The sequence below is a fragment of the Centroberyx gerrardi genome, chromosome 24, assembly GCF_048128805.1.
Source record: "Centroberyx gerrardi isolate f3 chromosome 24, fCenGer3.hap1.cur.20231027, whole genome shotgun sequence".
Lineage (NCBI taxonomy): Eukaryota > Metazoa > Chordata > Actinopteri > Beryciformes > Berycidae > Centroberyx > Centroberyx gerrardi.
In genome coordinates, this window is record NC_136020.1 from 13,681,416 (window position 1) to 13,825,594 (window position 144,179).

The 144,179-nt window shown below is 41.3% G+C and overlaps 7 protein-coding genes, 1 non-coding gene and 1 pseudogene across 12 annotated transcripts in view; 3 read left to right on the forward strand and 6 right to left on the reverse strand.

Annotated features, from left to right (window-relative positions):
• The window catches only part of atxn7l1 (ataxin 7-like 1), a 34,597-nt gene extending 26,811 nt beyond the window's left edge, over positions 1-7,786 (reverse strand). Inside the window, exons 1-3 of one of the 2 annotated variants that reach the window (XM_071903186.2) lie at positions 7,656-7,786; positions 7,137-7,205; positions 285-389 (exon numbers count right to left, since the gene is read on the reverse strand). In XM_071903186.2, coding sequence (XP_071759287.1) covers positions 285-389; positions 7,137-7,205; positions 7,656-7,752 — 271 coding nt within the window. In that variant the 5' untranslated portion in view covers positions 7,753-7,786. Of the gene's footprint in view, positions 1-284; positions 390-7,136; positions 7,206-7,655 lie in introns of those variants that run through there. The other variant, XM_071903185.2, reaches the window with a different exon arrangement.
• Positions 7,787-10,859: 3,073 nt separating this feature from the next.
• Positions 10,860-20,813, reverse strand: sypl1 (synaptophysin-like 1). The gene is made up of 5 exons (XM_071903183.2): positions 20,689-20,813; positions 15,746-15,864; positions 15,202-15,406; positions 14,189-14,380; positions 10,860-13,288 (listed from the first exon to the last, which is right to left on the reverse strand). Exons 1-5 carry the CDS (start codon positions 20,758-20,760, stop codon positions 13,157-13,159), a joined length of 720 nt encoding a protein of 239 aa, XP_071759284.1. The 5' UTR covers positions 20,761-20,813; the 3' UTR covers positions 10,860-13,156.
• Positions 20,814-23,226: 2,413 nt separating this feature from the next.
• nampt1 (nicotinamide phosphoribosyltransferase 1) lies at positions 23,227-53,848 on the reverse strand. The gene is made up of 11 exons (XM_071903180.2): positions 53,719-53,848; positions 44,480-44,636; positions 41,514-41,617; positions 40,580-40,708; positions 34,396-34,554; positions 33,431-33,567; positions 29,338-29,563; positions 28,295-28,414; positions 27,695-27,835; positions 26,960-27,094; positions 23,227-26,710 (listed from the first exon to the last, which is right to left on the reverse strand). The coding sequence occupies exons 1-11, from the start codon at positions 53,770-53,772 to the stop codon at positions 26,597-26,599; spliced, it is 1,476 nt and encodes a 491-aa protein (XP_071759281.1). The 5' UTR covers positions 53,773-53,848; the 3' UTR covers positions 23,227-26,596.
• A 17,123-nt stretch (positions 53,849-70,971) lies between these two features.
• Positions 70,972-71,044, reverse strand: trnak-uuu (transfer RNA lysine (anticodon UUU)). The gene has a single exon. It is a non-coding gene; the product is annotated as a tRNA-Lys (tRNA).
• A 2,997-nt stretch (positions 71,045-74,041) lies between these two features.
• gsap (gamma-secretase activating protein) lies at positions 74,042-101,827 on the forward strand. 3 transcript variants are annotated; one of them, XM_078282053.1, is made up of 32 exons: positions 74,042-74,362; positions 75,386-75,456; positions 77,007-77,063; positions 77,270-77,339; positions 77,996-78,043; positions 78,409-78,497; positions 78,791-78,860; positions 79,497-79,546; positions 79,914-80,024; positions 81,305-81,361; positions 81,529-81,575; positions 81,890-81,975; positions 83,064-83,141; positions 83,422-83,508; positions 83,847-83,939; positions 84,427-84,604; positions 85,358-85,433; positions 86,829-86,898; positions 87,168-87,247; positions 87,459-87,539; positions 87,799-87,925; positions 88,242-88,293; positions 89,051-89,082; positions 90,823-90,884; positions 91,044-91,139; positions 93,876-93,946; positions 94,200-94,294; positions 96,200-96,319; positions 98,612-98,673; positions 99,196-99,300; positions 99,953-100,049; positions 100,269-101,827. In XM_078282053.1, exons 1-32 carry the CDS (start codon positions 74,275-74,277, stop codon positions 100,367-100,369), a joined length of 2,607 nt encoding a protein of 868 aa, XP_078138179.1. In that variant the 5' UTR covers positions 74,042-74,274; the 3' UTR covers positions 100,370-101,827. The 3 variants fall into 3 exon arrangements, with proteins under 3 accessions (XP_078138179.1, XP_078138178.1, XP_078138180.1); XM_078282052.1 differs by having other exon boundaries at positions 87,799-87,921; positions 88,235-88,293; XM_078282054.1 differs by lacking the exons at positions 77,996-78,043; positions 78,409-78,497; positions 78,791-78,860; ... (3 more) ...; positions 81,529-81,575; positions 81,890-81,975 and having other exon boundaries at positions 87,799-87,921; positions 88,235-88,293.
• Positions 101,828-108,519: 6,692 nt separating this feature from the next.
• Positions 108,520-113,370, forward strand: LOC139908108 (uncharacterized; annotated as a pseudogene). Its single transcript, XR_013504094.1, has 3 exons — positions 108,520-108,533; positions 108,935-109,499; positions 111,891-113,370. The product of XR_013504094.1 is annotated as an uncharacterized LOC139908108 (transcript).
• A 3,606-nt stretch (positions 113,371-116,976) lies between these two features.
• pus7l (pseudouridine synthase 7 like) lies at positions 116,977-125,552 on the reverse strand. The gene is made up of 10 exons (XM_078282003.1): positions 125,350-125,552; positions 124,353-125,242; positions 123,616-123,775; positions 122,965-123,184; positions 122,090-122,188; positions 121,791-121,872; positions 120,887-121,052; positions 120,405-120,531; positions 119,584-119,637; positions 116,977-118,072 (listed from the first exon to the last, which is right to left on the reverse strand). Exons 2-10 carry the CDS (start codon positions 125,236-125,238, stop codon positions 117,680-117,682), a joined length of 2,187 nt encoding a protein of 728 aa, XP_078138129.1. The 5' UTR covers positions 125,239-125,242; positions 125,350-125,552; the 3' UTR covers positions 116,977-117,679.
• A 4,166-nt stretch (positions 125,553-129,718) lies between these two features.
• LOC139923143 (tetraspanin-8-like) lies at positions 129,719-139,767 on the forward strand. Its single transcript, XM_071913865.2, has 9 exons — positions 129,719-129,920; positions 131,777-131,842; positions 132,990-133,106; positions 134,188-134,262; positions 134,892-134,987; positions 135,393-135,485; positions 135,960-136,031; positions 137,480-137,563; positions 138,299-139,767. The coding sequence occupies exons 1-9, from the start codon at positions 129,861-129,863 to the stop codon at positions 138,431-138,433; spliced, it is 798 nt and encodes a 265-aa protein (XP_071769966.2). The 5' UTR covers positions 129,719-129,860; the 3' UTR covers positions 138,434-139,767.
• A 1,466-nt stretch (positions 139,768-141,233) lies between these two features.
• Positions 141,234-144,179, reverse strand: part of LOC139923144 (tetraspanin-8-like) — a 5,757-nt gene continuing 2,811 nt past the window's right edge. The window contains exons 6-9 of the mRNA XM_071913866.2: positions 143,578-143,667; positions 143,271-143,330; positions 142,489-142,572; positions 141,234-141,492 (exon numbers count right to left, since the gene is read on the reverse strand). Of these exons, the coding sequence (XP_071769967.1) occupies positions 141,385-141,492; positions 142,489-142,572; positions 143,271-143,330; positions 143,578-143,667 (342 nt within the window). The 3' untranslated portion in view covers positions 141,234-141,384. The remainder of the gene's footprint in view (positions 141,493-142,488; positions 142,573-143,270; positions 143,331-143,577; positions 143,668-144,179) is intronic.

Sequence of the window (144,179 nt, forward strand, 5' to 3'; positions counted from 1 at the left end):
TCAACTGCTAAGTATTATTAGGCATGAGCACAGTGTTCAGTATTGTTTGTTTGTTTGGAAGATAAGTAGTAGGGAGGATATGTTTAAACGTGCCCTGCAGGGATAAACTGAATTTATTACATTGATCTGAATGTTTTTGGGTGTGTGTGCATGTGTGTATATATTTCTTACCATGGTATGTGAGGACTGAAGACACCCTGAGGTTTGTGTGTGCGAGTGTGTGTGTCATCGTAGTGTGTGACTATGCCCCGAGGGGTGTGTGTGTGTGTGTGTGTGTGTCTTACCATAGTGTGTGAGGATGCCCTGGGGAGTGACCACCTGGTTGCAGACGTGGCAGACAACAAGACAGAAATCCTCCAGCGCTGGAAACTGGCTGTAAACAAGCATCTCTGAAACAGACACGTGGAGAAGAGAACACAAATTAAAACAGAAAAATCAGACTGAGGAAACAGGCATCTCTGGAACGGACACACAGATAGGAGAGTTAGAGTTAAAGGAATACACCAAGTTTTTGGCAGATTGGCCTGTTGCTCAATTATGTGATGAGAACATTGACATTGAAATCCCTGGTGGATCATTTGCTCCGGTGCTCCAAGCTAACTCTTCAGCATACGCTATGCTGAGTGATCGTAGGCGACTAGCATTATCCAAAGTAAAGGGACTGACCTCTCAGTAACACAAAATTGTTAATGGTGTATATTGTAAGGCCTGCAGATTCCTACATTTTAAAAATGAAAAAAAAGTATGATTATTAACTCAAAGCAGCTTTTAAAGCAAGGCTTATTTTTAAAAACTATTTCAGGTGAGCAACAACACATTCATCCACTGCACAGTGATCTTTAGCTGTAAACAGTCTCCCATTGCCGAAAACATTCACTCCCTATGGAAACAGTGAGAGCACTCCCTGCTAGTTCAAAGGAGTATTTTATTCTAATCATATTTTATTTAACCTGCACAAAACTGCCAGACTGAATCACATATCATTTCAGATTACTTGTTTAACTTTAGAGCTGCTACAATCTCATTTTCTCACTTTTGAGATAATGCAAGTGGCCTACTATCACTCAACATAATGTATGCTGAAGTACCGGAGCAAAGCATCTACCGGGGAAACTTGTCTGTGTTGTTCACTTAACGGGTAAGTTGACCAACGGGCCAATCTCCCAAATATCTGGTGTATTCCCTTAAAACACAGACAGAATGGGAAGCCAGACAGAAACAGGCAAACAGAAAAATTAAAAAGAGAGACAGACAGACAAACCTGAGCTAGTTCAAAAAGGAAAAGACGGCATTACTATGCCTGAAGAGTTAACATGACATGACATTAGATGCATGACAACTAGACAACCTCACCCACCCAACAAATATTCAAGACATATTCAAATATTGACAAAGACAAACACGTCCAATAGAAAACAGCTATTATCTCTTTCGGCTTAGCTCTCAGAACCTAATCTTCCTGTACCCAAACAAGCTCTGCTGACAGAAATCATCACACTTATTAGCATGGGGCTTAAGCCAGACTCACTGGGGGGAGGTGAGATGTGTATGTGTGCGTGTGTGCGCGCACGTCTGTTTGTGTAAGTTCACGAGGGGAAAAAAACGAGAATGTGTGGGTGTCTGTGTATGGGTGCGCGTCGTCATGACCTTGCATTGCTGGCGTGTTTTCTGTCATCTGGAATGCCAAAGAGGCCAGCAGTCGTGCTTAGTGCCTATCAGAGTGCCTGTGTGTGTGTGTGTGTGTGTGTGTGTGTGTGTGTGTGTGTGTGTGTGTGGTGTGTGTGTGCGTGCGTGTGTAAAGCAGGGGCAGGAGAGGAAAAAGATCTGCTAGGCTACTCAAGGTCAAAATGTGGCTCATTACGCACATATGTACACAGCTTACGTGTGTGTGTGTGAGATGCCTAACATGCTTCTCAGAGTGTGTGACAGATTGAGCGTGTGTGTGTGTGTGTGTGGGCCCACAAGGTCAGAGTAGGTTTCATTACTCATATATGAAGGCTTCAAGGACACACATGCACACTGAGGTTGTCATGATCACTGGAGGAGGCATCTGATATTGATTGAAGAGTAAGTAAATACTAAAGAGCAATGAGTAAAGAGCAATGAAAGGGTAAGTAGCAGTAGCAACAGTTAAAGAGGAGCCCAAGTAGTAAAATAAAAGAAGTATCAACATAAAAACAAGCAATATAATAAAATATAATTTAAAGAACACTGCAACAGAAAAGTTGTCATATCAAAACTATTAAGGAGTTTTTCAGCCAACAGCCTGCTTCACATTCACAGTAAAACATACATCCACACCTGGGACCTGACCAGTACAACCACAGTCTTCTACTGTTAAATCGCTGAGAAAAACAATTAGGGGTTCGATGCCTTGCTCAAGGGCACCTTGGCTAATAGCTGTTGAGGGAGAGGAGAGTGTTGCTCACTCACTTTCTCTAGCCAGATTTCCCAAGCAGGCATGGTCCAGGATTTGAACAGGTGACATTCTGGCCACAATCCCACTTCTCTAACTTCTAGATGACTGCTGCCTACACCTAGTTCTGTCATCGGCAAATAAACTGCAGTGTTTGTTTACATTCTGATTCAATTAAACTGAGAGCGGACTGACTACAGCCATGATGATATAGACACAAATGGAGAGGTGAGGCTGAGTGGGGAAAAACAATTTGTACATATTTGTTGTCACTACAGTCAACAGACTGTAAAGTGGTAAGGATGAATGACTTTGTAATGTGAGCAGGAATGAAGAGAGACTGGTAGCATCGCTAGCAGGTTAGCTCAGCTCAACAAGTGGCCAAATGGCCCATGTGTTTCTGATCAAAAAGATGATCAACATCAACACAGAGTTTATGTGGTTTTCCTGTGATCCTTTTCTTAGGATATGGGCACATTTTCTCATTCATAACCTATCAGCAGGGCCTTGCTAAATGAAATAAACCAATCAAAATTCATGATTGGAAAAAATTATTTTCTGGCAAATGGCAAATCCCAAGAGTTACACTAACAGAAAATGACTTAGTACAAGTACTTATAAAAGCATGAATGCAATTTCCTCTGCATCTGCCAAGGCAAATGCAAACAGAGTATGTAGCCTATTTCTGCAGCCTGTGTGTGCGTGTGTGTGTCTGTGTGTGTGTCTGTCCGTGTGTGAGTGTGTGTGTCTCAAGCCAACTGCCGTAGCCGACTGCCAAATGACTGACAGGCCAGAGAATGAACTACGAAAACAATCACTCACTGGTGAATAAGCATGTTTAGAGCTACTAAAACAATGTCTCAATGGCCAATGAGTACATTTAGAGTTAGCATAACAACTTCCCATTGGTGAATTAATATTTTGAAAGTGACTAAAATGAACTTATTGGTGAATCAGTGCTTTGAGAGCACAGACTATCGAGGCTCGGTGAGAGAGACAGAGAGAGACAAAGAAGAGAGCGTTACCCACTCCTGCTCTAGAAGCTTGTAGTTTTGTTGACCTAGAATACAGTAATACTGCAGCTGTAACAAAACCACAACAAAATGTTTCACTGTGTGACTGACCTACAACTAATCAACTTGGGGAATTCTTGAGGCCTAATTTCTGAATAATCAATGTGCTACCACAGTACCATAGGCCACAGTGGCTGGTTTATCCCATTTCATTTCATAAATTTACCAGCCAGCTAGATTTTTAAAATAGGCGCACCAACTAATGGTTGGTACCCTGCCAAAATGGCTGATAGAGTAAACAAACTTACCAGCGCTTGGCTGGCAGCTGGTGATTATTTCCCAACCTGCTTACTGTTGCAGGGCCCAGGCTACGTACTGGTCTGCTCCCTCCATTCCTAATAAAATGCCCCAGATAAGAAACTAGGCCTTCTAGAGTTCAACATCGTTCTAGGATCTAGCAGGATGCCCAAGTCCCCTTTTTTTTCAATAGGATCATAGCGTTTCTAAAATTACGGGTTCTGTTTCTTATGAGTAAAACCTGTCCACAATAGCAATATGCTTTAATGAGCCCAGGGAGAAACTGAGCTAGTGTCATTCTGAGATGAGACGTCCATCATTTGAAAAGACACCTACTCCTCCATAAAAATTGCTGGCATGAAAGTAAAAGTAAAGTTTCAAGTCATTATAAGACTGTTGCTTTTAAAATGTTTTTTGAGTGCAGAATCATCTGTGTTTTTAAAATATTGACTGATGAAATTCAGGTAGGGATTTTAACTCACAATAGGACCCAGGCTGAAAAAGTTAACTCCTTCTAAAGAAATTCTGATTATCCCATGAGGCCATTTGTTAAACAAACTATGAGGATCATTTAACTAACAGGTCACAGGAGGTGAAACTATCTATAGTTGCAGTCCTGCATCTGAGCTGAATACAATGACACCTAGTCTACTCTACTTTACTTCTCCTTTACAAAGACAGGCTCATTTACATCCCAGCATCAACCCAGAGGGAGCCGAACTTTTGAACCACTGGCTACACTTTGTATTTATCAGTTCTGTCACACATTTTTCTTATTTGTTTGATATTATACTTTAATGCTGGCCATATATGGACTTATCACGTTCCTTGATGTTGAGTTTGTGCTGTCTTGTTTTTATGTATTTTTCACTGAGACAAATTCCATGCAATCTTTGATATGGCAAAATGCCATGAATCTTGAGTCTACTGTAGGCAGCTAGACCTCGCTGTAAGGGATTTGCAAGAAGTGCAAGAGATTTATGCATCATTTCGTTCAATTGTATTCCAGAGTTGACAGGCTAATGTGACTAATTTCATGCTAAATAATTTGAATGCAGACAGCGGCAGCCAAACTCCTCATTACTGACTCTGAGTTGTCTGCTACATGAAAGCAGCTTCCCAAACCCCCTGTTGAAACAGTCTGGAACAGAGTAAACAGCATATGTATTGCATACTGTATTGTGCCACATCCATACTGGCACAGTGTGGTATGTTGTTCCAATTTGTTTTGTGCACAGTTCAGTTCAGTACATGTATGCTCAAAGTGTGCTGGTGAAGTACCCAAATATACCTGGTATTGGCTCAGCATTCTGACTGAAAACCAATGCATGCACCAAACCCATAGTAGACCCAGCATGGGTACAACATGGCACTGATAGTCCCCCATGCCTGTAGCAGTGTGGCATACACACACGTAACTAACACAGCACCATGCCCACAGTAGACCCAGCATGAGAACAGTGCAGAACCGGTGCAATGTAAACCTTTACTAGAGTAGTAAACACACTAATAGCAGCATGACGGCAGCCCCTATTTCTAGAGAGATGATGACACTGGCTGCTAGTCTGGTCAGACTATGTTGCTGTCAGTCGTCATCATCTCTACTCTGTGCGTGTGTGAGAGAGAGAGCGAGAGTGAGAGCGAGAGTGAGAGAGGCACAAGAGATACCGATCATCTCCTGCGCCACACATTCATTACTGTCGGCCTGACCTCATCATCTGGAAATCTGTGTGTGCGTGTGTGCATGTATCGGAGACTGTTAGTCATTAAACCATGTAGCCTATTATTTGAATCTTATATGAATCAGTACATATTTAATTAGATACAAATATACAAATAAAGCATTTACAATGTATCTCCTTGTGTGTTCCTCAGGTTTGTGTGTGTGTGTGTGTGCACGTATGTGTGTGTGCATATCACTCTCAGCAGGCCTTAGTGTCATGTTGCCAACAGATCAGCAATTCTGGGGACACCACTCCAGTCTGGCTCTGAGAGAGGAAGATGAGGCATGTGAGTGTGTGTGGGGGTGGTATTTGACCAGTGAGAGTGAGAAGAGCTTCTCTGGCTCTGTGTGATAGTGCGTGTGTGTTTGTGTGTGTGCGCGTGTGTGAGGGTTGGAGCAGACTCAAACTTTCAGGAACGACTCACGCTCTAGTGTGTTACTGCAAAGTGTGTGTGTCTATGTGTGTTTATGAGTGGTTAGCCTCGGAGAAACTCCTCTGGCTCTGTCCCTGGGGGGGAATGGCTCCCACTTACAGTTCAAGGGCAGCAGGGCCCCACACACACACACATGTATTTTTCATGTATTTTTCAACAGCATTTTTGAAAAGAGCCTGACTGAAACACAATAAATTAAGAAATATTTCAGCCAAACCCAAGCTGAGCCCATCAGGTGCAGTTGGGTCTTGTCAGCCTCTGGCATAAATATTGAGTTTAAAGATACTCTACAGTACACGTACACACACACACACACACACACACACACACACACACACACGCACACACACACGCACACACACACACACACACACACACACACACACACACACACACACACACACACACACACACACACACACACACACACACCAGTACAAGCACCTTTAGTTAACTGCAGCTGACACATACTGTAGGCTACATGTCCAGAGAATTTTGAAACGACTTATGACCGTTTTTCTTGAACTATGTGTTGGAGTGAAAAATGGATTTGGTGGAGTACCGACATTACTAGAATAGCAGTACGTTTAAATGAATAACCCTGGGTTACAGGGCAAGATATTTCTTACAATTAGGTCCTGAGAGCCCTGCTCTCCAGCTACATTCTGCTCTTATTAATTTCGAATAGCATGAAAGCTCAGTCATAATGACATTTACTTGTTTTTAAATGCTTTACCACTGAACTGAAATTGGCTCAAATAATAAAGATTCTTTATTGATCCACACTGGGAAATTGTCTTTTCTCCAGGGAGGTCAGAGGTCAGTGTCAGGGATCCAGTAACTTGCTCTATGACACTTCAGCAGCGTGAATGCTTGCAGACACAGGACTTGAACCCAGGTCGTTTGGTTGAAGGACTGTCTCCTTAACCACTAGAGCAGTGGGCCAGCCTGCAGCCCTTTGGTGAGCTGTCAGATGGCTCTAGTAATCACCAGAGCAGAAGTTCATCTTTCAACTAAAGGCATCTTATTTGATTAATATGATTTCACTGATATCACTGAAAAAATAGTAATTGGAAAGCACCGATGACCAGCACTGGAAATTTCTGTAAGAAGTGGTATAAAATTAGCCTGGCATCCTTGATGCTGCAATGCATGTGACGTTATGATACTTGTCAAACTACAACATCAACATCACACCAACAAGTCAACCTGTGAGTGACAGCGTCAAGTAGCCATTAGTTCAACTTCCTCACCTTCTTTGCTGAGTTTCACGGCGTCACCAAGGCTGCAAAGCTCTTTCTCGCTGTTCTTCAAGGACGAGTCTGCATTTGAATAAACAAAACAGCCAATTATAAACATGCAGGGACGTCCACAACAAACTTTGGGGCCATGCATGGAGCCATGCTGGATTGAACTGGCTAGCAGGTTAGCACTAGCTTGCTAGCGCCTGAGCTGGCTTCCTAAATCAAGTGGAGCTGTCAAAGCTAACAACAAACTTAGAGCTGGACAGTTGAGCAAATCATTATTGCACGCTTCAAACGTGCAAAGTCTGCACTGGAAAAGTGAGCGTGGCTCACCTGCCTGTCCGAGACTGTTACAGCACCCTATTATTATTGCATTTCGTAGTAATATTTTGACAGTTACTTTGCCTCAGCTTTGACAGATCCTGCATGGTGGAGGAGCTTTACTCAACTCAATCACAGACAGTTGGTCCACGCACTTCCCGACACTTTGCCCGTAAAAGCAACAACGTTACCAGCGTGCGAACTTACTGTCAACAAAACGTAATTTAGCCGCACTGACGAAGGAAGACCAAGGTTTGCAAAGGAAGGTATCCGGACTTGGTATTTGGCGATCCAGTGTCGCCATTGCTCTTCCTTCTTGTTGCTTTGCTGAGAGCCGTTTTTTTCTCGCTCTCCTTCGCACGCAGCAGGCGAAAAAACGAACGAGACAAGCAGGAGCGGCTGACGTAATTGTCGTGACGGTTCGGCTTCGTTCGGCATTTGTCGGAGGGTTGAAAGGTTGAGCGATAGGCAGCGCGCGTTTCACGAGTTCAAAAGTTCAGTTCAGGACAGCGCAAACCTTATATTACACAGGCTTCACAATGTAGGACGGTATCAGCCTGTTGCACTGCCCTAATGCTTTGTTTTATTAAATTAAAACTATTTCTGAAGTTGTTTCAGCCTAATTACTATACATGTTTTAGGCCACAACCCTCTTCTTTTTTGGTCAATAGATGTCGCAATGACACCGTCCTCTATGATCAATTTCAGGCTACTATCTCCATTGGCCTAAAGGAATTACACTATTATCTGATTGAGAAATTAGAATTGATTGAATAATGTAATCTTGAGAGATTACACTGGTGAAATCAGATGAAAGCTATGATCCTTTATCAATTTCAGCTTTTAAAGACACTTTTCTTAAACACATAGAACATAAGAGGAGCACTTTAATGAACAGACACAATTTACCACACACTGAAACCCTCTCAGCAAAATACTGAACAAAGGTAGAAGGCAAGTGAAAGGAAGGATTTTAAAACCTTCAGATAGTTGAGACTAGAAAGTCCAGAAGAGGGTTCATCTACATCTCCCCTGTATGACAGAAGTGCATTCAACAGGAGAAATCAATAATCAGTCATAGCTTCCACCTGAATTCTCGCAGTCCATTTACATGAAAAAGCAGAGCGTCCTAGCATGTTTCAGCCTGCTCTCACAGTGGCTCAGTAGGTCAAGCCCATGGCACTGCATTGACCTCTTGTGGCTGAAAGCAGAACTGTGTTTTCAGTAGGAAAGACAGACAGGAGGCTGTTGGAGATGAAAGAGGCTGGAATCCCCCTGGTTGGCACAAATCATCACATAAATTCCCCGTATTTCCGAGAAACATCTTTCTGTTACTGGCAAACTTAATTTAAGAAGAGAGAGAAAAAAGACACAATACAACTGTTCAATTTGAACAAACTGACCACTTGATTCAGACTTTTATACAACAAATTTAACGCAGCAGTTGATTGATAATTGATTGATAACTCATTTCCTCTTCTGCTAATATAGAAAAAAGGTGTTGATAATGACCACAAGTCCAGTCTTGATGTCATATTATGACCAAAGAAAGTGCCAAAATAACACAAAATCCCCCTCCACACACACACACACGCACACACACACACACACACACACACACACACGCACACACACACACACACACACACACACGCACACACACACAGGGTGGAAATGTGATGATGAAAGAGAGAGAGAGACAGATGGGGAGTTAATTAAGTAAGGTCAAGGCAAGGATCTTGATTTCACTCTGCTATGAGTAGGCCTTCATTTACACACAGTACCCCCCCCCCCCCCCCCCCAACACACACACACACACACACACACACACACACACACACACTCAAACAAATGCTCAACATTGTTGCAAATCAATCACTGTCTAATAAAAACTCAATTAAACTGAACTGAAGCATCTTCTGCATACAGTACCAATGACCACATGACACAGCATGAGGTGGTGATTTTAGCTGAATCAGAGGGAGAGAGAGGAGAGAGAGAGAGAGAGAGAGAGAGAGAGAGAGGGAGAGAGAGAGAGAGAGAGAGAGAGGGAGAGAGAGAGAGAGTGAGGAAAAAAGAGCTTTAAATGAGGGCAAGGAAATGACCTTGATTAGTGTAGTGTAATGTGTCAAATCAGGTCAAAACCACACACACACACACACACACACACAAGCTCACAAACGCTTGTTTATTTATATGCTTATGTGTAGATGCATGCACACACACATACACACACACACACACACACACACGCCAGCTTTCTTTCTTTCTCTCTCAGATACATACAGTACAACACACAAGCACATTTTCCTACTCTCTTTTCTTTCTGTTGTCCCTCCTCTCTCTCTCTCCCTCTCCCTCACACACACACACACACACACACACACACACACACACACAGGGTGACTCGACCACAATGTTGTGTTTGTTCCCCAGACAAACAGCCATCATTGAGGTCACAGGATAGACCGAAACAGAAGACACTCTATTTTGTCTGTCTCTCCTGGAGTCGTAATAATTGTTTTGGGTCACAGACGCATCTCCACCTCCTCTCCTGCTGCACTCGCCCCTTTTTTCCTCTCTAACGCCGAGGAAGAATTTAAAGTAGCCGCTTATTCTGCAGTGTACAAAAAAATTAGGCCTGTTGTTTCTTATCATGAAATAGGCTGACCAGGTGAATCTAGAGGAAAGCTATCATTGCTTCTTGAGTTCACCTATTAAATCCATTTCAGTTATGAAGGGAAGCTGGAAATAATGGACACAGGTGAGAGAGAGATTTTTAAGCCTTGATACAACTCCGTCTAAGTGTAAGATCAGCAAACAGATGAGTATTTTAAACATCTCAAAACTCATCTTTTTATATTTACTTTCCACTGATATTATTGTCTATCAGACTCCTTTTTATTTCTGTTAACCATTAAACATTTTATTTTGCTGCTGCTCTTCTGTTTTGTGGAGCACTTTGTAACTGCTTTTTGTTTTTTGCATACTTATTTAAGGTGTAGATTGTGTGAAATGGGTTGCAACTGAATATTAGGAAGTTGTTTCTTAATATTTTGTACGCTGAGTCATACATCCGGGGCTTCGGCATGAGGGATTGTACATCCGACCCTGTGCTCGCTCATGAAGTCTTAGTCTTAACCCTTATTTAACCAGGCAGGTTGACTACGAGTGCATTCTTTAACAGAAACGGCTTGGAGAAGTATTTGCAGTGGGAGGGTTTTCCACTGTGGGTTGCTGAGCAGTTGGAGGTTCAGTGCCTAACTAATTTAACTAATTCTGCTGCATCACAAAATCCTCCATTTCCTCACTTCTGCACTTAGAAAGTGTCACCAGCTGAGAATTATACCTAGTTACATCCACACAGAGAACCACACACAAACACACACACATCCACTACAGAGACCAATGTAAAAATCATTCATTTTTATTGAAAAAAAGGAAAGAACATCAAATTCTGCTTGTTACAGAGTGGATGTATGTCCTTCTCTTGAATAAGACAGTTTGGCAGGTTAAATGCATAGGAATCATTGACAAAGCTATAGCTGGTTGAATGATGATTACAAGAGTGCAGAGGCATAACCAGTACACCACACACATTCATTTATTTGTTTAACTTTGTCCTTGGACACACAACACAATCCAAGTTAACTTTTTACTATATCAAAGGCAATAGACAAAAAAAACAAGAAAAAAAATCAGCAATCATTCAAAATAACGGTCTATATCACTCTTAGAAATGAAAAATAAAAGAAACAAAAGTGACACAATGCCAGCTCACTGTGTCTCATGAAGATGGCTTAAAAAAAAAAAAAAAAAAAAAAAAAAATCTAAGGAAAACTAGAGTGACTTGTACAAACAATGACCGTAACGAAATAATTCATTTAACATCACATGTTGAGATACTCACAAAGTTTAAACAGGGAAGATAAAAAAAAAGTACTGCTTCAACAATATTGCTTCTGTTTAACAGTCATGGCAATTAAGTGATGGAAAGAAACTAAAATTAAAAAGTAAGGATGAAATCACAACAACTATCAACACAATAACAACAGAAAAGTTTTTTTTTTTTAAAAAGGACGGAATTTAGGAAGGATTTCACCTTCCACTGGTACCTTGGTAGAAACTAAATAAATCAAAGCCTGGAGACTCTGAGCACCTGAAGCATTTCATACTTTGGGTGCAAAAGCACAGCAAGATTTCCTGAACTAATTAGGCTAAGTGGCCAATTTGGTGTCACAGACAAGTTTTGTAAGAGCTCAAGTATTCTTTTTGGGGTTACACTCACACTGAACGACATAATTTGCATATTTAGCACAATATGAGCGTATTATACTTGTTGAACATGATATACACTGATTGTACAAAATATTAATCACATCTTCCTGATATTGAGTTGCAGTCCCTTTTGGACAATCCACATCTCAACTGCCTCAAAGCTTAAAAATCTTTCTCTAACTCGTCTGCTTCTCTTTATCTACATCTCCTCCTTTGTGATTGGTATAGCTTTAATAAGGGAAATCAATAAGGGATAATGGCTTTTACCTGGATCCCCCTCATCACTGTAGTTCATGAAAAGAGTAAGTGTTCCTAATATTTTGTACATTCAGTGTAAAATGCTAAAAATACACACTGTGTGCAAATACTCAACAGGTTGAATACAGTAAGAGGCAACTGCATAGCTCAGTATCACAGCCCAGTCATACTAAATGTATACAATATATGTCATAATACATTACAATGAGTGGTCATAACGCGCTTATAATGAATTTATGATGCCTCACAGTGCACTTCAAAGTGTTACCCCTTTTTTTTCACCCTGAAAGTCTTGATCAAAAAGTTTAAATCTCGTTTCCTTTCGTGTGTGTCGTGTCAGAAAACCAAAGAGGTGAAGCCAAAGTACCGTACATTCATCAATACCTAAATAAAGCATAAGAAATCCGGCCTCAAAAGGCAAAACAAGGCAATGGATAGAGAAGGCTTGAGCCTCCAATGCTGCTGTAAAGCCTCAGTTATGATAGCCAAGACACTGGTTCATTGTCTGTGCATCTATCTGCCTACTAAAGCATAACAAAACATACTAAGGATTCATGTGAGAAGGCATGTATAAAGGCTTTGGCATGCTAATTGCATTGGTGTCGCTACTGTAAATAAGGCACAGGTAAAAAAAAAAACAGTCCTACTTTCTTCTCAGCAGAACATTACTGCTGCAGAGTTGCTTAGCCCTTTTCAGCAGAATTTTGTTTGGAAAATTTGCATTTCTCAGTTCAACCATGCCATGAAAGTGCAAGGGATGATATGACAGCCAGTGGTTTTGAGTTACAATATGCCAATTCAGTTCTGCGTAACCAAATAGGCTGCAGTGTCTGCTGTAGTGCTAATGTAAGATACTGTAAATGCATGTGGAGTGGTGGGAAACTTCTACAATGGCTGCTACTATATTGATAAGGTCCAAATCCAATAAGACACAACAGGTTTTCATATTGACCATCTAACAAATTCTCCTTCATTCTACATGTTGTCTGTCCTTCATCTTCACAGGCCATAGGTATGTGTGTGTGTGTGTGTGCGTGTGTGTGTGCTCATAGTATGTCTGTTTGCCTGTGTGTATGGTGTGTGCATGTCAATTTCTGTGTGTGTTTGTCTGTCAGCGTGTGTGCATCTGTTCCTCTATGTGTGTGTGTGTGTGTGTGTGTGTGTGTTACATGTCAGATGGGTGCAGGGACCTGTTGCCTTCCAGATCCGGCTTGGGAAGAGTATTTCTGAGAGTGCCAGCGCGTCTCCTTGTACACGAACCAGGCGTTGCCCGCCCACACAAACATGTTGAGGTAGCCAAACACCTGGGAGACGGAGAGAGAGAAAACCTCAAGTTCAATGACACTGGAAAACAATTACTCAATAATAATGGAGGATTTTCTCATAATGTACATACTACTGTGAAATTTGATCACCCTCTAGACGATGGTTTGTGTTTGATAGGTTTCATTCTTACCTGAAATTTATCAATCAACTGTAACAAAGTGTCTGCAGGTTTCATCAAGTTAAACTGAAGACTTTTTAAGAGCCTTCTGATGCCAGTTACAACAAAATATAAAACCCGTTTGATGAAAAGTGAAATAAGCATGAATATGAAAACCACAGAGCTATCAGAAAATAGGCCGATTTCTCACCAGAGAAATCAGGAAACCACATTTTGAACACCTCTAAAACTGAATGTAAGTCTTAAAACGCTATATTGAACTGAATTGCATTTAGACTGTATGATTTTGAGACTTTTTCAGGACCAGCAGTGATCCAGCAAGCATTTTACATTTATTGTTATTATATGTGAATAAAGTTCAGCACCCAAATGAGCCCACAATTTTCACAATATCTTATTATGGCACAGAAAAAAATCACACTAAAACAGCTTTGGAAACCGTTTTGAACTGATATCAAAAAAATATTTATGTCCTGATTTTACAAAATGAAGCAGGTAGTATTTGTCTTAACTTTTATTTTGATGCTAAATTTCAGGTTTTCAATGTTGGTGCAGGCCGTCCTATCAACATCTATTCAACGTTGAAATGTTTGCTGGGAATAGCTGACTTCTTCCTTAGGAATGTCCCTCATTTCTAAACAAAGATCTTAAGATAGCTGTAAACTGTAAACTATGAGTTTTGCTTGCATGCCAACAATCATTTTGTAAGTACAATAGAAGTGACACTTTTTTCAGATGTCGTCCCTGCATGTCTTCTCACCACGGAGATGTTGAGGGTGCGCATGTTGGCGAACTCGGTGACCTGGCAGGTGACGTTGCTCTCCTTGCAGAGGGCCAGCGTGGCGCCGATGCCCTCGCTGTCCGTGGCGTCCTTCACGTTCTGCAGGCCCTTGGCCCAGGCCGACGAGCACACCAGCCACAGGAAGGCCAGCACCGCCGTCACCACAAAGTCCTGCAGGCAAGAACAAGGACAGGCCGAAAATGTGACCAGGACGTTAAAGCCAGAAGTCGTTTATTAGCAGTTTAATAGCGCTGTAGTTTATTATCCATTTAAAAATGTTTCAGGAAGCCCCAGGTTATAGATTTTAGTATGTCAGCCCACAAAGTCCTGGATGGGAAAGGACATTATAGTCCCATAATTAGAAAACTCAATTGTCTAGCTGCAGTATTGCTGAACATTTATGCCCAAAACAAATGAGACCTGATTAGACCCAATTGGCTCTGATGGGCTCAGGCCAGCCTGGGCTGAACTTCTCACTTAATTGCTCTGAATTGGGTTGGGCTCGGATTCAAAAATATTGTTGAAAAATGTTATGTTTCAGTGAAATTCCATGTTTTTTTGCTTTTTCTTACCACATATCTGAGATTATATGTAGTGTTATATATTATCAATACTGAATATCATAAAATGTTGAAGGAACCTTTCAGCTGGTATTTGATGCATAACATGTAATCGTAATACATACATTATGATTAAATGTATTTGATTTGTGTAACTGTCTTTTATTTGATTCATAATATTTGATTTCTAATGTTTAGCAAGTCAATACAAACTCTCTTAGAAGTGGAATTTCATGGAATTTAATGGAATTCAATTATGTTTCCTGTTATTCCAATTCAAATCAAATTATGTTTCCTTAGAGGTGACATTCCAATTCCAATTCCAACTCCAGGAATTGAATAGGAATTTACCATGCATTCTCACTTCAACTCCTGAATGGCCCTGACCCTGGAACACACAGAGAGAGGCGCATTTGTAAGACAGATACTCACAAACATGGGTCCGAAGTCGGAGTCCTTGTAGACGTGCATGTAGCCCAGATAGACCAGCAGAGCCACCATGCTGTACAGGAAGCAGACGATGGCGACACCGACGAAGAACTCCGCCGAGGAGGCCGAGTCTCCCACCAGGTGCGTCGTGGAAACGGAGTGGTTACAGAACGTGGCGTTTCCCTCCACCAGCGCCACCTGGCTTAACCTGGACACAACACAACATGCAGGGAAGGTTAAAAGTGATGTTTGGCTTAGTGGGAAGGCATGACTGCTAAGAAGTGTTACAGTCAGTCTTAGCAGATATTAAAACCAAAAAAGGAACTGATTTATTAAGAATAACTTTAAATACTGTGCTGAAATTACACTTCATCGCTGTCATGTTGTCCTATTCTTTCTTCTTATTTGGTACTTATATCAGGTCAAAATAATCTTTTACTCTTGTTTTTCAGACATCAGTCAATGCCCATCAAATGAAATCAGCGTTGGCTCATATATACACATTTCAAATAGATCAGTTAACTATAGACTGTGTCGGGACTCTCACCTAAATGGGTAGTGAAAGGAGGCGTTGAGGGTCTCGTTCCTCCCATCGCCGCAGAAGAGAGATATGATGTTCCTCCCTGAGAATCCGCCGCAGCTTCCAAAAGCAAATATGGCCGTGAGCTGTTTAGAGAGAGAGAGAGAGAGAGAGAGAGAGAGAGAGAGAGAGAGAGGGAGAGGAAAAAAGAGCAGCTTTAAATGATCAGTAGAAACGATCAGTAGAGAATGTCTGACTTAGAAACATAACAGATTTCATTAATATACTTATTGACTGACTGACTGACTGACTGACTGATTGGTAAATTAAAATACAATATACCAACATATGCCAACGAGAATATATTATTCTAAACTATCAGGATAGCAAAATAAACGTTCGCAACTTATTTCCATTGTGATCCTCATATAAACTGCACAATTAGATTACTGTGGGACATGACAATCTCTCAATGAAACAAATAACTGATTAGAAAAGACAATATTATTTTGTGACACATCATACATGTCTTATTGGACCAGATATTTTGAAAACACAGCATAACCAAAGGACAAATTCAGGTTCTCCACGAATAGGCTTATATAGCAGCAAGGGGCCTGAGGGGTCAACTGACCATCACATGACTTTTTCTCTTACAAACAGCTGAACATAAGACTCGCAACTGAATATCATTCAAGTTTTCTTGAGTCCTTTGCTTACAAAATACAAACATTTTCAAGGATGTTAATACTGAGCAATGGACATCAGTCAACTTATTTTTATTTTCAAAATGGAAACATCCGACATGAATGAACATTCTCGACATTCTTCCTTATGAAAATATGACTTACATATTCACTAATTCAGCTTTGGAATTCTTTCCTGCTGGGGCGCAAAGGCATCTGATTCAGCATGCAGGCCATGTGACACTAATACTCTCCTTAAAACCAATGCAAACTGAATTCTTCTGGTCAGGGCGGCTGCGATGAAGCTTAGCCTTCAAACTGTCTTTGTGCAGCAAAGACAGACAGGCAAAATGCTGTGTAGCTCCTATGCCACAGGATAAACACCGGTACTTCTTGCACATAATTCACTGGGTATGTGACTTGATGACTTGGGGTGAAAAGATGCACTTCAAGTTACAATACACCGCAAAGAGAGATTTTTTTTTCCCCTAGAAATGCGTAATCAACAAGTGTTACAGTTACAGTTGTCATGCATTCTAGTCATAGCTGCAGCTTCAGGCTCTCTGCCCAGACTTAATACCAGCAGTCCTGAGCCTGCCAGCATGACAGACAACTGTGCTACAGCGCTAATTCAAAGCTTTGCAGCCAAAGACCAGACCAGAACAGTCTGTGACATTCTCTAGAGATACTTTTGCTAGTTTATTGACGATTTTTTATCACACAGCACTGATTCAATCTATGCTCAGCTCATGAAAGCTTTTACATTTGCTGTTCCAAACACCCGGTGCCAGGTAGGACTTTCCCGGGAAAAAGGAAGGAAGTGATAAATGTGATGTTTGGGAGAAATAGAAGAACAGAGTGCCACCTACAGAAAGTCAGACTTCATCAACAGAAAAAAGACACACTGTTTGATTGACAGGTGATCGTTTAGCACCGAAGATGTCAAGAGAACGCAGATTACGTGGATTAACACTTTAAATAGTATTAAGGCATTTCCGTTTTAGGAGACAGCACGCAGTGGAGGATGACGGGAAGTGGATGACATCATGTGACAAAGGTTATGATCCTGATTCAGACCCAAACGTCGCACCAAACACCAAAACGACGGCATTTCTACCGGAGAAACGCATCTAACCGACTCCTTAAATTCTGTTTGATCAGCACAGCCGTGTCACACTTACTCACACATGAAGAGAGAAAAGTTACGCCTGAATAATGCTTACTACAGAACAGCTCAACTGCTGCTGCCCTCCGCTGTACACCACAAGAGCCTCACACACACACACACACACACACACACACCTCGAGGCCTCTCTCCAGATGTTTCTCCAGATGTCACTAGCTGCCACTTCCTGTTTTTCTAGCTACACACACACACACACACACACACACACACACACACACCACAGCGAGGTACTTCTCGCACATTCCTGTTTCGCTGTCTGTGTCACACTCCCACTACGAGGTTATGGAGTCACAGCATGGCCAACTATAACAGCCAGCATGGACTAAACACACACACACACACACACACACACACACACACACACACACACACACACACACACACACACACACTGCTGCTGCCTGTAAGCATTATTTTAACCTTTATTTAGTTAGGGAGGGTTTGCTGAGCATGCATGCCCTTTTTTAGCCATGCCATGCTTCATATTCAGTACTTCAGATAGCAATTAGTAGATGCTTCAATCCAAAGTACCTTACATCATTACCTTACCTTCCTGTGAGTGCATATATTTTGTTTTTTTAGTGAGGGTGTCCCAAGTGGAAATTGAACTCCTAACTTTGGCCATGTTAATGCTCCACCCATTGAACTACATAAGATCACATTCATGCAGTTACAACATTCACATCTGACTAACATCTGCATCCCATGACCTTCTCTAAAATATAATGTATTCTGATTACAGATACTTGAAATTGAGATTACAAAACCTTGAAAAATCGGAGGATTACTTTGAAAGCGAACAGCAAGAAGCTCAGAGGGCCGTCGACCTACTTTCTGATAAAGAGCTTGATCCTGAAGTGTGACATCATCACAGCAGGTTGTGGCCTATAAGTCGTCATCTCAAGAGAGACCGTTTTTGTTATCTCTTGATAAGGAGATAATTAAATTGCGATCACGAGAAAACAAAGGTTAATATCTGGAGATAAGGAGATAATCGAGTTGCGACCTTCGAGACAACGGGGTTAAAAAATATAAGAGCAATAACAGCCGCACGGACATCCGAACTTTTGAAGTATTCAGTGGAAGTCAGTCTCTAAGGAAGAGTTTTTCCAGTGTCTTTAGTTGGCTGGATATTTGGTTGGCTCTAGTAAGTAAGACAAATATAATAGTGGCTTTTTTAATAGTGATATTTTACAGTTATTATAATATAAGGCTGTGTTTCTTAAACTATTGCTTGGGACCCAGAAGGGATCCATAGGCTGCTTAAGACTGGGTTGCCGGTTCAAATTCTAGGACCTGCTGGGAAAACAGATTTGCTAAATGATGTTTTATAGTAATTATAATTACATCACTATATACTAAGCTATGGGTTGGGACCCCTAAGTGTTGGAGGATGTAGGAAGATCCCAGGTTTATGTGTGTGAACGCATGTATCATCTAGGCACTTTGTTGAGAACAAGAAAATTTGCCTGGTTAAATAGGTATTACATAATAGCAACACAATCACACACACACACACACACACACACACACAAACACACAGCCTTGTCTTCAGTCAGATGACTTGGTGTTGCTGCTCTCTCTCCTCTCTCTCTCTGTCTCTGTATCTGTGTTTGTGTGTGCGTGTGTGTGTATGTGTGTGTATGTGTGTGTGTGTGTGTGTGTGTATTAAGAGTGCCGTGGGGAAAGAGAGCAGCTGAGAGAAGCTGTAACTCAGTTATCTGCTACATGGCCCACACTGGATTCCTTTGACCCAGTTATGCAGAGCAGAGCTGATGAATGGGCTTTCCCCGAGAAATTATGTTTTCTCATGACGGACGGGCGTTAAATAAACAACAACAAAACCCTACATATCCATTATGAGGAGCACACTGTGACCTGATATTATTGACACTGTCTTTTAAGAGTTGATCGTATGAGAAATCAATATATAAATCAGTAGTTTCACAGCGTTTCTAGCACAGACAGCGTCTGCATGGTCACTCAGGGGTAAATAATTGGTGAGAAATGCATTAATCTATAACTGTCTCTGACATTTGAAGGGCAGGCCAGTAGAGACCACACTGACACAACCAGTCTGCAGCAGATCCAGCTACACTGTAAAGTAACAGGCAGATTATCCAACAAGGGCAAACCCACCTATAAACTCACTTTTCCATTTGTGAAACAGAGTTTACCCACCTAAAATAAGCTAAAATCAATCTTTAGCATCCAAAATCATATGATGTAATAGAGTAAGCAGAACCAGACATATGTCAAGTTACATGAAAATAGATCTTGTCATGAAAATTAACACTATTATTGATATGTAATTGTCTACTGCTTATATTGTTGCTAGTCTGCCTTGTGGTAATCACTGACTGGAGTTGAACTTATGCTTGCAAATGTCTAAAAATGCATACGTAGGCTATTGTATATAAAAAAAAACCCCATGCTGCAGATGGTTGAAAATCCCCATGCAGGACAGCTGATGAATCAACTCTCTATACAAAGCAGTTTCCAGAAATGTGTGAATAAGCAGAGTTTCATTTATGGGGTTGATTAAATATTTCGACATCTCCATTGTTAACAAATGCTATGGCAACACCCAAAAGACTCATTTCTGGGGAAATTTGACAGAGGAAAATGTTTTACCTCCCTGCTATCCCGCTATAAGAGCTTTATTCTACTCTATCTGTTCTAATATTCCTATGATATTCCTATAATATCCCTATGATATTCCTATAGGGACTTATAAGTGCCTCTGCTGCTCAATAGTGGGTTTTTGTGATAGTTTTAATCACTTTGGGATTCTCTGTGCTACAGCCTAAGTTTTAACCCATGTTGGCTTCATAATATCTTCAAGTTTTCCTGGTGTTTGTGTTGCATCCTTCTAAAAAAAAAAATAATTATAGGATTGCTGTAGGCCTAGTTATTTTTCGTGAAGGATTGTGCTGAAAATCGCCGGCTTCTTGGGGAAAAAAGTGGAGAGAAAAAAAACAAGTAAAGGGTTGAATACCTCCCTCCCTGTCCTCTATGTATAAAACACACACACACACACACACACACACACACACACACACACACACACACATTGTACACACACACATTTAACTTACCCACTCCACCAGTTTGATGAAGCCCAGCGGCTCCTTCAGCGGCGACAAGTTCAGCCGAAATCCGGTCATCATGATTGTTGCTCCTTATCCAAAATCTTTATCCTCGTTCCTAAACTGTGGATGTTGGTCCAACAGGGAGGAAAAAGGGGAGTTGTGTGACAGAATGACGTGGTTCTGCTGCCGACACTGCAAAAAATGCTCAGTTAGTCCGGAGTCTGAGTCTTAAAATCTCGCTTTGCTTTAAAGTGGGCTAAGTGGGGATTCCACTCGTTTCCAATGCAGTTTGCTTGTGTCAATATCTTGAAACAAGGCAGAATACGCAGATCATAAGCAGATCAATCCATGTAGTATTAAGAAAATGACACGAGATTCAACAAAACTCCTCAAGAATTGAAATTCATCTCACTCCACCTCATCTCACTGGCACTATTTTTTTCACTCGTTTTGTGAAAAGTCAGCAGACTCGATACCAGACTAAACTATTTGTTAAGATGGGTATTTTTTTGCAGTGTAAAAACGGGTTTGCTTGCGCTCCGCTTGGTGATGCCGCTGCGCAAAATACGCAGGCGACGCAGTGGGGGGGAAAAGAGCGGAAAGTGTGCCAGGTTGCGCTATGCTTTTGGAGAAATAGCGTCATGTATTTAGTTACAAAGGATTACTAAATGAAAAAAGCATTATCTGATTCCTTGGCTTCCTCTGCGGCCACAGACGGAGCTGTTCGGGAAGGAGGAGATTAAGGAAACTATTGCGAGAGTTTTTTTTTTCTTACTGGGCTGGAGGAATCCTGCAGCCCTTATGAGGAAGAACTATAGTATTCCTGTAATACATTTTAGAAGGATCCCATACAAATATCACTGCAAAATCTTAAAATACCACGCAGCAATAGGTCAAAAAGTACCACAGAGAAGCCCAGAAACAGCAGGAAAGAACAACAACTCCATAAAGTATGAAAAGGTCACTATAAACTCACTACTGAGCCGCATGCATACTGTGAGGAATACTCTAGTGATCTTTCATCGGAGAAGCTCTGTCTGCTACAACATGGAGGTTGCTTCCTTGCTGAAGTTGCAGTGTTGTTATTATAATGGCTCCTTGGTGCTGACTGGGTCATATGACTTTGAGACCAAACCGCAAATTCTCAAAATTCTTTCAACTAAGGCACAAAGAAAAAAGGTTTACTTCAAAGAGCAGCTGCAGCCATGAACTGACTGACATATAGAAATATCAAATGATTAAAGGGTCATTTCACACAAAAGACCAGACTGCCTGACTGGGGCCCCTCATCCAACATGAATTACACAACTTGAAATGCACTTGCACTTGAGATATATTAAAGGTTACTTACTGTTTGAGTTTCATTATAGTCTCTATTTTTTTGTAGATCAGATTAAAACAGCATGAAAACTTGAATGAATTGGTTTTTTTTTGGTTCAAATGAATACAATCAAGTAGTCCATCTAAAGCAGTAGAGGCAATAAATAAGTAGGTAGAAAGAGATTCAAATGTTCAGTGATATGGCTGAAATTCCTCTTTTAAAGTTAAAATCTTTCACTTTCGGCTGCTTATAATGCAGACAATGTCAGAATTTAAGCTTATTCTGCTGTAACGCTCAGTGAAGATGTGAATGTAAATCCACCATTAAACAGAACTCCTGTTATCCCCTATAGCCGAGTCAGCAACTTTCCCCCAGAGCTAGAAACCAGAATCTGCAGTGTTAAAGACACAATGTCTGACAGCGTACAGCAGGCGGACTCTGTGGACTGATGCAGCGCTTGGTGTCCCATTCACTGCCATTGGAGCAGCTTCAGGTTTTGTTTCTTATTACAAGAGTTTTGCCTCGCTTGTTTCTGGCTTTGGGAGAGACTTGTTCACATTCCCCATCTCCAGAACTTTTAAAACACTGACACTTTGTTGGGTTTTGACTTGGATAAGAGTTGAAGACACTATTAGCAATTCTTAGGAGCAGAGATGTTATTACTCTCAGTGCAAATCTAAACTGTAACATAATAACAAAATAAGTGTTTTCATTCACATATGCCAACCTGCACATCTTAATAGTCCTTCAAAATTATTTTATGATGTTTTCCTGTCATTTAACAGTGAGTTATCAATAACTTCAAACCATGGGCAACAAATGAAATTAGGTTATTTGGGTCTCCTTTTCCATGTTTGTGTTTTTTTTTTAATAAATTTTGTCTTAGATGTTTAATTGTTTTCTGCATTAGTTTGTCAGTAGACTGCTCTTTATAGTACATTGTTTTTATATTTAGAAACTCTTCATTTCATTATTTCTGAAAGCATCTTTGCTTTATGGATTTTTTTTTTTTACATGTGCCTAAGATTTGCGCAGTACTGTACATTGTTTACACAGGTTTTCAAAACAGAACAAGGAGGAAAATGAACCATTTGATTTTTAGCTGTGTAACTGGCCAACTGGGGCACCAAGAGAAGCCAAGAGCTATGTGCATTAAAAAGTCAATGTTGAACGAGTGAGTTTTACATGAATCCTATGCAACAGAAGGCCAAATAAATCAAACATTTGAAATCGACAGGGTGGCATCTTTAATCAATGTATTGTTGACAATATAGCAACAGTTATGTTAGTTAAAATATCAGAGAAGTTGTGTCGGGAGAGAATTTGGGACAACCAACATATACATACAAGTAAAACAACAACAACAAAAAGAAAACCAAAAAGTATTCACATAGCAGTTTTCATCCATTATGCACAAGGCATTCACACAGGACTACACACACACACAAACAGAGGCTAAAAGCTTGTCAATCACAAAAAAACAGTCACACTGCCAGTTCACTCAAGCAGTTTTGGATATTCTTCTGTTGGTACAAAAATGGTCATTTAGACAAAAATAATAATAATATTATCTACTGTGTTCATCTCCCTAACCTGCCCTCTCCGCTTTCAGTCCAATAAGTTGTTATATGTACAAGTGAGAAGGCAGTTTGGCCGCATCGTTCGTAAATAAGGATATTTACTGCAATATTTCTGGCATTTTTTCTCCTTTGTCATACAAAATAATATTTTTCTGAGGTAAGAACCAAGACAGTATCAAAATAGTAAAATCAAAACTTTACTAAAATGCACCCCATAATTGAAAAGGAAAAATAAAACCAGTGACAACCGCCTAGCTCTCCAAACCAAACAATGGATAACAAGTGTTTCGACAGATAACAAATGATTGGTGACATTCCAGTTGCAAAAAACAAAGAAGAAAGAAGAAAGAAAGAAAAAAAACAAAACAAAGAAATAATTAGTGCGACAGTGTTTCAGCAACATCATTAGCTGTGTTGTTTACCAGCTTGGCCGTGTTTGAGTAGTGTGTTCTTCAGCCAGGAGCGAGAGACGGGACTCAATGACATCACAAGTTTCTTAAAGGTTTTTTTCCTCAAATCTCTGCACTATCTTGGACAACGTGCGTGGGGGAAGTGAATAATCACCGCTGAAGTGCCTTTGAGCAAAGCACTGAAGCCCTTACTTCTTCCTACTGACCAAACTCTTTGCATCAATCCTTCAGGTCGTATCAAAATGTTTTGATTCCTGTGATGTCACCGGCTCCTTGCTCCTCCTCATTTCCCTCCCAGCTTTCTGCAACAGAAAAATCTCTACACTCTGAAAAAGGCCAACTCAGCAAAGTGACTAAATACGCCTGGAAGCAGGGCCGACACTCAACAGAGGAGAAGGCATATCACCAAGATCCCATTTACACCTGGGCAATAAAATCTGAATGGGCACTTCCTCACTTTTTCGGAAACCACCTCTGTTGAAAGTGTCCTTGCTTTTCAGGAGTTAAAGCGGTGATACCCAGGGCAACATTCTGGGCAACGCAAGTCGGCAACTGCGCAACTGTGACAGCAACATGTAGCTGTCGGGAAACCATAAATGACTAGTGTATCACCGCCGATTTATCACAATGCTGCGTCTCCCTTCAGAAAAAAGGCCAGCAAAGTAAAGGAAGAGTTCTCTCTTTCCCCCCCCAATCAACAAATACATTTGCATAAAGGAATACCACATAATCCTTTAAAGGAAGAAAAAGTCAGTGCACACACACACAACCACACATGCACACTCGCGCACACACACACACACACACACACACACGCACGCATAGATCCAAGCACACCAATACCAACATTTAACATGTACATCTCAGCCCAGGAGCCACATTTAGTAATCTTTCATAAACACATAGTTAGACTCACAGAGCGTCTCCATTCCTGTGAAGACTATTTCTGTGATCCATTTTACATCAACTCTTGGTCTTATACAGCAAAGACTGGTTTCGAGAGCGTTCGCCACCCTGAAGAGGCAATCCAACGTTTTGGGGGGGCGTATTTGGTGGATCAGTGATAAAGGTAAAATGAGCTTCACTGGGAAAACTGTCAAACTGAAGAGTCTAGGCTTATACATGAAACTGACAACATCGTAATGAGTAATAATTGTTTATGGAAAATAAGCTTTTCACAACTGTGAAAACACAAAAATGCAGGGGCAATTTAAGTCAGTGTTTACAAAATGTAAACATAACTATCAGAATTTCAAAATACATTTAAAACACGATAAGCTGTCGCATACATATCAGCTCTATCAATCAATCTGAGCGTGGGTAAACCTCTTCGGTCCATATACTTTGGATTTTAGTGGTGCGGTTACCGTTTTGTTTGTGTTTGGATTGTGGATTGGGCCTTCAAGATGTGAACGCATTGTGGGAAACGCAGTCTAAAACATAATGGCAGGTAGATGATCATCTATATACCTTCAGAGATGCACCAATAACATATTTTGTTGGCCAAGTGTGAGTATAAACTATTCAGCCAGTTCTTCATACATATTGGCCGTTGACAATTTTGGCCTTAACTACTTCTTTAAAAGAAGAAAACTGTGAGTTTGAGTATTTATGCAGTCTGTGAGTTTTTATGCAGTCTGTTATAGTCTAAAGATTATAGATGGCATCCTTTCATCACCCAAGCAGTGTAATACATACAATTAACATTATTTCAGCATTCAAGACCTTCTCTGATACCAAGCAGGAGCAACTTATTAACTGGTTAATGTTATCAGTGCACCGTTATATATAATGATCATCATTTCCTTCCTTCACATAAAAGACAAAGCTAAGTAGATTCAGACATTTTTTTTTCTAAATTGCTCTGTACACAATACACGGGGCACAGTCATTGGTGTGGGTGTGGCTTCATAATTTCTCTCTCTCTCTCTCTTTCACGGCCTTTCTCACTTTCTCCATGCGTTCACACCACATGCAACAAGTCGCCCGAAGGTCATTCATTTTCAGAACTTTTGAGGGATATTGCCAATCAGCAGCCAATCACATTCTTATGTTGCTAAACGTTCCGCCTATCACTGCAACATCACCGCTGCTGCAGCTGGCAATCACCTAGTTCAGTCTGACCGTCGGGCAGCAGCATGGCGATGTGCACGCAGAGTTTATCATCTTAACCGCATCCACAACTTCTCTCCCTCTGCACATCATTCCTGTCGCTTACCGTACCTCTCACACATTTTCCTCTCTCTCCCCATCTCTCTCTCTCCTTCTCTCTCTCTCTCTCTCTCACACTCGGGGGGTGTTCGCCGTTGGTCGGAGGTGTGTGGGTTTCTCTCATTCCCCACTCCGTTGGAGCACCAACAGTGCTTTGGAACTGGGGCAAAGTTCCGGGAAGTTTAAGGGGATCTCAGGTTTTTTTTTTTTTTTTGGTTTTTTTTTTTAGGAAAGGTGGGACGTCTCTTGGGCCTTGGGAGTGGGGACGATTAGCAGTGCACGCTACCTCCATTTGCTGGGGTGACGTCAGAGGCCAAAAGGTGATGGGTGAGGGGTCGTTTGGGGGGAAGGGGGTGGGTGGGGGGGGGGGGGGGGTCAGAATAGTGCAGCGCTCAGTGCAGCAGCTCGTCGAGCTCGCTCTCCTTGAGTTTAGCATTGTCTCTGACGTCGTCGAATGTGTACGTCTTCACAATCTTCCCGTTCTGAAAGACTGTGTGCAACAGGTCCTGGAGAGAGGAAAATGGATAGACAGATAAGTTGGGGATGGGGATTGGGGGGGGGGGGGTAAAAACAGAAAAAAAGAGCAGAGGAGGGAAGGAGGGACAGAGCAAATGAAGAAGAGAAAGGAGGGACAGGAGGGAGATAAGGCAAGTGATTGTAATTAATTCACCTGTGCTGGACTGGAAAGCCATTAGTGTGTGTGTGTGTGTGTGTGTGTGTGTGTGTCTGTGTGTGCGTGTGTGTGTGAGACTCACCACGCCATACTCCTCCAGGTCCCCCTTGCCCTCCTCCAGGGTGACAAAGTCTCCGCTCTGCGTCCGGTGCAGAGACAGACGGCCTTTCTTTGACCTCTTGTTGGGGTCGGCCACCGGGTCTTTGAACACGTTCACCTGCACCACAGGACAGTAAACAACATCACATTTAAATGTGGGAATTTCAAATCAGTCTTTTAAAAAACAGGCTAAAAAACAGACAAAAAACAAGGAAGAAAACACAGACAAAAACAACAACCAACACAAAAAGTTTAACTAAATTTAGCACTGATTCATCTCAGGCTGTGTAATCAATTAACTGACTCGTCTAAAAGTATTACTACAACAAACACAATGTACAGCTAATTCAGCGTGTATGTCAAAAACATGTAACCCCAGGGGATGGGTGACAACATACCCTTTTCTTCTATAAATTCAATAAACATCAATTATGCAAAATGCTAATTTACATTAATATTGATGAAACATGGGCATTTAATGATTTGTTCTGGCAAGTCTGTCTGTAGGTTCAAATTAACTGAGTACTAAGTACTTCTACTGCCAACTGGTACATCACCCATCATTTAATTGATTGGTCAGTTAATTGTTCCCATGTCCAATTTAAATATACACACCATTACAAATGGTCACTGCAACCCTCAGATATTCTGACATTCATACATGTATCTGTCTATATTTATTTTGAATTAATTTAAATTCTATGGTGCCAGCCCTCACCCCCAGTCCATTAGTGACCACGTAGCTGCATTTGAAGGAGCAGTTGAGCAGATCTCGGGTCAGTTTCTGGAGCAGAGCCCCTCCGGAGCCGAAGGCGATGTTCTCAATGGACCACCTGTGTTGCTTCATACCCTCTACTATCTGGGGAAAAATACACGGACAAAATGTTTGTCAGAGCTACAGTGTCTGCTCGTTGTTCATGTGCATACATGTTGTGCCCATATGTGTGTGTGTGTAAAGACTAAATGTGTGTGCAGGAGTAAATGGTGTTGTGGGGGATAGACAGTTTTCTCAATGGGAAACCAAAAGATAAACAAGAGGAATCAGGGGGAAAAAACAGGCTAGTGGGATACACACGTAATATTCCCATCCAAACCACATACTTTTTAAATCATTGGTAAACCAAATGTAAACATATTACGAATATTTTACATATAAGGTTATCTCTGCTGTCTAAAGACTGTAAAATGACGCACTGAAGCACTCAGAAAGGTCAAATGTATCCATGTTGCTTTTGTGTAACCGGGTTGTGTGTGTCTCCTAGTACATGCTCGTGCATCAGCGAAGAGTGTGTATGTGTGTTTGTGTGTGTGCCTATACCTCTTGCAGTGTGTTGATGTCCACGCCGTCTCCCTGTATAACTCTGATGTAAGGAGGAAGAACCTTGTAACCTTTAGAGTTCTCTTCTGGTATGAACTTCTTACCAAGGATCTCCAAAACCTGACAGAAGAAAAGGGGGAGAGGAGGAGGAAGGCGGTAAAGAGAGAGGGAAAGGTTAGTCATCACAGAGTGCTGGTGGTCCTGTGAAGTTTCAAAATGTAAAGCATGGCTTCAAGAGGAGAAGCACAAGTTCTAGTGATCAAGGAAGATGCAGATCAAACGCAGATGTTGTCAAACTGCCATGCTGCGATGACTGGGAGGACATTTTATGAATGGTTCTCATCGTTTTACTGGGAATTCATTATGGTGTTTTATTATTATTATTAGTAGTAGTAGTAGTATTTTGCCTGCCCTCCTCCTCCCTAAACCTTGGAGCTGGTAAAGATTCAGTGTCTTGCTGAATCACACTTGGGATCATGGGTCATGAAACCCGAGCGCTCCCTTTTACTGAACTCTCTGTCCAAACAGTTGGCCACATCATCCCAAACAGGCACCCAACTAGTGAGTGAGGAGATTAGGATGAATGTCATTCTCTGTTACAGATAAACAAGAGCACACTGGAGGTTTAGTGCCTTGTATTAAGGACACTTTTGGGGCTTGGTGCATTGCTCGAGGATGCTGCGGCCACATGTCATACCTTCAGGATTTTATCTAGGGAGTTTGAGATCTATAGATGGATAAAATGTGTTGGTTGAGATTAACAGCTTTGCTCAAGTACACATCATCGTTGTGGTAATTTCAAAACAGCATGAATTAAGTGTAAATCCTTCAGATTGGTAAACTGTGTTGGTTGAGCTGAAGTGCTTTGCTATAGGACACGTCAATTTTAGTCCTGTAGATATACAAACGGTACAGGCTGGTGTAAAATGCTTTGCTCATGTGCTTGTCAACTGGATGTTAAGTTTCAGAACAGTTATCAATGGACATCAAGTCCTTTAGACAGGCAGGCTGATCTGTGCAAGGTGGCCCGCTGTGTATCATACCTTCAGAACTGTATCTAGGGGGTTTCCTGAGTCTGGTCGCACCACCAGCGGGGCGTCTGCGCTGCGTTTCTCTATCAGCCCCCGTAGGTCTTCGCCCCAGATCTTCTCACAGGCGTTGTAGATGTCGTAGCTATCGCTGACTATGGACACGGGCACGCTGGGAAACTGCTTGACGATGTGCTCGAAGGCGTCTTTCTCATGGTCCTTCCCCCACGCCGTGATGGTACTGGTGAGGGAAAGACAGAGCAATTCGTGTGTTTTTTTTCTACAATCATTTCTCCCCATGTTTTAGATGTGATTGTTCTACACTGTAATACATTATAAACCACTTTGCTGATACTGTTTTTAACAGTCATGCCAAGACCTGACAATATTGAAAGTGAGGGAGGGACAGAGGGAGATGGAACAAGAGACTAGCGTCCCTGCTTGGGCCAAGTAGTGTAATTTTGAAATTGCTGGAGTGCAGCGGTGAGATGTACCATTTCCTCAAATTTCAATCAGCAGTGTCTGAGATATTGTGTGTGACAGACCAAAGAACAAAACAAATTAACTAACAAGACCGATCCATGGAGGCAAGGGTGATTGAGGAGGCACAGCAGCAGGGACAAACAGAGATGGGGAAGAAACAGGAGAACAAAAAAAGAGTGACAAATGGAAAGATAAAAAGATAAAGCGTCAGAGAGAGAGAGAGAGAAACGAAGACAGGAAATGTTGTGGAGCACCAATAGAGTGACGGGTTGTGGGGCAGAAAGAGGATAGGAAGTAAAGAGGAGCCAAAAGGGAAGTAAAATTAAAAAAATTGGAACAAAAAGGTAGAAAATAAGTAGAGAAACAGCAGAAGACAGCCAGAGGACATTCATGAAGCAGTAATGCCACAGACTGTCCAGCAGATGGCGGTGTAGCCCAGGAGACCAGACACAAACCAAATAGTATTTGCATGTAGTTTTCACGAGGTTTGTTTTAACCTACTTAAGATGACAGATTGACACATTTTTTGAGACAGGACATTACAGTGAGTGGGGGAACGTTAAGAGAATCACAGCATATACTCTCCTGTGATTGGCCACTTAACCCGACACACTTGCTTTTGTCCTGATGCAGTAAACCCAACCTGCCTGCTGCTCCATGCATTAAAACAACCTCAGAGAGACAAGGAAGTTTGAATAATATCTGACAAAGGTCTGGTGGAGAGAGAGGGGAACATTCTGAATTGTACTTCTGATTCAGTGAGTTTCTTTTGGTATTTGTAACTGTACATCTTTTTGTAGATTTTTCAAAGATTTGATAAAAAAGTCCTCTTCATAAGGCATTCCTGCTCCATTTGAAACTGTAAAGTGGAGACTGAAGTGGTCTTGATGAAATCGACTGGGGATCATAGCTTGTTTTGCAGTCTAGGTGACGGTAAAGTTTGGCATTTTGAGTGCATTTAAGGTAAGGCACCTCTGCTCTGCTTGAGACAAAATCCCTCCCTCTACGTCAAAATGAAAGTGGAATTTCACTGTGACTCCTCCCCCTCTGAAGCAGAAACCAAACAGATTGAGGAGGGAGGTATTACATAACAGTTGCTATGACAACTACTGCCACCATCCCACAATGCACTGGTGCGGGGATGAAGGGTGCGCTGGAGCAGCAGTAACTGCCCTGGTGGCAAGGAAGAAGCAACGCTGTGTGTATGAGTGTGAGTGTGTGTGTGAGAGAGAGAGAGAGAGAGAGAAGCAAAAATGGCTCAGTAGTGGTATAAAACAACACACGACATACAGGGACAGAGAGAAGGAAAAAGGTGGAAGAGAAAGAAAGAAAATGAGAGAATGAGACAAAAAGAGAATGAGCCAAGGAGAGAAAAAGACAGAGACGAATAGAGCTGTTTGTGCCGGGGTGGCAGAGAATCAAAATCTTCACCTCCAGCCATCCAACAGCCCTGAGCACAAACAGAGACAGGTGTACTGCATAATGAGTGCGAGGGTGAACAAGCTCTAATCAATGTAGCAAATTACCATCAGTACCAGCCAAATGCTGGGTACATTTTCACTCTGCTGGGTAAATTTCTCCCCTCTATCTGCCACTTTGGCAGATAACCAACCATTATTTGGAACACGTTTTCTATTCTAAAAATCAATTTGGCTTGTGGATGAAAAAGTTAGCTTCTGGACGTGGCTCTCAGCCAAAGACCAGACGATCGCGGCAGGGCAGAACTGGAGCTGAAAAGAGCAGAGACGTGCCCAACCCTGCAGTTTCTAGGAATATCTGGAAGCATCCCCTGTGCTGATAATTATCATTGGCCACAGGAATGTTACTGTGCGACGTAACAACTACTGGTTCTCTGGAGGTTGTAAAAGCAGTTGTGAGGATTATTAGGGTTTCAACACAAAAAGCAAACAGGTTTCAAAACTTTTCTCGGTTTCTTTTTCTGCCTAGCTCTGTTGCTCTGTGATTCTGAGGTATTTTCAAAAGCTACAAGAGGCGCCCAGATATCAAACTTTGTTAAAGGCCCAGAGACAAGTAAGAGCAGAACAAAGGAAAAAAGATACCCACTTGCACACTGAATCTTGCCACCGGTAATATTTGCTTGTGATTGCCTGACAAAAACCCACATTGGGTTGAAATGCTGGAAAAGTAAAGCTGACTGGGAGTCAAACTCAGTGCACAGGTATTTTTCATTTCCCTTTCCTTTGTTCAGTATTGACACAACACTACACCACAGATAAGATTGGATTTTTGGAATGTGCTGCACTTTTTTCTGTAAAAATTTATAGTAGCCCCGACTTTTCCTCCCTGTTAAACCAATACTGTGCTTCCACACTGCAAGCAACACGATCAATAAGTCACCGGAAGACCATTCACTTCCTATAGAGATGAGCAACCAGGGAAATTCGACAGCCAAGAGCCAATCAGATTTCTGTGCTTCCTTGTTTCCCTACTGATGTGATTTTGTTTCATGAACTATAGTTCCAACTGGCAAGTGCAAAATGGACGAGAAGTTGATTATAGCATCATTAAAGCTTCCCAGTTCTCTACAACTTTTATTGGAAAGACTATAGAAAACAAATATGTCAATAATGATGCTTGGAGAATGGATGCATCATGCGTCAGCTCTAAAGTAATTGGATTATTAGTTGACTCTATTAGTATTTTAATTAAATTTTGTATTTGTTTATTTTCGATTAATGCTACCTAATTAGCACCATCAAACTTGGCTACAGAGCTATGACTTACTGTAATATCGAATAAAGTTGGCTGTGAGAATATACTGAAATGCATAAATACATAGCATATTTTTCTTGGTCAATACTTTGTACCTGCACCAGACCAATGCATAGACGCAATTGGCACCGCCCTTTCTGGCCACCTAAATGGGAAAGGGATCATTACCATTCTCTAGTTTTCATCGTTCAAAATCTAAGTAAAAGGGATTATATTCTCCAAAAATTGCGTCATTCCAGTAACCATTTTGTAAGAGTAGATGGCACATTTTTCATATGTCCTCTTTTCTGGAAAAACAAATGCTTCAAATGTGAAATGTACCACATACTGTATTTTGTATCTCTATCTTACATAAGCTTTTTGAATGGGTATCAAATAGCCTCCGGTTTGTTCCAAAAGGACGTTATGCACTCTTAGAAACTGTTCAAACCACTAGCAGGTAGGGAAATGTACGCCAGCCACCAGCCTGGTAAATACAAGTAAATTTTGCCTGTGGCTGTGAAGTTTGTCTACTCTGTCAGTCACTTTGGCAGGTAACCAGCCCTCATTAAGGAGTCCTGTTCTAGTCTAAAACTCTGGTTGGCTGGTAAAACAATTAAAAGTGGGTGGTGAACTTTCTGACTCACTAGCTACTGTGCCCTCCAGTTAAAAAAAAACATTAGGCTCCTGCCCTACACCGCGCAGGTAATGGTGCCACTCGACCTTCTCTAAAAGCCAGGGAAAAAACTGCAGCTCCGAAAAGTAGGCCACACTGAGAGAGAAATTCTGCCTCTGTAATACGGCGCAATAGGCAGCAAGGCTGTGCGGCGGGGACGATGCTTTTTGTATCCTTAAATGACCTTAAGCCATATTAAATAAATAAAACATTTAAAGTGTGTGTGTGTGTGTGTACCTGTGCTCTGCAGCGGGCACTGAGAAGCCGGGCACGGGGTCCTTGGTGCCATAGTACTTCTTGATGACTCCGATGCCAGCCACCGTGTCTGTGCCCTTGAAGTTGACCAGGTGGGCGGAGGCTCCGATGCCTGCGGTCTGCAAACAGGAGGTGAGAGGGAGCAGGGGAGATGAATGACCACGATTTCACATTATGCATCTCCCATGGCCATAATCATTTTTTCATTTATTCCCTTTTTAAATAACCTTTACTTTTTACTTTTTTTTTTACATGCACTTTCATTTTCAGCAACACCCTGCTTCACATTCACTCAGTTCTACACATTCACGCCTGGGAGCTGCTACTGGCCACTGAGCAGCTCTACTGGGGAAATAGAGGGTTAAGGGCCTTGCTCAAGGGCACCATGACGCTAACTGTTGAGGGTAGGGGTGACGATATTGACAAAAAATCTAATTGTTTTTCTTGTCGTACATTTTTTAGAACTTTAGGATTGTTTAAAGAAAAGTGATTTAGTTAAAAAAAAAACATTGACATCAGTGTGCAGGATTTACTGAGTTTGAGTATGATGAAAGGTTTTCACCAGTACTGTACTTGATTCATGGACCAAAGATTACCCGCAGCTCTAAAACACCTTATTTAGAAATCCGTTTTGGACGCCCCTCTCTCTTAAGCAATTACTTGCAGCCTCTGCGATTTGGAAATTGCAGAAGTTCATATTGCGATTTCGATTTCCATTGCAAGATTCAAACTGCCGACCTTCCACTCTTGAGCACGTTTCTCTAACCTCTGACCTACCACCACCCGCCTAAGTTTTTCTCAAAGTGACTTTTCCCTGCTCTTCCTCTCCTTCAACTTGCATTACAGCTAGGTTGCGTCCAAGCGTCATGCAGTTTGCACTTCAAAAACCTTGCCAAGTTGCCACTGTTCTGGGTGATTCCACTTTATTAAAGTCTACTGTATTCTACCTCTTGCGAGGAGACGCCTCTGTAGCCAAAGTCGTGCAGTTTGTACTCCAGGCCCTGCAAGTTCCCAGCAGTCTCTAGGAGGTACTTGGCAAGGATCTTCTTCTGCTCTCTGGAGTTGGTCGCCACGGTGATGGGGTACCAGATCTGCACCAGGATGGTCTGATGGAGGGAGGAGAGAAGAGGAGGAGAGAGAAACAGGGAGTTGAATACAGTTCAGTTCAGTTCATTGGATCCGTATTTCCATTTTGGGGTGTGAGAATATTTCATTGAATGCAGAGATGTAGTGTGATATGTAGTTTACTGTCCATAGAATATCTTTCACTCTCCCTTTCCAGTGTAAATTAGGTCCTGTTGTCTCTATACCACGTCAGTATGTGCTGTGAACCTCTGTAAGCTGTGAATACCAAAGTCATCATGACAAATTCCTGTAAAATGACTCTACTTTTTATTGTAATTGAGGTGATTCTGTTGAGATCTGGACTGGGATTGTCTGAGAAAGAAATTATATTAACATGCTCTCTCTCCAGGGAGAAGAAGAGATAGGAGTAGGATAACAGAAGAGATGGGGAAAGGAGAAAAAAGGTGGAAAGGTGAATCATTTTTTTCTCTGTCTATGTAGTTTTAAAATTTTATATTTAAGTCTTAAAAAGGCACAACGGTCATGAAACTCATTCAACACATAACCATGTAAATTTACAATTCAAGTAACAGTAACACCAAAAAATCGCAGTTATGCGTTTCTCCGATAAGAGCAGCGAGTGTGTGGTGAAACCGTCCTGCTTTCCCAGAATTCAATTTGAATTTCTGAAGTGGCCGGTAACTTTGATCAACCCACCAGCCACAGTGGCCAGTTAGCTACGTCTCCTCCTGTATCTCGAGTCTCGACCAATCAGAGTAAGGTTCAGGCCACTGACCGCCAATTTGATTAGACGTGAAATTCAAATTCAAAGCTGCGTCTAGTCTGCCGCAAATTGCATCAGAAGAAGAAGAAAGAAATCTGACGGACTAACGTTATTTAAACAACAATGTGGCGTTACATTGCGGGTGTAAAGAGAGCGGCTGATGTAAGTACACCTACACAAGAGGAGACAACAACTCTCGAACCAAAATTTAAAAGGCGATTTTTTAATGAGAAGTGGAGAAGAGCCGACAGTGGGGAGTTACGTGACTGGCTAGTTTTCGATGAGACTAGTCAGTGTTTTGCTCCCACTGTCGGCAACACGCGGAGAGAGAGACAGTAGCTGCGGTATGAGACTTTTTTTTTTTTTCATTCTGAATGAAATCATTCCGAAGGAAGATTGCCACGCAAGTGTTTACATGAGCACTAAATATAACGACCGCATTGAGATGTGCGTTTACATGCTCCACAGCATGTAATCAGAATAAAAGTTTCTGACATGCGCAAAACACCGAATCCAGCACTCTTAACACGGGCTTACGTTTTTAAAAGATGGACCTGCGTCGGTTATTTCTTTACTGCTGTTCTTTCTGATGAAGCAACAGTTTTATCAAAACATACGACTCCATAACATGGATGTAAGTGTCAGAAAAAGACGTTTTGTTTAGCCCCCGCAGTGATTGTGTCCATTTGTAATTTTCACCGCTGTAAACCGAAACTGGCCCGGAGAGGCGGAGTCAGGACTTGATATAAAAACGGGCTGCACCGCCTACATCAAGCCCGAGCGCCCCGGGGTTAATAACAAGCACATCCATTCCAATCCTCCCGGAAAAAAAGGGTATCGTAATTGACGTTACTTGCGTTAAATGCGCGAGCATGTGGCGAGATAAAGATAGTGATCGGAATGAGTGTTTACATGACGAAATTTTTCGACCGGATTATGAAAGGGTTAAACCACCCCTCTCAAACGGAATGAAATTTCATTCGGATCGGCCAGTTTATTCTGATTGAGGCGTTTATATGAGGCATTTTTATTCTGATTGGGCTACTATTCAGATTAAAAGGCTCCATGTGCCTAAGCAGACCACAGCAGTCTGTCTCTGTTAGTCTACCTGTCTGCCACTGAACCAGCCTGTGTCACATTGTGGCCGGTCTGTCAGCATTGTGAGCGAAGTCAGGCCACTGGGGCTCAAACTAATGTGTGTGTGTGTGGTAGATTGTTATGAGTTTGTTCAAGTTTGATGTTAAAATGATGTTGATGTTGTCTATTTTGTTTTTGTGCATTTGAAGTGTGTGTGTGGTGTGAGGGAGAGAGAATTAAAAATGGATAACCATAGGTGAATATATATTAAATTAATACTTTTTATGTTGTTGTTTTTTTTCAAAGCAAGACAAACGTTACACAAAAGTTAGTTACACACAAAAATGCGATTACAAAATGGTGGCTGGTAAAAAATATGAGTGGCTGGTAGAATTTAGAATCCACCAGCCACTTTGGCTGGTGGAAGAAAAAGTTAATTTCCAACACTGGCTACAGCCCAAAACCAACAGGCTCACGGGGATCAGAAGGGGCTGCTGATTCAAACACTGCAGACTCTGGGAACGGGACGCCTCATGTCAACTCTGGACCAGAATCATAGATTTCAATATGAAAACACACGGCTTATCTGTACTCGCCACTTATAGACACCCGACTTCTATAGTCGTGTGTGTACAGTATATATACTTGGGTGTGTGTGTGTAAGTCTGTCTGCCTGTCTCTATCAATTTACCCATCCACACATCCATTTGTAAGCAAAGGCACCAAGATAGCCAAAACCTCCAATGACATTCAATAGTAAATTCTATTTTTGTGACATTTTCAGAAATCATTTTGTCAGAGTGGGTGTTAAATTTAATTTTAGATGTAATCGGGTTATATTACATTATATATTGGATTCTAAAATCACACGTTCACCTCTGTTCTTATTGCAGAACTCATTCTAATATGGTGACCATCAGCTTGGGCTGTTTAATTCTTGTCTAAACTTTAACGCTGCCCATCCCTCCCTTAGATGTGGGCCACTGGTGCCAGAAGTTTAGTCTGGGTCCTACTGCAATTAATAGCCGAGTTGATATTATCACAGAATTACACACCGTTTGTTACTAACATTTCACAACTAATTTGGAGCTGTGTCTTGTGCGTGTATTAGGAATGACAGGTAAGTGTGTGTGACTATTAAGCCTCAGGAACAGCAGAGATGAGAGACTAAGCACGGCAAAAATTCAAAACCCAAGAATGCACAGTTTAGTAACAATTAGAAAACACTCCTTCATAGAAATAGCTGAAAAGTTACATTTCTGTAAACTTCATATTTTAATTTCTTTACACTGAATCTAGTGTGTACCTAGTGTGCACAGCATGCCTGCTAGATACTATGCAGTGTGGGTTTTCCAGGTCCACCCTATAACCCTGAGCAGGTCACATGCCTCCTGAGACTAATCATAATCTAAACCATAATATGGACTCATGTGACTGCCGGAGCAAGGCTAATGTCGGCACACACACCAAAACACACACACACACACACACACACGCAAGGTCATGCGGCCTCCGTCTTATCTGCCCGTTGACCTTTTCCTGTGTAACCTAGTATTTAACATGTAATCTGGTATCATAATATGACAGAATCTAGATACACACAAACACACGCAAGGTTACATTTTTTACCGTTTACTACTCTGACCTGAAAATGATGGAGATCAATTAAAGTTTTGTGTTGCATTAAATACCGTCTCAGTCGATTGTGATATTAATATAACTTGAAATATGTGATCATCATGTGACAGTCTGTCAAGGATAATGTGTCTAACTGTCACACGGGCAGCGCTACGGTAAAACAACACTGAAAATGCACACACACACACACATGTGCACGTTCGCTCACACACACGCTCACACACACACTCCCACATAACTTCTCGGTCAATGTCCCAGAACAAAATGGAGGGACATAAGGAATGAGAGAGAGAGAGAGAATGAGGGGGGGGAGGAAGACAGTAAGAATGAAGGAGAAAGGGAAAGAGCGAGAAAGAGAGAGAAATAAAGAGAAAGCATGTGAGAGAGAGAGAGAATGACAAAGAGGGGAGAAAAAGACAGAAACAGGGAGGGAATAAGGGAGAGAGGAAGAGCGAGGGAGAGAGAGAGAGAGTGAGAGAGTTTGACCTAATGACGCAGCCCAAGGACACCAGGCTGAGCACTACATCTAATTTTATATCAGCCATGAAGAATGACCGTGTGTGTGTGTGTGTGCGGCTGTGTGTGTGTGTGTGTGTGGCTGAGTGCGTTTGTGTGTTTATGCATGTATTTATACCGTGGAGAATGACTGCGTGGGTGTGCGCATGTATCATGTATCCAATTATATCCGGAGTGTGTGTGCATTTGTGTGTTGTCACAGTGAACTTGACAGTGTGTGACCTATGTCTAAATACCCTCCTCTTGCCTTGCTGTGTGTTCCATTAGAAGTGTGTGTGTATATTACGTTACTGATCCACATTAAGTAAACATTATGAATAAGAGACTTGCTAAACTTGCTGAGAGAGAGAGAGAGAGAGAGAGAGAGAGAGAGAAACACATTAAGAGTGTGTTGCAGGTTTCCACCAACTTTCCATTATATATCAAAAGATAAAACTGCTTTCTATCAGCATCAAAAGTATGAGCACTACAAACATAATTTTCATTGTTTTATTTTAATCATCTTTCAAATCACTGCATGATGAAACCTCGGATGAAGTCAAACATCATATTTACAAATGGGGAACAAAGAGAAAGAGAGAGAGAGAGAGAGGCAGCATGACTCAAAGAGAGCAGGAGCGGGATAGAGGGAGGGGAAGAGAGCGAGGATATCACTCATGGTAACTGAATTAAGTCTTGCCAAGTCACTGCGGACAGTGTGTTCATGCAGTGTAGGTGCCTGAGATCAGCAAGGAGCAAATCTGTATGTTAACTCAATAGAATTCCTGCAGGTTTGAGGACGTTCCCTTAAAATATAATTCCAGACTGCCTGCTTCAAATTGTAATAATCAACTTCGTGTTGTACTTTTGATACACAAAACAGTGTAACAAAGTGCTCTAAAACAACACACAATTTTTAGTGCTCATACTCACTATTAGTCTCATCTGGTAGATTTCCTGAAACTCAGTTTGATGCAATCAGATTACTTTGCTTCCAAATTAATGGAAGATTAGGGTGAATGGACAATTTATTCCAAATTGCAGACCACAACTACGATTAACCGTCATTTCTGATTATTTTGATGTTTGTGTCTAGATTATTGCAATCAAAGTACTACACCAAACATGTTAGTGACTACAACAAAGCAGCTATTTACAAAATAGACAGGAGGTTTGGAATGAAATATTTCACAGGGAAAAAAAAAATTGGCCTTAGATGGCCTGAATTAAACTGTAAATTGAATAAGATTGGCAAACATTCTCTGTCAGGTTCAGAGCAATTCCTGAAACGCGATGCCTCAGGGAACAGAACATTGGTCAGGGCAAGGGGTTGATTCTGCGCTTTCATAAATGAGTTTGTCAATTAAGAAAAAGAAGGAGAAAAAAAACAAAACAACAGCTGCCAAGTATTCGGGGGATTTTACTGGCTCCTGACCCTCAGCTGTTGGACTTTTCAGGGGTAAAGCCTGAGGGAATCGGTTCCCTGCAGTTTCCACAGGAGAAGTACATCACTGAGCAGCGAGTTACGGCTGTGATTAACAGTGATTTAACAACAGCTAAGAGGTGTTGCTAGGCATGCCGCCAAGCAGAGTGCTTTACAGCTTTTATAAAACAGTCGTACCACACCTCTGCAATAAAAAAAGAGCATGAATGTTGCATAAGTCTTTTATATGTAATCAATAATGATTAACTAATTAATTAAGTCTTATTCTTCTGCTCAGCAATATAGTTCTAGTAGCAGTATGAGTGGTGATTTTTGGTTAGTGCATTAATATTTAAATGTACTATTATGAGGATACAGGAGTGAGTTTGAGGAGTATTACACAATGGCTTTCAATGTGACTCAGCTAATCTAGAACTGAGGACCATTAGTTTTATGACAGTTTTAAAATAATGATAATAAAAAAATAATATAAAATAGGCCTTTACCTTCCTATACCAATGGGCCTCGGACTTTTAAGCCTGGATGGAAAGAGAGTTACTAAACTAAATAAAAAAACTGCACTACTTGTGTCATATGAGGACTCGCTAGCCCTTTTGGGACCCGATACAGAGTATGGAAACAGTCTCACCTCCACCCAGTTGGTGAGCCAGTAGCATTCGGGGTCTGTGCTCTCCACTGTGAACAAAACGTTGCCTCGAGGAATCACACTCCCCTCTGGCACTGCCTTGATTTCGATGGGCAGGTGGCCATTGTATTTCTGTAAATACAAAAGACACACACACACAAACACACAAATATCTCAATCAGAGTTACACTGTTACAGCCTCTCCTCCATGACTGGTACTGGAGAGTGGACATTCAATTTTTTTCTGTATTGAGATAGTAGCAAGGCTGGGAGAGACACAGTTGGGGGAATATACAGTATAGAAGGTTCTGATGGGATTCAATCCTGAGCCAGCAGGAGTATTAACCACCAAACCATCACTGGACACATGTCTGCTTGTTATTTTTGACCTAATTTTCTGTCATAGGGTGAAGAATGTGAGCCTGACACGATGGTTTTTATGATCAAAAGTTGCTTAGGAGACCTCAAACTCAATCTGGCAACAAATTCAATCTGCAGGTAATCAGATTGGAGGCTCGCTTTGTGTGTGTGTCCCAATGGGAATATCATGTAGATGCTGTGTGTGTATGGGGTCTTATTGTGTATCAGGAGGGTATTGTATGTTGTCCTGAGTGTGAGAAAGAGACAGAGAGAGAGAGAGGGAGAGAGAGAGAGAGAGAATGAGAGAATGAGAGTACCTCCAGACGTGAGATGTCATCCTGAAAGGATGTTTGTGTGTGTATTTGTGTGTGTGTGTGTGTGTGTGCGTGTGTGTGTGTGTGTGTTTGTGAGACAACTGACCTCACATCACCATGAAAATGTTTCTTATATAAACTTAAGTGTGTATTGGTGTCTGTGTATGTGTTCACCTGCATATCTCGCTCCAGGTACCTTACTAATTACAAAATATCACCTTGAAAAAAATGTTTTTCTGGACACCAGTGTGTGTGCGCGTTACCTCCAGAATGTAGTTCCAGCCTTTCTCGTTGAAAACGTCATCCTGGAAGTGTTCTCTGTAAACCTCCTTCGCCTCCTGGATCTTCTCAGGAGTCACCACCTTTCCTGGAGAGGAAAAGGGGGGAGGAGGGAGGGAGGAGAACGGAAATGGAGGAGATATGAGGTGGAGAGAAAGGGAAAAGGAAGGGGAGGAGGAGAAAGGACAGGAAGAGGGGAGGGGGTAAGGATTGAAATACCAGAGGAAGTGGAGGAAGAGATTTCACGAGAGGGAAAGTGAAAATGGACAGAAAGAAAGCATAAGAAAGCGATAGACAGATGAAAGAGGCAGAGATAGAGAGAGTAGGAAGAAATAAGAAGGAGAGAAAGAGATTATGGATAAAGTGTTATAGCAAGAGAGAAGGCATTGGAATGCCACTCTACTGTCCACTGTAATTGAATTAGGAGCATCCCTTCGCACGCTGATAAGGCGTCTTTGTCCACACACACACACACACACACACACACAGAGCAGCCAACCAGCTACTTGTCTCATCTCACGTTTGGCTAGTTTCTAGTCTAGACTGAGTAAGACCACTGAGTAGAAAACATTGTTCACAACAAACCACTACTGGGAAAGATTGGTTCATGTTTAAGAGGATACCTTCAAATTAAATTTTTCTTGAAACATTTGCCATATGTAGGGAAAAGGTTACTACAACTATGTTTCTATAATATCACTTGCTGACATCATTAGCATTACTCATGGAAACCAAGGGGCATAGCTACCTCCAAGCTCATGGCTAGAAAGGCCGTCTTGGTTGCACTGAGGAATGGTATATTTTGGGAAATTTAGGGGAAAAAACATGAAAAATGCTTCCCTCCTATGCAAGAAGTTAATTCTGTTAAAAGTCCAAATGTCAAGGTATCCCTTTAACAACTGGGATGATGGTTAGGGTAAACAGTTGTTTTTCTTTCCCTTCCCCTTGATTCTACCTTTATCCAAGAGGATCTGTTTTATATTTTGTGTTGCTCCGCTCCCCTGATGAGATTAGAGTTAGAAAAGATTAAATTTTAAAGCAAGACTCAGCCTAGAAGAAATATGAGGGACACTTTGTAAGTTCAAGGACTCGGAAATGTAGTGTGAGGGGCGGCAGGGCGGCCTAGTGGTTAGAGAAAGCGTCCTGTAACTGGAAACAGCCAGGTTCGATTCCCTAAGTGTCCGCCCTGAGCAACTCACTGAATCCCCACCAGCTCCAGAGGTGCTGCTCTGTACCTGACCTGCCTGTAGAGCGGGGAAAGCCTAAAGACAATTTCTCTACAGGGATCAATAACGTATCACATTAGCATGCATCCAGCCTTGCATAGTTAAGCCTCAGGCTGAACTAAATGCCAGTATTAACTAAGTTAACAATATAGGAGTGTTTAAATTTGTAAAATTTGGTTAAGAAAGTTCCAAAACATTATTTTCAGCCTCTTCAAATTTAAGTGAAAGTATACCTAAAATGTATATGAGTCACATACATGGATTGGTCAAATAAATTGCTGATTGCATCTTTAATAGTTGGTCGAATCTTTCAGCTTTCAGAGGGACGCTCCTCGCAGGCAGCTGGCCTTTCTTCCTCAGACGGTGAAAGAGCAGCTGTTCTTTTGTCTTCTCGCTCACTGTTATCCCGGGCTCTCTGTCTCCCCTGCACCTCTGCTGCCACACCATGAAATCCTCTTAAAAGACAGGGGCAGACGCTTTCTCTCTCTCTCTCTCTCACCCTCCTAAACTCTTTCTGCCTCTCTCACATGCCCCACGAGATCAGAATAAACTAATTAAAAAATGCACTTTTGCGCACTTGAATTTATCTGATGTTGGTACCGAGTTGCTTCAAATTTATAGTTAGGCTAATTATTAATATACTATTATATGCATTATATTTTGTCATATTTCTGTCTCTCAGCTTTTATTTTTGAATAGCTTTTTCTCTCTTCTTAAACTGCTCTCTTTGTTTTATGTCCTCTACCGTTTAATCAATGTAAAACATGTTGTAACCTTTTTCTTAAAGTGCTATATAAACTTTATTATTCTGTCTGAGGTGGGATGTCAAACTATGATCTGATGGTGTAATAAGTAAAGGGAATGTCCTTAAAACTGGATGGACAACGAAAACAAGCACCTGCACTGCTGAAGTGTCCTTGAGCAAGACATTGAATCTTTACCAGCTCCAGCAGTGCTATTCTGACTATTCTGGTGAGCAAAGAGATCAATATCTCCCACGGGGACCAATAGAGTGTCACAAAAGACTCTACTTAGCTTGGTTTGCATTCCAAGGATTTACAGCGATAGCCAGGGTTTACTTATTACCTGCGCCTCTGAATGACCCCTCAAAACCAAAAATATGCGCTTGCTTTTGTATTTCATTTCTGGCAGCATATAATACATTACTTGGGCTAAGGTTTGTAATAAACAAATCATTTTTCAGTTTTGAATTATAACTTTTGGTTTTGGCTCTGGGCCTGAATCCAAACTGAAAAAATTTTGTCTCGTCCTGGCAAAGAGGCAGTAGAAGAAGACTGTGGTTGTACTGGGCAGCTCGCAGGTGTGAATGTGAAGCAGGATGATGCTGACAAAGTGCATGTGTGCATTGTCAACTTGGATAAATAAAAGGTTAATAAAGTCTATGTCTGGGTTACATAATCCAAGCCTTTCTATCTTACCCTTATTTAATCAGGAAGGTTGACTGAGAACACACTTCTATTTACACCAACGGCCTGGGGGAGTGGTAGCAGAGAGGAGGGAGTTTCTGCCCATTGCTACCACAGCTACTGAGGAGGTCGGAAGTTCAGTGCCTTGCTCAAGGGCACTTTGATGTCTTAAGGGAGCTGTTGAGGGAGATGTGAACATTACTCACTCACTTCCTCCTCTCAGATTTTCCTCCAGCTCACCCGCAGATTCAAAACTGGGACCTTCCTGAGCATCATATTTTAGTTTGCAAGCCTTACCTTTTAGGTATTTGTGGAGGATGTACTGCAGGCCGTAGAAGACAGTTTTGTCGTATTTGACTTTTCTGTTCTTGGTGGGTTCTGTCCTCTTCTCGCGGCACTCGAAGTAGGAGTACACTTTACTCGTGTTGGGGGGGTACTGCTTGTAATGCGTTACCTGCAGAAGACAGAGCACATACACAGGACGAATTAGGCTAGGAATTATGACCACAAAACAGGACTAAAATACAAAGAAATGAATCTGAGTTAGGCTATACTTTGAAAATATATAAAACTGATAACAACTTAAGATAACATAACACAACACATCACATGTTTCCATGGTACAGATAACAGGCGATGCTATGAGCTAGCTCACAACACATTTCAAAAACAATAAATGCCCATTAAGCAAGTTTTAATCTCTTTTACATGAAAGGAGATTGGTCAGAGACTTCTTTGGTATGAGTTTTTGCAGTTTCCTGATGGTGTTCTCATCCCTCCTGTCCAATTCCCCTACAGGCTATTCCATACACTTCCATAGCTGTACTAACAGTGAGGCTAGACTCACAAAACTGTTTCATAACCTATTGACCTGCACTAGCTAGTGCTACCAAGTGCTAACTGGAGGCTGGAGCCACTTTCTCAGACAGCTTTTCTACACCCCCACCCCAAAACCCCCAAACCATCACCCACCCACACACCCACATACACACGGACCTTCATGAACGATAAAATTTGTAATCATTATCTGTCCAGTCTTACTGAACTGGTGCCAAAACGGACCAGACAGACTCTTTAACTGGAAGTATAAAAGGAAATGAGCTCTCTACGTCCACTAGCCTCCCTTATTAGTCAGGTGACTTAAAGATGCACGAGTCCTAAATTATGTGCGCACATTACACAAAAGTGTGCATGAACACACACACACACCAAAGAGGCACATGTAAATGAGCCCCCCCCCCCCCCAAAACAGACAGACACACACACACATGCATCACGCATACACACAATTATGTCTATTTCCAGTACAGTAGTTGTTAGGGCTGCACAATCAATCATGTAGAATTAATTCTGCACAACTTCTGGTATAATTAGACAATAATGACACATTTGGATTAATTTCATTTAGAATGGCTGTTATTTTTGTTGTAAATACCTAAGATGCTGACGTAAGATGCTAAACATGCAATTAAATTATTTTTCACCCAAAGTTATTGACACTAATAGTTGTGATCAATATTCATGATCACAATATCTTGTGAAATAATTGTTTGGGATTGTCATTTTAGTGTAACCCCTACAGCCCCGGTGGTTCCTGAAGCTTTCTCAGCCAAAAAGAAAAATTTAGTCTGACATTATCACTCTTGTCATGTGAGGACTGAACAGACACAGGCTGGAAAGCTATTTTGGGCCTCCACCCATAGCTTAAGAAACACCGGCCTCATATTTTATCTAAGTGATTTATAGTGAACATTCAGGTTCAGCAGGAGTGTTACCAATCAACTGTGTGTGTGTGACATTTCCGCCTAATCACATAGTACTAAAAATGCCACAATAAGACTGAGACATGTCCGGACCTGTCCCACACACACGTTCTCTGCTGTTCTTTGTACTTACGGTAGTTTCAGTTTTGCATGTGCATGTAGTGATTTCCTAATCTATGCTCAGTTGACTGATACCAACACATTTACTGACTCGGATAAAATAGAGATTACGTAAATTAGCAAACAGAGACATATCCAGACCTGTTCTACACACACACACACACACACACACACACAGAATAAATAGCATAACAGAACAGAAAAACAGACAACGCCCCAAACACACACACACACAGAGAAAGGATACAGGGATGACTGCAGCCATCCGCCCACCAATTAAACCCCAAATGACTCCAGGGATTCCCATAGAGTACAGTGGGTCATTTGAGGATTTAACCCTACTGACAGTACCGGCCACTCAGAGACTCTGAACTCTGCCATCATTAATGGTTATTAGCAGAGTGAGAAATTAACACCAGCCACCACTTCTTGAAAGAACTCAAGTAAAATGTAATCCAATGCAGCTTACAGCTCACTTAGTACTTCATTTTGTAATCTGTCAGTTAACTTCTAGACTACTCTTCTTCCAAAATTCACACAAAATGTAGTTGATAAACAACATTTACTCTATTTTATAGACCGTAATTTGAATAGTCGTCATCTACAACCATGGTAGTCCAGGAACGGGTTTTAATCGAACCCATATCTGTGAAATAAGCCTTGAAATAGCCTGCACCAAGGTTTCTTAAAGGGGAATGGTGTCTATTTTCATCAGTAAAATAAATTCTCGACCCTTCGGGGAATACTATGATCACAGGCAAAAAGTTTGATTCGGTTCGAGAGCCAGAATTGCCAATGATCACAGTACTCCCCGAAGGGTGGAGAAAGACATTTTACCAATGAAAATGGGCAGCAATCCCCTTTAAACAGTGCCCAATATGGGTCACAGGCTCGATCCTCATTACACTACATCCTTGGGAATGACTCAATTTCTCACCCTAGTACTCACAAAAACCACTGGCATAACTACCTGTGAAATTAGCCCCAAGTCTAGATCACAATCTAGATAAACAAGCATCAAATAGGAACTAGGCAAGAGAAGAGAAGAGAAGAGAAGAGAAGAGAAGAGAAGTAAATGTCAGTGAACTACTCAGTTTCTCTGACCCTGTCTCTGTCCTTTCCTCTGGGCTTTAGAGGACTCAAAATAGAGTCAAGACACACAACATGACACGTAAGCCTGACCACGTGTATGTGTACACACACACACACACACACACGCACACGCACACACGCTGGCACAACATACACACACCAATGCATACACACAAACTTGCAGACACACAGTTTTAAAATCACAAATCACTGAAGCAACACAGTCGTGACTGGTGCAAACCTAGTTAGTTTTCAAGGCGCACTATACAGGCCTCCTCATGATGATATTATCCATATCCAATGATATTATCCATTTATTATCCAATATAATAACAAGTTTATACTACAAACATTACTACAGACCAAAAATACTTCGTTACAAATCATACAGCATGTAGCCTTTATGGATTATTTTTATCAAAGGAGATCTAACTGAATATTTTGGCATTTCTCAGTGTTGTCATGCTTACTTTGAAAAATGAGCCTTAGTGTGGCCTAATGCCTGGTGGGACCATCCCATTACCTAAAGGTCACAGGTTCAAACCTCACCACAGCCAATGTGTCCCATCAAAGTGTTCTTACGCAAGACACTCTCTAGTCTAGACTACTGTCTTTGCATAAAAGGGTCTGCAAAATGTCTAAAATGTAATGTTATGTAAATGTGGTCCTGTGGCAACAAACTTGTGTTGTGGGTTTTCTTTGAAAATCTGTGTGGTTGATTTGTGGATAGGGAGTAACAACATACACCTCCTCCCAACGTACAAATCTACCTCACCTGCACACTAAACTCCTTGTTGTTTAGTGTTGTTATAGCGTGTTGTCATAGTGTGTGTGTGTGTGTGTGTGTGTGTGTGTAGGCTATATGTCTGTGTGTATGTGTTTCCAGACAATAGACTAGCCCAGCTTCGCAGCAGAGTTTCTCTTTTCAATCCAACCAGACAAAACACAATTCAGGCATTCAGGTGCAGCTTGTCTTTATGTCCTGTGAACAAAGTGAATGCCTCTGATTGTTTTGCTAGTCAATCTGGCGCTATACTTGCAATACACCTTCTCTGTCTTTACACACCAAACAAGCACTCACAGACACATGTACAGCAAAGATTAGAACACATGCAAAAGCTGTGTGCAGACACACACAAGCACACCTGAGATACAAACAGACACATACAAACCACTGCCAATGAGACAAGAATGCATACCCACACGCACAGCCACTAACCATGTGGTGACATTAGCTGCTTCAGTAATTAAGAGGTTAGACAGTCGAATCCTACTTGACTGGTAAGCTCACGGTCTGTGTGACTTTACTGGCTAGCTTACTGCATCAGATGAGACAGCAAAGAGACAAACAGTAACATTATCCTGGTCTGGTAAAACAGGTGCACCTCACCTGGGAAAGACGCAGCATGAAATTTGATCAGTGTCAGCCCAAATCTTTTGTCTTGACTTTTTATCCTTATTCAGCTGACTTCTGCCGTTTCTCTTCAGCTCTAACTACAGTAGCTTGACTAAACACACTTTCTTCTCAGAAATGCCTTGCTTGACACCCATTATGTTGGACACATTCACACCTGGTATCTACCCAGAGCAACTTCAGCCTTCTTCTGTTCGCCACTGAGCAGCTCCAATGGAGCCGATAGGGAAAAGTCCTGTCATCAAGGGTACTTTGATAGTCATTATCGAGGAGTAGAAGAAGGGGCTATATAAAGGGCTGCAACTAACGATTATTTTCATTATCGATAGATCTATTATTTTTTTCAATTAATCATTTAGTCTATAAAATGTCAAAAGTAATGACAAATGCCCTTCACAAGCTACCAAACCCCAAAGTGATGTTTTAAAATTGCTTACTTAACCTGACCAGCAGCCAAAAACCCCCCACAAAGTATTCATTTTATGATATGAAACGGAGAAAAGCAAGCAAATCTTAACATTTGTATAAAAATTCCCCAATAAAACCATCACAGATTTTTGTAACAATCAAATAAAACGATCAAATAAAACCATTTTTCTCTAACAAACTGATATCCCATTTTGTCCCGCCTCACTATCCTGTTTCAACAGGAAATACATGGCATTAAGGAAGCAAGATGCTCTCAAATTGCTGTTTCATTGTGACTTTAAAAGTAAATCTCAACCCTGTAAGGGCTTTTCAAGGTAAAGCAACATCTTATTTCTTGGCTGGAGTTGCTCCATTACATCTATTCTGCGGTACACCTGACTCAAATGCCTGAAGACCTAATGTAAAAAGACTTAAGACAAGAGGTTCATACACTTTCAGAGCCTGGCTGGGAATCAAATTGAATGAATTAGTCTCACCCTGGGACCCAGGCTCATTAAAGCATATTTGTACAGCACTTTGTTAAGAGAAGTGCTACAGAAATATAGCATTACTCTTTGTTATGTGCAGCCCCACCTGAGACAGGTCCGCAAGCCATTTTGGGCACTCAACCCACTGTTGAAGAAACATTTCTTTGGAGTCATTAAATACAAATGACTTGCACAGACTGATGTACAGACTCAAGAGGACAGAAGAATGCAACTTGCCTGCCCTCTATTTTGTTATCTCTTGCTCTAACGCTCACACATTCTCTCTTTATCCCTCAGCCACAGACTACATTTTAAAGTTCAGTTAAGGTTTTTGTAGCTTGTTATCTCACTCTGAACCATTCAATTTTAGCCTTTTTCCCTTGAGCTTTGTCTTGCAAACTGAACCTCTTTGCTGACTGCCCAAACTCCCTTTCTTTTCCATCACTCCTGGCGTTCTGTCCCCCCACCCCAGCCATGGTCCATAGGGATGCACCGATCCGATACTTGGTATCGGTATCGGGCCAATATTGGCCTAAAATGCTGGATCGGATATCGGTGGCAGTGAACGTTATAATCCGATCCGATCTAAAGCAATCAGTTTGGTAAAAGGAGCCCCCGTGGAGTAATAAACTGGCGTAGTCGCAACATGCCGTAAAATGCACGATTCACCTGCCATAAAACATGCCTGAGATTGCACATGATGTGACGCTAGTGAGTGAAGAAGTTGGAAAAAGAAAGAGAGCGTGGAGGCAATGTGTGGATGTAAACATGTCTGCGGTTGGGAATTATTTTAGCCCCAAAGGGACGCTAGTAATGGCATAGCCGTCTAGTGTCAAAGATCTTTATCCAACTCACCGTTACCGAGAGCTTCATTTGGCGACGCCTTCCAAATGCTTGCTCCTTCGCTCAAAATTACATCGAGTGTCCTTGGGCTTAGTATCATGTACACGCTACCATAAAAGTCTTCCATTTTCACAAACGAAGCTTTTTGGAGCAGGGAGCTAAGCTACAGCTAGTGCTACCGCGCTGATGACGCTGACGCGACCGATGTGACAGCTCTTCAGTGCAGCCTCAAAACATTGTCAGTGAACGAAGGAACAGGCTGACAGCAGAGGTGAGATGCTTCTGTTTCTGAAGGAAAACCTGCCCCTTGTCCTTAAGTGAGCAAAACTAGACTAGACTTGGCACACACTGGAGGTTCTGCCCAGAAAAAGCCTATGTGTGGCAGTATTTTTTCTGTCAGTTATTCACACTAAAGAAGAGGAAGAAAATATAAACAAAGGCTGTATGGCTGTTTCAATATTGTTTTGTAGCAGTATGCACTGGTCAGTTTATTGCTCTTTTGCACTTTTGGGAGTTTTTTTGCACTGTGTCCCTATGTTATGTAACAGTACTTTATTTATTCATTTATTTTTTAGTCAGTTATTAACACTGAAGGTTATCTAGTTTTAAATTAAGAGAAAAATATAAGCAGAATGTTTTAGTATTGTTTTATATATTGCAGCAGTCTTTTATATATCCTAGGAATTGTCATTCCTATTTTGGTCAGTTCTTTTGCCCTGCTGCAGTTTTTTTTTAACAATAGAATTGTTGTTCCCATGTTATTTACATGTATGCAGCTGTGTAATTATAGAAGGAAAAAAGGGTCAATATCGGATCAGTAATCAGTATCAGTCGATGCTCAAAATTCTGGTATCGTATCGGATCGGCAGTGAAAAAACGGTATTGGTGCATCCCTAATGGTCCATTGAAGTATTATATTATCTGGAAGCAGGGCATCGCTTGGCCCCGCCCACTCCCCTGTTGACTTTCCATACTTTTCAAAATTAGATGGAGGCTTATATAGCTGTGAGGGGGAGGGGTGGTGGGGGAGGGACAGGTAGTATTCCGCTAAGTTAGGCACAGAATAGTGACTTCGAGTTAATGTAGCCTACATTTGCAAAACAGTCCCAATTCTGATATCAGCCATTTACTTACATTCCTGAATGTATCATGCATAGCTTTCCAACCAGTGTTTCTACAGAGTGCTTTGATTCTGTATCGTACAACTAAGGTAGACACAGAATACTAGAGATAATATAGCATACATTAGCTGGATTTTGTGGAACTGAGCATACAAAAGCAACATAGTGTAGTTTTCTTATAGCCATCTTATAACTGTGAGTTTGGCTATTTACTCATGCAGCTTACCAAACTGTTGCAACTGTTTCCTCTTGGAGATGCAAGCTATGCAATACACCACGGTTGCAGCAAGTCATCAAGATTACTTCTCTTCATATCAGATCGCTTGACCCCATCCCATCACCAAGTGTTGTCATGTGACTGCTGTACATGTTTCCGCTTGATTTCTACTGATACTAAATAATGATTTGACTCTGAGACTCAATAATGACAAATTAGCTCTTCTTCCTTATCTAAGACATTTTCAAATCATTGCCATCGTTACCACTCTGCTTTAGAGAATGTAAACACTATTACTTCCATTTTTCTTCTAGACAGAATACAACAAAGCACAACACTGACACTGACATCTAGCAGTTCGGGTCCACGCACAGAAACACCAACACAGATCTATAAATGTTACCACCGCAAGCCAGCTGCATGCTGGCAGTCACCTCCAACAAAACCCCCTACTGCGAAAACAAAAGTGAAAGCTAAAATTTAAAAATTTCCTCCAAACTCAGATGTGTTATAACAGCATTTGTAAACAGTAACTTCACACTTTTTAGTTATTGCAGATGTGTAAAACTGCTGAACATTCAGATAGACAGTTAACATGAGTGCAGTACAAAGGCATATTGCAGACAGACAGTGAGTGTTAACATGACACATAACCTGGCTAAACTCTGATTTGTGGACGTCAATGGGAGGTTTTAGCACATCACCTAACCTAACCTTTCCTTTTAGCTCCTTTGGCTACAAAGTCCATTATAAAGATAGACACTACTGTAAAGAATTACATGTGGAATTTTTAATGACACTTGTGTTCCTTACTAGCCTGTGCAATCCACATGGCCTTTGTCACGACTACAAGTCCACATCCTTGATAAACTCCAAAACTTTCCATTGCCTTAGTGTTCATACATTCAGACACAACAGCTCAAAGACCAAGGTTTCCAATCTCCATGTATTTACAATCAACTATTATAATCCCCTTGTGGCCATGCCTTTGACCTGAACCACTGTACATCGACCTTGCTGGTCTTAATAAAGAGGAATTTCGCACAGGGTACCTGCAGGTTTCAGCAAGTGAAATTGAATATTTGTTGAGGGCTTTTAGTGACAGTAATAATGAAATGTAAGAACCATTTCACAACAAAACTAGAGCTGATAAGGAAGATAAAAAAAACAACAGACTTTGAAGTTAGGTCTGCATAACCGGGATGATATCTTGTCAGAAGGTACACTGAGAAGACATAATATTTTTAAGACCTCAGCAACTGTAATTAAGACTTAAAAGCAGCGTAAGGTAAACTAGCCCAAACTCAGTTTACCCATCTTATGAGGCTGACTTACATACGGTTATATATACACCAATCGTTGCTTAAAAACTTGCAGCTAACTGTATTTTAAGACTTTCTAAAGGCCTTTGATTTGTATAATTCCTTGAAGACCTTTTAGGACCTCTAGTCATCTGTGTCAAACGAGGTAATTTCAATGTCGTAACCCCACATGCTCCAGAGGCTATTTAACTTTCGCTTTTGATTTCTTGGAAATGATGCCATTGTCGGTAATGTTAGCTGCTACCTGCTGGCTAACATTACACCCGGGTAAACTCGCAAACCAGACTTGCCTCATACCTCCTCATGTGCAGTTCACAGTACCACATTATCCACAGCACTTGCTAGCTAGTGGCTAACATTAGCTTTTATATATCTACCCCCTCTGTCTCCCTCCTGCGCTCCCTGTTAGCTCGCTAGCTAATGTTAGGTTAGCTAGCTGGATAGCACCGCGACTAGCAAAGCCGGTGGAAAACTAGCACCATAATCAGCGGTCCTGGATGTAGCTAGCTAGCTCGAAGCGGGATGCTTGCTTTCTGAATTTGGTACCCCGTTTCTACCTGCCCTCTCCTCCTCATCCTCCTCCCCATTCGGCCTAGTGTGAACCGACAGAGACCAGCCACAGAGCGCACTGTGATGGCCTTGGGACTGGTGATGAAACCACCTTGACTTAATCATTTTCATCCAACTACCGCCCTCCCCCGCCCCCCCTGCGTTTCATCCCGAATCTACACCGCCATGGGTTCCTTACCTTGTATGAATCGGTCGCTAGCAATATGTTGAAGTCGGTGTATCTGTGCTCCATCTTTCCCCTCGGTTGTGACTCAGTCGCAGCTGTCCGTGTTGTGTTGCGCGCCGTGCTGCCGGGGACTCAGCCAGCCTGGTAGCTGTGTCGCTGGGGGAAGGACAGCGGAGAGAACCGGGGAAGGGGCGGGCGTTAGAGCGACTGTCGTCACCAAAATCCCGGCTCCACTCGGCTATGTTCGGCTCTGCTCGGCTATCATCCCGATGAGGCTGCGCCGTCACGGTGAAACCAAAGATTGTCGATTTTTGAGAAAATAGCCCACGGCCCGCCTACTGCAGAGGTTAACGGCCTTAACCCGTACGCATGCGCTCTCCTAACGCTGAGACAGTAAAAGCATAGCCAGATGTAACTAATACTGTAAATTGATGATGATAATAATAATAGAAGGTGCGTAGTATTTTAACATCAATAAATCATTACCACATTAATTTTGAGACATTACTATAATAACTGCACCATTGCCAAGAAGCCTCTACACTGTATTTCACACTGTGTGCCACCGGGTCAGTTTTTATCCTTTCTGGCACAAAACAGGAAGACAGCCGTTTTCTTTCCAGCACAAATGGACCAACACTTTCAGAGTTTCTCGCAATAGTAGATGGTGGAACAAGTTGGAAAAGTCAGCTTTATCAGTTATTGGCTCTTATCTTTCTTATTGCGCATCAAAAGAAATGCACAGCAGTGTGACAAGAATGGGGAGTGGGGACAAGTAGCAGCATCCTCTTTGTGACAGGAAGCAACAGGGTTTATGGGAAATGTGGTCTTAACTTTGAGAAACACTCGCACTTACTGGCATGAGATAGAGGCTACCAATCATCTCAGCCCTGGTCTCACTTGTTTATGGTAATTATAACATGGCATCACAATTAATTTGACAATGACATATTGATGTTTAAAAATGCTACATGTAGCATCTTTAAATATGCATAGCCACGGCTCTTTGCCTCCACTTCTGTCCCACACATAATGTTATAGTGACTGATCTGATACAGACCTGAAACAAGGTTGTTCAAAAACTACTCATCACAAAAACATAAATTTTACCATCAAGGTCAAAGACAGCCTACTTCTGGGTGTAATTTGGTCCAGTGAAACCTTATATGTTTTAAATTGGCGATATCTGCAACAGAAGGCCATATCTGTCCACTTTTTCATTACCGCCAGTACATTGGGAACACAAGTTTTTAAGGATTACATATTTTATGTGCCTCAGAGTAGTATGTGAATTTTGTAACCTGCGGATCTAAAATTCGCCAAACATCAACCAATCCTATTTCTTTCTCCGCTCTTCTCAAAGCCATTGCTGTTTTTTCTGATTTGTGTTTCATCTTACATTCATAACCATGTTAAGATCTCCACCCATTACCGTTATACCTTTTGCTTCTGTTACTAGCAAAGATAAATTCTTCTTCATAAAGTTTGAATCCTGCCCGGGTGGGTTATAGACATTCAGCAGAGTTATTTGTATGTTTTCTATATTTCCTATCACTAAAAAATCACTAAAGAAATGCTTTCTCACCCCTCTTCCTGCTGTACTATGGGATGATGCGAACACTTGAGCTGATGTCACTTTCTCCAACTTGTCATGTTCTTCTCTATTCAAATGTGTTTCTTGCAAGAATATAACATCACCCTCTTTCTTTTTTTTTTTATATTAAGAGTTTTATTGTACATTTTCATCATTATACAAAACACGCAATGGACAAGGTAATACGAAAGACAACACTGCATAACAAAACAGAAATAAAGATAACATGGGGGGGGGGGGATGCAAGGGTGACACCCAGAGCCCGCAACAACATTCGACAGGCTTTTCTTTCTTATACATTCTTTATACAAGCCTTCTCAAGCGGAGGCAGGTACCTGAGATATAGAAAGTGGTCACATAATAAGCAAGGGTTTTACTACAGGCCACACAAAGCAAGAGAAAAAAAAAACAAACAAACAAACAAACAAACAAATGAGAGTACTTAACAAGTCTTAATTGCTAGGGCGAGTGTAATCAGTTACTATTTACTATATGGTCAAACAAGGAACTTGCGGACAGTGTCCCAGTGGTCCTCCAGGCCCTTGTCAAAGTCTTTTAACAGGCAGGCTGCCCGTTCCATATTCAGCAAGTCCAGGTATTCCTCCAGCCACGAATCCCTAGAGAAGCAGACTGGCTTACGTTCCTTCCAGTTTAAAAGAATTAATCTTTTAGTAGACAAGCAACCCAGTGTCCAGAGCCGGTCAACAGTGACTCCAACACTAGGTTTTAGGCCCAGCAGGCATGCTATGGGACATACAGGGAAATTAACATTAAAAAACTCTGACATTAGGGATGTGACTTCTAACCAGAGTGTTTTAACAGCTGGGCAGTCCCAAAGCAGGTGGAGTAATGAACCTCGACTGCCACAATTGTGCCAGCATAAACCTTGGTGTTTGTCGTCCATCTTGGATAATCTAACAGGGGTAATATATGCTCTGCTCAGAATCTTGTATTGTATAATCCTAAATCTCACACATTTAGAAGAGCTCAAAGCTGACCTCCAAATTGTATTCCACTGAGAAGCAGTCAAGGATATATTAAGGTCATGCTCCCAAGCCAGCTGAACAGAAGAATATGCATTAGGGGCAGCCCTAAACATTAAGCTATAAATATTTGAGACCACACCTCCTGACGAGGTTGCCTTCTTAAAAAGCTGATCCCACTCCGAGCATGAGGCAGGCACAGCTCCCTCTTTACATTTCCTATTTATAACAGACGATAGTTGTGCATATGTTAAAAAGAAAGAATCTAAAAGGCCAAACTGATTTTTAAGTTGTTGAAATGGTAAGATTTTATCGCTAAAGATCTGTCCGACTGTTGTAATGCCAAGCCTCTGCCAAGTTTTGTTACTTAAGGTACATCCTCCAGCTGAAAGGATGGGGTTACACCAGATGGGACAGGATGGAAGAGAAAGCCCCTCGATGCTAAATCTCCTGTGTAGCTGCTTCACAATAGAGCATGAAAACCTAATAATAGTGTTGTCCAATAGAGGTGGTGGTCTTGGACAGTACCACAATGATGCCAAGGATATTTTATTATTTCCAGATATGATGCGCTTCTCCAGCCATTCCCAGCTGCCTACCAGAGAGTCGGGCTTGTAAGCCCAAGTCAATGGATACTTTGCATTGTATGAAAGATAATACTGAAATACATCTGGGACTCCTAGACCACCCCTGGATCTGGGTATAATTAATTTCTTGTAAGCGATTCTGGGCTTTTTATTATTCCAAAGGAATCGAATAAAAAGGGATTTGATGTCTCTGAACCAGCTTTGAGGAAATTTAAGAGGAATAGATGCAATGATATGAGTAAGTCTTGGTAGAACATTCATTTTCAATATTTCTGCTCTACCCCATAGAGACAGTGGTAAGGCTATCCATCTGTTGATGTCATCCTTGATGGACTGGAGGATGCCAGGGCCATTAAGGCTGAAGATTTTAATAATAGGAGATATGATGTTGATTCCCAAATACTTCATTCCATTTGTTTTCCAAATAAAAGGGGTGCCCATTAGATCAGATTTAAATGAGTGAGAGTTAAGTGGCATTGCCTCACTCTTGTTCCAATTGATCTTGTATCCAGAAAAACTGCCAAATAAATTAACCAAATTAAGAACTGCAGGTATAGAGGATGCTGGCTTGCTTAAGGTGAGCAAAATATCATCAGCATACATATTCAATTTAAAATCGTGTCCATGGAAGTTCACACCGTGTATGTCACCACTAGAACGGATTGCACATGCTAATGGTTCGAGGGCGACAATGAAGAGTAGGGGGCTGACTGTACAACCCTGCCTAACGCCTCGTTGTATAGAGAAGGGTTTTGAGACTAATCCATTAGTTCTAACAGAGGAAAATGGGGCACTATAAAGAGCTTTTACCCAGCTAATGAACTTGGGGCCAAAACCAAATTTTTTAAACGTATAAAATAAATAGGGCCATTCTATCTGGTCAAAGGCTTTTTCAGCATCTAATGATGCTGCAATGACTGGAGACTTACTGGAACTAGCTTCCAGCATAATCTGGAAAACCCTCCGCATATTATTTGAGGACAGACGACCTGGGATGAAACCTACTTGGTCTAGATGCACTATAGATGGGACTACCTTCTCCAAACGGAGTGCCAGGATCTTAGCCAGGATCTTATAATCACAATTTAACAAACTTAAAGGACGGTAGTTACCCATCAGAACTGGATCTTTACCTGGTTTTGGCAACAAAGAGATAATGGCCCTGCACATAGAGGGAGGCATGGATTCAGATTCCAATATTTCATTAAATAACAACAGTAAATATGGAGAAAGCTGCTCTTTAAAACACTTGTAGAATTCGATTCCCAGGCCGTCGTCCCCTGGAGTTTTTCCCGAAGCCATCTTCATGATTGCAATCTCAATCTCAGCCCGTGTAACAGGTGCATCAAGCACATCCCTATCAACCGAACTGACTCTAGGAAGGCTGAGGCCTTCAAAGAAACTGTCCAATTCAGCTTCATTTGCATTATTTACTGTACCATAGAGTTTGGAGTAATAATTTTTAAAAGATTGATTAATTATAGCTGCGTCACATTGTAACATACCACTCTCGTCTCTAATTGCTGGAATTGTCTGTCCGGGTGGCGCCTTATCACCTGTCTGGCATCGGCCTCAGTGGTTACCTGTGGGGCCGGCGCGTGCCATGTGCTGGGGCGCTCCCCGGGGGCGCGCTGTACTATCAGCATCTTGATCCATACATTGTGGTTCTTATTGGATGGATACACGATTGAATAGAATTACTTTGGTTAGTCTGAATGTAAACGGCATTCAGAATCCAATCAAAAGATATAAGATACTGGTGTATTTAAAATCTCTTAATTGTGATATTGCCATGCTGCAGGAGACCCATCTGAACTCTACAGAATCTAAAAAGCTAAGACAGAGATGGGTAGGGCAGGTATTCTCCTCTCCTGGTGGTAAAGGAAGCAGAGGTGTTAGTATCCTAATTTCTAAAAATATGCCTTTTAAACCCTCCAGTGTACACTATGACCATGATGGAAGATATGTAATTGTTTCGGGCTGCTTACAAAATGAAAAGCTGACACTTGTGAACTTGTATGCTCCAAATACGCTACAGTCTAAGTTTTTTGCCTCTCTGTGCCCAATGATATCTCAGTCTATGGAAGGTCCTCTCAACATCACCCTCTTTCTTAAGTCTCTGAAGAATTTTCTTTCTTTTAATTGGATTATTAAGACCATTAGCATTCAATGAAACTATAGTAATTTCACCCATGTATTTATTTCTTTCCGCCCTTTCTCTCCTTTTTTCTTCTTCCTTCTTTTCTGCCTCTTCTTAGACCAACACCTGACAGATTTCGTACCATTGTAATATCCCCATGGTTTTTGTTCATGATTAACATAACAGCAAAAAAAAAAAAAACAACAACAACAAAGAAGAAAAAAACATATTTGACGACTTCCATAATTTGCCACCAACCCCCGCGGTAGCGTAATTGGTTTTCCATGCTAATCTCATTGCATGGATCCCAGTATCCTATATCTAATATGGACCCCTCTCTTGAAAATTCACGATCAAATAGTAAAAGATTTTACATATTGGTCTATTTACAAAGGAGCTAAGGGAAGTGGAGGTGAGGAGAGGTGAAAAAATAAACAAATCAATATTAAAAATAAAAAAGGAAAGTTCGGGGAGATATCGGAAATCGGTATAAATCTCTTCCAGGAGGTTTTGAGCAGAAATAAATAATAATAAAAGATAGTTTGTTCCTTTTATTTCTTCATTCTCTCTTGTGCACACATATAATCCTAAAAGCTTGAAGTTTCTTGGGACTGCCATCTCCCATACACTGAAGCGGGAGGCCAACACCAGCCTTATAATCAGTAAGGCCCGTCACAGACTTTTCTTCCTGCGTCAGCTCAGTAAATTTGCTGTGACTCTGGAAGCTATGGTTCACTTCTACAGGGCTGTCACTGAGAGTGTGATAACCCTCTCCATCACAACATGGTATGTCAATACAACAGCTCAAGAGAGGAAGCAGCTGGAGAGAGTTACAAGCACATCATCTAAGATCACTGGCTGTGAGCTCCATATGCCACCTGTATTCACAGGGAGAAACTGTCCACCAACCCTTCACACCCTGCCAGTTCTTTCTTCAAACTCCTTCCTTCTAGGAACAGGTACCAGAGCATTAGCTGTCCAACCTCACGGCTCCATAATGACACCTACACAGAGATTGTTTGTCACCTGAATGTGCAGGCTAGGTGATTTTTAATGGAAGCATTAGAAGTCCGGTAAATGAAGGATCTTTGTAAGGCATTAGGTCACTTTATTAAAGGGTGGGCACTCTTTGCACAGTGTAAGAATAATGTGTAGGTGTGGATTTGGCACGTGTGTTTTTAGGTGTGTATGTATGGTATGCTGTATGACTGTTATCTCATGTACTTCATTGTCATGTGTCTTTGTTTTTAATGGAGCGGCATCAATGCAAATCCTATCTGCCTCCACTGACCCCACCTATTGTTTTCCCTGTTCCTCCAAGCTGGCAGCATGGACTGCCCCAGAAATAAAATAAAATACAATAAAATAAAATAAACTAAATACACTGAGCAATAAAAATAGAGCATTTCCATTTTAGCAGCATCTCTTCAACATTGAACTGTGATGTCACAGGGCACAATGGAGAGTTGTAGAGTTTAGAATCTATGGAATCAGAGTTTCAGGTCCAAGAGGCGCCTTTGTGTGTCAGTTTACATGGATTCACTCTGCGTATACACCACGTCTTCAAGACTGCGATTGACTGTGTTTTCACCTTGTTGTCTGCTGTTGCTTTGAGCGCGCATTCACCACTTTCTTATCAGTAACCACCTTCTCCAAGACCCTGCAAAGGTATGATTTTTTTCACTCACTTCACTTTCACTCACTCACAAGCCTAAAACAAATCCTACGTTTTAGCATCCTAAGTGTCAGTGAAATGTTACATGTTACAGTTAGTTATATTGTCCCCAAATGAAACACTATGGCTAGACTTACACTGCAAAGCTCAAATTTGACACTTTTCCCTCTTGTAACACAAATTTAATGTTGTAAGAGGGAAAAACAGGTGAAATCGGATGATTCTCTGTGTAGACAGCAATGTATTGGGATCAGGATCCCAAAAGCATCCTAGCAAGATGCTCTTGGTTAATACTAAAATGCCTTTGGGAAACCAGGCCCTGATCAGCCTCACATGGGGGAGTTACAGCTTTAATATGAGTCTGTCTGCTGTCAAGGCTCCTGCTACATTTCTTTGAGGCCTCAAACATTTCATTGAGCTATTGGTGTCTTTCTCTGTAGTAATATTGTACTATAAATGAATAACTTGAATAAATGCTGTATCATGCCATGCTGTATGTTATTTTCCATGGTGTTCAGGTTGCCTTGTAGAGATCATGGACTCTCACTCTCAGAGTCCCTCTGAGGTGGAGAAAGCTGAGGCCCAGACCCACACCAGGATCCAGTCCTGGACGGCGCTGGTCCACAGCTACTCCCTCAAACAAGTCATCTCCCAGCTGACAGTTCAGGTACATTATCACGGATGTGTGTTCAATGTGATATGAAATGGGAACCTTTGAATCCAAAGATAATCACAAGATGCTCCAGTAGTTACAGTTCAGGCTTCTGCAGAATTATTTTATTACGTTATGCTCCAACTATTAAACTTATTGACTTGTATTACATGCATAGTTGATCAAATCTCAACTTATGTTTTTGCTCCCTCCCTTGGTGAGTTATACAGTACATGCATGCTTCCCCTTCATTAAATCTTCATGGTTGAAACTCAAGTTCATGTCTCATGTTGGTCTTCTGTGCTCTCCAGATCAGCCCTTGTGCCCCTGAGTCTGGAAATTGTCTGCAGGCCAATTGCCTTCTGGACACACAGCGCCTCCTCTCTCCCTCCTTCCCCTGGGTCCAGGTGACGGAGGAGAAGCAGGAGGCCAACTGTCTCCTCCAGCCCACTGCGCACTACCAGGTGATACTGTACTGCTGGCATGTTCAAATGCTGCAAGTGCAGGAGGAATCCCCTTTAATGTGTTGACAATATTATGTCAAAATACATTGAATGACTTGTTAACACAAAAATAAAATGCATTGCAGTGTAAGATCAACAGTAGGCCTATATGTTGCCACCATATTATATCTAAGGTGTATATTTGCAGGTGGCCAAGTGCATCCTGGGCAGCTTGGAGGAGGTTTTAGGGCCCAGAGCCGTGCTGGAGAAAGCTCTGTTGGTCTCTTCACCCATCCTCCAGCAATATGTTGCTCACCTGGTGGCTCTGAACATAGCCCAGCTGGTCCCAGATCAGCTGTCACCTAACCAGGACAGACTGGTGAGTGAGACAAGTTAAACTTACTTTCAATTAAACTTAATCCTGTCGAGATTAGTTTAATGTTTTTATTGTATTCTATTTTAATTTTGTTCAGCTGACACATTTTAAAACGCATGACATGAATAACATAAAACTGTCAAGTATGATGACAAAAATGATTCAGAAATGTTTTCAGAGTGACAGCTTTGCAGTGGAAGCACTGTTTGCAGTCACATAGGCTAAGTATAATTTCAGTAAAGTTCATATAAAAAAAAAAACAGTAGGTAACATTTACATTTTTAGACATTTTCAAGACTTAAAGTGTTTGCAACAGTAACATAAGCTTAAATTCCTCCATCACCAACAAGCAACCAATAGTGAGAGTTCAAAGGTCAGAGCCATGGTGTCCTGACAATGGCAATCAAACTATTCCTGTGATCTTAGAATGATGATCTAAGACAGAGAAGAGGGAGGAAAGCTATGAAAAGAAATCAGAGAAATGCAAGCTAAGGAGAAAAGTTGAAAAGATTTTGAAGTCATTTAGTTGTAACATAAAAGCTGATGAAGTAAATGCAAACACTTACCAGCTTGTGATTTGACAGAGGGTGGTGTCGGCAGCAGACTGCCTCCCTCTCCCTGCTACACTCACTGTCAGCAGTGAGCTAGTGGAAGATCTGCTCATCCAGCTGATGCTGAAGCTCCACCCACTGAGCGGCTTTGGTGTCAGACAGCTGGATCAGCAACAACTGCTGGCCTTGTGCCTCCATGTAGGTGTACTACTAATACTACTATTATTACTACTACTACTAATACTGCTGCTGCTACTGCCACCACTACTATACTACTACCCTTACTACAACTACTGCTATCTAACTCTGTTTTCTCTTCTCTTCTCTTCTCTTCTCTTCTCTTCTCTTCTCTTCTCTTCTCTTCTCTTCTCTTCTCTTCTCTTCTCTTCTTCATTGTGATCACCTCTCCTCTCCTTGTCCAGATGAGTGCTGTGACTCTGGAGACCCTGCGGAGAGTTCCAGGCATTGCCGTGGATACCAGTCTCCCTCCTCCACTGTGTAACACCAGGAGAGCCGCTGTGTTGCTCCAGAGCCGCCTCATGAAGAGCTTTGGATCATCTATTCAGGTACAACTGGATATCAGTGCCAATCGCATCCCATTTGTTGGATATGATTTTCATGCAATACTGTGAGCACATGCATTTTCAGAATGGATTGTCCCAGTGGGAGTTGAACCCCTAATGCCCTATCTTGACAAAATCCTCCTAAAAATTGTCCTTGGTCCAAATCTTTCTGGACTGCCTCTCACAAAAATGCCTGGTCTGTTGCTGTAGGTGAAGAAACTGCTGGCGATGAGAGACCCTGCTCTCCTCTGCTCAATCCCACATGTAATCATCGAGGCCGTCCTGACTATGTACCAGCCAGGCAGGCAGGCCGACCTGTCAGGTGCTCCGAACCAAGGTGATCAAATGGAAGAAGCTATGGTCATTTATTGCTATACATCCCACAATACCTTGCACTTCATGCAATAGGTATTCTCAACACAACCAGATTCATGTTGTGGGGAGGAATGGCGGTCTGGCCGGTCCCATGATTTTTTTAACTTTAGGAATACTCTCCACTATGACACTGCTTCACCCCTCCTTATTCTCTGCTCCCAGTATTATGACACTGCTTGACCGATCCTTCTTTTCTGCTCTTAGCACCCAGGGAGAGAGATGAGATGGAGACCAGGCTGTTCTCTCAGCTTCTCCCTGAATCTCTGCGGGAGAAAATGTTCCAGCAGTATGGAACTTGGATCCGGTGCACCAAGGTCTTTCAGAAGGCTCTGCGCAGGATCACTGACCAGGACATCCTGGAATACCGGAGCAGAGTCGCCAAGCCCCGCTCGTCCAACAGGGATGTGGTGTGGGTGGACGGCACGTTCTTTGTTGGTGACGACTATGAGGAGGTGAAGACGCCGACGGACAGCAGCTTCGTCAAGAACCCTCTGGCCCTCGACTGCAGCCTGGCTGCCTTCATGAAGCAGTTCCCAGAGACAGAACTGTTTGCAGAGACCAAGCCTGTCACTGATGGGTTAGACGGTTGGTCTTTTCTCAGTGTCCAAGGAACTGCAGGAGGGAGAGGAGACCAGGGGTTTGTCTGTGGCCCTGAGGGGAAACCAACCAAATCTGGCTTCAGATCTCTCCAGTCTTCTCCTCCGCAACCATTGGCTGGTGTCCAATCACTTCTGACTACAGTAGGTTTACTTCAGCTAAATAAAACAGTGTGTAAGAAAGTGTTTGTGAAACTATATGTTTCTACTGGCTCCTCACATGCTAACAGTACCAGCAAATTTATATTAGTCCGGGTCAAAGATTACAAACCCCTAACTACCCCTGAAGTGAAAGCTCCATCTGTACAGGGTTCAGCTGAACCAACCAAAATCTTCTCCTCTAACACAGGAAAGAGCTGTGGTGCAGGAGTCCACCATCAAATGCATCCTGGTGGAACTTTTCCGAGGCAGAGATAAGACTCTGTACCGGCCGCAGCACCTGCAGAACCGGACCTTTGAGAAGGAGCTGGTGCAGCACATCCACTCCCTGCTGCAGAAGGAGGCGGCCAAGTACCAACACAACAGAGTCTTCCTCCGAAACCTGCAACGCCTCACCGACCCCGAGCAGGAGGTTTGTTTTGATTTCATTTGGGGTTAAAACAAAAACATCAAATTTTAAAAGGAACATGAATTCACTTCAAAATCACTTCACTGACATAACGCAACTCAATATCAGGAAGATGTCCCCAATATTTTGTACATTTAGTGTATAAATTCAGTGTATAAACTCACCCACTTTCTCCTCTCGCAGATCAAACTGAGCCTGGATCTGTCCTGGCCCCTCAAAGTCGCTCTGGGTCAGGCCCTTCCTAACGTCTGGCTGAGCAGACAAGGGCTGATGGAGGATCCTCAGATCGCCTTGCTGGCCTGCAGCCTCATCGCCACAGAGATCCTCAACCACCTCAAGCCCTCTGTGAGCTTTGCTGAAGGCACCAAGAGCGGAGAGGAAACCCCGTTCAGCGTCAACATCCCAGTCCAGCGAGAGGAGGGGGAGACAGAGAGAGACCAGACCCTGCTGGAGCTGCGTCTGCAGAAGCAGCGCAAGGAGAGCAGGGAGGAGTTCTGGAGCACAGAGCCGAAGGTGAGCCGCCATTCAAAGCAACATGTTTTCAAAGTCACAGTCTACAGCACATGGTTAATGTTAAACCTAAGGCATACACTGAATGGACAAAATATTAGGGACACTTTCTCTTTTCATTAAGTAAGCTGATGAGGTGAATCCAGGTAAAAGCTATTATCCCTTATTGATTTCCCTCATTAAATCTATAGCAAGCACAAAGGAAGAGATGAAGATAAAGAGAAGCAGACGAGTTAGAAAAGGATTTTTAAACTTTGAGACAATTGACATGTGGATTGTGGGGCTGCAACTCAATATCAGGAAGATGTCCCTAATATTTTCTACATTCAGTGTAGTTTTACTGCAAAGCTAAAACTCCTTAACCATGGTACTGTGTAAACTGTAACTTTCCTGAAACACAGGCCATTTCCTGCTGATATGGTATGAACATGATGCTCAGAAACAATGGAAAAGGTAAGATCTGACATTTTGTTTTACTCGACAGGTTGCTGCAGTGACAGCAGAGCTGAAAGAGAAGAAGAAGAAGAAAAAGTGGCTCTCTTGGCTCTGTGGCCTCTTCAGGCGCAAGAGGACATAGACAGACACACACACACATTGTTTTGTTGTATTATTGTATTGTATCGTTGTATCCCAAACATCTCTCTCTGTAACCAACTGAGAAACCTCACAGGATGAGGAGCCATGATTTGCCTCCATATAGTGCTTGCCTGTGGCATATCACCATATCACTAGTTGGATGGCTGTTTTGTGTATTTTGACAGATGACTTATTTTGACCAACATATGCAGAATAAGCCTGATTTGCTGATGCTGCTGATTGCTGCTGATATATCAGTAGAACATTGTGTTTTATTCTTGTATTATTGTATTGTATAATTGTGTCGTTGTTCACTAGATTCAGGGGCGGAAATCACGGGGGGGACAGGGGGGTCCGGACCCCCCCTTCCTGGGACTAACAGAGAGTTGTCCCCCTCAATATATCATTGTAAACATAACTATATAATTTTAAATAATATAATAATATGCATTGAAAGCACTTGTGATAATTATAGACGCAAAACAATGCGTTTTTAAGTTTCGAAAGATTGAGTCCCCCCCTCATATGCCTCACAGTGGTTTGGTCCACTGCCTACCTGCCTCCCCGAACCCCCACACACACACATTAGCCCTCGGTACGAGTGTGTGTGGAGGATCTCTGGAAGTGTGTCAGTGGTGGCTGACCTCCAGTAAGTAGCTGAGGTTAACTTAAAACAAAGGATGTGTCAGACATTTTTCTTTACTTCTACCACTCAATAGAATAAAACACATTCACAATTGTAACCAGACTACATTTTGTTCCGTTACCTCGCGGTTGAATCTTGTGCGTCAGCGTGTTGGTACGGAGCCGCGTCTCCTAATGCATGTGTGTGTATGGAGGCAGGAGGTCTATCCACAATTAAAATCATCATAACTCACTGAATGTTCGACCGATTTTCAAGCGGTTTGGTTTGTTACAAATGCCAGACATGTATTTATGATACAGGATACTTGGTTAGATTAAAATGCGGGATTTCATACCAAAATACTTTATCTTTTGTAGATGGTAACAGTAATATTTCTATAATATAATATTTAAGATTAACTTACCCTATGTAATTAGGTTCTAAGTATATTATTTTTTTCTTACTGCATGTAAAATGGCTGCCACTATGTTATTTTGTTCATAATTTTGGAAATAAATGAAGACTTAATTAATAAAAAAGACATAATTACAACAAACATTATGTTAAAATATAAGTAAGTTTCTGGCAGGCTTCATAGCGTTCTGGACTTTTACACATTGACAGCAAAACATTAGAGATCTGCTTTTTCGGGAAAACTAAATCTAATTAGGCATATATTAGCTTTAGTTCAGTTAATGGGTGTTGCATCTCACCTACTACTGTAAATAACCTGCATGCTGTGTGTGTGTGTGTGTGTGTGTGTGTGTGTGTGTGTGTGTCTATTTGTCAGCCAGTCAGTTAAAATGGCAGAGAAAAGAAAAACAGACATCCGATCATTTTTCAGTGCACCGAAACGCCAAGTAGAAAGACCCCAGTAATATCAAAGGCAATTTGATAAAATCTTCATAAGAAAGGAATGAAGTGCTTATGGAAATGTTTCATAATGGACCTCTATATACATTTAATACAACAGTACTTTTGGCGGCACCTTTGGTGTCCCCTTCAGGAATTGCTCTTGAGAAATTTTTCTGTTTATTGTCCCCCCCAACAGTGAAATGAAATATCCGCCCTTGACTAGATTGTAAACCTAGTGAACATTCACATCACAATATACTCCCACCTCAACATGTCAAGGTGATATGATGATTCTTCTTTTTTATATATATAGTTTTTAACTTCAGAGCTTTATTTCTTTAAATAAAATGATGCCTGAATATCTGCTGTGCCTTCAACTTTTCTGTGATGTTTTGGTCAAATTGGACCGTTTCATGTTTACTATGTAATAACTACCACATTATTTCTCATGTTTACAAAAGGCTTCATGATAGTTTCAGCATTTTTAAACACAAAAACCCGCTGTCACCATTCTGCTTGGGTTTAGAAAATAAATACGGCAGATTCCATATATACATGAGTCTCTGTCACTCAACTTTGACCCAGAACTTTTATTTGCAATACAATAACACCAAACCCTACTCCATACATATCGCAAATATCTGTGGTGACAAAGGGTCCCCTTGTGCCTCCTGTTACTTTAAATACTTCAGAAAGTGTCCCGTTTACTCTAATTCTTGCATTTGGATGTTGATACATTATTTTTAACTATGCAATAAACTTTTCATGAAATCCAAATGCTTCGCACGTTTCAAATATAAATGAATGTCGAATTAGTTGACAGTTTTGGTCCTCTGACACTTTGGTTAAATCTAAAGAATTCACATATAACTTCAGTCCGTTATCATACCTATCTGCTCCTTTATATAGATTTTGGTAATATTTCAGAAAACATGTTTGGTAGTGAGTTTTCATCCTTAATTTCAGAAATGATAGTTCTCTCCTTCTGTTTTTTTTTTTTTTAACTTAAATGCCAAGAGCTTTAATGCCTTCGGACTGCTATCATAATACGTTTGTCTTGTGAAATATTTTTGTATGTTTTGCAGTCTTCCTACTTCTTTTTCTATTTTTTTTTGCTTTTGTGACTTTTTCTTTTTCAAAGCGGCATATGCTATTATTTCCCCACGTATTGTGGCTTTAGCAGTTTCCCACAATGTAATGGGTGTAACCTGTCCATTGTCATTATTCTGAAAATATTGTCCCATAGCTTGGCAAATTTTATCTTTAACTTATCCTTTAGTAAAGAGTTATTTAATCTCCTTCTCTTCCCTCTTTCAACTTCCAAATCTAGTTTCAACTTTACTGGGGCACGATCAGTCATATTTATTGATTCAATTTCACATTTCTTAACTCTGGTTATGTCATTCTTAAACATAAAAATATAATCTAGTCTAGAATATAGTACTGTGAGAAAATAAGGGCAGGGTGAGTGAGGGCGCTCTGCACAGAGGAGGCCCACTCCTAACTGCAGTTGTCAAAGCTCACCAAAGGGGGCCAGTGTTGGTCATGAAAAGTTGTCATTGTGTGTGTGTGTGTGTGTGTGTGTGTGTGTGTACTATAAGTTCAGTAGCAGGGCAGCATGGTGTCATGAGTAGGGAAACTGTGCTTCAACCGTAGCAAGGCAAACAAGCATCTGTCATGCTGTAGTCTCCTTGAGCAAGACACTGAAGCCCTATGAGTTACAGGCATGCTGTTGACCCTGACCTTTGACCTTCCTATGGAGGAGAGCAAGCAAAAAGAGAAAAATGCTCCTTTGGGTATCAATAGAGTGTCACATTACTGGAGGATTCAATACAGACCTCCAAGTAGCATCATACCTGTTGCCTGGTATTTTTACTAAAACTTGCTTTGCTTAAACTCTGTTGATTGCAGAGATATACATCCAAATTGCAGGGCATACCTATTCCATGTGGCTACCAACATTGCAAAAAATCCCAATCTTAACAAGTCATTTAGTCTATTACTGAGTCCTAAAATCTTAATTTTCTTAAAATAAACAAATCTGCCAACGCCCAACAGCGTTAGATAATTTGTTTCAAGAAATTTGTATATTGTGTCATTAACTTGATAGTAGTGCAGTGATCTGCCTTATTTCAAGATACTGACACTCATTTCTAGAGAATTCCTGAAACAAGTGACGTTATCTCACCTCACTGGCAGAATTTTTCTCTTGGTTTATGAAAAACAAGATTTGAAAGCTGAATATGAGACTAAATTACTTGATAAGATGTTTTTTTTTAGTAAGTATCACTAAAGATTATTTCAAATTATTAGAGTTTTTAGAAAGAAAAAAAACAATTGTACTACACTTATCTGATGCAATAAAATACACAGTTATTTCTTTTCAGGGTTTATTAGTGGATTTTGTTTAAGGTGTAGTAAACGCCAGTCGAAGGAGAGAGGTTTGCTAAGTTGGAAAGGCACTAGCTAGGAACAGGGCTAAAAGTCTGTGTGGATCATTCCTCCCACTGGTCCTGCAGGGCATCATGGTTGAACATGACGGACACGGAGCGCCAGGTACTCGTAGTCAGGGGGTTGTAGGCCTTTGCACTGCGTAGGCAGCTGGTACCATCACAGCCACCCACCTGGGAGAGGGAAGGTGAAGTTTAGGAGCACTGATTCACAGTCTGTATCTTATATGAGCAGAACCTGTGTTTTTTGTGAAGCTCTTCATGAAATATCTGTTTGCCTCACCGTATAGATTCGTTCTCTGTATGCAATAACACCAAGTCCGCTATGTCTGCTTCTCATGGGGAAAAAATCATAGCCTATTAGCTGGTCTTAGGGATGTAATACTTTGCAGTGAATAGGCACTCGTTGCCATTGAAGCCACCACAAAAGTACACCGAGTGAAAAATAATGCAAGGATAGCAGATGAATGCAAATAGTGACTGAATGCTGAATGGGTGTATGCAGAGTGATATTTACAGTCTACTCTCTTACAGTCTACTGTCTATTTGTCTTGCACTGTCCCCTTGCTCTGCACATGCAGTCCTGTTGTTAAAATAATTCCGGTTGCTTCAGTGATTGGGTACTTATCCTTATTTCACTCAATAACATTGTAGGCATTAGCTGATGCTTTTACCCAGAGCAACCTAAAACAAGTAAACAGTGGTGTCTGAGATATATTGTTTGAATAAAAAATTTTGACCTGTAATTATAGCCCATTAGGAAAATCACTGTAATTTTTCATCTGAGATTCAGGAGAAAGTCACCTGTTTTATAGATGGACACAGCCTGATCCATAGTCCTCCGCCCCTGGTTTCATCGTGGAGGGAGCAATGAGCGAGCAGGTAGGGGATTTGGTTCTGCTCATGGTCTCTTTGACAGGAAACATGGCTTTGGAATATGAGCACATCGGCTGTTATGGGGGTCAAACTATGGGACAATTTATCTATCCACTAGGCCACCCTGTCACCCCCACAGTGATGCTGGGACCCCATAGACAGGTGACCATAAAGTACAAAACCCCCTACATGTAAAGTGAACATTGATGCGAACTGTACGCCTCCTTGTGGGTAGCTGCAAGGTCGCAAACAGCCACCAAAGCAAAGACTCGCCTGAACAGGGACTTGAACCCTGGACCCTCAGATTAAAAGTCTGATGCTCTACCGACTGAGCTATCCAGGCTCTGCTGAGTGTCTTGTCTTGAGTGTCGCTGGCATCTGTCCTTTCCTCATGCATAAACACAATTAAAGTCCGCTGGTTGGTCTCAGGCTCATAGCACTCAGCAGTGTTGAAGTCCCCCATGGCTTACATACAGCCATTCAGCAGGTCAGCAGCGCTCTCCTCAGTCTTGGTCACACTAATGCAACAGTCAGCTCAGGTATCGCATGTTTCAATCCAGCCTCCAAAAGGATATCAGAAGGACAGCTGAACCTTTAGGCCCAATTTGTAATAACAGAATGGCTCCCTCTGTTCAAACACTGTTTCCCCCACATCTGGATTTGTTTACATAGTGATTTATTGGATTGGAATAAATTGTTCTCCCACTGAAATAAATTGTTTGAGCTTTAGATGCATAGATGGAAAGTGTGTGACAACGCAACATGAGTTTTATAGTTTGAGGCTAAAAGGTTTGTTTGCATTTGAAGGGTCTGTAAACACTAATGTATATTTTGAGCATTGATGAGTTAAGAAAGTTCTCAAAAAACGTATTTTATTTCAGTTTATTTGTACGTTGATAAACATCACCACGATTAAATATGATAATAAAAACACAGAAATAAGAAGTACAAATCAATAATTTGTGCAGGAAAGATAAAAAAAGCACCTAAGGGGCTTAGGAAAAACACTGCACCTCAAAACAGAAGGAAGAAAGAAAGCAACAAAACATCAAATCAAGATGGCAAGCATCTGTTAAATTTGCAAGTAAAACTTTTCAAAGACATAATGTAGATATTAACAAAATGTAGATGATCAAATACATTCCAGAGACTTGCATTCCATCCCTCAGTTGCTGCACAGAGATGCGGGCTTTGCCGTCCTGAAGCGAGCGGTCGATCCAACGGAGCACGGCCTCAAACATTACATCCTCCTGCCTCATGCTGAGTTTGTCCCTGTTAATGATGCAGGTCAGCTGCTGCAGTGAGAGTTGCAGGAACTCCTCAGAGAGAAGGACCATCTCCTCAAAGTGCTGCAGGAGGAAGAGGCTCAGGACTGTATACACGTCTGCAAACTCCCAGATGCCGAAGCAGTTCTCCCTGCACAGTTGGCCCTCCAGGTGCTCACAGCGAGCTTGCAGGATGCCCATGATGAAGAACTGGTCTGTAGCTGTCTAAAGCTCCTCCAGAGTCTCTGCTGTCCCCGGCTGTTACGCATGAATTCTGTTTATGCTATGCCATTTTCTTCCTTGTGGTCTTGTGGTTGTCATTTAGTTTCTCTTATCCACTCGTTGGGTTTTTGTCATCTTGATATTTTTAATTTGTTTGTTTTTAGGTGAATTGTTTCTATACGCCCCATGGCATTTCCCCCATCGATTTTCGCTTTCTTCTTTGTGATTTAACCTTTTAAGTGTGCAATTAAATACACATAAGCTCTATAAACTTCTACTCACATCACAACAGAGTTACTGTGATTAAATTCTTGGTAATTAACTGATAATATAAAACTCTTAAGATTATGGGCATCCATCTGCCAAGATAACCAACTCACCACAGGTATAAGCTGCAACCGCAGAGAGATGCTCTTGTGGGCATTAAATTTGATACCACTGAATCTTATTATCACATCACAGAGTTTTCCTTCTAGACGGAGCTCATTACAGACTGTGCCCGTCATTCCTCTCCATGTGACAACTATGAAATTGTTTATTTTTGTTACAATAATAGATGCCATCGTTCTTGATCCAGACAGGCTTCAGCATCTATTTGTAAAGCCGACAAAAACACAACAGTTTCCTAATTGAGACCTCATTCTATACTGAGTAAATAAACAGAGAATACACTGATAATCAAAAAATAAAACCTTTCTGTCCAACTCATTTAAGAGAATAAAAATGGTCTAGATTGGTGTTTGCACAATCCATGAACTGGGACCACTGGTTGGAACCTAATATGGGTGGCAGGCCTGTTTCTAGTGCATCTCCTTATGGCAAAGATACTGGTAGGCTGTTTCAATAAGTTTGGGTCCATGTCTCCCAGGATGAGTTTAAGCTCCCTTGATCTGGGGGAAAATTGTGTAACTTGGAGGCATTCACTTCAATGACTTGTGAGTATGATGCCTCAAAGTTTGGTGAGGAGAGGAATATTGGGGAAATCATTCCTGATGAGTGAGGATATCTAGACTAATAGCCCAGCATTTTCTTTTTTTTCTTTTTTACAAAAACCATAAAATAATATCTATAGTAGCTCAACTAAAGTATTTCTCTATGATATCAAGTTAACATTTGGGCCCCACATGATTATTCCAATGACATACCTATGCTGTTAGCACAAGGCAGCAGTAGCCTACATCACATGCTGTGAATTGGTACATGTATTATTATAGCAATAATACAGGCTATTGTCCAAAGTTGTTCTTATAGGGCTTTTTGTTTGTTTTACAAAATCCCCCTATACTTGTACTATACATACTATGCAGTAATAAAACTAGTTATTTTGCCCAAGGGTTGAGCTTGGGAAATGAGCAACACACAAATAAACTCGGTCAAATAGTCAACTTTAATCCCTGATTTATGTTCTTTCTTTGTTTCTTTGTTTCTTTGTTTGTTTCTTTGTTTGTTTGTTTCTTTCTTTCTTTCTTTCTTTCTTTCTTTCTTTCTTTCTTTCTTTCTTTCTTTCTTTCTTTCTTTCTTTCTTTCTTTCTTTCTTTCTTTCTTTCTTTCTTTCTTTCTTTCTTTCTTTCTTTCTTTCTTTCTTTCTTTCTTTCCTTCTTTCTTTCTTCCTCATTTGATTAATTCCTGATATAATTTCCCTTCCCTGCTCTGCCTCGCTGCCTTAAGGTCAGGTGACCCAGCCATTCAGCGGGGCGGTGAGAGATTCCAACCCGCCGGAGTGATGCTTTCTTCGGCCTATAGCAGCGTTCCTCTCCGCTGTCTGACCCTGGAGAAGGGAGGGGCCAGGAGTGCTGCGGGACAACGTGAGATTTCCGCATGTCAATAAGACTTATACTGAATGCAAAAAGAAGAAGTAGGCTACCTAATGTCTGCATGCTTGGTTGCTTCCCTGCTTTCACTTTTAAACGTGTCCAAAGTTGACATTTTATGACTCTCCGTCACATGATGCAAAACATGAAATGAAGACATCAGCTGCGAGGCGCTGCTTCTTCCCAGGGGATCACAGTGTATGGAGCCTCTGCGTGAACATTTCAGAAGAAACAGGGAAGTTGTTGAAAAGTAGCAAGAAGAGTGAGGTGTACACATGCTGAAGCTGAAGCCAAAGTTTGACCTGCACAGAGATGTGGTGTCTGATATCCTCAGGAAAGAAGCGTCGGTCTGCAGAGTCGAAGGTGAGGCGGTCAGGTGTTTGACACAAGACAGGTAGATTTTCACTGTCAACTAACAAGTCAGCTACTAGCCTAACTGTTCAGGGACAGACTACTTTGACTTGTATAGAAACTCTGACTAACTCGTGTCAAGTGTTTGGGAGACGACACAGGTGTTGGACCAGCCAGTCAGTGTATGTCTGTGTTATTAATATAGAATTAATTTAATTGTATTTTACTTCATTTAATCAATATGAAACAAGCTAAAATACCTAACTAAATCCATTTCCTAGAGGAAATATGTGGGCTAGCTGAAAGCAGCTAGGAGTGCTAGCTTCTGCTTGAAAAGTTAAACGTTGAATTCATTAGTATTTAAAAAGTGTCTACATTTTGACCACCAGGTGTCGCTATTCACTCTCCACTTTCCATCTCTAAAAAAAAAAAAAGAGAATACAAATAAAAGTTAAGTATTTTCAAAAGTGTTAAGATTATCAAAAGGTTTGCATGCATGTACACATCTCCTTAAGTACGTTAAGATTTTAAAATGGAAGTTTTGGAGAGAATACGATAATAATATTTTATTTTAGAAATTAATAAATCTTAAAGAATACATATAATTTTATATTATTATAGCCTATATTTCCAATGTGGGATGTATATTTTTAATTCCAGCAAATGGGCAGCAAACTTGAAACTTGAATATAAAGACTATGCAGACCTTATAGTCATTGTGCCATTTCATATTTCACAAAGTAATCAGAGTATGCAGCCAACACTGTGTTGCTAGATTTTAGAAAGACACTGTGCAAATATCAGCAACACTTCATGTAGCTACTATAGGTAAAAAAATATACCACATAAGATCCTACAGTAAAACCACAGGAGTTAAAAAAACCCCATTAAATACGATAAGTTCACCAAACTCACTATTGAGTGCCACAAACACACTATCTTCTCCCTATGGGAACACTGCAGTGATTTTGTTTGGTACACTGTTGGTTACACACATGATAAACCACACAGGTTAATAAAACCCTGTTTCTGCAGAATACTCCGGAGCGGTGGACACCTGCATCCTGAACATGGAGAGAGATGGAGGAATCCTCTACTCCTGGAAGGTCAGTCCAAGGCCACAGACAGTCAGGTGTTTGTTATTGCAGAGTTGGTTCAGTGGCAGCCATGTCAGCTCCACTGTCCTCCATTACTGTCACTAAGTAACTTGTGACTCATGTTCAAATGCAGTTATACTCTCAAGTACCAGCTTAGAGTAGCCCGATTGGCTTCAGTTCAATTGAAACGTACATATAAAAACAATGATGTGATGCTGTATTGATCCCCATAGGGAAACTCTCTTTCCGCTCAAACCCTTCAAGTATTCAGCAGTCCCCATACTCAACCTGTTTCCATGCTGTTTTAAAAAAAAAATCGAAATCGCAATATGAACTTCTGCAATTTCCAAATGGCAGAGGCTGCAATTAATTGCTTAAGAGAGAGGGGCGTCCAAAATCAGTAAATCCTGTTCACTGGCATCTATTTTTTTTTTTTAACAAAATCACTTTTCTTTAATCAATTTTAAAGTTCTAAAAAATTTCAAACAAGAAAAACTTGTGATGATATGAAACGCAGTTTGAATCGCAATTGCAATATTCTGTCAAATAATCGCAATTAGATTTTTTGTCAGTATCTTTCAGCGCTGGTATTAATCCAGTGCTAGTCTCTTACTTTCCAGCTGGGTTAGGAGGAGTCCTGTTGCAGTCTGTATTTAAACTCTGGCTCACCGCTGTGTGATGTGCTTCATCTCTGTGATGGGATTCAAGCCAGGGGACGGCAATCATTTTATCTCTTCACTATAATTCCCCTTGAACCTGAATGTATATTACATTGTTGAACCCTTTTGTTGCGAACTAATGAATGTGTGCAGCCTGCAAAAGATGTTTTCTTTTCTGCATGCTTGGCTGTGTCTTGGCTTTCAGAGTAGACTGTCTTTTATTTTAATCTTGTGAACCAAAAAGTCACCAAAATCCACAGGATTAAGTGAAACAAGTCTAGTCAGGACAATCAGCAAGGTCAGTCCGGGTAATGAAGAGGTCGAGCATGACATGATGCCCGACTGGTGGCGGACACTGGTGGGAAAATACTTGTAGTCTGGTCTGGACCGATGAGGATTATCCACCTTTGTAGTTTCATGGCTGTTGACACATGACACAACTGGAGCAAACGATCTCTTCAGTTCATTTCCCAAGTGCTTTATATCCATTTTAGGAAATAAAATCACCTGAAGGTGGTCATTCAGTTGCTGTAAAATATAAAATATACTCAGTAAACTCAATATGTTGAGTCTACTTGCAGCTGTAGCCTGTTTTGTGCTGCACTTGCTGAAGCACAAAACGTTTTTCATCTGTTCTAGACAATAAATAATAAATAAATGCTATTCTATTCTATTTCGTTTTATTCTATTGTTGCACTTTAACTGTACATATAAATGTACATATCACTGATCATATAATGTAACTGTACTAAACACTCGTTGCACATATCTGTACATAACTCATTACACATGTACACATCATTACATGTTGACACCTGCACCAAGAGAAATTCCTTGTACATTGTACTTGTCGAATAAAGTTCTGATTCTATTCTATTCTATTCTATTCTATTCTAATAGGGAGCAACAGGGACCACCAGGATTGGGAAATATGATCCCCAAACCAAACAGAACAAGGTATTTTGTGTGTGTGTGTGTGTGTGTGTGTGTGTGTGTGTGTTTTAAATATGTCAATAATATGTAGAACACTCCCTCCCTTCTCTCATCTTACTGATTTTGAAACATTGAATAAACGTGTGTGTGTGTGTGTGTGTGTGTGTGTGTGTGTGTGTGTGTGTGTGTGCAAACACGTGTCTCCATGTGGTGTGTGTTCTCCACTGCAGCTCCTGTATACATTTGACAAGCAGGTGTGTGTCAGCAGCTGTTCCCTGAACAAGGAGGAGACGCTGCTCGGTGAGACTCTGATAATCTACTAATAAGGAATTGCCAGCGACAGTCATTGTTAATATTTCTGACCTAAACTCCAGCAATTAAGTGAGAAATTCAGCCCGACCTGAATGTCAGTCTAGCAGCATGGCTTCAATATTATTAATCTTGGAATGTGGGGACCTGCCAGAATCAGGCCAGGGACTCAGTTTGGGTGCTGAATCATAGTTTAAGAAACGCTGATATGGCTCCTGTAATTGTTTATTTTAGATTACCTATGTGATAAGGAGCTGTACTGATTTAAATGTGAATTTGGCCAAGATTAACATCTGTTTCTTTTAAGATAATTTTCTTTCATTTATTTATATATTTATTTATTTTTATTTTTTTATTTGGAGACTCCTCTCTATGTGGATGCACATGATGCCATGATTTATAATTTGTATGTATGTTTGCCGGACTGTGAATAGTTCCCCTTAAAATGTTTTTGTATTTCATGTTGTTTTTGTTTTAATTTCCTGACAAAGCAGTTGTGTACAATTCAAATGTGCATTAGTAGAAATAAACACTTTGTTCAAAAAAAAGAAAAGAAACGCTGATATAACATAAAAAGCATAGTCCCTGTGGAAATGATATGCAAATGAAGTCACATGGCACCTTCCTCCTTTTTTTTTCCCTCTCAGCTGTCAGCCTGGCACAGAGGACCAGAGGAGAGGAGCTCCTCAAACCAAGTAACACACATACACACTCAACCTCTCTCTCTCTCTCTCTCTCTCTCTCTCTCTCTCTCTCTCTCTCTCTCTCTCTCTTTCTTTTGCTCTCTCTTCTACTGCCTGTTTTGGAATGACAGAGTTATCAGGAGCTTTGTGAGTTATTATTGCCTCTCTATAGGCTGTTGACGTTAACCGTTACTCCTTTGTGCAGTATTTTAACTTTGTCTTTATATATTTCTCTCTCTCTCCTATCCCCTCCTTTTACTCCTTTCTCTCTTTCTTTCCTTCTGTTTTCTTCCCATTCTTGCTGCTTTACTCTCCCTCTCTCTCTCTCTCTCTCTCTCCCTCTCTTGCTCTCTCTCTCTTTCTCTCTCTTTCTGCAGTGTCAAAGTGTCTAACTCTCCTGATTGAGATCCATCCCATCAACAACACCAAAGTCCTCAAGGCAGTAGACTGTAGGGTCAGAGTGCAGGTAGGGTGTGTGTGTGTGTGTATGGTTTTGGCCAACTTCATGGAGGTTTTAGTGCAACAGTTATGTCTCTCTCTCTCTCTCTCTCTCTCTCTCTCTCTCTCTCTCTCTCTCTCTCTCTCTCTCTCTCTCTCACTCTCTTCCCTCCCTCCCTGGGTGTTAAATATTTCATCAACCTTCAGGGGGCTTTGTCATCCTTAAATTGCCGTAAAAACATGAAAAAAACTGGAGTTCTGATTTCTCCACCTGACAAAAGTGATATAATCCTTCAGATTGTGACTTATGTTTCTCTGCAGTTCCTTTATCCAGAGACAGACAGGAGCTCAGTGCTGGAGAGCCACCTGCTGCTGCTGACTGAAGATGGATGTGAGTCTACAATCTGTTACAGTATAGAACAATCCTATCAAAAACACAGAGAAAAAAGCAATAATTTCTCTCTCTGTCTCTCTAGCTCTCTGCGTCTGTCTCTTACTCGCTCATAGTGTTTTTCTTTCACACCGTCTCTCTCTCTCTTTTTCTCATTATCTTGCTTTTTCTCTCTTTGACCTCGTTTTCACCTGGTATTCAAATGCAACCTGGATATCTTATCTGGATAGGGAAAAACAGACACAGATCACATTTTAACATCGGGTGTAAATGTGTTTGTTGGTCTCTCACTGCCACTGTTTCTAAATGCAGGAAGTTGAGCATAGCACATTGTGGACTAGATATATTTCATTTCAAACTAGGATGGTTTACCTGTATAAAATGTTAAGGACGATACTGTGTTTTTGACCGTTTTTTTTTCCACTTTTTTACATCATCTTTTTTTACCATTACTGAAACATTTTGTGCTGATTCACCACTGCTTCAGTCTTTGGTGTATCTGAGATACAGTAATGGTGCTATAAGCTGCAGAACAGCAGTGTGAGGTATGATGCAAAAATTACATTTGACCCAAGTGTCAAGAAATGCCGATGTTATCCATCAAACTTAAGTGTTTTTATGATCTGTGTCTATCAGATGTGGATCAGTACCATGTTCTGCTGGCCAGACAGGAGGGTTACAGAGTGGTAAGTGAGGCTCTCTGCAATCCCTGCATTTTTCACTCTTTTTGAAGGAAGTTTCTCTGGATAACGGCCTCAGATAAATGCATAAATCCTAAATTGTGCAGAGCCTTTTGGGTTGGTTGGAGGGTTTTGTGCAGGTTCCTGGGAGGTTTGAAGTCTTTCCAAGAGTTGCAGTTGCACCCAACAAATAAAAGTAAAAAGTTGTGTCCATATTCAACATATCAAATTTCATTCCAATAGGATGAAAGGAATTTCTTCTTTCTTTCTCTTCACCTGGGGATCCTTACCTTAAGAATTCAATATGTGTGGAATACATTGAATATGAATGTGTGTGTGTGTGTGTGTGTGTGTGTGTGTGTGTTTAAACTAGGTGATGGTGAATCCAGAGCGTTTGTCCAAAGCAGTGGAGAGAGTAGTAGAGGACTTCACTTGGGTCCAGTGGGACGGACACACGCAGAGACTCTACTACCTCACACACAGGGTAAAACACACACACACACACACACACATACATACATACATACATACATACATACATACATACATACATACATACATACGTACACACAAAGAGACTTCATGAACTCGTACACAGGGTAACACAAACGCACACATACAGAGACTTTACAAACTCACATGCAGGGTAACACACACACACACACACAAAGAATATCCTCCTGCACACAGAATAACACTACGGATTATTCATAAAACTACCACCCCTTTTTGATCATTTGCATTCTGTGAGCAATTCTGAAAACAAACCACAGCGTAGAAAATACCACCTGCTCTAGTCAAACTGGTTTGAAATGAATGTGAAAATAAGTTTAAAACAAAAAAAAAAAGAAACTAAGCGGTCCTTTGTATCACAGGGCGTCATCGTCTTTGGAAACACTTTGGTTTCTCTGGTTTAATACATTTGTTATACAAACTGAATTTGCACTGAATTTTGGCTTTCTCTGCTGTTCTGACAGATCAAGTCTGCAGTCCAGTAAACTTGCAAACAGGCTGGATAATCAGGGTGCCTTTTTAAATATGTAATGCTTAATTAACATGGTGAATTTCATTAGCTGTCACCTGGGCTACCGCTGAGACTAAGACGGCGGTAATGTGGCTCCATCCTGGTTATCACAGCCACAGTAAATGTATGAAAAAGTTCAAATTACAGAGCTGCAGATTTTGCACACCATAATTCTGTTACTGTTGAGTTTTATGAATAAGGGCTTGTATCTTCCACATCAGTACTTAATGCGGCTGTTTTATTTTCCTGATGTCATCATGTTTTGTCTGCAAAACCTCTTTCTTCAAGGTAGATGGTAATGGTAAAGCCTATTAAATACATGAGATGTATCTTTATTATTAGTGCTGGTGTTATATACAGTATGTAGTCATATTAGCAGCATAGTGAAATGCATGCACACCCACACATGTACATACAAAGACTGCTTACACATTGAATAACACACGCATTCACTTAAGACCTTACACACTGAATAATGCATATACACACATTAACTTTACTTGACACACACACACACACACACACACACAAATGAAGGGTTTTCATTCCAAATGCTATATATCCATTTTAGAAACATTTTGCCACCTGATATCTTGTTTTGGAGCGAAACTTCAAATGCACAAACTGTAAAATGCATAAACGGACACATATGCAAACACACACACACACACACGCACGCACACACACGTCAATGTTAATGTGAAACGGTGCTAGATGTGATATCAGTGACTCTTTCACAGGACAAGTCTCTGCTGCGATGTGTTCAGTTTTACCCCAACCATAACTGTGAGAGTGTGGTAAGACCTCAGAGCCCCTTGTAATTTAGTAAATTAATTACCAGTCTTTCACATGCTACTATAATCATATTGTTGCATCATTTATTTTTTTTAGCATATGCAGTTATCTGTGCTCTCAGCTAATAAAGAAATGTCACTCTCTCCTGCTTTATGTTGCTGTCCAACAGTTGGAGCTGCCATTAGATTTGCCCACTAATCCCTTCAGCACAATCAAGTAAGACGACAACTACTAGTAGAGTATAAATATATAAATGTGTTGTCTAAGCAAGGGATTTATTTGATTTACTCTGTTACTTTGTATGTTATCGATATACATACTGTATATCCCTGCATCAATACAAAAACCAAAATCCTGACATTCTGATTCTGATTTCACCATAAACTTTTCTCATTTCTCAGGCTGAAAAGTCCCCAAACATTTTTGATAATATTGTAATTTATGTACTAATTATTAACTGTGACCGTGTGTGTGTGTGTGTGTGTGTGTGTGTGTGTGTGTGTGTGTGTGTGTGTGTGTGTGTGCAATAGGTTTGTAAACCTAGGCTTTGACCATTATCATGTGGAGAGACCAGAGCAGGAGCTCATTAGGATGGAAGTGTTTACAAACAGAATAGGTAACTCTCTCTCTCTCTCTCTCTCTCTCTCTCTCTCTCTCTCTCTCTCTCTCTCTCTCTCTCTCTCTCATCTACAAGATATAGATATAAAAAAATATTTTCTACTGTTATTACTCATTCTATATATGTTTGTGCATCTTGTATTTCTCCTCTATTTGACATGGCATGTGCATGAAAACAAGAGAGTAAGTCCCTGCTACAATTACGAAGCTGTATTATCTACAATACACAATGATGCAATATGAGATATAATAAACTATAATAAGATATATAACACAATGTAATGTCATATGAGTAATCGTCCTATTAACCAAAAATCAAGGCTGTAGGGAATTTGTAATCCACATTCTCAATGATTATATGATATATGTGTCACAGAAAGATCAGCTAATCACCATCACCCACCATGTCAGTGCTCATAAGGTTACTGGAATAAATACATGTATGAAATGAAGAGTTTCATTCCAAAATGAGTTGTCAACCATTTGAAAAACAGTTGGAAAAATTGACTACAGAATATTATTGAATTTAATAGCCGACTAGAGTTTTGCTTAGAAACATTAAATGTCAGGGAATACCCCCCCCCAAAAAAAAAAAAAATGGATAAATAGTTGTGTTTTGTTGTGTTTTGGAATGAAAGCCTTCAAATTTAAAATTGGTCTAATTACTTATGTGTTATCACTATACTTGGGTGTTATCAAGTATAAGTGGAGCCTCAACTGAGGGATTAGTCCTTTTTAGAATGACTGTTTGATTCATTAATTAAACATGGTTATTAAATTTGGGATGCGATTTTTACATCAACTGCAAAACATGATAATTCAAGCATATTCCTATAGCCTCTTACTGATTGGAGGGATGATTGTCAATGTCAGTTTGATTTAGTTTATCCCAATAAATATCACAATTGTGAATAGATCTTGCACATTCTTGCACATCTTGCATATAGATCTTGCACATTCTTGCACATCTTGCATCTAGATCTTCACATTTCACATTGATTATCATGATTATTGTTATGGATGTGCTTTATGTTTTACTGTTAGCAGCCATGATTGATAACAGCTCCCTCTTGTGGTTTGTTTTAGGAAGTATGTGTGTCTGCTGCAGCCAGCCTCTTAATGACAACCAGGAGCTGAGCTACACCGTGGTTTTAGTTCACAAAGGTGTGTGTGTCTATATATCTACTCTCGGTTTTGACCATTATCATGAGGAGAGACCAGAGCAGGAGCTCATTAGGATGGAAGTGTTTACAAACAGCATAGGTCTCTCTCTCTCTCTCTCTCTCTCTCTCTCTCTCTCTCTCTCTCTCTCTCTCTCTCCCTCTCTCTCTCTCTCTCTGCTATTCTCTTTATCTTGACCACATGGTGAGAAATTCCTTGCAGCTCTGGTTGAAGTGACAATAAAGTTTCAAGGCTTTAATCTTGAATTTCTCTCTTTCTCCAGGCTGCAGTAAGATGTTCACAGTGTCTTTGGACAGCAGCAGGTCGTCCCAGAAAGCCACACAGCTCCATCCTCTCTTCATCCCCATGGGTCTGGAGACACACACACACACACACACCACACACACCACACACACTCATGTCAGCATCCTCGCAAATTCACAAATTCAAGTGTGTGAGTGGGGAAGTTTCAACGCCACACATACAAACACCCAGATACAAATGTGTGTGTGTATCCTCATGCAGTCAAATACACATCTGTGTGTGCATACTGTAGACACACACACACACTCATGCATGTCAGCAAGTGTGTGAGGGTGGAAATTTGAATGCCACAAATGCATTTGCGTGCTTTTGCATTCAAAATAGACACCCACACACACACACACACACACACACCGACTCTGACAGTGTTATTTTTTTATGTAGGTTACTACATCCTGGTCTACCTGCCTGGTTATTTCCTCCACTGTATCAACACCAGACAGCAGGAGATGCTCTGTCACTCCCTCTTTCTGTCCGGTAAGATGACTTTCTGTTCACCGAGCACACAACATATTATTATTATTATTATTAATATTAATATTATTATTATTATTATTATTATTATTATAACACCTCCCTAACATTGAGTTGCACCCCTGTTTTGCATAATCCATGTCAAAGCTCTCTTTTCCCCTTCATCTACGGTACATCTCCCATTTTTGGCTGACATGGCTTTGAAACATGAAATCAATACATGCGTGGTCTTAATATGAATCCTTATATACTAATATCACAATATACAGTATGTTTGGGTTTCTGTAATTAGTGTTTGAGGTCTTCTTGTTCTCTCTTGTTTTTCCAATTAAGCAGATACTGCTTCTCAAACTGGTAGTGCAAAGGATTTCTTTGCACAAGTTGTATAAGTATAAGACCATATGTGTATTTGTTTTAGATAATTAATTTCTCTTTCTCTCTAACATGCTGTTTGTTTCAGTATCTGTCTGTCCTTCTCTTTGGCCTTCAGGTCTTGATGTGGATTTAGGCCTGCAGTACCAGTCAGCTAGTTTCACAGTGTTGGGCGTAGAGGAAGAGTCTAACACCGTTCTGTTGGACCTGGCCAGTGGGAGGATCTGCACTGCTGAGCTCAGTCCTGCCTATCTGCTGCAGATACTACGAACAGACACGCCTACCTGCACGTCTAGGTGAGTGGAATCATCTTTTACACCACTCAAGTTTGTACAATGAGTACAATGAGTTGCTTACCAAGAAATTAAACTTTGTTCGGTCCAATATTGCGACATTTGAACCGAATTTTTAACAGTCCAGCTGACGTTCCACAAAGACAAAAGTAGTCTTGTCTGTATAAGCATATTTGAGGGAAGATGCAAGTGGTCACAGGATTTATCTCTTGCTTTCGCCTCTTTCTCTCATTCCGTCGTCTCTATAAAATGCATACTTGATTAAACACAATTTTCATTCATATTCATATGAATATTCAAAATATCCATGTGTACCTCCGAAAATACATATTTACATACATAGTTTAAGTTGTGTATTTTATGAGTTTTCATCAGCCTCCAAAGATGGAAATGATACATGTAGAGCAGTAAGGCTAATTTATATTGTGTTTTTTAGGTTTCTTTTTGTTAATTAACAAGACCCATCTTTCTTAGAAAAGAGATTTACCTTTTGGATCTATAAAGAATAACAGTTACTTGCTACATGCAACAGAATTTATATATTGATTAAATTTATTTGAATGTTTTTATTATTTAAACAGCACATAGAGTACAATACTTGTGACATGCCTGGTTGAATTAATGATTGGTTGTCTGCTTGCCTGCCCTTCTGTGCACATGTCAATCCGTGCATCTGTCTTTCTGTGTGTTTGTATATATATATGTTGTATATATGTTAATATACCACCTCCACCCAACCCCCTGTCACTGCACTAGGACTGACCCTCAGCGCCTGGCCGCCCTCCACTGCCTACTGGTTTACATGGGAAACGACCCAGAGCTGGAGCCTAAGGTAGAGATGGAGGGAGCGGGGGGGTATTGACATTCAAAACATCTTTATTGAGTCACTTGAGTTCACAAGTCAATATACAGTATCAGCGAGAAGAAATGTTCCATGGCGTCACAAATAAAAACATAACTCATCATCTGGTCAAAGTCAATAGAAACTCTAGTTGCGATTTGAGCAAAGTCACAAGATCATTAACATCTTCTCCTTGAGGGAGGGAGAGCAGGAGCGAGGGAGGAAGGGAAGGATAAAGGAGGGATAAATAATAGAGGTCCTGTCTGCTGGCTTCACAAGGGAGAATGAGAGAGAGAATGGAGACAGTTATACTAAAATGTATGAATTCATGTCACTGCAAGGCGCTTTGGATGGAAAGCGTCTACCAAATGGCAAAGTTTGTGTACAGTTCCTTGGTTTGAAAGTGAGCGGATGGAGGGAAGAAGAGAGGGAGGGAAGATAAAATGGGGGAAATGGACGCTGAAGAAATGGAGGGAAGAGAACAAGAAGACAAAGTAAGATAAATCATAAGAAGAGTCAGAGAGAGAGACAGAAAGAGGGGGAGATATTTTGTTTGGACAGGGTGCCGACTATGAGTCAGACTCTGTTAGCAGTACACCTAAATTAAGATGTTCTAGCTGTTGGGATAGATGGTAATAAATCCCTTCTTTAGAGGTTAAATGAGTCACCAGCTTAATTAGTGCAGCTAGGCCTCGGAAACTGACGCCACATGCAACTTCTGTATTCTTCATGGACCCAGCGTTCATGGGGCCAGCAGCACAAAGGCAGTGCCTTTATTGTAGCCGATTGCTTGTTAACATTTTTGTTTTGTTCACAGCACTTTGTAACTTTGAAAAATACTGTGCAGATAAAGTCCTTCCTCTTCTCCTTGTTTTACTTCTTTTTTCTTCCTCTTCTTCTTGTAATTGTTATTCTCGTAATTCCTCTTCTTCTTGTACATTATACTTGTAATTCTTCTGTTTCTGGACATACGAGTCAAAGTGAAACAGCAGAGCTATGGGTGAAGGAAAATCAGTTTTCAATGTGATGCTGCTGTGCGGCGCTTTGAACATATTCATCTCTCATGTGTCTATAATATAAACATTTATATATCCATCAAAAATCTATCATAGGTTCTGCGCAGAACCTTATCAGTAATGGATTTGCTTCAGTCCAAAATGAGACGTCCACTGTTTTGAAAAAAGTGACACCTTATCTTTCAAAATGAATCAGTGCAAAAGTTAAATAATTTACAGGGATTTCAAAATGATGACACTTTTACAGACTTGCTCCTCTACATTTTAAGGATGTTGAATGATGAACACGCCCTAGAGCAGTAATGTAACGTCTGTGAACTCCCACCAGCATGACGCCTGTCTCTCGTGTGTTTCCGTGTCTTGCCTCCAGATCATTGATTGGCTGTGTGACAACGTGACGGCCTTCGAATCCTTTGATCAGATCCAGGAGTTCATTCTAGGTGAGCAGCGGCTGAAGCGGGAGGAAAAACACAAGTCTCCTGAGTACAGCCTCCTTTTCCTCTGGGTGTATAGAGTAAAACTACCGCCCGCATTTTCCCCTCATGTTTATATTTGGATGAGAATTCTATGTTACTGTCTGGAGAGGCAAGAGCAAAACATACTTTTCCTATACTCTCTCTCTCTCTCTCTCTCTCTCTCTCTCTCTCTCTCTCTCTCTCTCTCTCTCTCTCTCTCTCTCTCTCTCTCTCTCTCTCTCTCTCTCTCACAGCCTCCTTGTACAGAATCAGCTATGAGAAGTCTCTCAGTCTGGATAAAGTCTTGCCTTACTCCTCTGTATTCGACAAGAAGGTACCACACACACATACATACACACACACACACACACACGCGCGTAAAGGCATAAAGACATACAAATACACATGGGCAAGCGCACTTATGGATATGAATGTAAAGCAGGCCACACTTGCAGCTCCATTCCTTTCTTTGTGTCTAAGCAGTACACACACACACACACACACACACCAACACACACACCATTGTCTGTTTGTGTGTGTTCTAGGAAGTGTCAGTGTGTCTGCTGGAGGTCCCTGGTGTTTCCTGCACCACTGAGCTGCATACTGAGCCCGTCTTCAAAGGAAAAGTAACAACAATGCTATAGACACTTAATGCACACAAGTTATTATATATATTACTATAGTATCTGTCATTATAGTACAATGTCTCCTTAAGGGATTTTTGTATTAGCGGGGGTTCTTGGTTCGATCTCGCTTCCACAACCACTTTCACCTCCAAACTGGGTTTTATTTAAATACTCAGACTTTAATATAAGGGCTATTTGTAAACATTGCCCTTATATTTATCTGGGTCAATAAAACATGTGTGCGTGTGTGTGTGTGCAGGCCAGGAGTCTCCAGGGTTTCTGGTCGGAGCTGCAGTGGAACACAGAGAGGATGAAATATCTGGAGGCTGTTCCTAACCCCAGATACAGAACATCACACATACAGGCCGACTGGGATAAACTGGTACGTGTGTGTGTGTGTGTGTGTTTGTGTGTGTGCACGTTCCTAACAATAAAAACCTCCCATGTAGATTTATTCAACACAAATCAGAACCACATCTTGCTCTCTGCACTTGAAGTTGAGTTGCTCCATTTTAATTCTTTGCACATGCTGCACAATCTGGTGGATGGGGGACAATGTGTGTGTGTGTCTTTCTCAGGCTGTGTGTGTGTGCGTGTGTGTGTTTGTGTGTACATGTTGGCATACCTGTGGGTTTTGTCAGACAAAAGGAACGTATTTTCAGCCCTCCCATCATGATGGTTTTGTTGTGTTTCAGCGGTCAGAGAGGAGGCGATCATCCAGCCATTTGAAACACATGGAGGAAAACACAAAGAAGTAGGTAAAGGAAAAGGAAAAGTGCTACACAAATATAGTTGTGAAATTGAGGGGAGGGGAGGGACGACTGCATCTTTAAACTATGGTCCAGCATTTGAAAAATGACACCGCTTGGCCTAATGAGGCGCCATAATTAAAGGTCAGAATTTCTAACCTTGAAAGTCCTGCCATGTTGATGTCAACAAAAATATTACTGCTGAGATCATCATTTCTTTACCCGATATCAGAAGTAACCTACAGCTCAGTCAAACAGCATCTTTTTCATAGTTTTTTGCTGGTGGACTGCTCTCTCTCTGGATGGGACATCACAGATGGACAGGAATATTCTGTTAACTGGTTTATTCATGGAAACACGGAGACTCAATCGTAGGATATCAGCACATATAAACAACCTGAGTAAGACCTTAACTGGAGTATAGCCAGTAGCCACGTTACTGCATGTAAACACAAAAAAAAAAACATTAACTGCAGCCCCTCAACAGTTTAGGATTCAGTCTCTTGTCACAGATGGAATACAAGACCGGCCAGTCAGTGCTGGGCATCAGACCAACAACCTTTCAGTTAATAATTAGCCTCCCTACCTATAGACCAACCAGCTGTGCCTGATTACAAACTTTAAAACTGTTTTTAAATATATTTTTTTTTAGCGTAGCATTATACTGCCTCAACTTCAGCAGAATGAAACATAAGACTCTCATAATGCTGCCTTGAAGGATTGTTTTTCACACAAACCTTTATTTCTTTTCTTATTTTTTAGAGTTTTATCAATGGTGGACACCTGGAGTCTTGGTAAGATGCCATACACACACACACACACACACACACACAGATTCAAAGATACACAGATAAACACACACACACACACAAACAAAAGAATGTAAATGTAATAAATAACAAAACCTTGGTCTATAATGGAACTCGAAACTTGCTTGTGAGTGTGAGCATGTATGTGTGTGCAAGTGTATTTGAGTGAGTGTGTTTGTGCGCGAGTGTGTGTGTGTGTGTGTGTGTGTGCGTGTGTGTGTGTGTTCTTCTGGGATCACATTCTTCAAGCCCACTGGAGAATTCAGCAGAACAGAACCACCACACTAATTTATCATGGAGTGAGAGACTAAAAAAAAGAGGGGGGGGGAGAGAGACAGAAAGAGAGAGACAGGGAGAGAAATACGCAGAAAATAAGAAAAGAGGAAGGAATGCCACAGTTATATAACAGCGGGAGTTAGGTACTTTCTCGCTCGCTCTCTCTCTCCCTCTCTCTCTCTCTCACTCTGTCTCTCACTCTCTCTCTTTTTTCTCTCCCTCTCTCTCTCTCTCTCTCTGTACCTGTGTTACATGTGTAGTAAAAATATTAGATGGAGGAGGTTGTTGGTTTTTGCAGCTGTGTGAAGGAGGAAAATGGAGATACTGTATGTTTGAGTCAGGTGGTTTAACATGCTAGTCCTGTTGATCAAAATGGGGGAAAATATTCAGTATCTTTCATGTTTCATCATTTTTCCCCCAGTAATTTTCTTCTTGTCAGGGTGGAAAAGCCTCTGAAACAGCATTCAGACCATCATGGGACACTAAAACACTCCATTGAAGACTAAGAAGAAGACAAAGACCCAGACTAATGAAATTCTTCTATGGTTAGCAGCTCTTTAAGGCAGGGAGAGCCGCCGTACCTGTTCCATGATTGGAGGAACTCTGGGATACATTTAACTTGGAAAATAACATTACTGAACAATTCAATGAAAATATAAACATTGAATTAAATAGAATTGAATAGACTGTTTTAATACAGTTGTAGTCAGACAGAAACCTCCATCATATTTGAATTGGATGGTCAATATTGTCCAGATATATCAGTCTAACTCTAATAGATATAATGGAGCTAATTGGCAAAAAGATGCCGGTGGGATACACACTCCCTTGTAGTTTCCATCCATGTGAATGTAGATTGTCGGTTATCTAATCTCAGACTTAGAGTGAGCAGGGAGGGTTAGTGAGACCGTCCCGTAACTGAAAGGTCACAGGGTCGATGGAAGGAAGCAGCCAGTGTGTCTCTCAACAGCTTTGTGTCTTGTCGACGTGTCCTGTAGCAAGACACTGAAGCCCTGCCTGCTGCGCTCACTGTCAAGTGGCTCTGAATAAGAGCATCAGCTCGATGTGGAAAATATGGAAATGTAAAACAACTGATAACTTTGAACCACAAACAGGCAGCAAAGCCTGTCAGTCAGCTGTATCCTGCAGGAGCTATTTATATCTGCAGCGTATTAAACAATAAAATCAAAAGGCCAGCTTCTTGCATGTGTGTAAATGTGACGAAAGTGATCAAAAGATGGTGTGTGTGTGTGTGTGTGTGTGTGTGTGTGTGTAATAATCCAGCTGTAGTAACTGAAGTGGCGCAAGGTACAGTCTTATGAGCGACATAAAACAGCAACATACACACACACACACACACACACGGCAGCCTCATAACCCCATGCTTTTGGAGGTTCTTCAAATGTTTCTTTTATGTGTTTCTACCCGTTAACGCCTGCTCTCTTCCAGATAAGAAGCTGGTGCCGCTCTTCCAGGAGGAAGACCACCAGCAGAGGGCGCTCATAGGCCTGGTGAGGCAGAGAGGCTGCAACACACACACACACACACACACACACACACACACACACACACACACACAAACACAAAGTTTCACTTAAAGGCTCACTTACTCTCCTCAGTCGCTCCTCACACACACACACAAAATATTGAATGTGTGTTTTGTGCCGTAGATGGTTGACAAGCTGCGAGAACATCTGAACAGACATCTGCCTCGACTGGGAAAGAAGAAGATCGACTCGCTGGTGGTCAACTACGTAGCCAAACTGGTTGGTGCACTGTGTGTGTGTGTGTGTGTGTTTGTGTGTGTGTGTGGGAGAGAGAAAGAGAGGTCCGGAGACTGCGTGTCCATGCATGTTTATTTATTCATAGTAGAAACTTAGTAAACCAGATTTTTTCAGATCATGGATGGATATGTGTTCTTCAGTTTAGAGAGGCGGACTGGAAGCCATCAGGCCACTGTTTGAACCCTCAAACCAGGTGGGATCTGCCTAATCGAGTCAAAACTAAACTGTAAAATAAAAAGCCGCTTCCTTTCTGCTCCACCTTCAGTAGCAGATAGAGGTAGGGGCTTCTGTACAGTCAGTCTTTAGTATTCCTGGGAGGTAATTCCCTTCACAGCTAGGAGCGGGTGAAAGCAGACATACAGCATATATCAACACAACAGTATAAAATCAGGCCAAGGGTAAGGCCTGAATTGAATAGAAAGCAGGATGCGCCACATTTTGGGACTTTCTGGAATTGCAAATGACAGACCGAAGAGACCAAAGAAAGCCGCCCCGCTCCCAGCTTGATTGGTAGACGGCTCGGCTCGGTGCGACCGGCGAGTTTTCATCCTGCGCTTCTGGGACTCGGAAGCCAAGTGAAAGGAGGGTTTAATGGAAATGGGCGTGTCTGAAATCGGCTTACAACGGTCGGCGGTTATTGAATTTGCTCAGCGCAGGACCGAAGTGGAAAACTTTGTCTCATTAAAACACACTCGTACGAGGACCCACCAGAAACAGCCTCGTGGATTCGTTTTATCGTTTCATTTCAACAACAGCGGACTCGCTCCCTGGCTGGGCGATGCACTCGCACATCAAGCTGACTCATGCTTTAAAAAAAAAACCAAAAAAACTCCGGGGTGGTACTGTTTCAAAGAGGCCTCGCTTCCTTTCCACAGAGAAAGAACATCTCCCCCTCGTGTCGCTGCTTATTGAGACTAATGGCTGCGTTGACACAGGGGAGAAGTTGGGGGTGAAATAGATTACAGCTTTTAAGAGCCGGGGAACTTCTGCTATGATAGATTACAGCTCCGCAGTACATTATTGTCATAGTTATTTATTTCCTGTCCCTGTTGCTACGGACAACCGAGATACATGCCTTTCATAACACAGCCAATGTCACAGCGAAGAACAACCTATTAACAGCCGAATGAGAATAACAAAAGTCTGAATAAATATCAAAAGTAATGGGATGAATTGAAAGAGACTGAAATATGTTTTAATTACGCAGCAGAAAAGTTCTTCTATACCCAAGGTTATTAAAGTTTTCCAGCAGGGGACCCACATCGAGTAAATTCAGCCTCACCGTCGGGCCGAGGCTCATTAAGACAAATCGCTGATTCCAGATTTTATTCTAATAGAAAACCACCCAAGGATTACTGTGTATGAGTCTGTGACTTTAAATCACTTGACTGCCTTGCTTTTTCTGCTCCAGAAACATCTCGGCTACATGTTTTTTATAGTTTTATTCAGCTCTAGGGGCCTGTATTACATCAGCAATGACTACAAGAACAATTTTAATTAGAAAAAAATAAATCAAACGTTGAATAATTAATTTTGCCTAAGAAGGTGTCATTTTTTTTTTTTTTTTCAAACAATGAATATCTCATTTTGGAGCACAACTGTTCAAACGCATCCAACGATTAGTTTATTCTGTCAACAGACCAGTGGATGGATCATCTGGTGGTGTAGTGTTTGACATTTGGACAGTTAGTTGGTTCATCCAAGTTTACAGAATAGCCAGAATAAATCTCTACATTTCCCTCACTCATCTGTTTAAATATGCTGTTTTTGGCATAGAAAGTAAACAAAGCTGTATAGTTTAGTTTTATTTTATTTGCAAAATGATACAACATGCAAGAAAGAAGAGAAAACAGATTTCTACATTGGCGCAGGTGAGATTAAAAAAAAACAGAGGGACTTATTATTCCATCTGTCTTTGACGCCTTTGTATTTTGAGGCTGGTCCGTTACATAAGTGAAGCTAATTGAAATTCCCACCCTGGGGTCAGCGGAGGACGGACGTGTCCGAGGGTTTCCCACTGGTCTGCAGGAAGGGAATGAGGCAGATCTTCCTGTTATTCTACAGTGGAGAGATGAGAGAGTAGTCATGCGTGGACAGAGAGTGTGAGTGTGTGTGTGTGTGTGTGTGTGTGTGCACGTGTGTTCCAGCGCGCAGCAGGGCAGTTCAGCAGATTGGACAGTGTTTCAAATGAGTCAAGTGTAGTCAAATGATGTGAACGCTGTATTGCGGTGAGATGTGTGGTCAAATGACGTGCGTGTGTGTGTGTGTGTGTGTGTGTGTGTGTGTGAGATCAACTGCATTACTCTTGTTCAGTGGAAATGAAAGTGGGAAGTAGGGAAAAAAGGGAAATGGGGAAACTGAACAGAATGTGAAACTGAGCATAGTTCTGGAGTAGAGACGCACATTCAAATGGAAAAAAACAAAACAAAAAAAAAAACATTGAAATAGCAAAACTGACTGCTGCGATTTCTAAATTGCAAGCAGCTGTTATTTTTTCTCGGAGGTGAAGGTGTTTCAGGCGGCTCCCTGAACAAGGGAAGCTTGTGTCGTGCAAAATCCCCGTCAAGCTGCATGTGGAAGAAAATCTTTCATTTGAGTCTAACAGAGCAAATCCCAGCATCTCCTTCCCTAAGCACTAACCTGTGTGTGTGTGTGTGTGTGTGTGTGTGTGTGTGTGTGTGTGTGTGTGTGTGTGTGTGTGTGTGTGTGTGTGTTTAGCTGGAGCTCATCAGACACATGTTGGAGTCAGTCTGGCTGAAGTACAAACTGGGCCCTCGTGTTTTGTGCTTGTGAGTAGCCCTCCCTCGTCTCAATGTGTGTGTGTGTTTAAGCCGCATTTTTACATTAATGTATGTAATATAAGTGCTGACAGTATGTGTGTGTGTGTGTGTGTTTCGTCTCTCCGCATGTGTGCTCAAAATCCCATCACCCCCTGCTGCGTCTTGTTCACATGTACAAATGGCGACGAGCCTCTTCACGTGTGCGCTCACGTTATGTAACATTCCCCTTGAAATTTTCTGTGTGTGTGTGTTGATGTTCCAGCACGCAGCAGGGCAGTCCGGCAGAGTGGGCCGTGTTTCACTTCATGTTTCGGACCCTGGAAGCCACGAGGGGTCTCTGTCTGCCCCTCCCACCTGGTAGGACACACACACACACACACACACACACACACACACTTGGAGTTGTTTTAATCTAGTCTTCCTCTCTACCTCATCCAGAATAACAATGTGTGTTTGCGTTGAGGGACGACAGACCCACTCTCTCCAGCACTAATGTAACCAAAAATATGTTAAACATTAGCATAGTGCAGACATGGGTAAAGTGGAGTTTGAATACATTTTGAATCATTTGAATTCACTTTGAATATTTGCGGCAAAACTTCCCCCTTAAACAGTCCCACTGTGTTCCTGAGCAGTTTAGTGTGAACTGATGGTGCTTGGCTGGAGGTTGGAGAGGCCGAGGTTTGAATCCCGGGCAGTCTGGGTAAAGCTGGGTGGGGGAACAGGAACGAGAAACGCCCTCAAGACACCTAACTGCTGCAGACTGCGTGTTCCCAGGTGTGAATGTGTGTGTAACTGTGATGCTGCGTGTTTCTGGAAAAACAGCGTGCATGCCGAGTCTGTTTTCCATGGGTAAATAAAGAGGTTGTCAGAGGTTGTGTGTGTGAGCGGTAGGTGGTTTTCTTTGCCTGCTTTTTTCATGTCCCCCCCCCCCCCCCCCCTCCTGTTGTTAAAGAACATCAAAAGCCAAAGTCTCGACATCTGCTCTCTACTACTCTGTTTTGATGCTCTCTATTGCTGATTATTACAGTTATGTTGGGGCTGTGCCGACAGTGAGTGGAAAACACTCAAAGCAATGACTGCATATCACCAAAGGTGTCACCAAAATCAAGAATAACATGAATCTGACAGATTGTCACTTTAATGATTGTAATTGTCAAACTTGCAAGAGCTTGCTTTTCTTTTCCCAGAGGAAGGTTTTTCACATAACTTCCTAAACAAATGAGTGTCTGTGTTGTGCAAAATCTCTGCCCTAAAATTGAAGTTGTATGTCTAGAAATCTGTCATCAACATTTCATAAACATAAACACTGAAGAAAGGAACAGATGAAGCTGTGCCTACATGTTGCTTAATTCATATCTCAATGTAGAGGAAAACGTTTTCTTTAATCATTTTTCTGATGATTTTATGTCAATAATGTATTTAACTCTACCAAACTTGTAATCTGTTACTAATGAGCCAATCCTTCACTGCATCAAGCAGCTGATAGATCTCTCTCATCATGAGTAACTTCTTGTGGGTTCTTGTCTGTTTCTGGGGTTTTTCGGAAAATGTTTCTGGTCAGATGGATCATCATGATAACCATATCTGTCTTCATGCTTTTGCAATCCACCAACTGGCTTACCGTGCTACTGGCTGTGCTGGTAGTTAGATGCTAACAAGATTATATTGCTATGAGCTCAACTAAATACAGGAGGTTTTCCCCCCACTATGATTGGGTATCAATGGAAATACTGATTCCAATACTGATCCATTACTGATCCATTATAGTGATCCTAATGCTTGACAGGAAACACAGCTAAAACAACCCTTTTTTTTTATCTTTCTTGATTGAAAGCACATTTAAATAATGCAGTCAATTTATGCAGAAAATACATCAGACATGTCAACTGCACTTCTGAACAGAATCAGTTGATGTTCAGTTCATTTCTGTAATAGAAATACTCATAAACAAGGAAAAGAAGAAGTTCTCGATGATGATGATAAAGTCTTTCAATGCATTTTGACAGATACCAAGAATCAGTGTGGTACTTCTAGCTATTGCTTTTCAATATCCAGCACTACTCCCTATGTTACTACATCATTTGCAAGAAGAGTCTCTATCTTTCCCTTTTGCCCATTAAAGCCTGAGATGTACATATTCTCTCTCTCTCTCTCTCTCTCTCTCTCTCCCCCTCTCTCTCTCTCTCTCTCTCTCTCTCTCTCTCTCTCTCTCTCTCTCTCTCTCTCTCTCTCTCTCTCCCTCTCTCTCTCTCTCTCCAGGCTACCACACCCTGTTAGCGGTACTTGGTGTGCGTTGCCTCCCTCATCATACCTTCCTGCAGTACCTAGACCACGGCCTCCTGCAACTCACTGAAACCTTTGTGTCTCGGCTCATGACAGGTACACACACACACACGGTTACATACACATCTGTTCCTTTTTATTACTTATCTAATAACTGTTCCAACATCGGACATTTCTACTTAGCCAAGTTCATTTATTGCATTCTGATTCTCCATTACTTCAGATTTACGTTTACAAGGATAGAGCACACAGATAAATATTTCTTTCTATTAGAGTAGATATTATTTTGTGTATTGAGGAGGCAGTTCACTTGGTCTCTCACTATTTATACTTGTTTCTTTCATTCGTCTGTGTATTTCCATTCTAAATCACAATACAAGGATTGAATTATGCAGAATGTACCTCACTAAAAACACATTTTAAAATTTTAAATTAATTTAATTTAATTTAAATAATGGATCAGATAAATAAGTAATGGATCAGTATTGGAATCAGTATTTCCATTGATACCCAATCATAGTGGGGGGAAAACCTCCTATATTCAGATAAGCTCATAGTAATATAATCTTGTTAGCATCTAACTACCAGCACAGCCAGTAGCACGGTAAGCCAGTTGGTGGATTGCAAAAGACAGATATGGTTATCATGATGATCCATCTGACCAGAAACATTTTCCGAAAAACCCCAGAAACAGACAAGAACTCACAGGAAGTTACTCATGATGAGAGAGATCTGTCAGCTGCTTGATGCAGTGAAGGATTGGCTCATTAGTAACAGATTATAACAGGTTAAGCACTGTATATGGACACATCCCATACATGCAGACATGTTTTGTGTTCAATGGGCAAATCATCAGAAAAATGATCAAGCATACATTTTTTCCTCTACATTGAGATATGAATTAAGCAACATGTAGGCACAGCTTCATCTGTTCCTTTCTTCAGTGTTTATGTTTATGAAATGTTGATGACAGATTTCCAGACATACAACTTCAATTTTAGGGCAGAGATTTTGCACAGCACAGACGATCATTTGTTTAGGAAGCTATGTGAAAAACCTTCCTCTGGGAAAAGAAAAGCAAGCTCTTGCAAGTTTGACAATTACAATCATTAAAGTGATAATCCGTCAGATTCATGTTATTCTTGATTTTGGTGACACCTTTGGTGATATGCGGTCATTGCTTTGAGTGTTTTCCACTCAATGTCGGCACCGGCCCAACATAACTGTAATAATAAAGACACTCAGTGGAGACTGCGGCTTCTTATATTCACTCTGTCTTCTTGTATTTACTCCATACAAACCGCTGTTGTGGCTTCTGTACATGTAAAACGCATCACTTCGCCTCATTGGTGTTAAGAAACGCAAATGTAAAACTTCCATTCCTGGCTAGAGGTTGAATCAATCAAAACAGACATTTATATGAAAAGGTTGCGTATTATTATCTTAATATTTCAATTTCAATGCTTTTTGGTTAAATTTGCAGTGCTATTCACAGATATCTTTGCAACTGTTTAAGACAAACTGACATGAAACAAAAACCAGACTGCTCCAGGGATTAAAGTTCTCCGTCGCGACGACGGATTTTCATCAATTGGATTCCAGAGAGGCCATGTATGAGATCAGTGTAGATCCGAAGGGGGAAAAAAATCGAGGGGAGGGGGGTGTTACGGGACTTAGGAATCACGCTACCAGGTGATAGGTAGCTGATTTGTATAGGCATACAATCTACTTGGATGTCGGTAATTATACATATATAGCCTATAGCCTATATTTCTCGTTAGGCCATAATATTCTCGAATGCCTAATCCGTCTTTTGACTAGAATGCTGATAACGTGCCTTGGCTCCCCATGTCCATTTCAGATAGACTATGGCTGTAGGCTATAATGTTATAATGTTCTTTTAATATTGTTATTTTATTTACATTAGCCTACTTATGAATTTTGCCATACGATTGTCTACTATCAGTTCCTTATGTTGTAATGGAGACGGATCGGGTAATGGAGCCCTATAGGCTAGCCTACTGATGCTGCTGGAGGGCCTTCTCTTAGGCTACTAATTAAAGCCACAAACTGAAAATCCAGCCACAGTGATGTTGTTGCTGATTAACAGACTGCTAGTTGTTGTGGGAAGGGAGAGCGCTTGTCACTCACTTCGCCAACCCAGATTTTCCCAGCGTTTCCACAAAGTGGGACTGACAATGCTCAAATCCAGAGTTTCCCTTCAAAGTGTTTTCAGTAATTAGGTTATGTATACGAGTTCAAAGAGAATCTGCCATACAGATATTATTTTTCCCTCCATGTGATTTATTTTCTGCCATAACAGTAGTTTTCACCACCCTCTCTTCCTCTGCCTCCCCTCTCTTTCTTTATGTTTTTGTGTCTGTTTAGATTTGGACAACAGTGACGCCAATGAGAAACTGAAGTTCAGCATTCTCAAGAGACTCCCTGAGGTGTGTGTGTGTGTGTGTGTGTGTGTGTTTTTTTTTGTTTTTTTTTTTTTTTTTTTTTTTTTTTTTTTTTTTGTTTTTTTTTTTTTTTTTTTTTTTTTTTTTTTTTTTTTTTTTTTTTTTTTTTTTTTTTTTTTTTTTTGTTTTTTTTTTTTTTTTTTTTTTTTTTTTTTTTTTTTTTTTTGTTTTTTTTTTTTTTTTTTTGTTTTTTTTTTTTTGTTTTTTTTTTTTTTTTTTTGTTTTTTTTTTTTGTTTTTTTTTTTTTTTTTTTTTTGTTTTTTTTTTTTTTTTTTTTTTTTTTTTTTTTTTTTTTTTTTGTTTTTTTTTTTTTTTTTTTTTTTGTTTTTTTTTTTTGTTTTTTTTTTTTTTTTTTTTTTTTTGTTTTTTTTTGTTTTTTTTTTTTTTTTTTTTTTTTTTTTTTTTGTTTTTTTTTGTTTTTTTTTTTTTTTCTTTAAGAGCAACAGCTAATTGCCTAAAATGTAGTCTCTCTTGCCTGTGTGTGTGTGTGTGTGTGTGTGTGTATAGCCTATGGAGCAGAGGATCCACCAGCTGTGGGACCATCCAGTCAGTTCAGCTTCAATCTCCAGGGATTATGTCCGGACTCTGCTGGAGAAACACAACAAAAACAAGGTAACATGCACCCACACACACGCAGAGACTTGTACACACACACTCCTTCTTACACACACACACACACAGTGCACTGCACACTAGCAAATAATGCAGCAGTATAACACCAAATCCACAGGGAAAAAATAGACACACACGCACTTAAAATTCTTCTGAATACACAATCGAATGCCTAAGGTAGGACAGTGAGTCTTTGTAGCTGTTAACTCCTCACCAACATAATGTGGATTTACATAAAAAGATGAGTGTTACTCAAAAGTAAAAAGACATCCAGCTTTCGGCTAAGTTTCTCCATTGGCCTCCATTATAAGTGTTGAAACAATGATCCCTGCCAAACAGACCAACTGCAGCTCATTCTGCTAAAGTTGTGCTGTTGTCCGATGGCCGGTTCCAGCCAGCTGATTGGCCAGTTGACTGAACCAATGGTGCTGCGGTGACAGGAAGGATATTCATAATATCAGTGCTACTATGTCACTGTCTCAAACTGTCAACTTCATCTCAACAACACAAGAGGAAACGAGGCGAACAGGCGAGTTCAGGCGACTAGTTTCTAGACTTTCTGCGGTGTGAACGCAGGGTTTGGCTCTTGACGTCATGTTCCACAAACTTCCACAGTCAACAGTTGTGTTTTTTGTGTCTCCTTCTTCTCCAGGGATTTGCATTCACAGGCAGAGACAAGCCAGGCTTCAGACCCGAGTTTCTGCCTCTTACCTACCTGGCAAAAATACTGTCTGATGTAGAGGAACAAGGTAGAGTGTGTGTGTGTGTGTGTGTGTGTGTGTGCTTGTGCAACTCATCTTGGGTCAAGATACTGTACTTTCCAACGTGGAGGAGCAAGGCAGGGTGTGTGTGTGTCTAGCTGAGTCTTGTGTTTTATTTTTGTATATGTTCTGTCACAGTATAGCTCTCTCGTGTGTGTGTGTGTGTGTGTGTGTGTGTGTGTGTGTGTGTGTGTGTGTGTGTTTCAGCTCTGAACCCCTTCGAGGAGCAGGAGAACGTGGACGCCAGGTTTGTGGAGGAGACGGCTCTCCAGCAGACACTCATTCTGCTGGGCTTTCAGGACAAATGAAGGACGGGGGGGGGGGGGGGGGGACAGCGGATGGGTGGATGGATTGAGGGATGGAGGGAGGAATAGATGGATGATGGTGAAAATGTCTTTGAGAGAACTGTGTCATTTCACTGGGCCTTGCGGACAAGTAAAGGAAGGAGGGATGGATGATGGAGGAGTGGAGCGAGAAATGGAAAGATGAATGGGAGAGAACTCATAAACAACCCTCGCTCTGCAAGGCTTTGAGGACAAATTAAGGATGGATGGGTGGATGGATGGATGGATGGATGGATGGATGGGTGGATGGATGGATGATGGAGTAAGGGTGGAGGAGAGGAGAGCCCAGTCCGGATAGAGATGGAAGGGAAGAATGGATGAAGTGAGAAAACTTGAGGACTAGTAAAGACCGAGATTTAGAAAACGAGTCAAACTGCGTATCCACCTGTCTATCAGTAAATACTGATGTGTGTTGCACAAGAACGATGACAATAATAAATAAAATAACATTTACAACATCTGAAATTATACCACAAGAGGGAAAAATTCTTCTAAGTTTTTATTGAAGATCTACTGTAGGCAGCTCTGTAATATGGACTGGAGCTCTGCAGCAGCAGCAGCTCTCTCCCTGGTGCCCAGACGTTACGCGTGCCAGTTTCTCTCCATTTGTTGACCGCCTATAAATTATGAACGCAGATTTAAAATAGAGCAAACAGTATCTATAAATCAACACACTTGTTTCTCCTCCTGTGCTTCTGGTGATGCAGCACAACAGCATTCTGACTGCAACATATTATATGAGCTATTATGAAAATTACTGACTGCATTATAGCCTATACAAATAAAGAAGAATGAAGAAAAGGAAGACTGAAGACAATTCTGACTGCTTGCTTCTTATGCATAATCCTTGATATTCCAACAGACACGCATCATTACACACTTTTCCAAATGTCTTCTCAAAACACCACTGGTTAGCAGCAACTAACAGGTTAGGGCACTTCTCGAGCTCCTCTATATTTCTGCAGAGTGTAGGGAGGAGAACAGTGTGTTTATGTGTGTGAAATCTAAGTGTTTATCTGTAAGTGGGTAAGTGAGAGTGAGATAAACTGCCATGTGATGCATCAGGATGCTAGGTTGAAACCATAACGGGTCTCAAGAACCAATTTTACTAACTTCTAGACCAATTACCAGGGCTTATTTCCAGGCCTTGTCATGCTTTGATTGTAGAAATGACTTGCTCAAAGGATGTTATTTATAAATGCTTGCATAACAGGGTGAAAGAAGTTGGTTAATGACTAATTCAGGAGTGTGTATTTCTGTATAATTAGTATAATTAATTGTATGGGGAAATTTCTTAAGGTTGTAATATTAAATGCTTATGTCAAAGATGAATAGGCCAACAGTACTCTGAAAAAGGGATTTTTGTATCACGCATGTTTCTTAACACAAAAAGCAGTGTTTTGTATGATGAATTGTAAATAAAGAGATTTTCTTTCATATTTGCTGTCTCTTCCCCTCTTGCTCCCACACTCATCCCAAGACCATGTACAGGAGTAAACTATAAATGTGACTGTTTCACCCTGGCAGCAGCCTCGACTCACTCGCCTTTCATTGAGTAACCCTGAAAACTGAGAGGCAAGTTTACTCTGGAGCCTTGAGGTAAAGTTGGGAATGATCCAACTGCAGGGGGAATCTTAACCCAGGGATAACCGCAGGCAAATCATGTGTGGTGTGAAGAGCTCTATGGAGGGAATCGATCAGAGCCGGTGCATTAGTGATCGAGGAAGGGAAGGAAATGAGCAGTCAGACCTTCTGAAGAATATCTGATGTCAGTGCTTCAGACTGACTCACCGCAGCTCCCGGGAAGCCTGGAAACACAGCGATCACATGCTGAACCAGACTAAACGCACACAGAACACACCCATCCTGCATCCACACACACTCTTGTGTTGCTATGCTTCAACATTCAAATAACATTCTTTTCCTAACACTTTAACCATGATCCAACCTAACTCTAACCTGATCCAACATTGATGGAACCCTAACCCTCACCTTTGAGTGACAGTTGTTGGTCTGTTCCTGGCCTTTGGCTCTAACTGCTGAGTCGACGCTGCAGGGAGAGTCCTCAGGATAGCCCCTTACAAACCCAACCCCTAATTAACTCTAAGCCTAAAAACATTCAAATTAAGGTCTTATAAAGATAAAAAAAAATATATATAAAATATATTCAGGTATGTTAAAAAGTCACCACTTTATATATTGGAACTAACAACTAAAATATGGATATTTTGATTCATATAACTTGATTAAAAACACTAAAACTCATGAAATCCAAACCAAAACAATTGTTTCCTAACTAAAAAGTCAGCCTCTGGGGAGTTCCTTTTTAAATTTGAACAAATCGCTCACTTCCCACTCCACTGTATCCGCCACACTCTGTTATGCAGTCAGTGTTGTGTAGCTGGCTAATAAGCACAAACAGTTAGGGGCTAAATTAAGCTGACAGCTCTCAGCATCAGCCTGCAATGGATGATCACACATTACACTCATACTAGGTGGACAGCAAGCAGGCACAGTAACTTACACACACACACACACACACACTCAAAATCAGTCAGTAAGCAGGCACATATGAAAGTCTTACTGTACATTCAGGAAGTTGATGCACACAGCATGTACTGCAAAACAAAGCTCAACACAGCACACACATTGCTGTGTGTGCTGTGCCATTTGCACTTCACAAACCTCACAAACACACACACATGCCAGAGTGCTGACAAACAGCAAAACACACTCAGCGGCCATGTGTTTTCCACTTCCCAGCTCAGATCAGCAGACACAAGGAATTCCTGTAAGTTTTTAAAAATTTAAACAGCAAGCAGCTTTGTTCTTTGTCATTGCCAGTAACCGACCCTCAACTCTCCACCCCATTCAAAGCTCTCCTTTTATCCTTTTCTACTTTAGCTCTCCTCCCCTGCCTTTTTCCACTCCTTCTTTCATTCATGACCGCCTTCTCCACTGTTCCTCTAAATTTTAATTCTCCTCTCCCTTTGTCGTTCCCCCTGCTCTTTCATTGCCTCATCTTTGCCTCAATATTTACATTTAACGTTTCAGGCAGACACTTTTATCCAGCTTAAAGCTTAAATTCACTGCAATTTATTCATCAGCGCTGACGTTACAAGTACAAGGGATAAAACAGCAACAAGACAGTAGAATATGTAAAAATATTCCTGTGTCCCTGGGAAATGAATATCTTCAACAAGGAAAGTAGCAAAACCATAATGATGTGCTAGGTACAGAAATAAACACCAAACTTTTTATTGGCAAGACAAGAGCAAGGCCTGGTGTGAGTAGAGGAAGAAGTAGTGAAGTTTGTTAGTTATCACACACACACACACACACACACACACACTCTCCCCCATCAACTCCCCCATGTTCTCGTTCCTCCCTTCCTCTCTCCTATTCAGTATTACTGCAAGGAGACTGTAAACAAGCCCTTGCCAGTAAAAAAAACAAAAACAATTACAACCAGATGCGGTGGCACGCTCCACAACGCACACACACATACACACACAGATTATGACAGCACAGCAGCGGTGCTGCGCAGTCTGGACACAAATGCACACACACACATACACACACACCCACACACACACACACAAACCAGACAGTTGGAAGGAATAGCGATGAGAGGTGTGCTGAGAGCGTAGCTATTTTTAATGAGAATACCTTGCTCTAGTTGAGAATCCAAACACATTCAGTGATGAATTAACAAACTCCAAGGGAGATGTCAAGGTCTAATATATTCTTCTATATCGTCTTTTATTTTTGTAAAAACTAATGCAAGTGTCCTGTAATCATATGTCCAATTTAGTATTCTTTGTTTAAATGTAATTTTTATTGTAACTCTTATATAGCGGCTTTAGACTTTGAGTTAGGTGAGATACTATAGAGATACTACGGATAGTATCTGACTGTTGTAGCTAAACTGATGAACCCCATTACAGTGTTCATCAAGGAGTTCAATCAGGAGAGACTAGGATGAATGCTCAAATAAAGAACTTTATTCATGACATGAAACATGATGGAAACTTTGGCGTAAGCTCCATGGAGGAACTCCTCCCATTAGTGAAGTTAGGAGTACATCCGGGACGGACGTAGGAATTAGGACGTCCCCCTGGGGAGTTCCTCTGGAGCCAGGACACTGGTGGTGATGGGTGGAGGAGGAACGAAATGACAGCAGCATACAGCACAGATCTGACAGAAGCACAACAGCATAGACGATTGGCTCTGTGTGTGTGTGTGTATGTGTGTGTGTGTGTGTGTGTAGGCAGTGTTTACACACCTCTCATTCTCCTGTTTGTCAGCCTGTGTATAGTCCCATTGTCCCTCAGGACCTTAATCAATTCCTGCCCAGTGGCCTTCTGAGTGTGTGTGTGTGTGTGTGTGTGTGTGTGTGTGTGTGTGTGCGCGCGTGCACGTTTACCCTCTCTCTCTCCTGTTTGTCCCTCTGCCTCCTCCTCTTGTCCCGGAGCTGTTTCCTCCGCACCTCTTCCATCTCGGGGCAGGGTGGCAGGCCCTGCTCCAGCCGCTGCTTACACGTCTCCAGCTGGAACACAGGGGCGGGTTGAGAGACGTTCACTTTGTATTCCTATCACTCAGTTCAGTCTGCATTCTCCAGCTCAATTCCAGTCATTCCGTTCTGGAGAACAGATGGTCGTATTAGTGTCAGAATTTGAGCTAAGTTATGCCTCTGCATTTTCCACATCTAATTGCGTCTGCGTCGGGCTGCAGGCGTTCATCAGGTGCGGGGGCTCTTCATGTCATTAACATGCACCTCGTGAAATCTTTAGAAGGCGAGTGGGAAGTCCACTCGTTTTTTTAGTTTTATTCTTTATTGAGACTGTGGGAAAGTAGTGAGGGAGACAGAGCAAGAGAGGCACAGGAGACAAAGCTGTGGCGGGATTCAATTTAAGGCCAGAGGTGCACATGGTTCCAGTGGTGGGGAACTTAACACAAAGTCAAAATGTCCCTTCATGTGTTTTCCTAGACCCACTCTCCATATAAATCAGTGTTAGATTTTCAAAATCAGGCAAGGAAATAGTAGTTGTGATTATATTTACCCCCTTCAATTGACAGCTTCTGGCCTTCTGTTACACCCCCAAAATCCATTGCTCTTTCTTGTGTTAATGATTTGATTATCACGGGATACGCCTCGTAAATTTGTGTCAGTCTTGCACGCAATGTATAGCCATTAGTGGTTACCAGCAGATGTCAATCAGAAGTAAGTAAAATGATTGGTCCGCTATGCATTTGCTCTTCACATCTGAGTTGAAATGTAAATAAAATCCCTGTGTCCTTGGGCGTACCGTCTCCAACGATAACAACGTGGATTATGCACATACAAAAAAGTCATAACAGACTGCTTGCTGCAGAACCAATGGTGTCGTTTACTACTCTGCAGGCATACATGCGCTAACACACACACACCCACAATCACACTCACACTCTCGCTTATTATCAAACTCAATTCTCCGATGCTTTCATTCCCCATGTTAAGGCTAATTTATTATTCTTATTTATTTTTATTTCCCTTGTCATTTTGTGTATCTTATGTATTTTAGCTACCTTTTTTTCCATCATGTTGTGTCCTGTTACTTTTTTAGATGCTCTTATCTGATCCAGTGATATCTTTGCTTGATTCTTTTTTGTTGTTGTTGTTGTTTTTCTTGTTTAGTTGCTTTGTTTATTTGTTTATTTCTTTCTTTGACGTGCAGTGTTTTTATGAGCCCCTTGGGGTTTTTATCTCATCTATTAATATTATTAATTGGCATCGCTTCTCTCTGTGTTTGTTAACATTGTATTTTATCATTGTATTTTGTTTAAAACACAAACAACACTTTGCTTCTGTGTGTTATGACCGTGCAAATAAGCTAAATCAATGGTATTGCAGTGGGACACACGGCAATGCAAGACAGTGAGAAATAATTTTTAGGGCATTTCTGCTCTCTTCCACTGTGTTCAGTGGACAGTGACAGGAATAATGGGAAAGACAGCGGGAGAGGGGGATGATGTGCGACCAAGATCACAAGTTGGTACATGGTGTGCGCCTTGGCCCACTGAGCGACTGGGACGCCTCTGACCTTTAGCTTTTTCTCCTTGACCTTTTGTTCCTCAACCAAGAAAGTAGATTTCGCCACCGAAACCTCTGCGGTGAGCGCCTTCACCCGTGTGTCGAGGTGTCGTAGATGAGACCGCTTCTCATTCAGCTGGAGGCAGACAACACACACAAACACACACACACACACACACACAGCATGGACACCCATGAAGACACGCACACACAGATAGATAAGGTGAAGATAAAAGGTCACAAAAGTTGGACTCCTTGCTAAAGGAATGGAGCTCATTCACCGAGAGGGATGGGACACAACACAACACACACACAAATTGTTACTGGCACATTACATGTACAGTTACACATAGTTTGCATCTATATTGTTTGTTATTTGAATATAGCTTTGAATTGCATTATAAATCATTATTCATAAACCATTCATCATCATTAATGTCATTATTACACGCTTCCACAAATGTTTCCATGTATTAAGCCCCGTTGTACTGGCGCCTGGTGAGGTTATCTAAGCGTACTGAAAGGATTTGCTGCCAGTGAGTGTGAGAGACTGAGAGAGAAGGAGAAAGAGACAGAGAGAGGTAGAAAGAGAGAGAGAGACAGATAGAGACAGCCAAGGAGAGAGAGACAGACAGAGAGAGGTGTAGCAGGTAATGCTTGGTGAACTCAATGCCTGCTGTGTGAGTGTGTGTATGTGTCTGTACCGTAACATCTGTGTGTATGTGTGTTTATATTGGTGTGTGTGTCTATATCCCTAAATGTTTATGTGGACATATTCTTCTTTGAGTGAGTGAATGTGTATGTCTGCCTGTGTGTGTGTGTGTGTGTGCATGTATGGGTGTATCCCTCCCTCTGTCTCTTTATAAATATATATATATATACTGTGTATATATATATATATATATATATGTGTGTGTGTGTGTGTGTGTGTGTGTGTGTGTGGGTCTCCCTCCCTACCTTCTTAGCCAGTTGCAGCCTGTCCAGTTTGCTATTTTCTACCTGCTCACTGAGTGGCTGGCAGAGCCGGGTCACCTGATCCTGGCGGAGCTTTAATTCTGATACCTTCTCCTCACGCTCTGCTAGACGTGCCTCCAGCTGCACACACACACACACACACACACACAATTATGGTCTTGCTTTCATTTCATTAAATGGGTGTGATTTAAGGGCGCTGATGGCAAACACATGCATACATGTGCATATTTGCACACACACACGCACACACACACTCCATAATGCTGTATTGCACCTGCTCAATTTTCTTGACCTGTTCCTCAGTTGTGGGGTCTGTGTCTATTTGTTCCCTGGTTGCGCTCTCCTGATTCCTGGCATCTAGTGCTTTCTCTAGCTCCAACCTCTGGTCGTTAGCTTTTAATAACTGAGGAGCGAGAGAGACAGAGAGAGAGAGAGAGAGAGAGAGAGAGAGAGAGAGAGAGAGACTGTATTGATCAAATATAAGGAAACACACACAAACACATACACTGTAGTCTCCTACAGCGTTCTCCAGCATATTCATTTCAAGAATCAGAATACAGTGTACATGCCAATCCACATGCATGTAAATGCACAAACACACACACATATGTGCATATAAAAGCAGGCCAATCTGTAGCCAGTTTTAATATCAAATATAGTCCAAGTTCAGGTGTCTATTGAAATTCTGTTTTGGTGCCGTGATTTTCCAAACCAAGAGAAAATAACACAATTCACATAAATGAACACACGTAAACAACATGAAAGTATAATAGAAAGAAGTCTAGAATTAGTCCGCCAGTGCCAATGGGGGTGTAAAAGGTTGTATTTGTGTATTGTTTAGGAATGTCATTGAAGTCTATATTTGCTAGCTCAGGTTTCACTATTTCAAAGTTTTTGGTCTGACCCAGAGCTGTCTATATAAAAGTTATGACATTAATGAAATATGTTTCAATATCTGCCCACATCCCGCCCTCTTTCTCTCTCTCCTTTCCTCCCCCTCTCCCGTTTCTCTTTCTTCCCCCCTCCCTCCCATAATCTCTGTCTGTATCTCTTTCGTTTTTTAACAATGCTGCTGATATGGTATTTAGCATTACGCAACACAGTGGCGCCCCTCCCATCCTCTCTAACTCAGGACCCTCCCTCTCTCTCTCTCTCTCTCTCTCTCTCTTCCTCCCTCCCTCTCTCGGTCCTGATATTAATGACACAGCTATCTGAGGCAACGGCAGTTCCCCTGCGCTCTCTCCCTCCTGCAGGCTGCACTCATACACATACACACTTTTCAACCAACTGCATATTGGACACATTCACACACACTCTTTTACTCACAGACAATCTGCAGCTGCGGGCACACACACACTCACTCACACACTACTCTAGGCACACACACACTCTTTGAGTACCTTTCAGAGGCAGTTGCAACTCAGTTCTTCTTTACACACCTCACAGGAAAAGAGGACCATTGTGCTTTGCATTTGTGCCAGTCTCCTGCTCACAGTTACTGTGGTCCCGTACACCGACCAGGCAGCGGACTTCCCTGTGAACCCACACCAGAGATGGGACGCTAAAGGACCCTACACTGAATCTGGCACCCCCACCTCCTGCCCCATGAAGCTGAGACCCTCTGGCCAGTGCGGGGGCTCCGGGGCCGAGCCAGAGGAGGGCGAGGACTGCCCCTACCAGCTCACCCTGCCTCCCCTCACCATCCAGCTGCCCAAGCAGTTCAGGCTGCTGGAGAAGACAATGAAGGAGCTGCAGAACCTGAAGGAGACGGTCAACAAGCTCAAGAGCGGATGCCTGGAGTGCCGCGGGGGACGGGGCACCGGAGCGTTCGGACAGCAGCAAGCTGACCAGGGACAGACACAGGTCCAGAGGGACAGCAGGGAGATGGTGGACCAGGACCTGGGACAGGAGCTGCAAGGCGGGTCCAGCCGAGAGGAAAGGGGAGATGGGATGGACACTGGAGCCGCAGAGGCTGGTCCTGGACCGGGACAAGGTTCTATTATGGGGAAAATTCCACCGAGCCCGAGCACTATGCAGGAGATGCAAGTAAGAGGCACAGCTCAGCAACATTTGAAGGAAGGCAATTCAGACACTCTCAGAGAAACGGCACTCCTCTGTTGCCTGTTTCTCCCTCTCCTCTCTTTTCTTCACTCTCCTTCACACTCTCCTTTACTCCTCTGCTCTCGCCCTAACTTTCCCTCTCTCTCCCTGTCTCTGCGTCTCTCTCTTCACTCCTCCTTCCTGGCGTCTCTCTCTCTCTCCTTCTGTGTCTCTCTTCCTCTTGAGGTCATGCTCTTGAGCGTTCATTCCAGCGTAAAACAACTAACTCTCATTATCTCTTGCCAACAACACAAGATGTTGCAATGTAGGCGGCTTTCCTAACATTAGTCACGGATGGTACACAGGGTCAGAAACACTTGTCTTTGTACATCAATCTGTCATGTTGAGCTCAAGAACCAGCAAATTATTCCACCGCAAGTTAAGAAACCGAGCCTGACGGTGTCTGTGAGTCCAAAAGAAACAGAAGTAGAAGTCTGAGGTGTTGTTACCAAGGAAATAGTCAAAAATCAGATAAGACCTCTCCAGTTCTACTACATGGGTGTGAACCATTTTGTAATTGCTGTGTAAATAATGTTTACCAGACAAAATAGGCTATAAGTATATATATATCAAATACGATCCAAATAGTATCCACACTACTATCCACAAATGCATATTTAGATATGGGTTGTGGTGATGGATCACTGGCAACTAGTGATGCGTGGGTCAATCCAAAACCCACGGGTCCCGCAGGTTTGAAAAAAACCTGACCCGCGCAAAGCTACTGGCAACCAAACATCAACAGCTAGTCACACGTGCAAGGTTTTAGAAACCAGAGGCAAGGCTCATTAAGCTACAGACCACAGTTCAAATAAACAATGTTTATACTCTTTGGACTGTTTGGAAAAGGCATCTGAGGACAAACCCCTTTTCTAAGAAGCGGCATCAACCGTTTTCTGTTATAACATCTAACAGATTCTAAATTCTAATAGATTCTAAGTTCTTTCTTCCTCTTATCCCATCTATTGAGTGTTCCAAGTTTTAAAAATACAATACTTGAATAACATGCAGCCGATGAAACACAGACACACAGTACACAGACATTTTGAGCCAATGTGCATAGGCATTTAAACCAACAGCTAGAACAAATAGTATTTTTGGCAAGATGCTTTTGTTCCTTACAGCTCACTATGTTATCAACATTGATTTCACCCCCTTTGCCAATTCCCATCCCTGCTGCAAGCAATGATCTCCATTTCCACTGCTACAAAACTTATTGGAGCCTTAAGGTGAAAGGAATAGCAATAAATGTTACTGTTCAGCTACATTACCTCAATGATAAACACAATTAGACCCCTACATTGTCAGGAACTGCTTGTCTGCAATGTGGAAACACACAACCTCCTAAAGGTAGGGTGCTGCTGTCTGATGAGCTTGTTTCCATCAAAACTAACACCGAAATTCCATTTAGGGTTTTATGATGGGGAACACGCCATACTATCAAAAAAAAAAAAAAAAAGGCAAAACTTCCTGCCATTTGTATGTAGGGCTAGAGAGGCTCAAATGCCGGATAGGTAGAAAAGCGTGGAGTTCAATTAGGCCCGTCAAGACGTTATACCGTAGGCAGTCTTGCATGCTGACATTCTTTCTACACTTTGTTTTAGTGCAGTGCCAGTACCATAGCTGGATTCCAATTTTACCTCCTTTCTCTATTCTCCTCCATGCTCCTGTAAGGATGAGTTCTATCTGGGAAATGACCATGTCCACTTGCTAACCAAGTCATGAGATATATTATAACCTCGCACTCAAAAACCTCTTTCTTATTGCCCTGCTCTCCCCCTGCATCTACTCTTCCTTTCTTCTCCTCCCCTGTAGGAATAAATAAATTCTGTCTGGGTAACAACTGTATCCACTTGCTAATCAAGTCCAAGGATATGGTCCATTTTTATAATCTCTCCCACTCCCCCCCCCCCAATGAGTTCCTACGCTACCGGCTTTTTGTGTGCGTGTGTGTGTGTGATGAAATATTCATAGAGGACAGTGAGGTTTTATGGTCCCTCCCTTGAGAAAGGTTTAACTTTGCTATATTTCATTGAATGGAAGTTAGCACCAGGAGGGAATTCAGTAAATGAGAAATTTATGCAAATCAGATATTTTTATTCTCTCTCGTTTTAGGAAGTAGCTCTAATCTTTACTCAAGCATTTCTAAAACAGCAACATTTTCTCTGTTCGGGATGTCTTGTCTAATGTGCATCAATATGGGTGAATACTTTGATATGACAAAAGATTGAAGATTTCAGCACTGAAGTGTAGCCAACATTTGTGTGCTGCCACAGCAGGCCGAGTTAGACAACTACACCTGATATATTGATATAATTGTGATGATTATCATTGCAGTGGGACCGTCGGGAACGCCATCAGTTTCAACAGGCACTTCAACCACGACCAGAAGTTCTTCACCACGCCTGACCGCGACAATGATATGTACCCCTCCGGAAACTGCGGCGCCTACTACAGTTCTGGCTGGTGGTTTGATGCCTGCATGTCCGCCAACCTCAATGGGAAGTACTATCACAAGAGGTACAAGGGAGTGAGGAATGGGATCTTCTGGGGCACCTGGCACAACATGTCGACAGAGTACTACCCTACCAACTACAGGCAGGCCTTCAAGACAGTCAAGATGATGATAAGGCCCAAGAACTACGCTCCTTAAGAGGACAGGAAGAAACACATGATTAGACATGGACAGATGGACAGACAGACAGATAGATGGACAGAAAAAAACACAGACACACAAACACAGACAGACAGACAGAGATGGAAGTACAGGTGGGCATAGGCATGCATACACATGCACATAGTCATGCAAGTGCACATACACACACACACACATACATGTACTCACACTGAAAAAGACTATAAGCCCCAAAGACAGTTTGAATGCAGTAATAATAAAAACAATTGTGAAAAAAATCAACAGAGATATTACTTCTTCCACTGTAGTTAAGTGTGGCCTTCAAAATGTTGGATTAAAATGATGATAATAAAGGACCATGGACTATGGATAATGATGGACTAATAAAAAACCACACACGCTGTGTAAAGGCCAACCTCCTTCAAGGGCCATGATATTACACAGAAGGTTACAATGAGAGATTTTCCACTATTTCTCTGACATTTCTGCACTTTCTGTCCCACTGCCTCCTGCTATATAAGCTCCTGAGACAACTGAGAGACAGTACAGCACGCAGTAGCACTAAAATCTAATGAGCTATCATTTTCTCCGCTCTAACAATACAAAACATCCCAGTATCAAGATGCAGCCTAAAATGGATATCTATTGGGTCTTGCCAAGTACATTCTGTGTTACTGATGGAACAGACACATGGTTTGGAAAATTCAGCCATGGAGCTAGCACTGCTGGAAGTGAAAACTACGCTGTTCAAACAGTTTTCCACCTATAGCTCGGAGTAAACTGAACTACTGCACATCTCACAATGTCACCCACCAGTTTCCAGATGTAAAAAAAACATGATCCCTGACACATCACTTGTACAATACTGCTGCCTAATGTTAGAAAATTGTATAGCATCAGTTAATCCATCTATACACACTGTGAATGGGAAAGATGGGAAGGAAAGGTTTCAGCTAAAGGACATGTACAGTATTTATTTTATTTTGTGGGGAAGGTTGGTTTTATATAACTAATATATGGGCTCATACAATGACTAATGATGATTATTGACATTTGAGGTATTTCAGCAATGATAAAGAATGTGTAGTATTGGGACCCTTCATGGGTAATTATGTGTGTACATTTAGAGCTTTGTGTGTGTACATGATTGAGCTTTTCTTTCATTCATCTTCAACTATTCCAAAAAAGATGCACTTACTTTTTATATCAAAACATGAATAAAGCTCCAACTACATGGCTGTGTACATTGCTGTTTCCGATCCCCTTTCCACATCTTATTATAGTGGATGCACCGATATATCAGCAGACCATCGGTATTAAAAAGCAATATTGGTAATGGTCCAATATTATTTTTACTCAAGTTCAAGTTCCTGACAAGTTTATTAATCCCTACGGGCAATTGCATATGACAGCTCGCAGCATTGACTAAAAAAAAAAAAAAGGGGGGGTGGGGGGGGGGGGGGCGGGCAGCTCTGTGTGACCCCCTAGCTCTGTTAATAAATAACAATAGATAAATAGATGTAGGCTAATGCACACAAAAAAAAGTGCTATAAGCCATTGAGCAGCCGGACGACAGCAGGTAAGGCATACCGACGCCCTGATGGCAACAGTGAAAATTCACATGCCAAGATGTGCTCTGAAAGAACATTGGACAGATGAGTCAGCACACCTACTATGGCTAGACACAGAATGACCATGAAAGGACCTACCACATATTGATGAAACAATCAAAACCCATCCATGTTTTAAAAGCCCATCAATCAGCACAACCCAAATAAGATTTTCAGATTATCCCCCTCCCCCTCACCTCTAACTCCACTCTGGCACAATCCAGTGTTCAAGATGAATAACAAACGGATCTCATTTCCGATCTGGAAACATAATGGAATAACCCATCTCAATAACCCATGTCACAGAAGACCTCAAAGGTCCCGTTACGGGCATCAGGCGTCACACGATACACACCGTTCTTCCTCTCCTCCAACACACTGTACTCTGAACAGTCCCTTGGAGCTAAGATGACTAGAGGGGGAGAGAGAGAAACACAGAATAGAGGAGAAAAGAGGACAAATTAAAGGGAATACTTCTGAATAATATTGTTCAATAATCTTTTCACAATCCTCTAGCATATTTCTCTGTGCCAGCAACATGTTGTAATCCAAATAGTCCCTGAGGGTGAGGATGACTGGAGAAAAGGAAGGGAAAAGAAAATAAGATAAGTTGGAGGGAAATACAGCGGTAGTCATTGTAGAAGTCCCCATTCATGCATTTATCCTGCATGCAGACAATTCTTTCTTTAGTGTTGTACGGTACAATCAAATGTGTACATTGTAACAGAAATGCTCCCCAACATGTTGTCCAAGCAGTGCCTGGTGGCTAGGATGACTAAAGAAAGGGAGAAACAGAGAGAGACGAAAAGAGACAGAAGATTGGGTAACATTGTGATCCTCTTCCAAGATGTTTGGGAAAAAAACAAGATATGTTGAAAGCATGTATACGATTCCTAAACTTCAAAATCTGGAAGTTTAAATAAAGCATTTAGAAAAGAGAGAGAAGTTGGAAAGAAATACCGAAAGTTGGAAAGAAATAACGAGGAAAAGGAGGGACACTAAGAATGAGAGAAAGCGAGAGAGAGGATGAAGGCCGCTGTCAGAGGATGAAAGTCAGTGACCTTGTCCCCCATGTAGCACTACAGGCCCACTTCACACAACTCCACTGCTTTCTTAGATCCTTTCCCCCATCTCTTTTCATACCTGCCCACTTATTTCCCTAACTCATGCTCCTGTCCCCTGTGTCGCACGGCAGGCCACTGTATAGAGCTCCGCTGCGTATTGGCCCAACCCAGACCAAGGTCCAAATGCCCTTGTCACTTAGCATTTGGGAAGTGAAAGGAACAGACTCGTCAAAACGTGGGAAAGTGTAAAATTGGATTAGAGAGGCGTACCCCCTCCTTGCAGGTTCGAGACCCGGGGCCTAAATCATCCTGACACTGGGCGCGGAGCATGTGGAGCCCCTCCTGAGTTGTTTGACACCTGACTACAGTTTAGTCATACTGTTAAATCTGTTCAGTGGTTTGGTAGATTACAATAGAGTAAGGGTAGGGGTACCCATACTGAATGAACAGGGTCAGTCTTCGGTTTTCAGTTTTCATGGTACTACCTAGCTCCATTATAGCAAGGTCAGTCTTAGGTTTTCCTCCCTGATGATTAAGTGAGGAGGAGTTGTAACTAGAGTGGGAAAATGTATGCACACAAAAATAAAAGCATCTTAAAATAAAACCACCTGACATGTCTCTAGTATATATATTTGCTGTCCCAGGTCTTGGTCCACCATCTCCCTGCTGTCCCTCTGGATCTGTGTCTGTGTCAGCTTGCTGCTGTCCGAACGCTCCTAGTGCCTAGAGTAGTGTGTGAGTGACTGTGTGTGTGTGCCTGCAGCTGCAGATTGTCTGTGAATAAAAGAGTGTGTGTGTGTGTGTGTGAATGTGTGTCCAATATGCAGTTGGTTGAAAAGTGTGTATGTGTATGAGTGCAGCCTACAGGAGAGAGAGAGCGCAGGGGAACTGCCGCTGCCTCAGATAGCTGTGTCATTAATATCAGGACCGAGAGAGGGAGGGAGGAAGAGAGAGAGAGATGGGAGAGAGAGAGGGAGAGAGAGGGAGGGTGCCGAGTTAGAGAGGATGGGAGGGGCGGCACTGTATTGCGTAATGCTAAATACCATATCAGCAGCATTGTGAAAAACGAGAGAGATACAGACAGAGATTATGGGAGGGAGGGGGGAAGAAAGAGAAAGGGGAGAGGGAGAGGGGGAGGAAAGGAGAGAGAGAAAGAGGGAGGGATGTGGGCAGAGTAGGTAGGTCCTTTAGTTGCCCTGCCTGCAGTCAGTGCATGTGTGTTGTCCAGCCTTACGCTCAAGTCAGCTCACTTCCCTGAAGAGAGAAATGACTCAGTACACAGGAACTACCAACTCTCCTGACGTTACAGCAATGTTTTTTCATGCTTTGTTGTTTTGTATATTTGGCTGTCCGCAGAATTTAAAGGCCCCATCCACCTGACCCAATTCATATTCCAAAGCCTTACTGAAAACACTCCCGCTCAAAGTGTAATGTATGATCAATGCCACTAGTCATAGTTCCACTGCAAATTAGTTTCAGGTGGGCAGCAGGGGGAATTAGGGAGGGTTCGTTTCAATTCATAGGAAGCTGTTCTTAAATTTTTCCTTGTCAAATTAATAAGCAGAAGAATAATATGATACTTCATTGATCCCCATAGGAATTTTTATATATATATACATACATTTTTTTGTACACCCCTTTAGCAGATTTGTTCACTTGTCTTTAAGATAAATACAATTTTGAGACTCAATACTTGAATGAAGAAGGGGGTTTTTATATGCTGCTGTCTTTAAACATTCTCATCAAAATTCCATAAATTAGTCACAGGAGGCGAAGCTGGCTGAATCTCAGACAGATTTGAATGCAGCCTCCCAGCGGCATGAGTACAACGTAATTACACTGGGGTTTTATGCTTCATTATATTTTATATTAGTTCTTTAAATATCTCTCCCACTGGTGTACAACTCTTTTTTTTCCTTGAGTGTATCATATGAACTGACATGGTGGATTTAGTTACAGATTATGGGTGTGATATATTCTGAAACGTCATTAGCATTTTAGCCTGTGGTGCAGGTCCTGTTCTCTCTCAGATAAGTGACTCAATATCGACCCAGCTTGGATAAGAATGGCAACACTTTAACAATGATTTTTAAACTTTATTTCACTTTGGGCAATAGGACTACCAGTGGTTTGTGTCTGGCAATCATGGTCTGCTGACTCCACCTAATGGTGGTTAGTGGACACTACATAAACCAAACACAGCCACAAGTCTCATACATGGCACAAATCAAGGAATTTTGCACACCTGCTTGTAAAAAAACACAATTTTACAGAGAGGTCACACCTATAAAGAAAGCTGAAATGAATTGTTTCTTACTCAGGATGTGTTAAACAAATCCTCCCCTGCTCCAACTGCTTCTGCTGATCCCATCTTGTCTGTAAATGTTTTTTTACTGCGCCACACTTCTGCTGTCACCACACGGCATGTTTCTTTTTCATTGTTTGATCATTCACTTGCCAAATGAAGTGTGAACAAAAGTGTGCTATTAAGGCATCTAAATATATTTCATACTGGCCCACTTTCATTGGTGCTGGCAGGGTTATATGTTGGTTTCTGCATGCTGCTCTCCAACTCAAACAGGACCACAGTATTCTGCTCAGTATTCAAATTGAATCACAACTATCAAGACTGTATCACAACTATTGCAGGGCCAGTAGAGGTATAGTATAGTACTGGTGAGTTAGAAAAGAGTTGTTTACTTTCCCAGTAAACAAAAAAAGTAATTATTCATTATTAAGTTTACACAAATACAACAGAAATAGTCTACTACTCTTGAAAATGATGGCGAAAAAAAACCACACCTTGACACCTGACCACTAGGGGTCACACTTCATGATCTCTCTGAGGCAGACGGTGGCATAGCAGGAAGTGTCCAGGTCAAAGTTCAAGGTGAGAGTGAGCGAGTCCGAGTCCTGCTTCATCTCTAATGCCATGCCATTCAGCTGCCCCTCAGTTTTTCTCCCCCCTCTACTGCTGTCTGCCATAACCTCTCCTCCTCCCTCCCCAGCTGTTGTGCTGCTCTGTAGCTGCTGTTTGAGGTTGCGTGGGAAGGCCAGCAGGGGGCGGTAGCAGCCAGGCAGGTTGAGTTTGAGGGCGCCGACTCTGAAGCGGCAGTTTTCCAGCCCGTCTCTGGCCAGTCTCTCCTGGTACCAAGTCCCCACGGCGTTCTCTGGGTACCTGACAGTGTTGCCTGGCATGGGCAGTAATACCTGCCGTAGATTACAAACAAACACTTAGGCTCATAAAAACATACATTATTAGGGGTCCAAGCATGTAGTGCTGGAACCCTATTGTTTTTGCTGGAATTGTTGTTCTTTCTTTCTTTCTTTCTTTCTCTCTCTCCACTAAAAATATCTGCAGCTCAGAAATCGTAAGTCCTACAGCAACCATATTTGGCAGGTGGGCTCCTAGGGCCCCCCACTACTCAGGCAAGGCGGCCCACACACATTGGCCAGATGGTGGCACTGGACTGAAAATTCTTGTGTACATAGATTCTTTGGAAGGTGCCGAGTCCAACCCATATATCACTTTAAAAGTGCAGCATATTGTATTGTCCGCCATTTTGAATTATTTAAGAAACACTTTTTTTCCCTCTGGGTAGTTGAGGCATTTTGTGATGTCACACTGCCATACCTTGGCTTGTGCTGAAACATCGTCCCTGAATACAGTTATAATATTCTTTCTGAGGCTTTTAATACGGGTTGGACTATCACCTATGACCAATCACGTGTCCCTTTGGTTTGTTTCCTCATTACAGCACACCAAAGTGGAAGTTGGCAGTGGTTAAGCTCAGGGTTTTGTGACACAAGGTTGTGAGTTCAAGTCCCTGATAAATTCTGACCATTTTGAAGTTTCATGAAAAGTAAATCAACACTAAATCACACAGTGCAGAAAACTCAAAGCAGGTGTTTGACATCATCAATGACAAAATACCTGATTGGCATCACTGACTGGGGTGAGGCCAGATGTTTCGCAGACAGAGCAGTGCAGCAGCAGTTTTCTGGCCCATGTGACTTGTTTTATTTGTTAATGGAGAGCACTACAATGTTCTATAAAGTGATTAGCACTGTCAATCTGTCAATCATAGGCTGCAGTATCACAATACTTCTCCCTTTAGGTAGTTTCTCCTCAGTAAACCTGTAACAGGCACTTGGCTCAGTAGGTAAAGCATCAGCCTTTCATGTGGAAGGTTGTGGGATCAAATCCAGACTTGTCCTTTCCGAAGTCGTTAGTCGTCAAGAACAAGTAATAGAAAGTTTGGCCGTTGTGAATAACTTCAACAATGTGGTTGCAATGAGAAGATTAACTTGACAGAAGTCACGGGCCAACACAAAAGATGGTGTTAAGCCATAACAAATAGCCTGCATGTCCGATCTTCACAACCTGTCAGTTGTGTGTCTTTGTACCTTCTGTAATGTTTTGTCAATCTGTCTGTCTTTTCAAATTGTGCATGGACCCCGCAATTGCCGCTTGCGGCTATATTTATTATTATTGTTGTTATTATCAGTAGTAGTAGTAATAGTAGTAGAATTAGTAGTAGTAGTAGAAGTAGTTGTAGTAGTAGAAATAGAAGTAGTAGTAGTCGTACTAGTAATAGCAGCAGTACTGGTAGTAGCAGTAGTGGTAGTAGTAGTAGTAGTAGTGGTAGCAGCAGTAGCCGTAGCAGTAGTAGTAGTAGTAGTAATAGTAATAGCAGTAGTAGTATTTCTCTAGTGCATACCTGTCCCAGTGTGTAGACTCCCTCTTGTTCTTCTTGGCCCGTCACCACATGGATCTAGAAAAGTAAAGGTCCATCTGAGATCTGCCACTCATTTAAAGGCTTAAGACCTTCCTTTTTTCTCAGGCATTTGGTTAAGGGTATGAGTGTGTGTGTGAGAGAGTGTGTGTTTGTATACATGTCTAAATGATGCACTTTGTTACTTTCATTTTGAATGTGCAGCACATTAAGTTTACATCTGTATGAAATGTGCTATATAAATAAAATTTGATTTGATTTGATCTCAGTAAATCAACAGGGTGGTTGCAGGGTGACAAAGTGGCCTAATGGTTAGAGAGACTGTCCTGTAACCAAAAGGTCACAGGTTTGATCCCAGCAAAAGCCAGTATGCCCATGAACTGTTGAAGTGTCCTTGAGCAAAACACTGAACTCCTGCCTGCTCACTCAGCTACATGCCCAAAATCCAAATGTAATTTAAATGTCGTTTTCAGTGTTTACGCTGCAATTTAACAGTAAATGGTAGAACGGTAGAAGAGTGACAGCTTGTAGTATACATATCAATACACAACATGCTAGTTACAGCAATAAACTGACTGTTCAGGACCGGGAATTTCAGTTTTCGGGGAGCAACGGTAAAACAGTGAAAATGCAGGTGAGAGGCAGGAGGTCAGTTGATTCTATTCTAATAAATAATTTATTTGCTTTTCACACCATACCATAGTGCTTTTCGCACTACAGCTGAAATGTCAGTGCATAAAATGAATGTCACAACAAATGTAAGGAGTGTGCAACTATTTGTTTTTCTAGATTCTGTCCTATCTTACCTGAGGCAAGCTGGATTCCCCGGTGCCCTCTGGTTTGTTTTGCCCTGCCTGCCTCCACACCAGGTCTCCTTGCCTGGCTCTGTGGCCCAGAGTAGACAATCTGTGTGCCACCGCCTCGTTCCACACTCTGACAACCACAAACATTTGATTTTTGGTTGGTTAATGGTTAGTAGAATATTCAAACTTACAAGCAAAGTACTTGGCTGGCAGCTGGTATTAATTTCCTAACTATGAATTATTTTATGACAGTCTTTCATAATAAAGTCTGATCCGTATAAAAACAAAAATAAACAAAGTGGATAAACACACATTAAGGATAGACTTGGTTTATGAACTGAAAAGGTCAGGAAAGCAGGTTTATGACAGGAAGGTTGCTGGGTTGAAGGACGTTGCTGAAAAAGAGCGTGTGTTTTCAGCAAACCTCCCCTGCGTAAAAAACAAAAGATTTAAAAAAATGTTTGGGATACTTTACTGCAGCTAACCTGCTACAGTAGGCATGTGGGTAGAAGACTCTCATGCCATGGGGCAGGCTGAGCCAGGCACGGGCGCAGCCGTCCGACCCCGTCCCGTAGCGGTGCAGCGCGCGGAGCATCAGCCGCTCCCTGGCCTTGGACATGGGCATCAACACCAGGCTCTCCTTGGCGTTGTCTAGGTTGGAGAACCAGAAGAGACAGGAAAAAGTGAAAAAAGAGAATGAAAAACTTGTAATAATCTGCTGCACTGTCATATAAAAAAATGTCCACTTTACTTCTCTTCTATCGATCATTACTGTTATAATAAAACAGTGATTCAACCTATACCCAGTTCATAAAAGCTTTTAAATTTGCCGTTCTAAACACACAGTGTCAGGTAGGACTTTCTAGGGAAAAATCCTCTGGTGGAAGAGGAGGTGATGTGTTTTACATTTCCAACAGCAGCAACAGCGGTTTATTTGCAATAAGCACAAGAAGAACTGGGCGGTTAAGATGAGCAGCGATAGCCACCATGACAAAGAAAAGAGCGCCACCTACAGAAACTTCATCAACAGAAAATCCAAGGAAAAAGACGTCACAGTACTGGACACACTGTTTGAAATATATTATGACTTTCATGTGCTTGCTAAACTTTTTAATTGGTTATTACACAGGTTAATACACATGGAATATGTCCTCTGTAAAGGTTTAACTAAACTTCTTATGATTCCTAATCTACAATGGGCTATGATTTTATATAGGTATATACTGAAAAGGTCTTGGGAAGGGACATTAACATCAATTTCTTTTTAGCATCAACAGGAAAAGCGTATAGCCACAGGGATCACAGCTCTTCAATTCACGCTGTTAACCACAGTGATTTTAGATTGCAATAATCAATACAACAAACGATCAATGTTATATCAGCTCTCACCTGTTTGGAGGAAGTGTCTCTTGGCCTGGCTCTGAGGATCATCCCCTTCCTCTGGGGTGAAGAACAGACGCACAGCACTCCCCTGATTCACACACACAACAATACACATCAACAACAGTTCATTTCCTGAAATAGGCTATGAACAGGGTTTAATGTTAGTGGGATGGTGCAATTTACTGCTGAGGGTTGTGGAGGTGTTGCAGGCCGAGTGCAGTGAGCGATGCCCAGTGGCTGCTCACCTTAGTTTCACAGTACAAGATACCAGATCCTGTGTTTTGGTAAATGTCTGTAAAACCTACCATGTCTTCTTTGAGTAGAGCCAGTCCGACTCGGTCAGATTGAACGCTCTGCCCGCTGCCAAACCTCTGTGGTCCGTAGTAGTTCACGAAGCCTCTGGCCTGCAAGGAACAACAACCAGAGTGTGTCCGGCAGCTGCTATAAAGCTAGTTTGAAAGACCACTAACCTGTTTCCTCTTGCATTGATTAGCAGGAGTGAGACAGTTAAAAGTGAACGGTTTCATTCCAGCAACAGGTATCCACCATTTCAAAAAGTGACGCCTACTCTTTCAAAATGATCGACTGCAAAAAATAAACACAAATGGGACTTTGTGAAGAATAGCAGATAATTTAAGTCCTCGGTTGACAAATGATGACACTTTTACAGACTGGTTCATCTACATTTTAGATATAGTGAATGTTAAACTTAAGCTAATGATTCTTTTTCCAAAACTGGTATACCATGTTGTGTAACAGCATGTTTTGGTGTTCTGTGGCCTAAATGTGGTATCAGTGACCTGACCACTCCTTCAAGAGAAGAAATCTAGAGGAAATATTCGTACAGCTCATCCACACAGGGCTGTTTCATAACACAGATTATGCCTAGTACTACACTAAAATATCCCTTTTGGTGGAAATCTCCATTATGAGATTTTTTAGCCTAATCCATGTCTGTGACTCCCACGCATAAAGTTGAGGACATGATATGAACGAAGCTCATTGGTGGCTCGCCCTTAAAAATGATGCACCATCTATGTGTCTAGTTTGGGACAAGTTACAACATACACTGTGGTAATATGCATGGTTGTGAACATATGTTGTGTTGCAAAATAAAAAAGCAAGTCTGGGTTGTCCCAAAGAAGACACACATCTGCTGAAATAAGAATAAGAATAATACCTTGACGTTCTCCACTGCTTGCTGTACCAGTGCTGCCAGGTGAGTGTGTGTGTCCGGGCCAGCCAGGTGTGTGTCGCTGGCCCTGTGTGGTCTCAGGTCGCGGACCACCAGGTCAAAGTGGTTCCCCTGCAGGCGGCCAAGCCTCAGAGGCTCGCTGACGGAGCGGATCTGAGACAGACGCATCCCTCTCTTCTCGAACTCTGCTGTCTTCTCTCTCAGCCTGACGACACACAAAAACATCAACCGAATGTACGCTCAACTGGACACAGCACAGCAGGAGCCAGCGCTGAATATAGAATCGACATTTAAGGCATTAAAAGATACTGAAAGCTAGGGAAGAGACTCAAAATGTTGGATTCTTACAGTGACGACTCAAGTTTTCTTCTTTCCCATGGAAATTTGTCAAGAGGAATTAAAAGGTATTACAAAAGTTGTTGAACAAAATGTTGTAGAACCGGTATTGAAATTATTTTGATATAAAATCATTTTTCTTTTTGGCATAAATTGTCAAATAGGTGTATGATATGATGGTTCATTTTTCATTTCAATGTGACTTCAGTGTGACTGTAAATCGTTTTGGATTGAGCTAAATGCCGTAAATGTAAAATGTAACACAGCCCAACCAACTGTATGAAAGAGCAGCAGCAGTACCGTTGTGGTGAGACCTTCTTGACCACCATGGACTGGTAGGTGATGGCTCTCTTGTCCTTGATACCAGCGTAGGTGAAATCTGAAGGCAGGATCCCCAGCGCTGCGGCCATGTAGCTGATGGCCTCCAGAGTCTCCAGGTTCTCCTTACACAGGGTGAAGGCTGCAGGGGAGCAGACACACAGCACACAGGCAGGAAATGAGAGTCTTGACTGGTGGTTTCGTATTTTTTGTTTCAGTTCAAATCTTTACTGTCCCATAACAGAAATTTGGTTTGCATATATGTATGTGTCACATCTCTGAATCACATACCCAGAGTTCCTACATAATTTCAATTCCAAAATTCCCTACTTCCCTTCCCTACAACTTTAATTTCTTGAATGGATTTGAAGATTTTGGTTAGTGTTCGATTTTGGCCGATGATTTATGCTGACAGTCATCTTGCCTGGTTCCTATTAGTTACACCACATCACTCTGTAGATTAAGTTTTTTCATTACATCAAGAAATATAGTAGGTGAACTGACAGGTCTAAAACCACATAAATGTGAAAATTCTTTTCCAAGCTTTTCTGTCCAATATCCCAAACTTTCTGATTTCTTTTTTCATTTATTTTCCCGACTTCGCAGAGTTGTATAGGAAACCTGTAAACTACACAAACATCAAGAAAGTACCAGTTGATAAGAACAGAGAGGAGACAAAATGAAAAAGCTCCTGTGTTATCACATTATTACTCTCTCACCGGTGTAAACCTCTTCTTCCTTACAGTCCTCGGAGGCTCTCTTCCTGGCTCGGCCTCTCTCTCTCAGCCTCACTGAGATAGCCGTCCCGCCCTGCTCGCTGAAGCTCTTCGTCTCCACCAGTTTGCCAAACCGTCTGCTGAGGAAGTGGTGCACAGCCGTCCTGTGCTCCTTGTTGTCGTCGGCTCCAAATGTGTAGGACGAGCCCGGCACTTTGGCATCTACGAACCTGAAGAAGTCCTCCGCCTCGTCCGCCGTGACCAATCCGGAGAGCTCTCTGTAGTCTGGGTCTTCCCTCACCCTGATCTCAGGCTGATTGGTGACAGTCATGAGGAAGGGGAAGCGGTGGCGGACGGCCCGGTGGACGTTAGCTCTCTGGTGTCTGTCAGGGAAGGATCCCAGGGTTAGCTCTCGCCCGGCCGGCTTCTCGACCTCATCCTTTTCCAGGCCCGATTCGTCTTTGAGACTTACCACGAACTGCTCAAGCTCCTCGCTGACCGACTGGCCTAAAATCACACTCAGGTCAAAACTATCCAGACTAGGTACGGTGGCATCCACCTTACAGTCAGCTGAGGTATCTGTAACCTGTGAAACTGGGATAGAAGAAGAAGTGTCCTGCTTACACTCTGTACTGGCTTCACTCCTGTTTCCACGACTGCTGACCTGATCTAGCATCTGAGGAGCCTGTCTGTCTGTTGGTTTATTGACTAGCTGTCCACTGATGTCTATCTCGGTCACCACAAAGTCCCTGGTGAAGTTTTTGATGCTCCCACGAAAACCTTCATGGTTTGATATGAAGCACACAGGGACGCTCGCAGCATCACAGCCCTCCTTCATCCTCACTTCCTCCATCGACTGCAGGGGGTTTCCACTTACGACTGGTCTCATCCGACTGCAAAAAACAGACACAGGGATAACATGTTAAACATAATCTCATATTACTGAAGACAGTGGGGTGTTTCGTCTCTGCTTTCATAATGTAGCGTTAAATGCAAATACCTAATATGCTGCTGGATGAATCAATGTCCATCACATAACCGTTATCTCGACTTTCATGGTAGAGGAAGCTGCACGAGCGCAAACAAAACAAATAAAGCGTATTTCTGTATCCGAAATACGAATATGAATTTGTTATAACAGAATATTAATGGAACGGGTCTACTTATCAGGTATTTAGCAGGCAATACACACACATGCAGCATGTAAACAAAACCACGCTAAAGCAGAAAACAAGTCTGTGTATTTCCGCATCACGTGACCCAGCCGAGTGAGTTTCTTAAAGGGGCCGCGCACACATCTGGCGGGATTGCAGTGGTTTTTGAATTAAGCCTAAGGAAATTTACATGAAGTGCTTTACATCACGGTCCCTTGCGCACTAAAAGCCACCTTGAGGCATCTACTCAGCTCTACTTGTTGTTGAGGTGAGCCACATGGTGACCTCTGACCTTCTATTTTGAGGCAAAAAGGATTTCCTAAGGTTGTTGTTTCGTCCTTGTTTCTGGTCAGAATTACACCGTTAACAGTGGAAAGCTATTTTCCTCTATAGAGTCTTTTTTCTGCAAGTAGTTGGAGCAATTCCCAGAAATATTTCTCTAATCAAATAAATTATTCAAGTTCTACAGAATGTTCTATTACGGGGCTCAATTTCTATTATCAAAATAAGGAAATATTTGGCAGCAGCAGCAATGAGAAAGACCGAACTTCAACTGGAGGTTAAAGCTGAAGTGTCCTTGAGCAACACACCGAATCCCTACAGCTGCAGGGCTGCTGCCACTGACCTCTGACCTCTGACCTCTCTGTGAGGAGCTCAGTAAAGTACCTCATTATTATTAATAAGTAACATTGAGCTGTTGAACATCCTTTAGGCTCAGAAAGTATATTTACTATCAAGTAAATGAGTGTGGAACCACTGGAAACCAGTCTTTACGAAATCTCTATGCTCCAATTGAATGGTAAAAACACTTTCCGACCTTTTAACGCTGGTATCAATTTATTTTAATAATATACTGTATATACATAGTAGACCTAATGGTAGGAAGTGCCAAGAGAAATTGTTGCAGTCTTTTTTAAAAAAAGCCTATGACAACACTATTTACCACACAGTGTTATACACACAGCCTTACTGTCAGCAGTGTAAATGTTTCCCATCAGAATCAATGTAAACACTTATTCAACTGTCTCTGTCAAAATGCAAAGTCCAAAACACATGAAACTTTGCACACAAACATCCTATAAACACTATGCAAATAGCCATGAGTGTGTTCATGTGACACAGTACAGACACAAGCCCACATATCCAGTGTTATACATTGTTTTACATTAAAATGAATACTAATACAACTAATACCAGTACTAATACAAAAAACATTTTCTGAAAATGTACTAAAGATACATATAAAATTGCGGAATTTTGAGGAATGCATGGAATATCATTTTTTTCTTGAGAAAATAAAGCAAAACTACCACCAAACAGGCTCATTTTCACCCTGTCTGCGCATACTGGGGTTAATTGTCAGTGACATCCGTGTATTTCTGACATTTTACACGGCATTCTGAAATAGTTTACTTGGCCCTTGGGTCAGGAAACTTGAGACTTGGAAACACAGAACTTACTGTCCGCTATCAGTCTATCAAACGGTAATGATTTTCCCGGACACCAACGCCAGCAGTCAGTGTTCTTGTTTCCGGCGACTTGAAGCAAAGAAACAATGCCATCAGCTTTCCAGGAAACAAATCATGGAAATATTGGATTTCACACGACACCCATTATCATCACCACTAGCTATGGTGTGAGTGTGAGTACTAACTCAAATATTAGAAGCACATTTGTTAAAATTCAACAAAAGAAAATATGGGAAACTTAAGGCACTGACTTCTTTCTGTTTGTTCCAAAATGTCTTACATAAAGCAAAATCCCCCCTCACATTGCTCCTTGAGAAATATTCTAAGATTATTCCTTCTCATGTCACTGTTGTTCCACCAGAAACAGCTAGTTTTTCACAAACATGCTCTATAAAGATCGTGGGGTAAAATGCTCACTGTCAGTGACAATAAAAAAAAGTTTCAATAACATGACAATTACAGTAACTTACTGTAAAATCAGGTATGTGGGGCTGCTACAGAACACCAATAGTCATTTATCTTCCAACATTCACTTTCATCACTCTAAAATTCCCTTTTTTTCATTACAATCTCTAATTTTAATAAAGTTAGGTATAGTGTAGTCTCACAACTGCAGTGTATAAAGATCAAAACTATGAGGAAATGTGTGGAAATGTCGGATACACGTGTAAATGGAATGTTTCCAGTGTATAAATGTCAAAATTGAACATATGAAGTTTCCGCACAAGACTGAAAATCATCTATCCCGCATTCATATTCCCGTAAAGTGTTTTACCAGGATCATCTGCCTTTTCTCGCAACACTCACTGACGTTCATTCATGACACAACATTCACTTCTATCACCCTTGGCCCTAATATTCCTCAAGTATTCCGCATATCTCAGAATATTGTTCCAGCAGTCTGAATCAAATTGATGTGTATTCTCGTAACATTTGTCTCCACAGATCAGAACTCGTCCAAGTATCTCTTGAGGGGTTTGGCCCGCCGCGTTCTGCCTCCCACCCACATCCTCTGTGCTGCAGAATGTCTCTGTGCATTCATATCCTCCAGATGTGTGAGCAAGTGTGTGTGTGTGTGTGTGTGTGTGTGCTTATGTACACACGTGTGTGTCAAACATTTAGACTCAAGGATTTCAATTTGGTGTGTGTGTGATGTGTGCATTTGAAGTTGACTGAAACATTTGGCAGCAGGAAACTAGGCAAGCATGCATGTACATATGTGTGTGTGCGTGTATGAATGTCTGAGTGTGCATGCTGTGTGTGTGTGTGTGTGTGTGTGTGTGTGCGTGTGTTCATGCTCTCCAGATGTTCCTATACGCTCCATCAGGAAATGCTCCGCTCTGGATCTGCTTTAACAATTGGACCCTTTCTACTCGTACAGGAACTCTGGGGACCAATAGGATTGCAGCAATGTGTAATTGTGCATGTGTGTGACTGAGTGAGTCACTTAGATAGATAGATAGATAGATAGATAGATAGATAGATAGATTGATAGATAGATAGATAGATAGATAGAATGATTGATCGATAGATCGAGGGAGACAGAGAGTGCAAGCATGCGAGCGTTCACATCTGTGCATGAATGAATGACCAATGGGTGACAGGAAGACAGAACAACGGCGTCGTCAAGTGGATCTTGCGTGTGTGTGTGTGTGTGTGTGTGTGTGTGTGTGTGTGTGTGTGCGTGTGTGTGTGTGTGTGTGGTAAAAGAACTCTGCAGGATGAGAGGTCATGTGATACAGGGTTGAAGCTGCTAGGCTCCCACTAGTTCCTTTGTTCTGCCAAGACAACAGCAGACAAAAAGTGCTTTATGGGGGACTGAGCTGAAGGCAAGTTCAAGCGTACGCACACACACACACACACACACATACACACACACATTCTGAGAATTTGATGCCCCCCTCCCCTTCATCTTTCCTCTTTTTCTCTCTCAGATCCACTTGAGAGCTCCGTTTTCTCCATTATCTGCCTTCCTATCAGTCTCTCTCTCTCTCTGGTCTTTCATTGGCCACTTTGTCCTCCTTAGTAATCCTCTTGTGTTACTCTCCTCCAGTCTGAAACTACATCGCCAATCTCTCTCTCTCTCTCTCTCTCTCTCTCTCTCTCTTTCTCCCTCTCTCTCTCCCACACACACACTGAAGACTGCATAGTACTGTATATCCTGTAACTTGTTTTCTATAAATCCCTCAGACTGTTGTGATAGCCTTTTTAACGCACTTTACAATACAAAGCACTTTACTGACATTATACAATTTGCTTCTTTCTAAGTATGCTTTGTTTTGTCCAATGACTTAGGGATGAAGATTGCTGAAATGAGAACTGTCTCAGTATCTTGACTGCTCATTATAATTGTGTGTGCGCTGGTTTTTATGCAGCACAACAAATTAGCTCATTGAAGACGTTAAAGTTTCTGATCCAATCTAATCTCTTTCACACACGTTTTCTGGTTTTCCTCTCTCTCGCTCTCTCTCTCTCTCTCTCTCTATCTATCTCCCTATGTCTCCACACACACACACACGCACACACACACTGAAGAGTAAAGAGAGTAAACATATCCTGCATTTATGGGATCAATCTGTCTTGCACACTATTGTGGCTCTTGATATCCTCTCTCTCTCTCTCTCTCTCTCTCTCTCTCTCACTCACTGCCCCCCCCCCCCCCCCCCCCCTCTCCTTTAAGGATGGGCCTATAAGCACCATAACATGGGGGTTGGCCCCGTCCCCCTCTCTCCCATTGCCTCACATATCACCAGGATGGTGCTGCGCGCAACAGGGAGAAAAGGCGCTTTCTAAAACACAGGATTCTCTCAAAAACACTTTCATTTTGTGGTAGAAAAGCTCTGAACTGTCTGTTGCCCGGTTAGGAGTCAGAAAGAAAAAAAAAAAACATGGGGAAAGTGAACGCTTGTTTGAAACGAGGTTACATTATCCTGACGACTTTGATCGGGGTAAGTGCTTTTCTTCCTATGGGGGTGACAAAAACCTGCGTTAAAACCCCCCCGAAAACTGAGCTGATATGTTTCTCTGAGTCAAATCAAAGTAAAAGCGCTGCATAGAATCTGTAAATACATGTTTATGTTGGAATATGTTATTCCTTATGCTTTGTAACGTGTTGGACTCGTATTTCACCCACACTGTAAAAAAATATATATGTTAACAGGTTATTAAATCCAGTATTGAGCCAGTATTATATTTCTATAAACTGTAAAAAATCTGCCAGTGGGGTGAGATAATATTTATATTCGGTATTCGATAATTATAAATAATAGCCTACATTCTATAATTGTGTTAAATCAACCGACATTTCTTTGATAGGCTACTGATCTGCCGTATTCTGCCTTGCTCCATGATATTGACATTTGTATTGGAAACTAGTGGAATTATCTCAACCTATTACCTACTGGCATAATTTTCCACTTGTTTTAGGGGAAATTTGGACTTCATGACTGAGTCTGTGGCTAAATGATTTGCTCAGACGGAGATTGTTTTACAGTGTGAAAGTGAACCCCCAGTGGAGGAAAGTAGGAGAGGATACCAAACAGGACAGGACGAACATACGTATATGACATCATTGTAAACATCACAATAACTAAGGGCAAATCAAGGATAGTAAATAACAGTAAATAACAGTATATCTCTATCCCTATGCGTTCAAACCTAAACAAAAATCGCTATAATATTCCTATTTGGACTTAATCAATATAGTGTGTTTATTATTGTACTTTGGAATTTTGTAATCTCCTATGATGTGATAATATTCTTGTCATTTTCCTACTACTAGCCTATAAAGTGTTATAATGTGTTGCTGTGATATTTGTATAGTATCCTTCTAAAATATATTCCAGGATTACTATTGAATTAAATCAAATTTTATTTATTTAGCACATTTCAACTCAAAGTGTAACTCAAAGTGCTTTATAAACATGATTAAAAACAGTTCAGGGACATTGAAAAGACAGAACCAAGATAATCAACATCATGAAGCTGCACAAGAACAGGAGAAGTAGAAATTATCAATATGTAAATATGGATGTAAAAACTATATCATAATCCTCCTCTTCATCATCACACAGCTGCGAAGTCGACTAGGCAACATGTTGTTTTGCTGTTTCTCTGCCCCTACTTGTTTCCCATAACCGGTTTTGTTGGTCTGGGAGGTTTTTGGGCGCCAACTCGGTCTCTGGTGTTTCCAGGCTGTTTAATGTATTATGGGTGGATTCGTCTAATGTAGTTTGGCTCTGCAGGTGCAGCGTAGGCTGCACCGCTCACACAATTACTCATGATTTGGCCCAGAGGCCTCACAGCTGAGAAAGACGTTGTAGTTTCTGAGGAGACCATTACACTCAAAGCTTGTGTTGAGACTGGCCTACAGTGTAATGGCTACTCTTAGCAGATGTCGGGATCTTGTTGATTGCCTGCTAACTGACATTGATAGTCAAACAGAATAAATGGAGTACATAAAGTCATCCTTAGTCGAAGAAAGATAACTGCAGTTTAATGAGCAGAAAATGACAACTAATAGGTTAATACAGCAATGATGCCCATAATGCCATTGATAAGCATCATGCAATGCAAACACACCTCCACAATACATTAATTATTCTTATTAAGCAGTCACACATTCTCATTCCTTGTATCAAGAACGGTCACAATCAATTCAAGCAGTAAACAAAATCTCCAGTCCCAGTTTTAATATTCGGTGGTGAGGCTGCTCTCTGGTTTACATTTGGATTACAGAGTGGGGCTTTAAAATGTATTTACGGAACCAGGCCAGTATGTATGATGCAATGTGTTGTTGTTGCAGACCATCAGTGCCCTGCTGTTGGCAGCCACTCTGTTTGGCCATGGATACTTCTACGAGGCTGAGGAGGTAACACACACACTCAATAAACAAAACTAGGCAGCTCTATCTATCTATCTATCTATCTATCTATCTATCTATCTATCTATCTATCTATCTATCTATCCCATTCTATGCTATATTCCACTGTGCAAAAATGATTCATAACTTTAATGCTAACCCTTAAAGTGGTAATCTGTGAGATTCTTGTTTTTTTTTGTTTTGTTTTTTGGCATCATCTTTGGAGCGCTCATCACTGTGGTGTTTTTGCACTGCACTGCACGTTGATGAAGTTTGAGTTTGTGTAGATACCGGCCTTTTCTACATCATGCTGGCTATCACTTCCTCTAACTGCCCACTTCTTCTTCTATTTACCCAAACTTCTGTTTTTGCTGCTTTCAACATAAAACCTGCTGTGTACCGCATTGTTTTTCCCTAGAAAGACCTACTTGACACTGAAATGTAGTAAATGCAAAAACTTTCATGAACTGGCTATAGGTTTACTCACTATTGTGTTATACTAAATGCCAATAGACAGTAGCATAATTTAAATATCTATATGAAAAAATAAGCAAAATATAAGCAGAGGTGTCAAGCAGAGATGTCTTCAAATGATATATTCTTCAAATATAAATCCAACCAATGAGCACAGTTTTGGAATAACAGGCTACTGCTTGGTGAAAAAGTTGAAATGTCGTAATGGTCCAGTTGCAATCGACGGAAAAATTGTCTGGTGTGACTTAGCCTTAAGATGCAGGAACTAAACGCTTAATCATTTAGGCTTAAAATAGTCCCAGACCTCTCATGCTTAAAATAGTTCCACATCCCAACAGGCTTGATATAGTGGAAGACCCCTCAGTGTTGGAACTTCTTCTGTCATCACAAGGCTTCGGCTCTCTCCAACCACCAAGACGCCCGGTTTATATGGAATGTTTAACATGTGACGCTTTATTGATCCCTGTAGGGGAATCCTCTTTTCACTTGCCTCACTATACACAGGGAGGTCAAAGGTCAGTGTCAGCTACAGAGCAGCACTGCTGGAGCTGATAGAGATTCAGTGTTTTGCTCGATGACTCTTCAGCAGGCCGGATGCTTGAACCTGGGTCTGGTTGAAGAGCTTCGGCACCCTGCTGACCTCCAGCCTGCTGACCTGATTGTCTGTTTGTTTCCTCCCCAGATAGATGAGCTTCTCCCAGGAATAAGTCTCCTGTATGCTCTCGGCGTCATAACTCTGCTCCTGTCCATCATTGGTGTGTATGGCGCCTCCAAAGAAAAGAACTGGGCGCTGATAGTGGTGAGTGTCCTCTGCTCTTATTCCTTCACCTGTTGGAAGACAATTGGGGCACCTACAAAATAATTGGTAGCAGAAAATTAAAAGAAATCTTGGTACTTAGAACAAAGAAGAAAAACAGAGAGTGCTACAAAAATGGTACACAGTGTGAAAAAAGTAGAAATCTTGGTACTTTTGAAGGATAGTAGGTAACTTAAGTGTATTGTTCACAAAGTGTTAACACAGACTGAATCATCTGCATTTTTAAAGATTTTGATCCATGGTAATATCATTCATATTTGTGATTGAATGCAGTTGTAGTTTTTGTGTTTTTTATTTAATCTTTATTTAACCAGGCAGTTCAACTGAGATACAAACATTATGGGTTATTGTTAATGTTATCAGCTATTTTAAAAAATTAAAATATTTCGGGCATGTATTCATCTATATTTTCAAAATATTAATGAAGTTTTGGTATCTTGAAGACTGATATATAGCATTTTGGAATGAAGCATCAATTTGCCAAGTGAACCTTGGATGTTGGTTCTTGTAGCTGAACCAACCAGTGGTTTCTCCTTTGAATAACTGAATATTTTTATTTATTTTTTTATTATTGGATGATATTTTTTAGTGTTCCACTCAAGTTAGTGTGCTCATCCACATAGAGTCTTTCTGAGTAATTCTGCTTCCTTTATGTGTGTGTATGTGTGTGTGTGTGTGTGTGTGTGTGTGTGTGTGTGTGTGTGTGTGTGTGTGTGTGTATGTGTGTGTGTAATCTCCACACAAACAGAATTGTAAACTTGGCATCATTTTTATCTGACATTGCTGAAGTTCCCTCTGCTTTGCCAGCCCCCTTACTGGTTTGGTATGTGTGTGTGTGTGTGTGTGTGTGTGTGTGTGTGTGTGTGTGTTTGTGTGTCTGTAGTTTTTCTCTAAACTAATAGTCCTAAACTAAATAGTGAACTGTATGGCTGATTGTAAAATGCCTACATTTTTCTCAGAAATTGATTGTGCATATCTGTGCCTGCATGCTTATTTCTCTCTCTCTCTCTCTCTCTCTGTCTCTCTCTCTCTCTCTCTCTCTCTGTGTGTGTGTGTATTATAGTTTACAGTTGGAATGGCCCTGACCAGTCTGACCATGTTTGTGGAGCTCATGAAAGCACTTCCTGCACGAAATGAGGTATAAACAGTTGACTATTAAAGGTGTAGTCCATCTAAATTGTGCAACTGAACTAGCATCAGGGAAACAGGGATGCAAGGTGATAATTCTTTGACAATTCAGCTTCCCTCTCTGAGACATTTAGTGAAGTAAAAACTGCATTCATGGTGATCTATTTCAGTCATGCCATTTTTGTCATGTTAAAGGAAAAGTTCAAGATCTAGGAGTCCTTTCAACCCAATCATAAAGCACTTGCAAATGGTCTTTTGAGATATTGAAAGCAGATTTCTGGTGTTTGTAAGCAAGCATTCTGTCAATAGAGCTAAAAACATCCTGAAAAATGTATTGTAGCACCTTACAGCTTCCAAACCGTTTAACAATACTAGATAGGACTGCTAAGATTTCTTTCAAGACGTAATTTGACTTGCGCTAGTTTTTGTCATCAAATGCTAATGATTTCTGCTTCCAATATCTCAATAACAAAAACATGGCTGCTATTTGGTTGGAATGAATGGACTCCCAAGTTAGTGAATCAGACATGCTTCTTATAAACATTAAATATCCTTTTAATAGCGCTAGATTTCTAGATTTTTTAAAAATGTATCATGCCGCTTAATTCAAATATTTATCAAATGTTGTTTTGTTTGCAGGCAGGTGAGGAGGTGAGGCGGGAACACCTGGTCATGCTGCCGCTGAATGAAGCTAGCGAATCTGATAAAGTTGGCCTCCATAACTTGCAGGTCAATGTAGGTAACCTTGTGTGGTGGTGGTGGTGGTGTGTGTGTGTGTGTGTGTGTGTGTGTGTGTGTGTGTGTGTGTGCGTGTGCATGTGCATGTGCATGTGCGTATCTCTGTTTGATTCTCTATTTTACACATATGGCATACATCTCATGTATTTAAGGCTAAAGACAAGACAGTTTTCTGTGTCATAATAATCTAATTTGGAAACAAATCTGCCTTATCAGACTAGTCACCTTTACTTATTACATTACTGAACTGACCTGCACCCACACCACAACAAGCTCTTTTTCTTGCCAAGTTGTTATATATTTGGCCATCATTTGCACCCAGCCAATTCTCCACTGGACCTCCATATGATGGTGTCTCTAGTCTCTATATTTTATAACGTCCTCTTCTGTCTTCCCTCTCAGTTAGAGTGCTGTGGACTGGAGCAGGGCTACCAGGACTGGGGCTACGACATCCCCGAGTCCTGTGTCTGCACCGAGGACACCATTAATGAGTGTGTGAGTATCAAAGACAAGCAGGAATTAACATCCTCTCTGTGATTTTGAGTTTATTGCTGGATTTTGCTGCAGCTTTTGTCAAAATTTGGGACATACGTTTTTTGGGTAGTAAATTGGCAAGGAAAACACTGTACACTAAATTAATTCTAGCCAAAAGCAGCTATATTTTGGCTGTGGCTGGCCAAGTTTTTCTACTCTGCAGGCACTGTCAGCTGTCCATCCAATTTAATTTCTATTCTCTTCTTTGGCTTGAAACATAGAGAAAGTGGCTGTTGACTGAGTTTAGCACCTATCAGAGAAAGTCCCACTCCTGTCAGTTTTACCATCTTCAATCTGAATGTCATCTGTTTCTTTGTTATGTTTTAAATGGTTTGTCTTTCTTTCTTTCTTTCTTTCTTTTATACATCATTTAATTCATTATTCATTCATTAACTCATTCATTCAACTATTAATTCATGCCCATGTCTATTGCAGATGGCAGCTCCTAAGAATAGCAGTCTATACGAAGAGAGCATCGATGACAAGCTCATTAGGATTTATAAAGAGGTAAGAAAAAGCAAACATTATAATTCTAAATGTTCAGCAAATATTGTTTTGTTATTCTTATTGTTTTGTTGTCTTACTTACAGTACAAGAGCTGAATTTCATAATGAGATTACCTCCATTTTGGAAAAAGTGACACCTCATTCTAAAAAATAATTCATAGCACCAAATTAAAACAATTGATGATAAGTTTTGTTTTATTTTTTAACAAAAGGTTGCACAGCGTTTTGGACTACAGCTCTTAAAATAAAGCCAATGCATCATTTCGACGTATTCGAATAAGACAATCCATAAGACTTTGGTAAATAACAATGTAGAAGAAAACGGCAAAGGAAACTAGGAACCAAAACTGATAATCGCAGACGTATTACAACATTTGGGTGTCTGCCTTTCCTAGAAAAAGCCACAGCGTTTTAGGAAGCACGCAAACAGTTCCTGTGAAGTGCTATTAGAAAGATATCCTGTTCTCATGTGTTGGCACTGAGTCATGAGCGTTTGTGCATATGTGTTCAAATATATTACAAAAATATACAGCCCTTAAATACTCAGGTTTCTCTAACCCATTTTGACATACATGTACAGTATATTGTAATACACATCAGATTTTATGGAATATAAAACAGTATATTTACATTTATGTTTTAATAATACTAGCAACAACAGAAGCATATGTAAAACATATATGAATCAAAATGGGCATTTTCATTAGTGCTCATGCGGAAGGACAACACTCGAATAAACTGAAGATTTATTTATAAGGGAACAGAGGAAGAGGTTTGGTAAGGAACTAGGACTGATACTGTGGATTTTGGGGCTTTTGGGATTTTTGGAAGGAGGAGATTTTATAGTTTTAGTTTAGTTTATTTGCGCATATGCACAAATAATCAAATGCTTTACAGGTGAGACACCCTAAGAGACTTATAAAAACAACTGGGCAGCCGAAGCTAAAAAGGTCTGTGACTGTAGGAGAGTGTTAGATTGCAGGAGCTTACGTTTTGTGCTTGGTGATCTGTCCGTCCGTGATCCGTCCTCTGCTGTCAAATGATCAGTTAACTCTATAGCAACTAATAACAACACATGCTGACAGCCCAAGAGGGTAAGAGGTGAGGTGATTTCTGACTTGGTGTGTACAGCATTATGAGCATCTATACTATTCTCTTGTAAAACGGGTCTTTTCTTCTGGAGATCATCTGCTAGAGCTGCTGTTGTTTTCTGAACCACAAACAGAACTACAAAACGCTCCTAATCGGTGTTGACTCTCCTCCATTCGTACCCTCTTTGAGAAAACGTACCCTCTTTAAGAAGCAAAGATGCTGCGATTAAAAGTCAAATGAGATGCGTCGCCCCGAACTAGACGTGTGTGTTGAAAATGATGTTTTGTTTTGTCTTTTCATCGTTAGTGCAGTCTGCTATAAGATATATGCATTGATTGATCTGCTCTTCTGTTCCAGCCATGCCTTCCAATCTTGCTCTCCCATGTCCATACGGCCATAAACTTCATAATAGCAATGCTGGTCGGACTCACAGTACTCTGGGTACGTACTGTCTCTATCTGTTTATCTGCCTGCCTGTTTATCTTCTGTATCTCCCTCATTCTTTCTTCACCCTCTCCCTCTTTCTCCTGCTGTCTCCACACTGATGGGTTTTTTTTTTCCAATGTGACTTGTGAACTGGAGTTCACAAGTCTATGCAACATGCCATTTAAATTGGCTCCTCGATTAGTCATCATGCCATAGTCTCTCTCTCACCCTCCAAAGGCAGATTCGGGCTTCCCTGCAAAGCCACTGGGTTTGAGAAGGCAAACAAGTTAGGAAAATGACATACTGGGCAGCCCAAACATTTTCTTCTCCATCATTTACATTTTGGGCCTTTCGTTGACACTCTTTGTCCAGTGTGAGCAGGTAGGGGTTCAGTGTCAGTGAACAGATGGCTGCTGCATGGTGCATCAAACCTGTGGCCTTTAGGTCCCAGGATGGTCATCCCCCACCAGAAGTAGGAGGTGTTGTTTCCCTCTGAGTGAACCACTTCTTTTCAAAGCATTTATTACCAGTAACTCACACATGTTAGTCTTTAGTCTTATCTGTTTCTCAAGCTGAGTATAATTTAGAATATATCTCTTATGTGTTTTTTATCTTTGTCTGCTCTATTTATTTTTCCACGGATTTCTGTTATCTGTGGTTCAAGTCAGTGTAACATGTCATCATGTCCATGTGCTCTCTCTCTCTCTCTCTCTCTCTCTCTCTCTCTCTCTCCCTCTCTCTCCCCTCCAGATGCTGTCAGCAGGCCTGTGTGTCGGCATCCTGTGTCAGTTGAGGCGGAGGGTCGATGTCCCTCCAGTGGTCTACAGTCCAGAGGCTAAAGCAGGGAACTACACCACTCTCACAGACGCTGCCGAAAACGCCTGAGGTTGATTTTTTTCGCTCTTCAAAATAGCCAAGGTCATTATTGCAGCATATTTAGCCAAAATTATAGGATGGATACAAGGGTAATGTGGGGAGGTATTAAAGGTGCTGAGCTGAGTATAGTCAGTCTCTTCAACACAGTTTACAGTTAGTAGTCTCTTAAACAGTGCATGTTGCCTCCAACAAGTTGCATACTGCTGCAGTCGCATAAAAATGTGACTGTGTTTTTTTTCTTTCTTAAATTGAAAGTTAATACAGCCATTTATGTGATGAGTGAGTTTCATGCCATCTTGGCCCTTGAAACCTGTTAAAATCCATGATTCAATTTCAAAAATGCAAGGTCATCAAATCTGCATGGGATGATTCTTTGTTTCTGAAAAACCTACTTTATGCAGATATATGTTTTTCGTCTGACTGGCAAAATTCTTAGTTATGCAATTTGTCAGAGACAACACATAGTGGCAGGACAGGGCAAAATAGAAATGTATATTTTGTTTTTATTTTATTTTCTAAAGCAAAGCTTCTAAAGTGTGATACTCAAGGAAAATGATAAAACCTAAGATACATAAACTGCATATTACATCTTCAGTCCAGTTACAACATAGTAGAAATCACGTCAAATACATAAAAGTCACTTCACTCACTGGGGGTGTTTGTTTCACCCTGCCTGGAGTGCCAGCAGGGTGGGTTGATCCTGGTGCAGTAGTCTCCACTGTGTTCATTGGGCTCCAAACTGTTCAATTAAATGAAGTGTTAATTGACATGAAGTGTGGCAACCAATAACAAAATGTAAATTTTCCAGTGGCATTTTGGTCCCAGATTGTAAGATTACACATGTAAGCAGTGAACAGTAAATTAAGGCTTAAATTGTGGAAATGGACTGTCATTTAATAATAATAAGATGGTTTATGGAGAAGTCATTTTAAGAAAAAGCACTGAAGATGTGACTGTAAAAATATTTACATTATATGGATGTATTGCAGCTCTATTAAGAATGTCAGGATTGTGTCTTTTTTTTTTTTTTTAGCTTTCTGGAATAATAAATGGCCAAGGCCATTACTGCGTCATATTCAAATTTTATGGTAACTTTTTTTTTATAGTTTCAACTTTTTGTTTGCCTTTAGATTGATGAAACAGCCTGAGTCCGTAAATATTGTTTTTTCTAATGTGGTGTCATTGCTGTGTATGCAGATGCAGAGTGGCATGACACCTGCTATTTCCAAGATCAACTGTTGATAGTACTGTAGGGAAAGGAAAAGGAAAAGGAACAGGAACACAGACAAAGAGGGATTTTGCAGCCAATGTCTTTTATGGCCCCTTTGGGTGCAACTGCCAAATTCCTACAAAGCATTTCTCATGTTCACTGGCATTGCAGTGCCACAGCTTCCAGCCTCTCTTAAATCAAGGGGAATATACTGTATATACTGTATAGGAGAGGGTTAATGGGGTTCAGGTGCCGCTCCTTGCTCTCTCCGCCTCCCAACCAGAGCTTGATCCCGCCCCCGCTCCCCGCAGTTACATACATCATAAAACATAACTCACATGAAACATAACATGTTTGTCTCGCTGACCGCCAAATACAGTGTTTATATTGACTTTTTTTTATTTGTTTCCTGGTTTGGATTTGTAAAGACAGAGTTATGAGTTGCCATTGAGACTTTGTATTGTGTGTAATAAAAAGAGTGATGTATTGTATTCATTTTCATTTGACATTTCGTTTGACAAGTCATTTGAAACACACCACAAAAGGTAAAGGTCGGGACAATTTTGTGATGGAACATCTGAGTAAATACATTGTAGTAAGCCAAAACAGGAAGGGACTGTCAGCCTGAAAACAGCAGAATGATTCCCCCTGTCATTTGTACATATAATCACATCATGAGTTGTTAACAAGGGACACTAGGGACACAGCTATGAAGATAAACACAGACCTAAATTAGCTACCGTGAACACATTTCAGCATAGATTTTAAATTCTAAGAAACTAGACCAAAATGAACAATAAAAGACAGAATCAGGAGACAAGAATCCCGTTTTCTTTTTTTATTTATAGCTGATTATAAAACATAAACATAAATTCATTCCATAAATAAAATTAAAAAAACATACTGACTTTAGGAGAGAAAAACAAAAAAATACAATAATTTGGAAGAACCTATTATATTTGTAATTAATGGTTAAAGTGCACAAGTAGACAGAAGATGTTTTGTTTCAGATTAAATCCCTTTAGAAACAGTGTATATTACTCACAGTGCCATTACGACTGCAGACAGCTCATGCAACAAGTCATACTGGAAGTGATATGGCATTTGCCTGGTAACAGTGGTATGGGCCCTAACAGCCAGGATTTTTGCAAGGATATTGATCCATTTTCCTACAAAAAAGGGCTTCTGAAAAAGCTTCCCCAGCAATTTGAAACTCTCCAAACCTTGAAAGCAAATAATTTGTTTTCAAGGCGAAACAAGTGTAACATATAGTGGATTTGTGATTCCCCTGCTGCACACGTAAACCTCATTTTCACTGTGACTAGTGAAGACGGATCGTATATCACTTGGGGTGATGTGGTCGCAACGATATATATAGTGTGCATGACAGGGCCCTTTTAAATCAAGACATTCTGGTATCGCTTTAAGCCCTGTGACTCATTCTTTCTTCTCGCCTGATAGGCCTAATTCACCAATGACAGTCGCTGCAGGCACAGGGACAAAAAATGAGGCATTTGCAACAGATCTGTGTGTGTAGTTTAGGGACAACGCATGTATAACTCACTGGTGTTACTTTTCAACACCAACAACGTGCGATAACACGTGTTAATAGCAATGTGTTGCTATAGCACATATTATCCAGGTTATGGTAGACAGCATATTGCGTTCACATGTGCCAACTCAAACAAGGTGCAGTTGAGTATCCCTATTAATATCAAATGAGTAACGTGTATGAAAATGTACTCAGTGACTATGAGGTGCCAGGAACACAGTATTTGTGAGTTTGAAGAAGAGCCAGGAACTCCTTTTTCCTCTTTATCTGGACCATCAGCTTGATGCTCAAAACAAGTAAAACCACCTGGGAACAGAAACACAAGAGTTCAAGTTTACAAGCCTACTGTGGTGCGCAGTGATGGTGTAAAGGTTACGACCCAAACCACATGCTGACCTAGGATCAAATCCCGTCTCAACCCCTACTCTGTGTTCAACCTTAAGCCTGTGTTCAAATACTGTGTACTCTCCCTTAATATAAAAAAAACAACAACATCCCAATGTGGAACCAGGAAACTGATTCACTACCAACAGTGATTTTTAGTGATCATCTTAGTGCATTTCTTTCTTGATGGGATTGGCGTCTTTTGTGTCTTCACTCAGAATGATAATTATGTTTGTCGCATCTCTACGCATCTCTATGACTAGATGGGATGCCGATGGAACATTTACAGGAGGTTTTGGACTGACACGTCTGAAACACTGTTTTCTAATGGCATTGTAAAGTTGGAGGTTCTTGCTGATTACCTCAAATCATCCAGAAACTGCACTGCATGATTAGCCTTGTTGTGTGCCAGCGTGTATTATGAAACTGTCCAAGTTGCACCAATGTCACCAAGACAAATTTCTGTACATTTATTATACTTGGAGATTTTTTGTCATTGTTAACCTCGTCGTTTAGGAGATAATGTGGACTAAGACCCAAGAGCTGCCATCACTGAGAGAAATCTATCTGCTCATTTTTACTCTATTTTGACCGTAGCCTGGATTTGGTAGGTGTGTAAACACATATAAAACTGCAAAATAATGTTACTGTGTTTTTCTCCCAGCCCAGATTAATGGCTGCTGTAGGCATCCCAATCTCATAAATAAGCAATAAAGAACATAAATATACACAGGCCAGTTACGTTTTGGGTACGGCTGTCGCTAGAGATGCTACCAGTATCTTTATGTCTGGTAACTGCAGAGATGTTAAAATCTTTTTGTTTTGTTTTTGCCCAGCCCCTCCTCTGTACGTGTATCTATTGTACAGTCTACCAAACACAAAAATGTGTAAAATATAAAAACATGCAAAGACACATACCCAAAACATTGCACTTCCGAATTTGAAACCGATCGCAATTGAGAAAGCACGTTTCACTGAGGCCATATAGAGTGGCAAGCAAGGCTGTAAATAAAAGTGTTGTTAGTTATGTTTACAGTTGATAAACGACAAAAATGTAGATATAAAAACTGATAAAACCTTGATACAGGAATGTTGTTATTTATTCTCCCGTCTGGATACTGTTGTTTTGACCCTTACGCTCCTGTTTACTGGCTGCTTTTGCAATGTTGGCGATACATGAATTTAAATTTATTCTACTGATGCACTTAATGCAAGTCACTCTGAATAAAAGTGTTAGCTAATGCCTAACATTTAGGCAAACAGCATTCTCAGTGGTCAGCTGGAGAAAAGATAAAGAGGAGACAGAGGGGAGGGATCCCATTTAAGCACACTAGAACTCAGTGAAGTGGTATTTGCTAATAATCCTTAACAGAGTAGCAGATGGGTGGAGTTTAGTGCATCAGGACAATTAAGATTGTGTCGGGGAAGTTACAACTACTAAATTGAGTTTCAAATACGTATGTGTGATTGTTAAAACTCTCTGGCACTCATTGTGTTGTCCTATGTGGCAAACCTAACCCACCTTAAACTCTGAGGTTATAACAAATGCAAAGAATTATTTGCAGATTTGTTTTGCCCCGGCCCGCTCCCAGTCCCCACTGATTCAATTTAGAAATGAAGAGAGAAAATGTGCAGGAAAACAACAGTTTACACCACCAGTTTGCCTGTTTATTTTTCTAAATAATCTTGAGATGCTTTACCTCTTGATAAATGAGCTGCTTCTTTTGAGCCCCGACGGTGAAATTGCCCCGCAGTCTAACCTGGTAAAGAGTTCAATCTCTCATTACATAAGAGGACAAAAATGAAGTTCAACAAGTACTGGCGAAAGAAATGTTCTACATTAACAAGATGAGAAAGAGAAGAATATCATCATGATCTTCAACATCACCATCGACATAACAAATTCCAATTTCCCTTTTAGCCTGTCTCGACTAAAGGACATTAATAACGATGAGTCATCTCTACTGGTTATATTCTATTTATACTCTAATGTGTGGAAATACTCACACATCTTCTTTCTGGGTATTCACAGAGACAGGAGGCGGGGATGGAGGAGCCCCAGTCTTTGTAGCCTTCTACAAGACCACAGCACTTATACTGCGGAGAGCGGCCACACACACACACACACACACACACACACACACACACACACACACACACACACACACAATACAAAACAAAAACAAGTAAACATGTCATCCCACACAAATGATGCAGGCACCCTTTGGGCCAGTCACTAACAAGATGCATCATCCTTCCAGGTTCTATCAAAATCAGACTGATGGTGTAGCAGTTCTGGCTTTTCGAAATTCTGAATTTTTAGCTTTAATTGTAGCGTCCCCATCAGGCCAATCTGTGTATTTTTTTAAATGCCAGAACAAAGTGCATCATCCCTCACATTTGAGTAAGAAATGTTGACCTTTATTAGTACTCCGACTAGGCCAATCAGTGTAATTTGTAAGGATAGCTGGATTTGTATAGCAGGTTTCAGGAGTCGGAGTTAGGGCCAATCAGTGTAATTTTTTAAAATGCCAGAACACAGTGTGAAGATGCATTATTCCTCCAAGTTTCGTCAAAATTGGACCAGAGGTGTCCGATATCACCTGAGA

Excerpts from the sequence above, each read along its gene's own strand:
- nampt1 (XM_071903180.2), bottom strand. The coding sequence starts at position 53,772 with ATGGAGCACAGATACACCGACTTCAACATATTGCTAGCGACCGATTCA. Across the intron at positions 41,618-44,479 it reads CCTCCACAAATACCTAAAAG|GAAAGGTGGTGACTCCTGAG; the intron begins GTAAGGCTTGCA and ends TTTCCTCTCCAG. Across the intron at positions 28,415-29,337 it reads CCCTAGATACAGTTCTGAAG|GTTTTGGAGATCCTTGGTAA; the intron begins GTATGATACACA and ends TTCTTCTGTCAG.
- gsap (XM_078282052.1), top strand. The coding sequence starts at position 74,275 with ATGCTGAAGCTGAAGCCAAAGTTTGACCTGCACAGAGATGTGGTGTCT. Across the intron at positions 81,362-81,528 it reads ACCATAACTGTGAGAGTGTG|TTGGAGCTGCCATTAGATTT; the intron begins GTAAGACCTCAG and ends GCTGTCCAACAG. Across the intron at positions 84,605-85,357 it reads ACGCCTACCTGCACGTCTAG|GACTGACCCTCAGCGCCTGG; the intron begins GTGAGTGGAATC and ends TCACTGCACTAG.
- LOC139923143 (XM_071913865.2), top strand. The coding sequence starts at position 129,861 with ATGGGGAAAGTGAACGCTTGTTTGAAACGAGGTTACATTATCCTGACG. Across the intron at positions 131,843-132,989 it reads ACTTCTACGAGGCTGAGGAG|ATAGATGAGCTTCTCCCAGG; the intron begins GTAACACACACA and ends TTTCCTCCCCAG. Across the intron at positions 136,032-137,479 it reads TCATTAGGATTTATAAAGAG|CCATGCCTTCCAATCTTGCT; the intron begins GTAAGAAAAAGC and ends CTTCTGTTCCAG.
- sypl1 (XM_071903183.2), bottom strand. The coding sequence starts at position 20,760 with ATGATGACCGGATTTCGGCTGAACTTGTCGCCGCTGAAGGAGCCGCTG. Across the intron at positions 15,865-20,688 it reads TCATCAAACTGGTGGAGTGG|CTCACGGCCATATTTGCTTT; the intron begins GTAAGTTAAATG and ends CTCTCTAAACAG. Across the intron at positions 14,381-15,201 it reads CCGACTTCGGACCCATGTTT|GACTTTGTGGTGACGGCGGT; the intron begins GTGAGTATCTGT and ends TCTTGCCTGCAG.
- pus7l (XM_078282003.1), bottom strand. The coding sequence starts at position 125,238 with ATGAGACCAGTCGTAAGTGGAAACCCCCTGCAGTCGATGGAGGAAGTG. Across the intron at positions 123,776-124,352 it reads GGAAGAAGAGGTTTACACCG|CCTTCACCCTGTGTAAGGAG; the intron begins GTGAGAGAGTAA and ends GCTCCCCTGCAG. Across the intron at positions 123,185-123,615 it reads AAGAAGGTCTCACCACAACG|GCTGAGAGAGAAGACAGCAG; the intron begins GTACTGCTGCTG and ends GTGTGTCGTCAG.